This window comes from Culex quinquefasciatus, chromosome 2 (genome assembly GCF_015732765.1).
Source record: "Culex quinquefasciatus strain JHB chromosome 2, VPISU_Cqui_1.0_pri_paternal, whole genome shotgun sequence".
In the NCBI taxonomy this organism is placed as follows: Eukaryota; Metazoa; Arthropoda; class Insecta; order Diptera; family Culicidae; genus Culex; species Culex quinquefasciatus.
The window spans coordinates 30,337,943-30,459,900 of record NC_051862.1 but is presented as its reverse complement, the minus strand read 5'-3'; the positions used below and the strand labels follow the sequence as shown (position 1 = coordinate 30,459,900).

Genomic DNA, 121,958 nt, shown 5'->3' with positions numbered 1-121,958 from the left:
TTAAAGGATATCAAGATCAAAATGAACCAAAAAGAAAACAAAATCTTTATGAGCTTCATTGTTTCCATTCTTTTGAGAAAAAAAAACAACAACATCAACGAACATTTACCTAGGATTATTCTGAGGAATGGGCCATCCCGTCGAATTCATAGGGAATGGCATTCTGAAACGAGTAAAAAGCAGTTTTGAAGCCGTAAATCTCATGTTTATACCAATTTTGGGCGGGTATTTATAATCGTTTAGATATTTTTCAAAAATCACATTTTTTTCGAAAATGTCATGGCAAATTAGGTATTTTGGGAATTTATAATCTACAACTTTGACGAAGGCACCAAATCGATCAGAAAACCCCATCTCAAGATACAGATTTATGTACCTATTTTGTATGACCCGCCTCCAAACTTGTATGGAGACTTGTATGGAAAAACTAACGATGCAAAATTGCTACTTTTGATATAGAGAAGGTATGGAAAAGTACAAAATTTAAAATCGCGAAATAGTTTGCGAAACTCTTGAGAACTTCTCCATATCCACACAATCTGATACACTTTCAGATTAGAGATTAATATCATACACTACTTTTTATTACCTGTCACAACTTCCGACTCGCTCAGTACACATTGTATAAAAAGGGGAATCACATGGCAGAGTCAACAAGCATAACAATCGCCAAATCCAGTTTTTCCTTCTCAACGAAATCATGCTGGTCGAACGAAGGGGTCGTTCACCCAACATCGAATCCAGCGCAAAACTGAACCAAATCTCGAATGCGACCCAGAAGAGCCCCCAAAAAGCTTCCCTTTTTGTCACACCCCCGCGCGCCAAACATCATCGAGCCTTCAAGAATAATCAGCTTAAAGAATAAGTGTAACAAGAACCACCAAACCAACACTGATTAGAGACACGCCGGCCTCTCAGCTGGAATCAGTCGAAGCCCGTCTCCTAACTGTATAACGACAATCTCGCGCGTTCATGATGCGAATCTCTCCCGCAAGTTTTTGGACAACTTTGCGCACGCTGTGCGCCTTAAAATCTTGCGTTATCGTTCTTACGAGAGTTTTGAGGAAAAGTGGTAGATTTATGTTGCTTGAAATGTTTGCAAAACCCGTTTCTGCAATGAGGTAATAAAATCGGGAATCCCAACGCAACAATCTAGAATCTCTGCAAGCCATCAATCAACACGTCCCGCAGCTAACGATCATCAGCCTCTGGAGACCGCTGGGTGTTCCAGAAGAGCGATTGATCTCTCGCGTGGTGCGCCCAACTCCGCGAGTTCCAGGAATCAATCTCCCCCCGGACAGCTCTAACACCCATCCATCCATCTAGCGAAACGGTGTTTGATGATCAGCTGTTTACCTGCCAGAACAAGGTGGACGGCGTTTAGTATAAATATGACACGCGAGGTTACGCAAATCATCCATTCCTGGTTGGCTGGTTGATCGTGACGGTGGTCAATTTCGGAACAATGTTGAAGTTTGTGATTTGTCTGGCATTCCTGGGCTTGGTGGCCGCCTACGACTTCAAGGATTCGTTCTACAGTGAGTGCTGGCTAGGTGATCGAGTGATCTTCGTAACCTTAAAACCCCTTCTCCCCTTCAATTTCAGACGAACTCCTGCTGGAAGATCTGCTCGACTCGGAGGATGTCCTGACCTCGGCCGATCGGTTCCGGCGTTCCCCGGCCATGGCGGACCCGGCGGACGACAAGTGCAAGAAGCAGCACCACAAGCACAAGTGCTGCAACGATGCCAACACCGACAACCTGGACAAGATCCGCGACCTCAAGAAGCAGTGCTTCAGCGAGCAGAAGACCAAGGAGCGTTCGGCGCGCGGCATGATCGACCCCGTGGACATGTTCAACTGCGAGAAGATGAACAAGACCAAGCAGGACCTGATCTGCGCCATCGAGTGCGTCGGACGCAAAAAGTCCATCCTGGACAAGGACGGAAACCTGCTCGAAGCCACCAAGCTGGTCCCGTTCGTGAAGGAAAACTTTGCCGCTGACCCGTGGCAAGAGCCTCTCGTGGAGGGCTTCGTCGATACCTGCCTGAAGGAGGTCGCGGAAAAGATGGCCGCCAAGACGGAGGAGTTCCGGTGCAATCCGGCCTCGTCCCACTTTGGCTACTGCATGTGGCGCCAGACGACGATGGCCTGCCCCAAGGAAAAGCAGGAGCAGTCGAAAAAGTGCGAAAAGATCCGCGAGAAGCTGGCCAACAACGAACCGATTACGATGTTCGGCAAGCATGACTTTGATGACAACTGAGCGTGATGATCTATAGTTGAGTGATGGAAATAAAGATGTGATGATTGCATGTGGAAAAATGTGCCCATTGTTTCGATGACAATGCCTAATTGACGAGTTATGATCGTTTTTGTATAAAGTTTATCTATAAAAAGCAAAATAAACACAAAACTAGGCCACTGAGGGGGTTCCCATAATTTACATTCCAGTTGGACATATTAGTAATGGTAAATTAATGCTTTCTTTTTTGCTGCCAATTCTGATTCGTTTTTATTTGCTCAGCCATTAGCACCTTTTAACTTTGATGTTTGATGCTCGAAGCTCGTTTAACAATCTCATTCAACCATTTTGCCTTCCTCACTGAGGTAAGGCTATAATCCTGCTCTAAAAATGAACTTTTCACAGAAAGCTCGTAGACCCACCTTCATGTATACCTATCGACTCAGAATCGAAAACTGATCAAATGTCTGTGTGTGTGTATGTGACCAAAATTCTCACTGAGTTTTCTCAGCACTGGCTGAACCGATTTTGATCAAACCAGTTGCATTCGATTTGGCTTAAGGTCCCATACGTACCTATTGATTTTTATAAAGTTTCGATATGTAGTTCAAAAGTTATGTATAAAAATGTGTTTTTGTATTTATCCGGATGTTGGATAAGTGACCAGAAATCGATTCAAATATCGTCATGTTATACATCGTTGGTTAGGTAATCGCAACGAGTCCAAAACATCAAAGATCTGGCAACCCTGTCTCGAGTTATAACCACTTAAGTGATATTTATGTACTTTTTTGAGGCCGTAACCTAAATGTATTAAAACTATGTCCGAATCTATCATCCAACTCACCGTTGGTTAAGTAATTGAAAGAACTTTCCAACGAGTCCAAAACATCAAAGATCTGATGTACTTTTTGAGGCCAGATCTCACTTAAATGTATTAAAACTATATATCCGGATCCATAATCCAACCCATCGCACAGTGGGCGAAATGGAACCCAAAATCGGACTTAATTGAACGCGGCTGGTTCCCTGGTATGAATAATACTGTTTCTAATGGAAAAAAATTCGGTGAATCGATTGGTGATGGTTTCATCCACCGCACGAAACGGCAAAGGGTCCATTTTGCCCCAATTCCCCATTTTTTAACATTTTTTCTTGAAAATCGGTCTGTATTTAGAGCGGAGGCTTTATGCGGCCTTCCAAAATGCACTTAACTTATGTGAAAATGTCCCAGGAATCCAGTAAAAATAACCACTTGCTCCGCAAAAATCATCTAGGGTCCATTTAACCCCAATTCCGCTATAAAAGCATTTTTGGCCGTTTTCAAATGTTAGGTCAGATTTTAAAAATCTGAAAATATTTTTATCGTAAAGATCAAACAATTTTACATTAGAATGACGATTTACACTTGAAAGTTTGACACATTTATGTTGATATAGAAATTAAACTAAATAAAAAGATTGAAGAATCACTTTTGGGCCAATTTTCCCAAACGCAGAATAAACTGCCTTTCACATACATTTTATTTTTATCAACATAAATCTGTCAAAATATCAAGTGCAAATCGTCATTTTTATGTAAAATTGTCTGATCTTTACGATAAAAATATTTTCAGATTTTTAAAATCTGACCTAACATTTGAAAACGGCCAAAAATGCTTTTATAGCGGAATTGGGGTTAAATTGACCCTAGATGATTTTTGCGGTGCAAGTGGTTATTTTTACTGGATTCCTGGGACATTTTCACATAAGTTAAGTGCATTTTGAAGGCCGCATAAAGCCTCCGCTCTAAATACAGACCGATTTTCAAGAAAATGTTAAAAATGGGGAATTGGGGCAAAATGGACCCTTTGCCGTTTCGTGCGGTGGATGAAACCATCACCAATCGATTCCCCGGATTTTTTTACATAAGAAACACTATTATTCATACCAGGGAACCAGCCGCGTTCAATTAAGTCCGATTTTGGGTTCCATTTCGCCCACTGTGCATCGTTGGATGGCTAATCATAAAACCTTTCCTGTGTCGATTTATGACCACTTAAGTGATTTTAATGTACTTTTTTTTGGCGGATTTTAAGAAAAACTAGATGAAATTTGTGTCCAAACCCTTCGAATCACCAATAGTTGGTAAAGAGTGAGGAAGGCACCAACCACTTAGGTAGATTAAGTTAGTTTTTTTTATGTTAAGCTAGCTTTAAATTTTCCTCAATTTTATTTTGAATTTTACTACAAAAATTAAATAAGAAATTGACCTAAAACGAAAAAAGGATTGACCAGACTACCACAATTTGAAATTCTGCTTGTCATGCTAGACTTGCAGAAATCTGAATCTGGAAAACACATAATTTTATGGCACTTTACGAGCGATTAATTGCCGATAGGTTCGTTTTATGGTCCAATGCGGTTGAGGATCCCAAAGACTTATTTCACCTTTTTCTGCTCTGTTTTCGGTTTATTTGGATACTTCATGCCTTAAAGCTTAAGAAAAAAATCAGTGACTATTGAACATTTAAAAGAAATTTTGAAGAAACGAAAGAATAGAACATTTCATATCCGATAAAAAATCCATTTGCGTCGATAAATTTTGATTTTGCAAAAAAAAATGATTCAAAATTATTGCAGGGTGGCCAACCAAATCACATTTTCGAATTCCCGACGTTTGGGTGATCAAATAATAGGCATTTTAAATCAAATAAAGACTAAAAATTAAAAACTGTTTGAAAAACAGTAATATTAAAGATCGAATAAAATTTCTGAGCTCAAAAAAATAAACAATAGAATGTTTTAATAAAGACTTGACAAAAAATAAAACGTTGGAATTTTTAATTCAGATAATCAAACGCTTTACAAAAAAAAATCTAAATTTATTTAAAAAGTTTTTTTTTGCTCGATTTGAAGTGGATGGGAGGGGATGGGAATAAGCAAAAAAAGTGAAAAACGTCAACAAACGAAAAAAAGACAGAACGAAGTTTGTCGGGTAAGGCTTGTATTTTATAATTCTGCATGCAAATATTATTTTTGCCGAGTTTATTTTAAATTTAGTGGATGTTAAAATTCAGTTTGAACATTCGCTGTTGGTTTATGGAGTGTCAGTGGTAAAGTTTTTTTATCTGTCAGTGTTTTATAGTTTTTTTTATTAAGATGCTTTACAACTATTTTTTTTGCCAAATTTGTAAAAAAAAATAGTAAAAATTGATTTTTTTAATGGTAAAAGAATTTGCTTGGCTTTTTACGACTTTTGGTCGAACAATCAAAAATTTCGAATTCTCGGTTTGAGGTGACTAACCTGTACGTTAAAAGTGTAAATAACAATAAAAAACACATTTATTTTCAAGTTTAGTTGATCTGTCAGATGACCAAAAAAGGCAACTTTTGAGCATACGAAAAGTATGGACAAACCTTTTTTACCAAAAGATTAATATTGAAAAAAATATACAGTCCAGACTCGATTATCCGAAGACCTCGAAAAAATTTCATTTCGGATAATCGAAACTTCGGATATTCGATTCCGTAAGTTGCAATTGTAATTACATGAAAATTTTCACAAAAATACGTATTTTTTCCTACAGTTTGAAAATGCAATGTTTCTAAAAAAATATTGTTTCAGTTATACGAGTATCAAATGATCGGAAGTTTTTCATATAATTTGAAAGTTATGACACACATTTTTGAAAAAACTTTTTCAAAAAAATTACGCATTTTCAAAAAAATGCTAAAGAAGTTAGTTTTTTTTATAATCAATTAATCAGAATTTTTAAAACATTTCGAAAATGATAACACATATTTGTAAAAATACTCAAAATTTTCTCAATGCTCATAATTTCATTCTATACATTTTAATACATTTTTTTATTTAAAAAATACTGAAAACTTTAGTTTTTTAAAATATAAGTATGAAATGATCGGGATTTTTAAACATTCATACAAGTTAAAACACATTTTTTTTGAAAATGATAAAAATTTTCACAGCTTTACGTATTTTTGAAAAAATACAAAAAAAATCAAAAAGACGCATTTTTGTGAAAATTTTGAGTAATTCACAAAAAATATTAATACTATCGAAATGTATGAAAAAAACCCAATCATTTGATATCCATATTATAAGAAAAAGAATTGAAATTTTTGGTATTTTTCGGAAATACATAGTTTTGTGAAATTTTGCGTATTTCAGAAAAATATATTATTTCCACCGAAATGTATGAAAAAATCCTATCATTTGATACCCATATTGTAAAAAACTTAAATTTTAAGTTTTTTTTTTCCAAAAATACGTAGTTTTGTGAAAATTTTTAGTATTTTCAAAAATGTGTGTTATAACTTTCGAAATGATTGAAAAATCCCGATCATTTGATTCCCATAAAGCAAAATCAATAATTTTGAGGATGTTTTCTAGGAAAAAATGCATTTTCAAAATACAAGAAAATTCATATTTTTGTGAAAAATTTTCATGTTATTATAAATGCATTAAAAACTGACACCATCCATATTCTAAAACATTATATTTTTTAATGTTTGGATGATTTTTCTCAGAATTATATCCAATGTCTCCCGTATAGCCAAAATCCCATAAGCTTTTTGCCTCAGTTATGTTGCTTCCCCCATATAATATGCGGCGCTAAACCGAGGCATGCCAATAAACGTAACTTCGGATAATCGAGGTATTCGACGCCAAGTCTGTACTGTATTGACGAAATAAAAAAAAAAGTTTTAAGCAGTAAGCATTGAAAAATAAATTTTAAATATAACAATTAAAGAAAAAAAATCAATTTAAGCAAAAAAAACCAAAACTATAAGGCCGATGCAAATATTTAAAAAAGTTTTTGTCCCTCGGCCCTGGCCGAGGTCAAGGGGGGGCAAAAAAAATATAAAAATTTAAATAACAAGCCATAATCTTCACATTTAAATGAAAAAAGTGTTTTAAAATGCATTTTACACTAGTTCAGTTGTTTTGCAATAATTAGTTTCCAAAAAATCTAAGATCTGACAAAAACAAAAATTGTATCGAAAAAAAAGATTTTGCATCGAAAATTTTTAAAAAATCTTAAGATTTTTTAATAAACCCAAACATGCTAAAAATGATTTTAAACGCAGGAGAATGTATTTTATTTTGATTTCAGCTGGTTGCACTTGAATTTTCATTGAAATTTTGAAGTTTATTGTAAAAATATTTTTTTTGCCCTCTGATTTTTTGGGCCAATTTTGACGAGGGGGGGGGGGGGGGGTGACAAAAACTTTAAAAATATTTGTATCAGCCTAAAAGCAAACAACAAAAGTAAGCGAAATGTTCAACCTGCTGAGAGAATTATTCAAAACAAGATTCTAAATTATAACCCGCAAAGCGAAACCAGTTCTTCCAGAAATTTCATTCCAAATGCGCTTGGTGCATTTAGAACCAAAATCGAAATCGATATAAAATTGGGTCCATTTCTGTTCTGCCTCTCACAACGTTTACAACGATTCTACCGCAAAGTGAAAATGTTGCGACTGGTGCTCACAGTGTGTTTCTTGTTAAGTCCTGGCTGGGCGTATGACTTCAAGGATTCGTACTACAGTAAGTTTTTTTTGTAGATGTTTTGAACAATTGTCTAATTATCGTCTAAAATTTGCAGATGATTTCATCCTGGAGAACTTCTACACCTACCAAACCAAAAACCCAAACCTGTTGAAAATTGGCGAACCCCAAGATGGCACCTGCAAGCGACCCCTCAAGTACCACTGCTGTGACAATCTGAACGAGGAGCAGAACCTGCAGCTGGAGGTGTCCAAAATCGAATGCTTCGTCGAGCACGTCCTGACCAGTGCCGAGGGCGTCATCGATGCCAAAAAGATCGCCGGCCCGTTGGACATATTTTCGTGCGAAAAGCTCAAGAAAATGCAGGAGGAATTTGTGTGCGTGTCGCAGTGCGTTGCCCGGAAGTGGAACATGACCGACGAGGCCGGAGATTTGTTCAGCGCCGAAGCGGTCGGCCCGATCGTTAAGAAGTTCTACGCCGAACAGGTGTACGAAGATGCGCAGGTTGACAGGTTTGTTAAAGAGTGCGTGGAATACACGGACAAGTACGCGGCTGCCACCACCGAACCGCAGTGTAATCCGGCGGCCAGCAGTTTTGCGTACTGTATGTGGCGCAAATCGAACCTGGAATGTCCGGACGCCAAGCGGGACACGTCGGCGGCCTGCGAGCAGCTGCGGGATAAGCTGACGGAGGCAGGGGAGGAATGAGCAATTGGTGAACCTTGAATCGCAAATCCTTTTTTAATAAATCACAATAAAAAGGCAATAAACTGGTTATCTGAACTTTCACTTTCAACTACATATCACGGACATCCAAATCAGTTTTCAATTTTTTAATAAGTGAATTCTTTACAATGGAAAATCGTATTTGATAAGACTTCATGGTTTACCACTGAAAAAAATATCTCATTTTCAAGAATTCCATCTGTCAAGATGGCCCATCCCTTACAATGAAACATTACCAGGAATGAATCATTTCCCAGAAATGTGTGTTGTTGCTGTCTGGATTTTTTTTTTTCAAAAATTGATTTATTTTTATGAGATTTGATAATAAAACTCGTATAAGTTCTGTTTCTCTTTGGTAGATTCTAACCTTCAAATCCTTTAATTCTCAAAATTTTTGAAACTTAAAATCTATACATATAAAAAATTTCGACGGTTTTGTTCGAACGCGAATCAGTTCAATACGGAGCGTCGGATCTAGGTGATCTTTGTTGCATTGTATTAGTTTAAGTCCAAGGAAGATCCTTACGCCAAAAAGTGACAACTTTGGCCACTCTAGAACCGAGTCCAGAAAATCTGCAGATTCGTAAAAAAAAACCAAAATTTAATTTTCTAATCTTTACAAAAAGAGAGAATAGCTTTTTTAATGATTTTTCTTCACAGAACGGTTAAGCTAAAAACAATATAACAAAAACAAAAACAAAACAAAATCAAAATCAAAAAGCAAAAATCAAAATCAAAAAGCAAAACGCAAAACGCAAAAAGCAAAAAGCAAAAAGCAAAAAGCAAAAAGCAAAAAGCAAAAAGCAAAAAGCAAAAAGCAAAAAGCAAAAAGCAAAAAGCAAAAAGCAAAAAGCAAAAAGCAAAAAGCAAAAGCAAAAGCAAAAGCAAAAAGCAAAAGCAAAAGCAAAAGCAAAAGCAAAAGCAAAAGCAAAAAGCAAAAAGCAAAAAGCAAAAAGCAAAAAGCAAAAAGCAAAAAGCAAAAAGCAAAAAGCAAAAAGCAAAAAGCAAAAAGCAAAAAGCAAAAAGCAAAAAGCAAAAAGCAAAAAGCAAAAAGCAAAAAGCAAAAAGCAAAAAGCAAAAAGCAAAAAGCAAAAGCAAAAAGCAAAAGCAAAAGCAAAGCAAAAGCAAAAGCAAAAGCAAAAGCAAAAAGCAAAAAGCAAAAGCAAAAAGCAAAAGCAAAAAGCAAAAAGCAAAAAGCAAAAAGCAAAAAGCAAAAAGCAAAAAGCAAAAAGCAAAAAGCAAAAAGCAAAAAGCAAAAAGCAAAAAGCAATAAGCAAAAAGCAAAAAGCAAAAAACTCTAGTAATGATTTAACGAATAATAAAATATGTTCAGTTAAACTTATCCTTAAACCCAAAAAGGAATGTCTAAGATAACGAACATCATGACCGATTATTATCTTTCATTGAATTAATCCTATTGAATCGGGTACAAAACAGAAGAAAACACGTCATCACAACGATTTGTTTACGTTAACGTTGTTTTATCGAGTACGCCGATTTTTTTTTATCGAACTCTGCTTATCACTCACCTATAGGATGAGCAAAACACACCTGAGAGTTATATTTTAATTAGCTTCCAGGTGTGAGTTTGTATGGGTAGATATCGCGCGCTGCCACAGTCAAAATCGTACCCATAGCTTAATCCTTTTTTGTGTGATAAAAGTGATAAGCTGGACAGGACACGTGTACGAGGGGAAAATGTGAGTTTATCGTGGGGAAATATATTTAAGGTCGACGCATCACTTGCGCCCAACTAGTTGATTTTGGTTCGTCTTCGCGGAATATTGAAGCAAAAAATATCGAATGACAAACTATGGACACTTGAAGTGCATGTGACAAGTGAAATTAAACGGGATATTTTAGCAAAATTTGTACAAAAAGGTACCAGTTTTAAATCAATATTTAAAAAATAAGAACACTAGTTAATTGTGTTACTTAGTGTTTTGTGTGCGGTATTTAAATTGTAAAAACAACGGAAAAACGTTACTTAATCCACCCTTAGGTGGTTGGTGCCTTCCTCTCATTCAAAGGGTAATGCTATCCAAAATAGACACGCTCGTGGGAAGGTCTTTAAATTACCTATCCAAAGATAGGTCGCATGATATATTTGGAATACGTTTTCATCTAAATATCTGAGAACTAGCCTCCAAAAAGTGTATAAATAACTCTTAAGTGCTTATAACTTTTGATAGGGTTGTCAGATCTTCAATGTTTTGGACGCGTTGGAAAGGTCTTTTGATTACCTGTTCAACGACGGGTTGCATGATAGATCCGGACAACGTTTTCATCGTGATATCTGAGATCCGGCTTCCAAAAAGTGCATAAATTACACTTAATTGCTAATAACTTTTGATAGGGTTGTCAGATCTTCAATATATTGGTCGCGTTGAAAAGGTCTTTTAAATACCTTTCTAAAAATGTATAACATGCTGGGGTTTCTTACAAAAACCACCCTTTTTACAATCTTCCGGACTTTAGTCAAAATCGTTTTTTTAGCATAACTTTTGAAGTACTTTACTAAACTTCATAATTTTCAATAGGGACTTATGGGACCCCAAGACGAATCGAATGAGACCAAAACGGTCCAAATCGGTTAAGCCAGTGCTGAGATAATCGAGTGCATATTTTTTGGTGCACAGACCCACATCCCTACACACACACACACAGACATTTGCTCAGAATTCGATTCTGAGTCGATAGGTATACATGAAGGTGGGTCTAGGAGGTCTTATTGAGAATTTCAGTTTTCGAGTGATTTTATAGCCTTTCCTCAGTAAGGTGAGGAAGGCAAAACTCGAACAAACTGGAAATAGTTGGCACAGTGTCAAGTGTTTTAAAAAGTACAATCGATATCGACAATTATTCTACAGGGAAATCTTGCATACAGTTAAACCTCTTTTTACGCGGTGCGTTACGTTTCATAACTTCTCTATTTCTCTGGAACGATGCAACATTTTTATATTCTTTTAAAAGCAATTTGTAGGATTGGTTCAGATCTACAAAACGCTTTTTGAAGCTTGCAAAAATTTTGTATGGTTTTGGAGAAATCGACGAAATAAAAAACGTAACGCCACCGCGTAAAAAGAGGTTTCTCTATGCAAAGATAAAAAATAAAAAATGCAAAGATGAAAATGTATCACGAGTTAATCATAAATTGGTTATTATTTTATCAATATTTGGTTGAAATTCATCAACATGGTCACATTTAAAAAAATCTTTAAGGAAACTTAATTTAAAAAAAAATAAAAGGAACGGTACAAAATCCTACTTTTCCAAAAATATCTATAGAGCCTGTAGGTGATTTTTAGTCAAATAACTAAGATGTCTTTATTCGATCATCAAACTAATCGTTTACGGCATCAATTTGATTACACCCGTTAAGACTTCCCCTAAAACCAACCCCTTTTTCTTAGCTCAAGGCATCGGGACTTTTTTCCCCGACGTTTCTCCCGACTCAAATGAGCTCATCGAAAGAACCCGCGAGGAGTTCAGCTTCGGCTTATATTTGTACTCATTTAGGAATCTACCGTAACTGCATCCAGTGCAACGTAACGAGCTTCGCTCAGTACCGTTTAGGACGTTCGAGCAACCAGTCGGAACAGTGTGTTTAGTGTGCATCGCGGCGAATTTCGATTCGAGTGCAGTTACGATACAAAAATAGGAAAACCCGAAAGGAAAAGGAGGATTTTACTCGAAAACTGGGAAAGGTTGCGCGTGACGCATGGTGGTGAGCTGTGGTTGGAAGAAGCTTTAGAAAAGTGAGTTTGGAACCGATATACTATAATTCTTAAAATTTTATTTTTCAAACTTGAAATCGATCTCAAGTGAAACTTCAGAATAAAAATTAAGGGACTGACAATTATCTAAAAGTATAGTATGATTTCATCAATCGTTTTGTTATTAATTAAAAATATTCAACTTTTTTCCCTAACATTTTTACTGAATGAAATTTAAAAAAAAATAGCACATGCGTTACGCTCAGTATTTCGTCCATTTCTCAAAATCATAACATTTTTGTAGTCTTTACAAAAAAAAATATGACTTTTACTCATAACGAACAAGTTGCTGTTTATAAAAGTAACGTTGTAATGCAGGGGTGCCCAAACATTTTGCCCTACGGGCCAGATCTGATTTTTCTGAAGCAGTGGCGGGCCGGAACTAATATTTGATAAAAGTTGAAAATGTAAACACATTTTTTTTTTCAATTTTCTTATGATTGGGTTCTTCTAAAGTAAATACATAAAAGAACTAGTGTTGCAAATATGATTCATATATCTTGATTATAAGAATGAAAAACAAAGATAACATTCAAAAATGTGTTTTTTTACTTATTTTATTTTTTTTTTTGTTTAAAATTGTATAGATATTGTTTTTGACGATTTTAAATACCTTGATATATATTTTTTATTAAAAAAAACATTCAAATTTCAATGATTGCTGCATTTTTTATGTTTTTGATACATTTTTTATTATTTTTAAAATATTTGCAGGAATCTATTTTCAGTATGATTAATTCGATTTTTTAAACTTAAAAAAACTGTATCACTAAAATGTTGTTCATGAAAAATACATTAGTTTCGCTTACTTATTTATAAAAAAAGGAAATAGGACAAAACTGCAATTTGAAGTAAACACAGTTAAAGCTGAATAAAATAACATTTTGTCTCTTTTTGTAAATTTTAAGACAACAATCCAAGTTTTTTTTTTTAAATTCCACAATTTTACAAAATGGACAATTTTGTTTTCCTGGACAATTTTTCAATTAAAAAATGTCAATATAAAAATTATAAGAATTAAATTCAACCATGAAAAATGTTCTTATAATATGTTAAAACTTGATCTCAAGCTTTTTTTTTTTATTCAGACAATTTTTTTATTTATTTAATACTTCATGAACAGCTTTAAGGGCCGGCCATAGAACTATTTTAAAAAGCCGTCGCGGGCCGGATGAAAGGGCTTCAGGGCCGGATCCGGCCCGCGGGCCGGACTTTGGGCAGGCCTGTTGTAATGCGTTACGCTTTGCAGTTAGTCGATTTCTCATTATTACCACCTTTTGAAATATTTTTATTTTAGTTTATTCCCCTTGCGTCAATCAAAAAATCTAATGCGTCAATCTAAGATTTGTTTTAAAAGATTGTTTAAGGCTACGGGCCAAATTTACAAAATAAATTATTTAAAAAAATGCATTTTCGGAATCGCAGAGCCACAAGGAAAAACATGTTAGAAAATTTTTCAAGCTGTTTAGTTTTTTTTTTTTTTTTTCAAAAAATGTAAGATTCGCCGAAAACAACATTTTAGAAAAAAAAAACTCTTACAGCCTAACAGTTCATCGGAAATTCACTAAAATTCCAAATAATGCTCAAAATGATTCTAAACGCAGAGGAACGCATTTTTAATAAATTTCAGCGATTGTTCTTTAAATGTCAAAGATATTTTGAAGGTTTTTTTTTTTTTTTTAATAAAGTTATGTTTACCCCCAATTACTCAAGCCAATATTTAATAATGAGGGGGGAGGGACGAGTTGGTCGACAAAACTTTGTAAAATATTTGCAACAGCCTTATTCCTCCGATTTCAACATTTTGTCTGCCTTCATCAGATGGTAGTAAATCAGATTCGTTAGCCAACTGTCTTTAGAGAATAATCAGGATAATCAGTTCGATTCTCGAGGGAAGGATTCTAAGTGCAAAGTAAGTTTTAGGGTCAGTTCATAAAAAGGGTCATCATAATTTTCAAATTGGAATATGAAATACTTATATTTTTGAAATTATTACAGATTTCTACCTAAGTTAATGAAAGTTTTGACGATATTTACTAGTTTCACTAACAAAGAAACGGATTAAATTGTTTTAATTACTAAGATTTTTTTCAAAATATGTGTGTAGTAAAATGGGGATCAAAATATTAATAAATCATAAGTTTTTTACTAAGGCCGATGCAAATATTTTTCAAAGTTTTTGTCCCTCGGCTCGGGCCGGGTTCGAGGGGGCAAAAACTAAAAAAATAAAAATGTTGAAATAACAAGCCATAGTTTCAACATTTGCACGGAAAAGGTGTTTTAAAATGTATTTTACACTAGTTCAGTTGTTTTGCAATCATTAGTTTTCGAAAAATGTTAAATTTGACGAAAACCAAAATTTTAGCGAAAAAACTTTTTGCGATAATAAACATCGAAAATTTTTAAAAATTCAAATGATTTTTAAATCAACCGAAACATGCTAAAAATGATTCTAAGCGCAGGGGAATGCATTCAAAATTAATTTCAATTGATTGCACTTAAATTTTCATTGAAATATTAGAGTTTTTTGAAAAAATATTTTTTTTGCCCCCTGATTTTTCGAGCCAACTTTGAAGGGGAGGGGGGGGGACAAAAACTTAAAATAAAATTTGTACCAGCCTAATAAAAAATAAAAAAAGACGAGCATAAAAAAGTTTGAAATAAACCTGAATTTCGAAAATGTATAAAATCACTTCACCCCAGGTTTAACATATTACAGTCAAACCTCGCATAGTGCGCAGGCGTTACGCTTTGTATTTTGTCGATTTCTCAAATACGGCATAATATTTTTGCAATCTTTCTGAAGCAATTTTGTTTTACGCGGTGGCGTTACGCTTTTTTATTTCGTCGATTTCTCTAAAACCATACAATATTTTTGCAAGCTTCAAAAAGCGTTTTGTAGATCTGAACAAAACCTACAAATTGCTTTTAATAGACTGCAAAAATAATACGTCGTTCCAGAGAAATCGACAAATTAGAAAAACGTAACGCACCGCGTAAAAAGAGGTTTCACTGTATCCCTTGAACAACGCAAAATTTTTGCAATCTTTTAAAAGCATTTGTAGGCATGTCCAGATCTCCAAAACGCTTTTTGAAGCTTGCAAAAATATCGTATGGTTTTAGAGTAGTCGGAGAAACAAAAAGCATAACGCCATAACGCCAACTCAGCTATGGTTTAAAAATGTCTTAGAATTTTGCATTAAAACCCGTACATTCTTTTGTAAGGTGGTGAGCTAAAATTGGTTCAGCCGTATATTTATAAAATGTAGGATTTTTGAAAATCTTTAAAACAAATTGCCATTTTTTTGACCACCCTACTTCGGGTAGGACCACCCTAATCGCCAAACATGAAAATATGGGTCTAATTATTTTGACCAAAAACTTCCATGCCAAATTTAGGCCAAACCAAGGCCCCTTTGATTTGGATATTACTTTATTGACGTAGAATCGCAAAGAATTTGTTTTTAAATTATTATATATTATTACAAGCTAAACCCGACAAACTTTGTCTTGTCTTTTTTCGTTTCTTGACGTTTTTAGCTTGTTTGCTTATTCAGCCTCCTGTGATCAAAATTTGATTTTACATAACTTTTCCCAAACAATCGGCAAATTTTGCGGAATCGGTTCCTCAGTGGCTAAAGTTGTCACTTTTGGCGTAAGAACTTTCCTTAAAGAAGATTAATTCGTAAAATTGTATACAAATGAATTCACACAACAATATCCAGTCACCCACAAGTGCTGCAATTTCTTCACAAGTTCAGTGTCACTTCTAAATCCCACACTGAGATAAGATTGCACACATATTTCTTCCCTTCCCAACGCCGTTTGTCGACCTAAAGCCTAATCATTTTTATCAAACATAATCTCCCCCTTTTTCAGGAAGCCCCTTTCAAACTCCTCCATAATCCGCCATGTCCCCGCTGTCCAAAATGCTGACCCAGCGATTGGGCGCCCTCGCCCAGCAAAATACCCGACGACCTGCTGCCACCAGCCTGTTCCACCCCTCGTTCCGGCTGTTCTCCGCGGAACCCAACCCAGACTCCACCCATCCATCCAGCGAATCCTCACATCTCCCACTGGTCGACCTCCCCGGCCAGGGCAAACTCCGCGGATCGCTGACCAAGGGCGCCTGGAGTGGCGTCCCCATCCAGCAGTTCCTAAACGTTCGCTACGCAGAACCTGCCACCGGATCGCGCCGCTTCAAGGCCCCGCTTCCAGCGGAGCCCTGGGAGGGGGTGCGAGACGTTTCGAAGCGGGGTCGTGCGGCTCCGTACTACGGCGATATGAAGAAGCTGCCGAAGGAGGAGCTGCAGGCGACGCTGGGGGAGCTGGAGGACTGCATCAGCTTGTGCGTGTACACGAAGGATGTAGGTATAGGTTTGGTTGGCAGGTTTTTTGGGTCTAATCTTTTTGTGTTGTAGCTTACAGCTAAGAAGCCGGTGATCGTGTACATACACGGAGGTGGATTCTACAGCGGAAGCGCTTCCCAGCATCCGCCGGAGTATCTGCTGGAGAAGGACGTGGTCTTGGTGGTACCTCAGTACAGACTGGCTGCCCTCGGGTTTCTTTCAACTAAAACGGAGAACATACCCGGCAACGCCGCGATCCAGGACGTTCTGTTGGCATTCCAGTGGGTTAAGAAGTACATCGCACACTTTGGAGGTGATCCCGACCAGGTGACCGCTTTTGGACAGTCCGCCGGAGCCGGGATCATCTCGGCGTTGACGTTCAGTCCGGCAGCGGACGAGTCCCTGTTCGGTAAGGTGATCCTGAACTCGGGTGCAGGGTTGGCGAGCAGCTGGTCGGTGGACTACAACCCGGAGCGTAACGCTAGGGATATCGCACGACGCGCTGGATGTGACCCGAAGGCGCCCCTTGCGGAGGTTGAGAAATTCCTGCTCGAGCTGGACACGTACACGCTGTTGAAGTCGTTCTCGCAGCATATGGTAAGATGAGCGTGATCATCTACTTGATCGAGACTAATGAGCTTTCTTCCAACAGTGGCAAGGAACTCCCAACGGGATCAACACCATTGGAGGACATCGCTTCACGATCGGAGGTCCGTCGGGGGTCTTCCCGAAGACCCCGTACGAGGTCATGAAGCGCGGTGGTGGACGCAAGAATCTCCCCATGCTGACCGGAGTCGTGAAGCACGAGGGAACGTTCCCGCTGGTGGACATCTGCGTGATCCTCGCCCACATGAAGCTACTGGGGAACAAGGACTTTATGCGGCACGATCTGCTGGAGGAGCTGTCCCGCATTCTGGCCGTCAACGAGAACAGCAACTCGTTGGGACCGTTGACCGCCAAGGCGATGTTCAACGCCGAAGATCTCAGTTCGGGAGATTTCCGCAAGCTGATCCCCAGCTTGATCGATGTAAGTACAGAGAGGATCTTCGGTACCGTAAGATCACCTAATCCTCCTATTTCTCTTCAAGTACTGCGGCACGACGATCATCAAGGCGACCACGCTGCGATCAGCCCAGTACAACAGCCGCCACTGTCCGGACCGGACGTTCGTGTACAGCTTCGACTACCAGGGCGAGCATACGCGCTTCGGATACGACCAGGACATCAGCAAGATTCCGTTCGACGGCGGCGTCCACCACACCAACGACCTGCTGTACCTGTTCCCGTACCCCAAATCGGCAGCGCAGCTGAACGCCGCCGACACCGAGATCGCGAAGCGCATGGTCGAGCTGTGGAGCTCGTTCGCGATCGACGGAGTCCCACGGACGCCGGATCTTCCCGAATGGCCAGCGTTTAAGAGTAAGTTGATCGAGCGATCGTGCTTTGAAACTGGTGTACTAACCGCCTCTCGTTACCCAGATATCTACGGCCCGTACCTGCACATCGACAAGCAGTTCTCCATCGGACAGAACTTCCTGGACGAGATGACGGTCGCGACTGATGAGGCCCGCAGGGCCAAGTGAATCAGCTGTTCTGGTCACACGCTTAGTAACCAAAACACACCACAAAGAATTACCCTAAGAGCTTAGCATGTTAAGTAACTTTAAGATAGTCGACTAGCCAAAATAAATCTCTAGATAAACGAATATCTTCCGCGTCATTTCGCTTTATCAAACGATATCGGTTGAAGAATCCCGTCGGTAACACAGCGCGTCATCGTCAACTGGGTTCCAGTGAACAGATAAGCTCATCCGGATTAACCTCACGGTCTTCTTATCGTTGTCGATAAAATGCAGCTGAAACCGGGTGCAACTGCTCAATGTCACGAAGATGTCCAAGATCAGCGGACTGGTGCTTCGTGGAGTGGTTCACCATCGGAACAGTGCAGTGATCGCGGCGAGGATGTTCAGCAGTGAAAGCCCGATCGTTGACCTACCGGGGTTAGGATCGCTGAAGGGTTCTACCACAACGGGAGCATGGTCCGGTACCAAGATCCTCCAGTTCTTGAACGTTCGGTACGGTGAACCAGCGAACGGAACAGCTCGTTTCAAGCCGACAATCCCAGCGAAACCGTGGACGGGTGTTCTCGACGTGTCCAGCCCCAAGTTGGGATCTCCAGTGTACCACGACATGAAGCACTACAGCCCGGAGCAGCTCTCCGGAAACCTCGAGGATTGCATCAACCTGTGCGTCTACACGAAGGATACCACAGCCAAGAAGCCAGTGATCGTGTACATCCACGGTGGAATGTTCTACGACGGTGCCGCGTCCCACTACCCGCCGAACTACCTCATGGAGAAGGACGTAGTCCTTGTCGTACCCCAGTATCGACTGGGACCGCTAGGATTCCTCTCAACCAAAACCAAGACCATCCCAGGTAACGCCGGCATCCACGACGTGATCATGGCCTTCGAGTGGGTTCAAAAGTACATTGAGCACTTTGGCGGAGATCCCAACCAGGTGACCGCCATGACCCAGTCCTCCGGAGCTTCCATGGTCAGCTCGATGCTGTACAGTCCGGCGATAGATACGGAAAAGTTGTTCCACAAGCTGATTCTTCAGTCGGGATGCTGCTTTAGCTCCTGGACCTACGATCCGCATCCGGATGAGAACGCACGGGATATGGCGGAACTTGCCGGTTGCAGTCCGAAGGCTTCGATGGAGGAAGTGGAACGGTTTCTGCTGGAATTGGACGTTCGGGAGTTGATGAGGGCGTTCTCGAAGCATTACGTAAGTGTTAGAATTCAGTAATAATTTTTCTAAATGGCCTGAATTTTGTGATTTAAATTTGTTTAAAAATATTTTGCTAAATTTCAAAATGTTTTTATTTTCAAAATTTAACCAATTTATAAAATTTTGAACATTTTAAAAAATTTCTAGATAAAAAAATAAAAAATTCCGCAAACAATACTTTAGAAATTTTCAAATCAAGACTAATATTTCAAAAGTGCCAAACATTCAATATTACGCCTTTTTGAAATGTTAGTCTTGATTTAAAAAAATTGAAAATATTTTTTTCGGCAAGATCGGAAAATTTTACGAATGTTTCATATTTTAACATTGAAAATCGGACAATTCTTTGCAGAGATATCGTCGTTAGAAAATGGTGGGTTGTTTGGGTGAGACTTAGAAAACTTAAATTTTCCTGTTTTTTAACCTTTGCATGGCAATATCTCAGCAACTAAGGGTCGTAACAAAGTCCGAAAAAGCAAAATATAGAGAATTTTCTCAACTTTTCAAAAATATTTTTTTTCAAGAGTGGGCAAACATGGGCACTACTTTTGAAAAATCAATAACTGCGACTATTTTGAAAAAAGTTACATAAAAATGGCTATAACTTGAAAACGATGAACTTCACAAAATTTCACTAGAGTACTTTTTGGTTGAAAATTCAATTTTACATCGAAAAATGAAGTTGAAAAATTTTTACGACCAATATTTCGATTTTTTGAAAAAAATCAGTATTGATTCAAAAATTCATAACTCGGTCAAAGATTTTTTGCACAACCTGGAAATTTCTGAAAAGTTGGCATTTTATGTCTCCTAAAACATATAAAAAAAATAAAAATAGCTTTTTTACAAATCAAGTTTTAGTGACAAAAAGTTAAATTAAAAATCACCATTTTTTACCATATATTTTTTTTCAGTGTAGTCCTTATCCATACCTACAACTTTGCCGAAGACACCAAATCGATCAAAAAAATCCTTCAAAAGAATACAAAAAAAAATCGAATGACCGAAATCTCAGAGAATTGCGTAAATTTTCGAGAACAAAAATAAATTTTATAATTTTTTAGATTTTAATTATTCATGATTCTCTAAATATTTAAAGTTATCTAGATTGGTAAAACTCTTATAATTAATCTCCTAAATTATCTATTTTTTATATTTTTAAATTTGTATTATAATCTATATAAATTTCTTAAATTTTATAACATTTTTTTATTTTTCTGATCTTTATTTTTAAATTTAATAAAATTTTCTTAATTTTGTATTTATTTTTTAAATTAAAAAAACTAAATTGGATTTGATTTAATTTTCTTTTCATTTATTTATCATTTTGAAAAAAATCTGGATTTTCTAAAATTATTAATTCTTAACATTAAAAAAAATATCAATTTCCCTCGATTTTTGCAAAAAATCGGATTTTTTATTCAATTTTAAGAATAACACAAATTCAAATGATCCATATTTATTTTAGTTTTTTATTTCCAAATTTGTTTAATTTTCTATATAAATTTAAAAAATATATATTTTTAAATTTATTACTTTTTAATTTTGAATTGTATTGAATTTTATTAATTTTGCATTTTTTTTAACTTTTAGATTTAATTTTTAATTTTTTTTGTCTATAATTTTTTAAATTTTCTTATTTTATTTATCATTTTTAAAACCATCATTTGTTTTAATTCTTAATATTAAAAAAAATAAATTTTCCTCGATTTTCTCAGTTTTTTATTCATTTTCTTATTTCTTTGCAAAAAAATCGGATTTTTTTTATTTAGTTTTAATAATTCGTGGGTCTCGTGGCGCAGGGGTAGCGGCTTCGGCTGCCGATCCCGATGATGCTATGAGACGCGGGTTCGATTCCCGCCTTATCCACTGAGCTTCTATCGGATGGTGAAGTAAAACGTCGGTCCCGGTTTCTCCTGTCTCGTCAGAGGCGCTGGAGCAGAAATCCCACGTTAGAGGAAGGCCATGCCCCGGGGGGCGTAGTGCCAATAGTTTCGTTTTAATTACACAACTTTAATATAAATTTTCCAAATTTATTACATATTTATAATTTCTTACAAAGGTTTATTTTTTTTAATTCAATTATTTTTTTGTTCAATTTTCTAAGACCGTTGCAGAAATTAAAAAAAGTTTATGTCACTCCCAAAATTGTGTATGCTGTTTGGCTTTTACCTGAGTTTTTTTTTTTTTTTTTGTAAAATACTCAAATAAAAAAAAACAATTTCTTTGAAAATACAAAATATTGTATTTTTCGAATGTACTAAAATTTTTATTATTTGCAATATGGTTATCAAACTAAGCGAAATTTGGTATGAATTTTCACTTTATTATAGTTCTTTTTTTTTGTAGAACAAAAAACTTCACAAAATACCGTAGTTTTTCGAAAATACTAAAATTGGCATTTTCACTTTATTAGAGTTTTTTTTTTGTAGACCACTAAAATTTTCTTAAAACGCCTTATTTTTCGAAAGTAATCACATTTTTATGATTCGCTATACAGTTCAGACTCGATTATCCAAAGCCTCGATTATCCGAAGGTTTGCTTGAGATTTCGGATAATCGAATCATGAACATTTTTTTTTTTTGTTTTTCGGCTTATTTTTATCATCATATTTGAGTTCTGCGAGCCAATTTTAGTCAAATTTGAGTTGTTGGTTGCCTATTAAATTAAATATACATTTTTTCTATATTGGAACTCCGTCATTTTGACCGCCATCGTGGATTTCACAATTCTTAATAATTTCAGAGTAGTTTAAGGGTCATACTTAGAGTTGACAATGAAAAATAAGACATCGAAAAAAAAAAATTTTTTTTTTTGTGGTTCGATTATCCCAAATTAAATTTTTTGATGCCTTCGGATAATCAAGTCTGGACTGTATAAGTATCAAACGAAGCGAAATTTTGAATGCATTTTCTATGTATTGAAGTGTTTTGTAAAATACTAAAATTTTCACAAACGCTGTTTGATAAAAACACTCAAATTTATCAAAAATCAAGCAAAGCTAATATTTGTAAAATACAAGAAAAATACTTTATTTTTAGAAAACATTAAAATTTGAACATATTAAAAAAATTAGGCCTATTTTTTAAACGAATAAATATTATAGTGACCGAACATCAAAATTTTATCATTAACAACCTTGATATTTAGCATGTTTGGGCTCGGTAAAAAATATTTGATTTTTTTGTGGAATTCCAATGTGCAGAACGGCAGAATGTTTTTTTTTTCGCGGTGAAAATTAATTTTCGACAATATTTACTTAGATAACTTTAAATAACATAATTTTTTGTTGTTTTTTTTTTAATTTTTTAAAACTTTATTTTTCTGAATTTGTCTAATTTTTTGATATTTTTTATTTTAAATATCCTAAATTTTATTTTTTTATTTTTCTATATTTGTCAATTATGTTAATCTTCTGAATTTCCTTTTTTTTTCAATTTTCTATAAATTTATAAAAAAAAATCTAAATAATATGTTTTTATTCTTAATTTTTTCATAATTTTTTCAATTTTTATAATTTTCTAATTGTTTTAAATTGTCTAAATTTCCCGAATTTTCTGAATTATTTTCTCGTTTTTTTACCAGCGCATTATGATCGCCAAAACCGGAGTCAACGAGGTCGGAGGTTGCCGGTTGACGGTCGGTTGCCCACATGGCCTCTACCCAACAAATCCGTACTTCGCCATGAGGAGGGGCAAGGCTCGCAAAAACCTTCCCATGCTGATCGGAACGGTCAAGCACGACGGGACGTTCGCTCTGCTCGATAGTTTCCTCTTTCTGAAGGCCAAGAAGCTGCTCGGAAGCAAGGACGTCAACTCGTACTCGATGATCGACGAGCTGAACCAGATCATGGGCATGGACGACCCTACCTGCGTTGGGCGATCGCTTCAGACGGCGTTGTTCTACAAGCAGGAAGATTTGGCCTCGGGAGATCTACTCCGGCTGATTCCAAGCATGTCGGATGTAAGTCACTAAATGGCGCCTCAATATCCAAATGATCTTCAGAGTTTCATCTCTTCTTTCCAGCACGCCGCAACCTGCCTCTTAAAAGGTCCAGTCTTGAAGCAAGCCCAACTCAACGCTCTGCACCAACCCAACCAGACCTTCCTGTACTCGTTCGACTACACCGGAGAGCACACCCGCTTCGGGTTCGGCGTCGACACCGATCAATTCCCCTTTTCCGGCGGAGTTCACCACAGCGATGATCTGCAGTACCTGTTTCCGTACCCGAAGGCAGCGGCCCAGCTGAACGAGCGCGATACGGTCATCGCCAAGCGGATGGTCGACCTGTGGACTTCTTTTGCGATCAGCGGAGTGCCGCAGGCGGAACAGGTTCCAGAGTGGCCAGCTATGAGCGCGGTGTGTGGGCCGTACCTGCGGATCAACGAGGAGTGTACCGTTGGGCAGAACTACGTGGAGCAGTTTACGGCCACGATGGATGATCCGACGGCGATTGCGAAGAAGCCGAAAAAGGCGGCTAAAATGTGAGATGGAGTTAAGTTTGTTTTAAAAGTTATGCTTTAATAAAAAAAACAATAACTCCACAGTTTATTTTTTAAGTGTACTATTTTTTTTAATTTCCAGAATTTTCTAAAGAAAATAAATTTTCAAAATTATTTTTTTTATTTTAAAAATTTCATGTTTTTTTTTTCTATTTTTTTTAATATATTGAATATATTGAAAAATTTCTAAGCACTCTTAATTTTCGATATTTTCTATTTAGAAAAAAAAAATATAAAGATATACAGTCCAATTTTATTTTATTTTTAAGCTTCTGAGTTTTCTAGTTTTGTTACATTTTATGAATTTTCAAAAAAAAATTAGATTTCCAGTACATCTTAAACATCAAACAAAAATTTTCTTTTCCTTCTGTTTGAAATCCTGTTATTCATCTAAAAAAAATCAAAATATTCAAATCTTTCAAAATTTTCAAAATGATCGAAAAAATTTTTAAATTGAAGCTGAACTTTTGAAAAATTTCTTAATTTCAAATTTTGTCAAATTACAAATTTCCATAACAAAAAATATTGAAAAAAAATTACATTTCCTACATTTTCAAAATTTTGTATATTTTCTAAAATTTATTGAAAATATAGAATTACACTTTCTATTCTTTCTTATTACTTTTGAACTTTCTAACTTAGGCCGTTGCAAATATTTTTTGAAGTTTACGTCCCTCGACTCTCACCAATTACGAGCCATGGTGTCAACATTTTAAATGAAAAAAAGTTTTTCAAAATTTATTATACACTTGTCCAGTTGTTTTGCCGTCATTAGTTTCCAAAATATCTACATATTAACGAAAATTTTATTTTTTGCGAAAAATAAAATTTTTGCGTTGCTGGAATTTTATAAAAATTCTAAACATTTTTAAACAAGCCTAAACATGCTAATTATGATTATCAATGCAGCAAAATGCATTTTAGATTGTTTTCAGTTATTTGACTTCTATTTCCATGGAAATTTTGAAGTTTTCCGGAAATTTTTTTCTTTTGCCCCCTGATTTTTCAGACCAATTATGAAAGGGGGGGCGACATAAACTTTGAAAAATATTTGCAACGGCCTTATCTAAAATTATAAATTTTGAATTTTCCAAATTTTCCAAATTTCATACCTATTTAAATTTTTTAAATTTTCTTTATTCTCCAAAACAATTTAGCAAATTTTTAACATTTCTTGAACTTTCAAAACTTTTGAAATTTTCAATATTTTGTATTAATAAAAAAATTATATTTTATTTTCATTTTTTATAATTTTTATTTTATTCTCTACATTTTCTACGTTTTTTTTCTAAATAAAAAAAATACCTGAATTATCAAAATTTTATAATTCTCCGAAATTTTATTTTTACATTATTTTTAAATATATTTGTAAATCTATCAAATCATTTTTTTATTTCAACAGTTTTACAATTTTATTTTTTTGTAGGATTTTGAATTTCATAAATTTAAAATGAATTTTTGAAATTTTCTTTATTCTCCAAACAATTTTGCAAATTTCCAACATTTCCTGAATTTTCAAAACTTTTGAAATTTTCAATATTTTATATTAATAAAAAAAATAATTTATATTTTTTTCTTCATGTTTTATAAATTTATATTTTTTTCTTAAGGTTTTATAATTTTTTTCAATTCTCTACATTTTCTACGTTTTTTTCTAAATAAAAAAAATACCTGAATTTGTTAATTTGTTAAATTTGTTTATCTTTATTTTGGCTCCTACAGTTCCTTCCTTGACTTGACGAAAAGTACACACTAAAAGTTATCGTATCCAATAAAGCAACAAATTACAAATAACAATGCTCCGAAACTTTATTTTTTTAATTATTTTTTTATATTTTGTAAATCATCCACATTATCTGAAATCTATAAAATATTTTTTTATATATATTTTAGAAGTCTTAAAATTTTTTTTGTAGAATTTTGAATTTCATAAATTTAAAATTATCCCAAATGATCTGAAATTTCCCTAAAAAAAACTTTTTTTAAACTTAGTTAAAAAAATCTGAATTTTTAAACTTTATTTTTTTTTAATTGCTTTTTGAGATATATTTGCCAGTTTTGTTTTTAAAGCGATAAATATTCTTAATTTTCTAATTTCTTAAATTACTGTAAATTATTGTGAATTAGTGTGAATTCGTGTAAATTATTGTAAATTATTGTAAATTATTGAATTTTTTTGTGAATTATTGTAGATTGTTGCGAATTTTTGTAAATTTATGTAAAAGGTTGTAAATTGATGTAAATTTTCTTAAATGCCCAATTATTGAATAATTGTTTGTTTTTTAATCTAAATTTATTTAAAAAAATTAAACTTTTGAAATCTATTTGAAATTTGAATTTTATCAAATAATATAAATTTTGTAAATCTTAAAAAAATATATTTCTCTTAAATAGAGTTTTTAGTTTTTAGTTTTTAGTTTTTAGTTTTTAGTTTTTAGTTTTTAGTTTTTAGTTTTTAGTTTTTAGTTTTTAGTTTTTAGTTTTTAGTTTTTAGTTTTTAGTTTTTAGTTTTTAGTTTTTAGTTTTTAGTTTTTAGTTTTTAGTTTTTAGTTTTAGTTTTAGTTTTTAGTTTTTAGTTTTTAGTTTTTAGTTTTTAGTTTTTAGTTTTTAGTTTTTAGTTTTTAGTTTTTAGTTTTTAGTTTTTAGTTTTTAGTTTTTAGTTTTTAGTTTTTAGTTTTTAGTTTTTAGTTTTTAGTTTTTAGTTTTTAGTTTTTAGTTTTTAGTTTTTAGTTTTTAGTTTTTAGTTTTTTTTTTGCAAAAAGGATTTTTTTTCGTTGTTTTTAGTTTTAGTTTTTTTTTTTTTTTTGCAAAAAAGGACTTTCTTTCGTTGCACTACATTTCAAATACAGATGCAGACATTTTACTACTGCTACATTTATTAAGATGATCGATTAAAAAATATTTAGTTTTTAGTTTTTAGTTTTTAGTTTTTAGTTTTTTTTTTGCAAAAAGGATTTTTTTTCGTTGTTTTTAGTTTTAGTTTTTTTTTTTTTGCAAAAAAGGACTTTCTTTCGTTGCACTACATTTCAAATACAGATGCAGACATTTTACTACTGCTACATTTATTAAGATGATCGATTAAAAAATATTTGGTTAACGAAATATCCCCCCGCGGATAAGGTCCCGAGAGGCAACGCCCTGCCATTTGCGTAATTTTCCATCAACTGTCCAACGGTTGATGCTTAGTACTTAATAAACCCACTCAAAATAAAATCCCCAAACACAGCTCGATTCCATGACTAAACGCGACTTACCACCATCTTCATCACCTTCCTAGCGCCTTCGCAGCACCGGCGCCGGATTGTCCTCAACGACGATTGTTTTGGTCATGACGTCGTACATGGTTCGGTTGTGCCTGAAGAAGAACATCAGGAAGCACATCGGGAAGAAGAGCGCAATCAGGGCGTTCTTGGCGACCGATCGGCAGAGCGCCCGCCGGAAGCCCGGATTGGCCGCCGGGTAGAGCAGCGCCCGGATCGGCGTTTGCTGGTTTGCCACCAAGCCACCGGCCGGGGGTGGATCCAGCAGAACGACAGCGTCCACGTGCACGATTCGTATGCCCATCAGCATTTTGCCGGGTGTGGCGCCGCCGATTTGACCCTGACCGTGGATTGTCCACAGGGTTTCGTAAACGCAGACGGCGCATTTTGTGATTATTTCCAGTATTATTAGCTCAGAGGTGTACGAGAGTAGTTCGGTGTAGTCCTCCTCGATCGAGTTGCGGATGGCGTCGAAGTCGATGTCGAGTCTGTAGAATGACAAGAAGAAATTTTTTACCAAGGCCGTGCCGTAGAATGAACAATACTTACAAGTCAATCTCAAAGAAGTCGATGAACGCCATAGTGGTCATAACTTTCAGCAAAAAGATGATGATAATGTCGATCGCCTCGGCCACGAAGCGCTTCCAAAGGGGTGCAATTATGTACTCGTAGCCGCCGTTCCGGTTGATAACTGCGAAACAGAAAACAAAACCTTTAATTCAAAAAATACTCATTCCCGCGAAATAAACTCTTACTCTCTTCCTGCCTGGCAGGATCCAACATTTGCGCGGCCCTCCTCTGGTTGGCCTGAGCTTGGTTCCCCCCATGGGGGACCACACTGTTCCCACCGGTCGTTCCGGATGCCGTGCCCGCTCCCGGCCCAGCTGTCCCGGCCTGGAACAGCTGCGGATAGTTGTTCATCAGGTAGTACGGAAAGTAGGCCTGCAGTTGCTGCTGCATCTGGGCATGGTGCAGCCAAACCCGGAGCAGCTCGAAGTAAATCTGTTTCGGAGTTTTGGACGGATCGATCGCAATCGCCGAAGCAGGACGATCGACCGTGGGAACCGACGGTTCGTCCATAATTTGCAGGAAAAGTGCACAAAAGATACAAGCAAGAAAACTATGCGGAAATTTTGCTGGAAAACTGCGTCAGAAAACAAAGATTTTGCAAGGGGTACGTGTTTTTATTTACTTATCGCGATTGACAGGTGAAAGCAAACGTCACAGGGGGAAGGGCTCGGAGCCGATTTTGCGATTTGTGTGTGATGTTCAGGGGTACGAATGTTATGGTAGAGTTTGCAGCTCTTTACCCGCATAATCAAATACCAAAGGTGAAACTGTCGAAATCATAAGAAAATTATGTCTGGTATACACACCAAATTCTGATGTTCGTTTTCAGTAAATAAGTTTACTGGAAATTTTCAGTAATCCTATTTTTACTGAAATTCAGCATTAGTCTTTTGGAATTACTGAAAATCAGTAAACCGTATCAAATTTACTGAAAATCAGTAACATTGCTGCCAGTCTATTTATGTTTCTGACATTTGCTCTGCCAGTCTTTTTGGTCGCCATTTTAGTTTGTTCTCGAAGCGTGCCGTTGTAAGTTGAGATTTTATCCGCGTCCCCGGGGTAGGAAACCTGCCCGTTCAATCCGGAAAATCCCCGGTGGTTCAAAATCCACGGTCAGCACTGGCTGAGGGTAGGACAAAGATCGTTTTTTTATTTTTCCCTAGAGTTCTGTAACAAAATTATGCGGGACCCAAAAATGGCAATTTTTGACCCAGAGACCCACTGGAATATCTCCGACCACCGGAACATTTCCGGGTTCTGCGGGTCATTTTCGGATAAAAGGACATTCTAACGAGTTCAACTAATAAAGAAGTATGACCGTTTATGGCCGTTTTAGTGATTCCAGTTTCACCCAGGCCAATACGGATTAACTGAAGACACAGTTCAGTTTGACAGTAAAGAATTACTGAAAATTCAGTATTGTTTGACAATTCGTGCTTACTGAAAATTCAGTTCACTTTGACAGCTTATAATTACTGAAAATTCAGTTTTATTTGACAGTTCTTCGATTGCTGAAAATTCAGCTTTTCTTACGACATTTTGACATTTTCAAACTTACTGAAAATCCAGTTTACCATCTGTCATCCTGATTGGTTTCAGGAAACTGAAGTTTCAGCAATTTACTATTTACTGAAAATCTTGCTGAAGATTCAGTAGTGCAGATTTCAGTAAATTTTTACTGAAATTCAGTGAAAGAAAGTTGCTCTATAGAGCTTTATGACGTTTCGCGTACGCACACTAGCGCACCATTTGATTTTGCTGGCCGGACAAAATTTAACCTCACTTTTTTTCGTGTACGTACACGCAATACATGCATGCGCACGTAAATAACTCTTTGGTTACAATTGGGTACTAAAGCCCTATGCCAATTTTTATGTACAACGGTAAAAACACGATTAAAAACCAATTCTGATCACTTTTTTTCATTTTAATGCCACATTTTTTTTGACAAGACAACATTTTTTCGATGGATCAACTATGGTCCCCTTGGAACGACCTGTCAAGTAGGAGCTTTTCGCAGAAAAATAAGGCATATTTGAATCAACAAAACGTTTTGTTGATTTGAAAATTATGATTTTTGTTGAATCAACGCTAAACGTCAAAGCAGCTTTTTCAAAACAACAAAAAACTTTTGTGGAATTGAGAAAATCAACGCAAAATTTTGTTGATTCAAACCTCGTACAGGCTGATTCTACAAAACATTTTTCTGCGTGAACATTATAGTACACATGTGTAGCTGGTATGATAAAAGTTATGATACTCGGTATAATTGAGTCAAAGAAACCTAAGCGGAAAATTTCTTAAGTCCTTATAGTTCAAACAATCGCACAAAAATTAATGGTACGATGTATTTATTCCTCATATATTTGGTATTACTTCAAACAGTTTTTGTGTGATTGAGCCAAAAATGAATTTTGGTATATAAACATTAAAATATTTAAAAGTAGAAAAAAAATTATTATTGTTTTATAATTGTATTTTTATATTTTTATATTTTTGTATTTTTGTATTTTTGTATTTTTGTATTTTTGTATTTTTGTATTTTTGTATTTTTGTATTTTTGTATTTTTGTATTTTTGTATTTTTGTATTTTTGTATTTTTGTATTTTTGTATTTTTGTATTTTTGTATTTTTGTATTTTTGTATTTTTGTATTTTTGTATTTTTGTATTTTGTATTTTTGTATTTTGTATTTTTGTATTTTTGTATTTTTGTATTTTTGTATTTTTGTATTTTTATTTTTGTATTTTTGTATTTTTGTATTTTTGTATTTTGTATTTTTGTATTTTGTATTTTGTATTTTTGTATTTTTGTATTTTTGTATTTTTGTATTTTTGTATTTTGTATTTTGTATTTTGTATTTTTGTATTTTTGTATTTTGTATTTTTGTATTTTTGTATTTTGTATTTTTGTATTTTTGTATTTTTGTATTTTTGTATTTTTGTATTTTTGTATTTTTGTATTTTTGTATTTTTATTTTTGTATTTTGTATTTTTGTATTTTTGTATTTTTGTATTTTTGTATTTTGTATTTTTGTATTTTTGTATTTTTGTATTTTTATTTTTGTATTTTTGTATTTTTGTATTTTTGTATTTTTGTATTTTGTATTTTTGTATTTTTGTATTTTTGTATTTTGTATTTTTGTATTTTGTATTTTTGTATTTTTGTATTTTTGTATTTTTGTATTTTTGTATTTTTGTATTTTTGTATTTTGTATTTTTGTATTTTTGTATTTTGTATTTTTGTATTTTTGTATTTTTGTATTTTTGTATTTTTGTATTTTTGTATTTTTGTATTTTTGTATTTTTGTATTTTTGTATTTTTGTATTTTTGTATTTTTGTATTTTTGTATTTTTGTATTTTGTATTTTTGTATTTTTGTATTTTTGTATTTTTGTATTTTTGTATTTTTGTATTTTTGTATTTTTGTATTTTTGTATTTTTGTATTTTTGTATTTTTGTATTTTTGTATTTTTGTATTTTTGTATTTTTGTATTTTTGTATTTTTGTATTTTTGTATTTTTGTATTTTTGTATTTTTGTATTTTTGTATATTTGTACAATTTTTTTAAGTGCATAGTTAACCGACGTAAGAAAAAACAATTTTCAAACAGCTTATAAAATTCCCTAAACTTTGTTAATAATATCTTTGGTTGCAGAGATATTGCCAAAATTAGTCTATGATATAGCCATGCGTGGGTCTCGTGGCGCAGGGGTAGCGGCTTCGGCTGCCGATCCCGATGATGCTATGAAACGCGGGTTCGATTCCCGCCTTATCCACTGAGCTTCTATCGGATGGTGAAGTAAAACGTCGGTCCCGGTTTCTCCTGTCTCGTCAGAGGCGCTGGAGCAGAAATCCCACGTTAGAGGAAGGCCATGCCCCGGGGGGCGTTGTGCCAATAGTTTCATAGCCATGCAAAAAACAAAAAAAATATGATATCCCTGGAACTAATGTTCCGATTTTCTTCTTAATTCAATTCAATTCAATAGTGTTTTTATTAGAATTTAACTGTTCTGCTCCAGGATGTTACATTTGCAATTCAGAGATTTGGAGAACCTTTCAACTGAGATCAATTCATAAGCCTTTGCAGGGAGGATACATATTTCTACGTTTAGATTTTGCTAACTGGGTGTTCTTTTAGGGAAAATAATTTTTGAGAAAAAACCCTAGATCTATGTTTGGCTTAAAAACTAATATCACAGTTGTTGGCGTAGGAGTGCTTCGATGAGCGGATTCGTTGACATCCCACACGAAGTCCTGAAGGTTCTCGTTGCCCTTTCGATGCTTGCGTCAACGGTGTCGACGCCGGCCAGCTTGTGTAGATCGTCGGTCGGGTACCACGGGTCCAGGTTGTGCACCATCTTGAGCAGCTTATTCTGCTTCACCTGGAGTCGCTTACTTTTCTTCTTAAAAATTAAAACATTCGTGATAATTTACATGTTTACACTAAACTTTTTTGACATAGAACTATGTCTTTACTTACTATATTGGGGGGCCAGTTCAGAAATTCGATCCAAAGCGTCACTTTTAAGCGTTAAAAAAGGGGACATTTTGAACGCTTATATCTTTTTTCCCTGTGAATCAATCCAGATGGTTGGACCACCAATCGAAAGAGGAAGACTTCAGCTATTGTTTAACTACATAGATAGTCTGACTAAACATAGTTAAAGCACTTAAAACATGCAATCAAAATGAGTAATTTTTCAGTACAAATCGGACAGATGACCAATCAGAGCGAGCGTATGCATTCGAGACCGCGCCCCTTTTGTGCCGTTCTCCGGCTGTGCCGCTATTTAAACAGAAAATTTCGCAAAAGCAAGTCACTTTGGAACGAGCACTCGAACTGTGCACGTCGGGCCGGCGCGGAGTAGCAGCAGCCAATAGAAGAAGAGGACCAACAACCAGAAGGAAGAACCAGCAGCAGCAGAAGGAGGAAATTCGAGCGAAGCGGACGGCGTGGAAGTCGCTATGATGCGGCGGTTCTCATGAAAAATGGCCAATTCGACAGTGGTGGCCAAAACCTGGAGTGGCCGGTGCCCTCAAAGAAGGTTCCCCCGGGGCCTGGGGGGACATTTACAGAAACATACGAGTTGTGGCAATATGGGTATCAAAATTCATGGTTTTTTATACTGAACATAATAATGGCCATTTCGACAGTAGTGGCCACAACCTGGAGTGGCCGGTGCCCTCAAAGAAGGTTCCTCCGGGGCCTGGGGGACATTTACAGAAACATACGAGTTGTGGCAATATGGGTATCAAAATTCATGGTTTTTATACTGAACATAATAATGGCCATTTCGACAGTAGTGGCCACAACCTGGAGTGGCCGGTGCCCTCAAAGAAGGTTCCCCGGGGCCTGGGGGACATTTACAGAAACATACGAGTTGTGGCAATATGGGTATCAAAATTCATGGTTTTTATACTGAACATAATAATGGCTATTTCGACAGTAGTGGCCACAACCTGGAGTGGCCGGTGCCCTCAAAGAAGGTTCCCCCGGGGCCTGGGGGGACATTTACAGAAACATACGAGTTGTGGCAATATGGGTATCAAAATTCATGGTTTTTTATACTGAACATAATAATGGCCATTTTGACAGTAGTGGCCACAACCTGGAGTGGCCGGTGGCCTCAAAGAAGGTTCCCCCGGGGCCTGGGGGGACATTTACAGAAACATACGAGTTGTGGCAATATGGGTATCAAAACTCATGGTTTTTTATACTGAACATAATAATGGCCATTTCGACAGTAGTGGCCACAACCTGGAGTGGCCGGTGCCCTCAAAGAAGGTTCCCCGGGCCTGGGGGACATTTACAGAAACATACGAGTTGTGGCAATATGGGTATCAAAATTCATGGTTTTTGATACTGAACATAATAATGGCCATTTTGACAGTAGTGGCCACAACCTGGAGTGGCCGGTGCCCTCAAAGAAGGTTCCTCCGGGGCCTGGGGGGACATTTACAGAAACATACGAGTTGTGGCAATATGGGTATCAAAATTCATGGTTTTTTATACTGAACATAATAATGGCCATTTCGATAGTAGTGGCCACAACCTGAAGTGGCCGGTGCCCTCAAAGAAGGTTCCCCCGGGGCCTGGGGGGACATTTACAGAAACATACGAGTTGTGGCAATATGGGTATCAAAATTCATGGTTTTTTATACTGAACATAATAATGGCCATTTCGACAGTAGTGGCCACAACCTGGAGTGGCCGGTGCCCTCAAAGAAGGTTCCCCCGGGGCCTGGGGGGACATTTACAGAAACATACGAGTTGTGGCAATATGGGTATCAAAATTCATAGTTTTTTATACTGAACATAATAATGGCTATTTCGACAGTAGTGGCCACAACCTGGAGTGGCCGGTGCCCTCAAAGAAGGTTCCCCCGGGGCCTGGGGGGACATTTACAGAAACATACGAGTTGTGGCAATATGGGTATCAAAATTCATGGTTTTTTATACTGAACATAATAATGGCCATTTCGACAGTAGTGGCCACAACCTGGAGTGGCCGGTGCCCTCAAAGAAGGTTCCCCGGGGCCTGGGGGACATTTACAGAAACATACGAGTTGTGGCAATATGGGTATCAAAATTCATGGTTTTTATACTGAACATAATAATGGCCATTTCGACAGTAGTGGCCACAACCTGGAGTGGCCGGTGCCCTCAAAGAAGGTTCCTCCGGGGCCTGGGGGGACATTTACAGAAACATACGAGTTGTGGCAATATGGGTATCAAAATTCATGGTTTTTGATACTGAACATAATAGTGGCCATTTTGACAGTAGTGGCCACAACCTGGAGTGGCCGGTGCCCTTAAAGCAGGTTCCCCCGGAGCCCGGAGGACTTTACAGAACCATACGAGTTGAGGCATATTGGTATCAAAATTCATGGTTTTTGATACTGTACATGAAAATTGACATTCCGACAGTAGTGGCTGTCGTGACTGAAGCCCGATATTACATTTAATTTCACAATATTACGGATCAGGAATAACAACACGTCGTTTCAAGTCCAAGCAAAACACACGACTGCTTTATTTCTCGTTTCCTCACGCACACATCTTCAACGCCTCTCTCGCTTGACCTGATATCTCTTGCTCTCTAATTTCGATTCACGAACTCTCTCTCTCTCTCTCTCTTCTCTGCCACACTCATTCACTACATCCTCGTTCTTCCCTACTCTAAATTTTTTTTTTACTATTGCCTTCATGTTCACTGATAGAAAAAGCCTGAGCAATTTATCAAAAATACATATTCAACTGCAATCTAATTCCCAGCTTGATGATCTGTGGTATTCTGGAAACACTGCTCATCCCAAGATTCAGCTCCAGCACATGCTTCTCCGGTATCCTTTTTCGTGACACGTAGAAGCCAATCCAAACTCCAATATGATTACCTGAAATTAAAGAAATAAAAAACGACAACCTCGAAAGTTCTCGTGTTATTAATTGTTTAATAAAAACATATGACTTATAAATTATAACTCACAATCATCCCAGAAAATGTATCATATCTCAAAAATATATCAAAGAGATTAAAATATAAAAATTCTCTTATAAACTTGTCCAACAATCCATAACAAACATCTTTTACTACATCTTCCTTAAAATCCAATCATAAGGTCAAATTTGAGTCGAATAGGTTATGAGTCTATCGATCCTCAATCATCACTTCCAAAAGATTTAAAATTTGAAAGATCTGTTACCAACTTGTCCAAAAATTATTAATGTATTTTTTTATCCCTGTAATCCAATAAAAAATGTTTTTTTTTCTGTAATCCAATCATGATCACATATTTGAGTCGTGTATGTTATGAGCCTATCCTTTCTTAACCCTCTATCGCCCATGGTTGATCCAGAGCACCACTATTTTTTTTTTACTTCAAATTAAAATTTCTCGAAAACTAATGAATGAAATGATCTCATTCTTCCTGCACAGTGTTATTTAAGATGTTCAATTCCTCCAATTCAAATTCCATCCAATTTGGTAAATTCTGTAGAAAATTAAGGAAACCGTAAAAAATCTCGATTTTGCTCTGGGCAGGAAGGGGTTAAATCATTACTTCAAGAGATTGAAAATCTCAAAACCCTGTTACCAACTTATCCAAAATCGTTTAATATATTAATATATATTAATCGCTTTTCTATATCTTCCCTGAAATCCAATCATGAGCTAAAATTTAAGCCGTGTTGGTTATGAGCCTATCAATTCTAAAATCCTCACTTCAAAGAGATTGAAAATCTGAAAATTGTTTTACCAACCTGCAAATGTATATATTTTTTAGTGTCCCTATCGATTCTTAAATCATCACCTCCAATAAATTGAAAATCTGAAAATTCTTTTACTAATCTGTCCAAAAAATTATTAATGTTTTTTTCCCGTCCCTGTAAAAATTTAAGTCCTGTAGGTTATGAGCCTATTGATTCTTAAATGATGACTTCCGAAAGATTGAAAATCTGAAAATTCTTTGACCAACTTGTCAAAAAAATAATGAATGTTAATCTTTTTCTATATCATTCGTAAAGTCTAATCATTAGCTCAAATTTAAGCCGTGTAGGTACGAGCCTACCGTCTCTTCTTTATTAATTTCACTTTATTAGAGATTGAAAATCTGCCATTTCCTTTATTTACCATCTTTACGGACTAGTTTAAGTTCAAATCCGTTCAAATCGTTCAGGATTTCGCTTTTTTATATCGCTTCTGAACAGAATGAAATTCTGAAATTCCTTTGCCATCTTTTCCAACCAAATTCTTACATCACTTTGTTTGCAGACGTTTTAATTTATCATTGAAGAAACAGGCTGCATTTCAAACTGTATAATATCCATCTTTTCTTCCCCAAGAAATTTTAGGTAAAAATTCTAACATTCACGATTTATCCTCAGAACTTAAAGTTATTTCAAGACTCTCCACCCTCACAGGGGACTCAGGCTAAAAGACTCATGATTCACGCTCTATCCTCACAGGGGGCTCAAGCTCAAAGGTTTATTGTCCACGCTCTACCCTCAAAGGGATCTAAAGCTCAAAATTCATCATCCACGCTCTACCCTCACAGGGGACCCAAGCTCAAAATTCATCATCCACGCTCTACCCTCGCAAGGGACTCAAGCCTCAAGATTCAACATCTGTGTTCCACACTCACAGGGGACTCAAGCTAAAAAAAAAATCAGCAGCGCTCTACCCTCAAAGGAAACTCAAGCTCAAAAATTCATCATCAACGCTATACACTCACAGGGGGGTCTCAACCTAAAAACTCAACATCTATTCACAGGAGACTCAAGGTCACAGTTACATCATCCACGCTCTACCCCAACAGGGGACTCAAGCTCAAAAATGTAATCACCAACGCTCTAACCTCACAGGGGACTCAAGCTCAATGATTCATCATTCACGCTCTACCCTCGTAGGAGACTCAAGCTCAATGCTCATCATTCACGCTCTACCCTCACAAGAGACTCAAGCTCAAAAATTCATAATCCACGCTCTACCCTCGCGGGGGACTCAAGCTCAAAGGTTTATTGTCCATGCTCTACCCTCACAAGGGACTCAAGCTCTATGATTCATCATTCACGCTCTACCTTCACAAGGCACTCAAGCTCAATGCTCATAATTCACGCTCTACCCTTACAGGGGACTCAAGCTCAATGATTCATAATTCACGCTCTACCCTCACCAGGGACTCAAGCTCAATGATTCATCATTCACGCTCTACCCTCACAAGGCTCAAGCTCAATGCTGATAATTCACGCTCCACCCTCACAAAAATTTATAATCCACGCTCAACCCTCGCAGGGGACTCAAGCTCAATGTTCATCGTTCACGCTCTACCCTCACAGGGGACTCAAGCTCATCATTCACGCACTACCCTCGCAGGGGACTCAAGCTCAATGCTCATCATTCACGCTCTACCCTCGCAGGGGACTCAAGCTCAATGTTCATCGTTCACGCTCTACCCTCACAGGGGACTCAAGCTCATCATTCACGCACTACCCTCGCAGGGGACTCAAGCTCAATGCTCATCATTCACGCTCTACCCTCGCAGGGGACTCAAGCTCATCATTCACGCTCTACCCTCGCAGGGGACTCAAGCTCAATGCTCATAATTCACGCTCTACCCTCGCAGGGGACTTAAGCTCATCATTCACGCTCTACCCTCACAGGGGACTCAAGCTCAATGTTCATCGTTCACGCTCTACCCTCACAGGGGACTCAAGCTCAATGCTTATAATTCACGCTCTACCCTCACAGGGGACTCAAGTTCAATGCTCATAATTCACGCTCTACCCTCGCAGGGGACTCAAGCTCAATGCTCATAATTCACGCTCTACCCTCACAGGGGACTTAAGCTCATCATTCACGCTCTACCCTCACAGGCTCAAATGATTCATCATTCACGCTCTACCCTCACAAGGCTCAAGCCACAGAGTAATCCAGAGAGAACAGTCCAAACAAAAGCAGTCAAATTTTGTGGCTCCGTTATTTGTATACCCTTTGGAAAGGTAGCGGCTTTCAGCGTTATGTTTTGAGCGTTACGAAGTTGATGAAGAAAAATGTACATCATAGTAAACTCAGGATTTTTCAGATTTTTTTTGTTTTGACAAGTTTTGATGACTGAATTGTGATTTTGTTCCTTTCAAGTTTTATGTTTGTTTAAGGAGCTTGGGAAGCAGTTAAAAGTTAAAATCCAGTTTATGCCTGAAGTGTCCCTCAGGCGTGCCCTCAGGACTGATTTGGCGGTGGGACGAAAACTATGCTTCCTTTCGGGTAATTTTTTCGCTATCTGAAATTGCCGCCCGTGGATCAGGCACATTCTTATTGCCTACCCAAGGCAGGTTGCCCAACTTCCAGGGGATCCATGAGCGCAATCTGACGAAGTTTATCCTACTCGAAGTCCTATTGAGGTTTTATGAGTACTCGATACAAATATATGTGTTTGTGAAGGAAAATGAATGTGTTAGCAAGGAAAAAGGGGGGAGGACAGGGGGGGGGGGGTCTCTGAACCTTACAGCAATTTTTTTGGGATTCTTCACTCACAAACGCATGCCATACACTCTTCGCAGTTTTTTATTAAACAGAGGAAAAAAGAGTAAAACCTGACGTAGGTTAGTCACAGTCCCAAGATTAAGACTACAAATGAAAATTAAACATAGAAATAAGAAGATTCCATCTACTTATCAAATTTTTCTAGTAGTATGTTACGACGTTTCCCAAAAACTGTCCTGAGAAATTGTTATGACCAAGCCACAAATGTTACAGCTACGAAAACTGTCCCAAACAATTTCGCACAATTTTGCACTATAAAGAAAGCTTAGTTTCCAGACAATTCTACTGGAATTCCGTTGGAATTGGAATTTATTACTCGAAACCACATCTCCAGTGAGAACTTGGTCAGTTCGATCCACAGCGTTGTCAGCATGAAACTTCCAACACAAGTAATTTTTTGGCGGAACTTGGCCCACAAGTGAGAGGAGGTGGTTCCTAGACAGCTCCAAGTTGGTCCTTTTCCAAAACTTCCACCAAACATTGGATATACCAGATGTGGTCCGCGATAGTCGTCAGAAAAACCACATTGTTGATTGAGAGATTGTGAAAATTTTTGACAGCTAAATTTAGAACCTGGTTGCTGCGAAAACAATGTAACGCTTTAAACGTCATCTTTCTCGGAGACAATCAACAGTGTTGCTGAAGGGGGGATGTACCACGATGTACCGCGTAACGCAACCATAAACTAAATGCCAGTGCTCCCTCTGGGTTACTCTGTGCTCAAGCTCAATGCTGATAATTCACGCTCCACCCTCACAAAAATTTATAATCCACGCTCAACCCTCGCAGGGGACTCAAGCTCAATGTTCATCGTTCACGCTCTACCCTCACAGGGGACTCAAGCTCATCATTCACGCTCTACCCTAGCAGGGGACTCAAGCTCAATGCTCATCGTTCACGCTCTACCCTCACAGGGGACTCAAGCTCAATGCTCATCATTCACGCTCTACCCTCGCAGGGGACTCAAGCTCATCATTCACGCTCTACCCTCGCAGGGGACTCAAGCTCAATGCTCATAATTCACGCTCTACCCTCACAGGGGACTTAAGCTCATCATTCACGCTCTACCCTCGCAGGGGACTCAAGCTCAATGTTCATCGTTCACGCTCTACCCTCACAGGGGACTCAAGCTCATCATTCACGCACTACCCTCGCAGGGGACTCAAGCTCAATGCTCATCATTCACGCTCTACCCTCGCAGGGGACTCAAGCTCATCATTCACGCTCTACCCTCGCAGGGGACTCAAGCTCAATGCTCATCGTTCACGCTCTACCCTCACAGGGGACTCAAGCTCAATGCTCATCATTCACGCTCTACCCTCGCAGGGGACTCAAGCTCAATGCTTATAATTCACTCTCTACCCTCGCAGGGGACTCAAGCTCATCATTCACGCTCTACCCTCGCAGGGGACTCAAGCTCAATGCTCATCGTTCACGCTCTACCCTCACAGGGGACTCAAGCTCAATGCTCATCATTCACGCTCTACCCTCGCAGGGGACTCAAGCTCATCATTCACGCTCTACCCTCGCAGGGGACTCAAGCTCAATGCTCATAATTCACGCTCTACCCTCACAGGGGACTTAAGCTCATCATTCACGCTCTACCCTCGCAGGGGACTCAAGCTCAATGTTCATCGTTCACGCTCTACCCTCACAGGGGACTCAAGCTCAATGCTCATCGTTCACGCTCTACCCTCACAGAGGACTCAAGCTCAATGCTCATCATTCACGCTCTACCCTCGCAGGGGACTCAAGCTCATCATTCACGCTCTACCCTCGCAGGGGACTCAAGCTCAATGCTCATAATTCACGCTCTTCCCTCACAGGGGACTCTAGCTCATCATTCACGCTCTACCCTCACAGGGGACTCAAGCTCAATGCTCATAATTTAGCTCTACCCTCGCAGGGGACTCAAGCTCATCATTCACGCTCTACCCTCACAGGGGACTCAAGCTCAATGCTCATCATTCATGCTCTACCCTCGCAGGGGACTCAAGCTCAGCATTCACGCTCTACCCTCGCAGGGGACTCAAGCTCAATGCTCATAATTCACGCTCTACCCTCACAGGGGACTCAAGCTCATCATTCACGCTCTACCCTCGCAGGGGACTCAAGCTCATCATTCACGCTCTACCCTCGCAGGGGACTCAAGCTCATCATTCACGCTCTACCCTCACAGGGGACTCAAGCTCAATGCTCATAATTCACGCTCTACCCTCACAGGGGACTCAAGCTCATCATTCACGCTCTATTCTCACAGAAGACTCAAGCTCAAAAATTTATAATCCACGCTCTACCCTCGCAGGGGACTCAAGCTCAATGTTCATCGTTCACGCTCTACCCTCACAGGGGACTCAAGCTCATCATTCACACTCTACCCTCGCAGGGGACTCAAGCTCAATGCTCATCATTCACGCTCTACCCTCGCAGAGGACTCAAGCTCAATGCTCATCATTCACGCTCTACCCTCATAGGGAACTCAAGCTCATCATTCACGCTCTACCCTCGCAGGGGACTCAAGCTCAAAGGTTTATTTCCATGCTCTAACCTCACAGGGGACTCAAGCTCAATGATTCATCATTCACGGTCTACCTTTACAGGGTCTCAAGTCTAAAGATTCAACATTTACTCACAGGAGACTCAAGCTTAAAGTTACATCATCTACGCTCTACCCCAACAGGGGACTCAAGCTCCAAAATGTAATCACCAACGCTCTAACCTCACAGGGGACTTAAGCTCAAACGTATATTGTCCATGCTCTACCCTCGCACAGGACTCAAGCTCAAAGATTTATTGACCATGCTCTACCCTCAAAGGGAACTCAAACTGAAGAATTCATCATCCATGCTCTTCCCTACAAGGGAACTTAAGCTCCAAAATTCATCATCCAGCCTAAAGCTTCAACATCTATCCTCTACTTTCAAGCTCAAAGGTTCATTTTCACGCTCTACCCTCAAAGGGAACTCAAGCTCAAGAATTCATCATCCACGCTTTACCCTCGCAGGTGACTCAAGCCTAAAGATTCAACTTTTATGCTCTACCCTCACAGGGGACTCACGCTCAAAAATTTAATCATCAACGCTCTAGCGTCAAAGAAAATTCAAGCTCAAAATTTATCATCCCCGCTCTACCCTCGCTGGGGACTCAAGCCTAAAAATCCAACATCTATGCTCTACTTCCACAGAGTAAAAAAAAAAACCCTGATTTTTTTTATCTATTAGCTTCATATTTTTAAAGTATGTTTAGTCCAACGACTATTGACAAGTTGTCTTAACCATTGAAGCATTTTAATTGTGATAATTTTTTTTTTGCCTTTGTTTCTTACATTTTCATATTAAAGAATTGATTCTCTTAGAACTCAATGCGATATTTCAGTCAACTTACTCAACACTTGCTCATTTTTTTTTTGTAGCTGGTGACACTGTCATTGACAGCCATTGACACATAATCAATACGTTCACACTTTACGACACAAACATCATATAGAAAACACGCACTACACGCAAATTCAGCCTTCAGCCATGGCTAACCAGCATCGCATTCTTTAATGCCCCATTATCAAAACAACTACATTATGTGTCAACAAAATAAGTCACCAGCAAGCAGAACGTTGGTTCCCCAAACATTCCTGACAGTGAAGTAAAAGCCACAATAAACCGGTAGTACATAACAGAACCAAAACAAATAATCACTTTTAGATCACTCATACAGAGCACTGATTGCGCCTGAACTCCATCAAGATTAAGTCTAATCGTCACTCCACATCAACATTCACATTGATTAACTGTCCAACATCAGCCTGACATCGGTCCGATAATAGAGCGTATATCAGAAGAAGATGTGCACAGGGGTCGGTCCTACATCGACCAGGAGTTTGAACGTCTTACCTTTGCGGGAAAATTCTGTCAAAACATTTGATGTCTGTGTTACCACAAATTTCGGTCGAAATGCTCCTGCTCGAAGAGCTCCTTCAAAGTTACCTGCACATAATATCGCATCACCCTTAAACCGACGACCTTAAACCAGCACCATTTTTCTGCTGCAGACTTTCACAATTTTACTCCTTAGCCACTGCAAGAAAACGCCGACGCCATCTTGGCGCACTTCGGCAGCAAGCAGCATCTTCGGAATTTGTCACAAGTCACCACCGTAATCTAGATGGAACACTTAATTTTCACAAAACAAAAGAAAAAAATGTACGTAGTCCGCGGCGGGAGCTTTTACTGCGCCAATGTCGTGACTGAAGCCCGATATTACATTTAATTTCACAATATTACGGATCAGGAATAACAACACGTCGTTTCAAGTCCAAGCAAAACACACGACTGCTTTATTTCTCGTTTCCTCACGCACACATCTTCAACGCCTCTCTCGCTTGACCTGATATCTCTTGCTCTCTAATTTCGATTCACGAACTCTCTCTCTCTCTCTCTCTTCTCTGCCACACTCATTCACTACAGTGGCCACAACCTTGAGTGACCGGTGATCTCAAAGCAGGTTTCCCCGGGGCCCGGAGGGTCTTTAACACAACCATACGAGTTGTGGCAATATGGATATCAAAATTCATGGTTTTTGATACTGAACATGAAAATTTACATTTCGACCGTAGTGGCCACAACCTGGAGTTGCCGGTGCCCTCATAGAAGGTTCACCTTGGGAGAACATTTATGACAATTTTGCCGACAAATCTGAAATATGAAACAAAATAAAATAATCTTATTTCAGATTTCACTAGCAATCCAAAAACACATTCAAATTGTTTGGTCCTATGTCTTTCGGTTATGTCTCTGACATACCATCTTGAACTTTTTAATGTGTTTTCAAGGCATTAAAATATACATTTTCAACTACAATCAAATTACAATGGTTTGACACCAACTGTTTAAAAAACGGGGTCACTTTTTAGTTTGACATCCCTTTTACATGGAGTTCACACACACTTACAAACGTTTGTTTTGATAGTGTGCTTGAGAGCCGTGTAAAAAGTGACAGTTCGTCACTTTTTAGTTTGACTTTTAACTACCAGCGAGGTACAAACTAAAAAAGTGTCAAACGAAAAAGTGACCAACCACCGGGAGTTGGGTGTAATAAGAATTTCTTAAGGGCCAAAAATAAAACTTTATTACAGATATTTTAAATTTTTGTCATTTGAAACTGTGACATTACAGATTTTTCCTGCCTCAATCAATCATTTCAACATTCCTACCCCTGCCAACGTCACATCAAAACACCGCCGCGCGTCCCATGCAGCAAAACAAAGCGGCCAGCAAAGCAAAAGGCGATGAGAGAGGAGGAGTGCCGTCTGCAGCTGTCAGTTCGCGTTGAAAAAGTGTAATGTCACTAGTTTTTCAGTGGAGCGCACGGATTACGGAACGGTCGTCGTCGTCGTCGTCGTAGTCTCCGGGGAAAGCTGAAAAGGTCGGTTCCTCCCGAAGCGAAAGAGTGCCGCGGTGTCCACGTCGTCGTCGGAACCAGTGTGACCGCGATTCCGGGATTGCGGTGATATTCTTTCTGAAACGGGGAAATAAAAAAGAGTTTCGGGTTCAAAATTTCTCTCCTCTTCCTTTCGAGAGGGTGGTGAAAAGAGAAAAGTGGCCAACTCCAGCACGGTGTGGCTGCGTGTGTGTGAGTGTGGTGTACGTGTGCGTCTGGCTGGCTGGTGTGGCCCCCCTTTGCCCTCCTCCCACCGGCCCTCCCCCTAGCGGAGTTTGTCCAAGAAGCAGCAGAAATAGCTGAAAAAAGTTTTTCCTCTGCGGAGTGTCGTCGCCGAGATCCCGTTGGATTGTGGGGTGGCCTCGGGTCTGCCGCTGCTGCCATTTTGTGCCCACTCCCCGCCGTGCAAGCGGTTTCTACCGGAACGAACCCGGACAGGGGTCCAGAAAGAGAAGGGAGCTTAAGAGTTGGGAGATCCGGAACAGCACCGGTCACTGTTGGATTAGAACCAGAGAGCAAGAAGGCTGCTAGCGAACCATGTCGTCGTCGGGCGATTTCGGCAATCCGCTGCGGAAGTTCAAGCTGGTCTTTCTGGGCGAACAGAGCGGTAAGTGTCGTCCGCTGGGGAATCTGCGCCAGGTTTCCAGTAGGAAGAGGGTGACGTGTAAGCCGTTGTTGTTGTTGGTGGCCTTTAAAAAAAGAATGCAAATTGTTTCTTCAGTTGTACCGTTTCTTCGCTGCCGATTGGTCGGGTCCGGGTTGGACGGGGTGGGCGATGACTAATTCGATGACGAAGAAACACTGACTTTGCGTGGGACGGAATGGCCTTCACTTCACTGTTTTGATCGATTGAGTAATCGACGGTGTGTGGACGGTTGAGGTGGTCAGATTGTAGGCTCTGGCTTTGGGAGGAAATAGTAAAGAAACCAGATCGAAAATCAAAAATTGTACCCATAACGTTTTTCTTCTTTATGTTTTTAAATCTATTTTTACTTCTTGGTTTAAAAGCTATAATAATACTTTTAAAAAACATGAACAAGATTTAGAGCTATCTCGGTTACCTTTTTTATTTATCGAACTTATTTTCAACACTTGTAAGCGTCTACAGCGTCAACATTTCAAAAAAAAAAAAACACTGTCTCTACCATGCAAGCAATGAAATTAACATTATTTTTTTTTTCTATTTTTCACGTATATTTGGCAAAATTTTGTATTTGGTATTCGTTGTAAATATCCTCAAAATGTTTTTCCCAGACCTATTGCTGGAATTGATTTGAAGGGATCATTAATGAGATATTCTTTAGATCTGTTAACATATTTGTAACTGCATTTTTTTCCAAAAATATATGTCAAAATTACACAATTAAGGGCAAGATTCACCATTTAAAGTGTAAATCTAGAGTTTTTTTTTTTTAATTTAAAACATTACTTAATCCACCTTAAGGTGGTTGGTGCGTTCCTCACATTTATATAATATATTACGTAGTATGTACAAAATTGTTTTCACCAGGACAGCCATTTTCAATTTCTTTTTTAAACATCTCCCCAAAATTTAGGGACAATTGGTTTTCCTTTGGAAAAATATTTTTTTTTTATCTAAGAAAATCACTTTAAACCCTCCCTGGGCCTTGTAAAGTCAAGGGGCATGATTTGATCCTAGTGCATTAGTTAAAATTTGGGTATACATTATTTTTTATAAGCACTATGGACACCACTTCATGCTACGAGAACTCGCTTTGTCGCAGCCCCAGGGCTTAAGCGTTGACCGATAAGCTGTCTTTGTGAACTAGGTAGTTCTCCGATAGTGAAAATATCACAATTGCACAAGACACCGCTGCTTCTGTGACTTTTTCACTATCACAATGTGGGATTTAGGTGGGACTTTAGGATAGTACAATTCTGTTGTTGCTTAGCATTAGCATTTAAAATAAATCTGTATGCTTTCCAAATCTGTTTGATGATGAATTTAGTTGCAATTGTTAAGTTAGAGTAATGCTGTCAATAAACTTTGATTGATGTAGAATACTAGGCATTCTTTTATGTCAAATTGTCCATAGAGTCTCGATCAATCAATAATGTAATGATATCGGACAAAATTCGTTGATCTGTTGAACTAACGGTTGTCGGATTATGGTTGTATCGACCATTGTTGCGAATCGAGGAACTACGGATCTTTTGACGTAAATGGTCATTTCTTTTTAAAATCGTGATTCTATCCTTTTTGTATGTCAGTTCATAAATTTGTATTGTTTTTGATAAAAGTTGTACTACAACAGTTAAAGATTTTCAATCCAAAGTAGTTAGCAAATGAATATTTGGACTTAAATGAATAATTGAATAAATTGGACTTATGAATAACACTCAACTGTGCATTTATTCTAGAGTCAGATCCATACAGCGTCAGTGTTTATTTGGTCGAAGTGTACTAATTCATTGGCAGATCTGATTCTAGTTGTAATGTACGACAAGACTGCTGACAGACGTGACAGGACGAGGGCCCAGTTTAGAGGTTTCAACATCAACGATGTGCGGCTGGACCACCCTCCCAAAAAATAAAAAAATCATTTTAAACCCTACAATAATAATCCAACGATGGGTTGCATGATAGGCTCATTTGAAAAACCTTTCAATTATCCAACTAATGACAAGCTGCATAATGGATCTGGATATCATTTTCAACGAAATATCTGAGATCAGGCCTCCAAAAGCTACAAAAATATTTATTTAGGACTCACAATATTTAATAAAGTTGTCAAATGTTTAGGCTCATTGGAAAGGGTTTTCTATTAGCTTTTTCAAAATGTGTAACAAGACGGGGTTCCTTACAAAAATCACCCTTTTTACAATCTTCCGGTCTTTGACAAAAATATTTTTAGCATAACTTTTGAAGTACTTTTATAAACTTTACAACAATACCTAGGGTCTTAACCACAAGACGGATCGAATGAGCCCAAAACTGTTAAAATCGGTTCAGTCAGTCCGGAGATAATTGAGTGCATATTCCTCGGTTAACAGACATTTCCTCAGAATTTGATTCCGAGTCGATATGTATACGTGTAGATGGGTCTATGAAGTCGAATTAAAGAGTTCATTTTTTGAGTAATTTTATAACCTTTCCTCAGTAAGGACAGGAAGGTAAAAAAGCCTAATAAGCTATGGGATTCCCTATGTTTGTAGTATGTACCTTTTCAAATAAAATGCTAGAAATGTTTTTTTGTTTTCTGTTTAAAAACAAATTTTAAAGAAGAAATATTAAAACTAACACGGACATATTTAACAAAACAAAAATGCATCTTATACAAAGCCGCTCTCTCGGCTACAGGTAGGAACCTCTTTCATGTGAAATTATGCAAACTAGAGCCCATTGTTTTCGCGTTTGCGAACCCAACTTTCTTCCCCTCTAGCTCACCTCTTTAAAACTACTTGCAAATCCAGAAATTGCAGTAGTAAGAGATCAGCAGACATTGTTCTGCCCCCCCACAAACAAAACAGTAGCAACTTTCTAAATTAAGTCGCATGTCTGCTGGTTGAATATTTTAATTTCACTGTATTGTTCTCAGCAAAAGCGCCAGAGGTCTTTGTCCGTGACCTTTTCAAGCAGCATCTCATTAAATGCAGACCAGCCAAATAAATCCCCAAAAATAGAGCCCCCAACGCTAATCTCCCGCGCACGGAATTGGAGAAATATAAGCACGATATCATTAACCCTTGGTGCACCTTTTTGTGTTTTTGTTTGCGTTTTGTTGGTATTAGTGATAAGTATGCTTTGTAACACCTTTTATCATTTTGTTTCATCTATTGTTAAATCATTACAAATTTCCGAACACAAACATTAATGAATTTTTCGTTCGATTTTCATAATCTAAAAAAATAAAATGCTGCGAGTTTTCTTAGTTATCTGTTTTTTTTTTCAAGAATTCTATAAATCCAAAGTACATTCTACCTGGAATTATCCCCTTAATTAGTTTAATATTTTCTCTGTATTTTTAGTACCTTGGGCATGAGTAAGGACCTCGACGCCGTTAGCAATGTTGGCTTTAAAATAAAATTTCGTGATAATATCACTTCCCCCCAGCCAACATTTTTGCCATGCGAAGCGGGCCTCGACGCTGTGTCTAGGTTTAATTCCTAGCTAGGAGCCATCAGTGTCTTAAGAGGTGGTCCCAAGGCCGAGTAGGAGTTCATGAAGCAAATTAGTCGTCTCCCACCCCTTTTAAATTGAAAAATGAACTCTGAAACCAGCGCTTACTCACAACAGAAACAGAGGCCTCTTCTAGGCATTGTAGGATAGAATAGATTTTGAAATTTATTTTAAAAAAAATATTACGTAGCATTTTGATATGTCAAAATTTCCATAGAGTCTCGGTCAATCAATAGTGCGATGATATCGGACAAAATTCGTTAATCTGTTGAACTAACGGTTTTCGGATTATGGTTGTATCGACCATTGTTGCGAATCGAGGGTCTACTGGAGCCTTGACGATCAAATGGAGCCTAACATTTCAAAAGGGCGCATGGGTTTTGTGAACAGGAGTGTGTCTCCTTCACTCAAATGACAGTTTACATAAGGTATAATAGAGATGCACTCTTGTTTGCAAAGCTCTATGCCCTAATGAAATTAATGGCATGAAATAGTCGTCTTAATTACTAGTGTTCAACTTATGAACTGTTCATTTATGTTTATTGGTTTTTGGAAGCGGCAAGACTGGTTTAAAAACAAGATCCTTTACCTTATTTGGCGTTATAATAAAACATTCGGGGATTTGAGATTAAATTTACTTTCAGACAGTTTAGTTTAGGTTGTTGATTAAAGTTAGATAGTTTTCCGTAGATGAATAATTGGACTTAAATGATTAGTTGATTTGAACGAAGTGTAACATTTCATTGGCAGATCTGTTTCTAGTTGTAATGTACGACAAGACTATTGACGTACGTGACAGGTCGGCAGTTAGTTTTCATCTTTTTTTCTCTAGTATTTTTTATTTCCTTTAAATTTAGAATACATCATAGGTTTCTTTTGTATAGATCTCCGATTAGTTACATTTTCTTATTTAATTAACTAATAATTTAATTTATTCCGGGCCTTCTTACTTTGAATCACAATTTCAGATTTTCTTTATTCAGTGTTAAACTTAGATTACCGTAACTGCTCAAATCATCCAAGTTCTTACTACTCATATCAACACTAATTTTCTTTCACCTCCCCCCTCCCGATCCCCTATATCTTCCGGTGGTGTTCATTTGGTATGCAATACTAGTTCGGCTACTACCCTTTTTTCCACAAGAAACCGGACTTGGACTGACTTGAGGCCGCGTCCCCCACCTTGCTCCGTAAAACGAAAACGAAACGAATATTTTCTCTGTATTTTTAGTAAGTTTTTCAAATTATTTAAAAAAATAGAGACAATATTAGATATTTATGAAAAAATATATAATTTTTTTATAAAACAATAATCCGTGAATAATTTTCTGAGGCGTAAAAGTAGCCTTTTTTGGTCCATTTTACGGTTTTTTGAAATATTTTGTTTTGTGATTTTTTTTAATGAAAATGGTGATTTGTTTTTTACAGTGTGACTTTTTTTACCTACCCTACAGCTTTGCCGAAGACACCAAATCGATTGAAAGATTGAGGTATAGGCAGGGTAACCACTCAAATTCCATTTTCAAATTCCCGACTTTTCCCGACTTTTTTCCAGGCTTTTCCAGAATGCTCAAATAATAGGCATTTCTTATCTAAAGAATGATATCAAACAAAAACTTTCTATAAGAAAAGTCAATATTAACCACAGAATAAAAATCTCAATGAATTAAAAAAAAAATTAAGCATAGGCATTTTTTGTAAACAGAGAAACTAATTAACAAATAAAAAAAAACTTCAAAAATGGAATTTCATTATCATGATTCAGAGTAGAAACACAAACAATTAGTTTTTGAAAAAATAATCTGAAGTTCAACCAATACTTATAACTTCCATGTTATTTTTTAAATTGGCAAACGTATAGTTTTTGATAACTCGTTTCAACTGGAAATAACAAAAAGTTAAAGATAACTGAACTTAAAATATCGTTCCTATTTTTTTAAAAACTTCATCATAGTTTTAAATCAAAGAATGATTAAAACATAATTGCTGTTATCATTCATTCAAAGGATTTGGAAAAAATGCCAAGGAATTCATAAAAAAATGTTTTTGCCAAGTTTCCTTATTAATTTTGTAATTTTTGATAGTGAATTTCAATGTTAATTTGTCTAGTGGTCAGTATTTAACTGTTTTTTTTCAATGAAAATTTAGTTTGATATGATTTTATGTTTTTCCACTTATTTTAAGCAAAATGTTTGAAGAGACAATTTTGCAATAACTCACAATTTCTTGGATTATTTTTTTGCAATTTCAATATTTTCTTTATGTTTTCAAAACGTAAAAAAGTTTTTCAATTTTGGATTTTATTCGATATTTGAGTTTTCCGATGATTCAAGCTTTATCTATGGTAAGTAATTTACCCATACTCACAAAAAAAAAGTTCAAGGGCAGCATTTAAAAAAAAAAACATATTTTAAATTACTTATTGAATTTAGTTGAACAATTAAAAATATTTACAAAAAAAAAAAACCATTGCCAAACTCAAGTTGGAATCTGTTTAATTTTCAATTATGTGACAAAATAAAATAATTTTTAAGCTGGCCATTAGGCTCTATTTTTATATGAGTTTTTCATTAACTTTACCTCTTGTTTTTAATAGCGATCATTTGATTCATAAAAAATGTTATGAAAATCTGTGTCAAAGACTCCGAAATTCATTAGGATTTTGAATGTCTTAAACAGCTTTTCATACTCAAATATATTGAAATAGTGAAAAGAACCTTAAATTTAAAGTAAGTTACTAAAGCAGCAATGAGTGAACTCAATTTGAAAATTGTACAATATATTACAAAAATATTCCAGAGTTAAAACATAATTTTCAAACAAGTATGCTCAGAATTCCCGACTTTTCCCGACTTTTTGACAAAAAATCATAAATTCCCGACTTTTTCCCGATTTTTGGTAGATTTTGGCGAAACTTTTTCCCGACTTTCCCGATTTCCCGACTTGAGTGGCCACCCTGGGTATAGGTTTTCGAATATGTACGTACCATGAGGAATACCATAGAGGAAAAAAAAATCGGGAAAAATATCTTTTTGCGGTACTGTATATCGGAATTTCATAAAAAATTAAATATTTTCAATCAATCCGATAAACGTTGGAAATTTTTTGCAACGGCCTAAAAAAATAAAAATTAAATTTCGTCAAATTGGCCGATTTTGTAGATGATTTTTCTATTGAGAAATTAAATACAGACGACTTTTCACTTGTCAGTATCGAAAAGATTAACAAGAGAAAGTGAAATCAAGTTGAAGAACCATCCCATCTGTATCTATCGACGTAAAGGGGAATATCAAACCAAAGATCAACCAGGACAGGAGAGTTGACTCACTCTTCAAAATATATTTTACTTTTTACACATTTTGTCTCATTTTTTTCGAAGTATCGAAAAGGACTTTACATAAAAATAAGTTAACCCTCTACTGCCCATTTCTTTTTAAATTTTTTATTTTTCCCGTGTTCATGAGGTCATTTTGACCAACTTCTGTTCTACGGCAAACTTTACTTCTATTGTTTTATTTTTATCATGTTTCTTTTTAGTATTTTAATTTGCATTTATCTTGTTTAGTTTATGTTTGTTTTTTTTTTTGTAGTATTTGGCCTATATTACCACCTCCTATCATTACATTTTGTCTTTCTAATTTTTTCATGTTTTACAGTCACTTTTAAATTTCTTTGCTTGTTTTTCATTTTTTCTGCTATAAAATGGCACCACCATTATTTAATTTTTTGAAAAATGCGTATAGGCATAGTCTGGGGCACTGCAAAAACTACTGCACACTTATTTTCTCATAATAGAGAGGAAATGTTAGTTAAAAACACTGCCAAAGTTGACCCCTATAAAAAGTTTGCAAAGTGACATAAAACATGCAAATCTTCCAACCCTTAAACTTTCTAAAATTTCAGAGTTCTTCTTTCCAATGCCCTTAAAGATCGAAAATTGGTTGAAAAGTGGATTTTTGGCGATTTTTTAAATCGAGCCCTTCAAAAGGCGGGGTTGGGTTGTAGAGGGTTAATCTTTTTTTTCCAAAATTTAGTTCAAAAAAATTGCTTATGGCTGTAAATTGAAAAAAAAAAAACATTTGTAGAAATGGCAAAAAGCTAAAAAAAATGTAACCCACTATTTCCAGTTTTTGTTTCGCCGAACGAACAACTTGCTGAAAATAAATATCTCACCAATTATAGGCCACTTAGGGAGCGTTTTTTTTATTACGTAACGAAAAAAAATGGATTTTTGGAACCCTGCCCCCTCCCCTCGTAACAAAATTTCCATACAAATCTCAAAAAAAAAAAAATGCTTGGAGCGTAACACGGCCATCGACCCGACTCCCCCATCAGCGTTACGTAATAAAAGAACGCACCCTTATGGTTTGTTTGAAAATAAGGGTGGTTCACGATTAGGGTGGTTTTGAAAATCTAACTTTCCATAAATGTTTTTGTTTTTTTTTACTTTTCGCAAAACAGGTGAGCATGCCAATCCAAACAATTTTGTAGAAGACACTCAAAATTCATCTTGCAATATAAGCCTAATTAAAAAAAAAGCGTCAGAGCAAACCCCCAAAAACCATTTTTTGTTAACGTAGCAAATAAAATCTAATCAAATCAAATTATTCGCTCTACAGCACTGCCTTGGCGTTCTCGATTGCGAGATTCCTACTCGAAACTAGGTGTCCGAAGGCTTGACTGTTGAGGCAATTGCAAACCTCTTTTAACACCTAAGCTTCCATCCACACCGGGATTCGAACTGACGACCTTTGGATTGTTAGTCCAACTGCTTACCAGCGACTCCACCGAGGCTTATTTATTGTTATTTTTTAGAGAAAAGTGCTGCTCTGTGCATTTTTAGTGTTCGAAAAATTAATTTTGGACATTTTGTTCAAAAGTTACAGCCATTTTAAGTGGAGACCTGTCACGAAAAATTTAATGAAATTTTCCTTTAAATTAAAGATGCCTTCATTCTAAATAGTCTAATTTTCAAAGAAAATGTGAATGGAACCACCCTAAACCTACATTTGGTCAAATGTATTTTAGGGTTCTTATACCAAAAACATTTCTGGAAAGTTAAATTTTCTAAAATACCCTAACAGTGAACCACCCTAAGTTTAATCCAAGCTAAAAGTTGCTCCTTTACTTTTGCAACACTTCACTTCAGAAAACACTAAAGCTTTAAAACTCTAAATATATTTTTTTCTCATACCTTTTTTCTAGTGATCGTTTTTGAAAGTCTAAAAATAGATTTTGGAGTTCTTGTATCTTTGAAAAATGATTAACCAAGGGTTAACAAGGCCATTGTTAGTTCGGCACGTCATTGTTCTCACCTTTCACCAAATGCTTCACACGAACTTTTGCGGTTAGCAACCTTGGACCTGCTCCATTTTCCTCATGCTGTGAATCACCCAGTACTGTGACCGTGGAACTAATATTGAAAAACCCCTGCTCTAGCAGGGTAGGTGGTTTGTGTTTCTATTTCCAGCGCAATTTCTTCCGATAAAATAACCCATAAATCAACCAAGTACGGCTTATCTGAACCTTATTTTTTTCTTCTTCTTTTCTGCTTACAGTGGGTAAAACCTCGCTAATCACCCGGTTTATGTACGACAGCTTCGACAACACATACCAGGTAAGATTCTGATTAAATTGAGTAATTTATTAAAATTTTAAGTTCTTCGACCATCCAGAACCATAAATAATGTTTTTCTTCGGGAAAATGTCCCAAGTAATGCAACCACTCTATCGTGTTTCCTGTTATCGTGCACCGATGTACAAACATTTTTATTGCATTCTCCAAGTTCACTTGGCCATTCCTGGTTTGAGTTTCCATTCCCATCCTTCCTCACAATTTTCCTCACAAAGCCAGTTTTACGGTTTGTGTACACGTTTCCTGTTCCTGGGTGGAGCGCATTACAAGAGGACACCACCGTTGACAGTAGCCAGTAAAATATTGAATTTATTTTATGTCCCACGAAGTCCCAGTCCCAGCCCCCGAGTAAACCTATTTGCACTACCCTACGGGGTGCATTCCATCGAGGCAAAAACATCAGCTGCTTCTACTAACCTAGGAAATGTAATGGCATATCCTAGAACATGCGGACTTCCGGAAGGGTGGTTTTATGGTTTGGCAACAAGGCAGATGGAATTGCAAGTTTATAATCGAAAGAAACGAGGCTAGAATTTGGAATCGTCGTGAAAAACCATGAAGTTTGACACGTCGCATGGTGGGTTTTGGCGGGGATGTGGGACTTGTCCCCTTTTGGGGCCGGTTCCGGGGTTCCGGATTGGTCCACCAGATTCAAAATTTTTACGTTAACTTTCAAGTGAACTAATCCTCTCAAGCTTGAAAGTATTTTATACGAAGAATTGCAGTAAAAGGTTCGTCAATTAATTTGAAAGAAAGTATCGCCGGTAGATCCGGATGGCCGGAAGTCGATTCCACGTTAGGGACAATACACATCACCTCACCAAACCCTGTCATGCGACATGTCAAACTTTATCGTTTTTCACAAGCGATGTGAAAATCAAGTTATCACGTTTCTTCCTAGTCAACAGAAAAATAACAGAATCCAACTCTTTCATACCGAAACCCCCATCCAGAGGGGGGTTTCGGTTGCCATTGTATCCAAATGATTTATGGTGGCCTTTGCGAGCAGGATTACACTGTAATCTGCTTTGCTGAACCCCATGAATAACAACTGTGTTCTCCCCGCTCCACACTCCGTGTATGAATGAATGAATCTGGATATGATGCTTGGGCTGCCCAGAAGGATGATGTTGATAAATAAGGGATAACACTGCTGGCTCTAACTTGCTCATCCCAGTGTACAGAAGTGTCCTGTTTCTAGTTCGAGACTCTTGATTATTTACAACGCTGTGAATTTTAATCACGTTACAATGTGACATGCTCTCTCCCATAGCTTGTTTATCAGATTTTTTTCCTGCCCCAGTTATTAATATTCATAGGACATCATTTGCGACTGTCAGACATTCAAAATCGAGCAAAAAGTGAAAGTTTTGGCCCCCCAACCTTCAGGCGTTAAAGCCGTTCTCGCAATGATTGTGTGTTGCCTAACTTTAGGCGTTTTACGCTTGCATTAGTGAAAATCCCTAGCGGGCGCGGAGTTTGTTAAGAGAAAAGTTCTTGTCTCGGCGCTCAATTAAACAGTGAAATACTCAGAGTAATTAAAGCAATTAGAGACCCCCAGTTTTAATCCCGGCGGTGGTTTCGGAATCGGTTCGCGGAGAGGCAAACTTTGTTGTCTGAGATGTGACGCATTTTGCGAATGCTAATGGGAGAAGACATTACAGATGAACTTGTTTTATTACTTTTTTAGTTTGTGTTTTTTTTCTGTTTGAGTATTCAGTTTGTGTTATTCAAAAGTTTAGAGCCTATTTTGATGCAATCTAGATTTGTTTAAAAAAAAATAACATGGATTGAAATTTGCCATAAAAAATTACATAATCATTTTTCAGTTTTAATAATCTTTCTTGTAAAATCATTTATCACATCATTAAACAATAGTTCAAATAAAAATACGTTTTTATTCACAATTCAAATCCCATTCTAAAAGTCAAAGTAGTTATGTCACAGACATAACCGGAATGGCGTAGACTACGTAAAGTTTTGATATGTGGACATAGAGTTTTCCATAGCTTAATTTTGAAGAATTAGCTAGATTCCTGGAAATACATTAACGAAATAAGATCGTGAATCGTGAGATGGGCCCCCCGACACCGCAGCTGCCATGTAACCAAACTTCTCTCCTTCCCCTCCTTTTTCGCGACCGACACCGGTCGCGGTGCTTGGATGATTTTCCCCTCAAAATAAGTACTTGACATTCCCGTCCTTGAGTGGGAAGCGCTCATTTTGCTTGCAAAATCTCTACATTTTGAAAACATTTTAAAACATTGAGTTGTTGCAATAGTGAAACTATTTTTCCAACATTGAAAATTTTGGAATGGCACCCCAGTACCTTCGAGTAAGACGTAGTCTACGTCAAAAATTCTAACATGTATATCTAGGCCAAACTCGATTATCAGAAGCCTCGATCATTCGAAGGTTTGTATGGGATTTCGAATTATCAAATCATGAATAAAAAAACGTTTTTCGTATTTTTTATTTCTTTTTTTAAACATCAAATTCGAGTTTTGCGACTCCATTTTAGTCAAATTTGAATGGTTGATTGCCTGTAAAATTTAAAAAAATGTTTGGTTTGGTTTTTTTTGGCAGAAAATTAAATCTTTGAAGCTTATTTTAAAATATTTGGATTTTTTATTGTGTGGAACTTATATTTATGTTTACTTTATTTAGGTACATATTTTATTTCAAGTTTTCGTAAATCAGCTCTGATCGATGTCGAAGGGGGATTTGCAAAAAAAAAATCAGGATTGCTGGCCATATTTTCTAAACAAAAAGTATCACAAAATCATGGTGGGTAATTCTCTACCAACTCACACGAAATCGGGAAAAGTTGCCCCGACCCCTCTTCGATTTGCGTGAAACTTTGTCCTAAGGGGTTACTTTTGTCCCTGATCATGAAACCGAGGTCCGTTTTTTGATATCTCGTGACGGAGGGGCGGTACGACCCCTTCCATTTTTGAACATGCGAAAAAAGAGGTGTTTTTCAATAATTTGCAGCCTGAAACGGTGATGAGATAGAAATTTGATGTCAAAGGGATTTTTATGTAAAATTAGACGCCCGATTTGATGGCGTACTCAGAATTCCGAATAAACGTATTTTTCATCGAAAAAACACTAAAAAAGTTTTAAAAATTCTCACATTTTCCGTTACTCGACTGTAAAAAGTTGTGGAACATGTCATTTTATGGGAAATTTCAATGTACTTTTCGAATCTACATTGACCCAGAAGGGTCATTTTTTCATTCAGAACAAATTTTTTCATTTAAAAATTTGGTGTTTTTTTCTAACTTTGCAGGGTTATTTTTTAGAGTGTAACAATGTTCTACAAAGTTGTAGCGCAGACAACTACAAAAATTTTGATATATAGACTTAAGGGGTTTGCTCATAAACATCACGAGTTATTGCGATTTTACGAAAAAGAGTGGACCTCGTTGGATAAATGCACGACTCGTGCTGAAAAAATCCTTTTTTGCAACTCTTTGCATAAACTACTATATTTGATACAAAATGCATAATAACCGTTAAACACTTGATTATACAGTGTATTATGGGAAATCTACAATCACTTTTACAAGTTTTTCAATAATAATTTCAATGTCAGTATTTTTTATTGCCCCCTCATTTGTGTGGGGAAATTTGAAGGGGTCCCAAAACTTGAAATAATATTTACAATGGTAAGGCCAGGAAGATTCATAGAACTTAACTATAAGGTTATTAAAAATTCGGTCAGTATTTAAAATACTGATGATTTCAAAATGGTTAAAAAATAAGTGCAGATTCGCTTTTTGAGATTTAATAGACCAATGGTTTCAAATCTATAAGGCTCCTGCTGTTTTTTTTTTTAACTTTTTGAGATAATTTTGTATAATTTCCTCATATTAACAGTTTTATTGATTGCAAACATATTTTATTTGCAAATACCTTATTTAATATTTACGTTCATAAATTTCTGGTCAAAGTTGGAAATTTTTAAAATGGAATTTCAGTAGCCACCCTGCTATTAAGTCAATTATCAAAAGAATTACTTATGTTCACGCCATCACAATTACTTTTTTCATTTTTCTCCAAATTTATACAAAGAGCTGAGAGCTATAAAAATTAACAAAAAAAAAATACAATGCATAGAAATTATACAAATATAATTGCCAGCGAAAATTTTTCAAGTTTGAAACTATTTCTGACACATATTTAGTACCTTTTCAAATATTTAATCTTCATTTTCAAATAAGTTTATCAACTAAAAACAAAGTGGTGATTTTGAGACTCGAACCCGAGACCTTTGTCGTAACGAATCCGCGCCTTTGCCGTGTCGGCCACCACAGTTGGATGCCTACGAGATGAATACTATGAATACAAAGAAACGAGTTGTTCCTTTTAATTCCGCTATATAGTTTTAATATCTTGACGCACAACCAAACCAAAACTACGAGATGGTCATTTGCCAATAAAAGCAACTCAATGGGATGAACTGTTTCAATGAACAAATGACCACAATGTTGTGGCGGTTCACCTGCGAGAGGTTTATTTTTCCATTTAATTTTGGTAGAGCTATTCTCTCGGCTTTCTATTGTGGGTGTATGTTTCCATTATGAATATTTCTTCTGGTCTAAAATTGGTCAGGAGATTCCTTTACTAAAATAATTGGATTCTTATGTTTTATATGCCCAAATTAGGGCGACTCCAAAAATTAAAAGCTTAGAAAAAATGTTTTTTTTTTTTAATTTTAAAATCAAGCCTAACGTTTGAAATGGTCACATGAAACTCAAAATGCCGTTTTGACCGTATCTTAACCAAAAACTCTATGTCTCAAAATCCTTCTTAGCGAGTTCGCTTAACAATTTTATTTATTTTTTGATTTTTCGAAATTATTATTTTAGATCTTCCTTACTTGGCTAGGACCACCCTGACAGCCAAAAAATATCTGCCTAGTTATGAAGGCCTAGGACTTTGCTGACCAATTTTAACCATTTTAAAATTTTGTGTTTCGCTTTCAAAAACTCAAATTACAAATAACAGTCCTTTCCTAGTTAATATCCACTGTCTTTTTATTTATTTTTTCTCGCTTCACTTGATTTACTCGATCCATTTGTCTGCAAACTCTGTCACCAACTTGTCAATATTATGCGTAAGGGTGTCAATAAAAAAATCCTCATCAGGAATACCCTCTGACTCGATTCCTTAGGCAAAAAATAAGTAACTGTGCCAATTTTGAGCCAAATCGGTTAAGGGTTAAGGGTCGCTATTTGTCGTTGAATTTTGTATGGGAAAAATCGCAAAAATGAATGCAGAAACATCCTTTGAGTATTTTTCTGACAGGTGTCGCGGATCTCGCCCAAAATTGTCCAAATGTGAGATTCTTGTAGGAAATTCAACTTTGCCGAAGAGATGCGAGTGAATCCAGAATTGAGATATATGATGATTTCATTGGTTTATGATTCTTTAATGCTTAAACTTGGTATTTGTAGAATGTTGAGGATACCCAACTGTTACAATTGTAGCAACACCTCCTACATCCAATAAGCGTTGTATAATTTCATGTTTTCATAATACTGATTGATTTGTCCAATTGTTCAAATCCCATGGATGAATTCGTAACGCTTTCACCTTTAACAATAATTTTGTTATTCCATCGTCCAACTTTCCTAGCCCACACGATTCCAAAGTTCAGAACGAACGCCAATCAACCATAGTGGTTGGTGCTACCGTAGAATAACAGAATAGTCTCAGCCCCGAGTCCGTCTGATTCCCAGACAGCCCATTCCCAACCCCTCTATGTATGCACAGTTGCAAAAGTCCAAACCAAATACCGAACCCCGACATGAGTCAACACACTATTGCCATTTTGTCGGTCCTTCGTCGTGGCGCGGCAAAACTGTTCCATTATGGATTTCGTCGTCCTACTCCTCTGTGCCGGTACATACTGGATGAAAGGGCCCCGTCACTGACCTAGTTGGTCCTTCGCAATACTTTCTCCGTTACCACCACCACCCCACCCAACTGAGGTGTGCAGCAAAAACGGCCGGAATACCTGACTCCGATGAGTAATCACGAGGTAAATTTTTTATTTGCTGTGAGGATGTCCGTGGCGGGCACTTTATCTCAATACCAACCCGGAATCGGTGGGAGTTCCTAGTGGGACCACTTCTTTGCTGGAAGCCAATTACGGTGTGTTTGACGGACGGAGCGAAGACGAGTGGATGATCCGTTTCCGGCTCCGTGAGTTACGACGTTCGGCTGATGTGGCTCTTAATTGGATGTCAAATATTGATCCGGTGAACTGTGTGTGTGTGTGGGCTGGGAACAAGTTACTAGTCCGGAGCAGATTGGATGTCATGCAGATTTTGGGGAGCAAACATTGACATTGAAGGTGATTGATGGTGTGATAGTCCTTTCAGAGTCCTTCTTGTGGGAGATTTTCAAGTAAGAGATATTCCACGGGTATTAAAGCGGATCCGGTTCTTCAGATGCGTTGTTACAGACGGCCCGGATTGCGCGGATCTGGCGAGAATTTACTTGCTTAGGCGCGGATTTCGCGCGGATGGCAATTTTGTTCAGTAAAAAAAATGTAGAGAGTTAGAATTCCCTTCAAATTACAAAAGAAAATGTCAACATTTCAATGAAAAAAGTGTTTTAAAATGCATCATACACCTGTCCAGTTGTTTTGCAATCATTGATTTCCAAAATTTCTAAATACTGACGAAAATTTTATTTTTGCGAGAAAAACAAAATTTTTGCGGTGCTGTACATTGTAATTTCATAAAAGTTCAAAATATTTTTAAACGAGTCCAAACATGTTGAATATGATTATCAATGCAGAAAAAAACATTTAAGATTGTTCTCAGTTGATTAGACTTCTATTTCCATTAAAATTTTGATATGTTTTCGAAAAAAAAAATTTTGCCCCCTGATTTTTCGGACCAATTTTGAAGAGGAGGGGGGGAGGCGACATAAACTTTGAAAAATATTTGCAACGGCCCTAATACACAGAAAAAAATAATTTAAATTTGAAAGCTGTAATTTTGGAAGGTTGAATATTACCTCTTTTATGATGTAATTTTACCTCAATTTAGACTGAAAAAGTGACATTACACCAGAAAAGTGGTAAAATTACACATTTCCAGAGGTAAAATTACACCTTTTTTTCTGACATAAAAGATGTACCCCTTCCATGATTATTATTACCATGTTTTTTTTCTGAGTATGAAACGGAGAAACAGACATTTGCTTGTCTTCCTTGAATATTTAATTTGTATTGAGTTTCAAGTAATGTTTCTTTGTAATCTTATTTATGACATACTGGATACATTGTTTTATCTTCTGAATCATACCTTAAACCAGACCTGCCCAACGTCCGGCCCAAGCCATTTCATCCGGCCCGCGACGGCTTTTCAAAATAGTTCTGTGACCGGCCCTTAAGGTTGTTCACGAAATATTAAATAAATAAATTGATTGTCTGAAATAAACAAAATAAGCTTGAGATCAAATTTTAACATATTTATACAACATTCTTTATGTTTGAATTTAATTCTTATAATTTCTTTATTGATATTTTTAAACTGAAAACTTGTCCATTTCGTAAAATTGAGAAATTTATGAAAAAACTTGGATTGTTGTCTAAAAATGTACAAAAAGAAACTAAATTTAAATATTTTTCGGTTTTAACTGTGTTTTTTTTTTCAAATAGAAGTTAATTTCTATTTTCTATTTTTTAAATAAATATGTAAGCAAAAACTAATGTATTTTCCAGAACAACTTTTCAGTTTGAGAAAAGCTTTCAAATGCAAATTATTCATACTGAATATTAAAAAATGTCTCAAAATGAGTCAAGCAATCAGGGAGCAAAAAATATATTTTTAATAAGATTTGAATTTCGAAGAATAGCGAAAACAATATATTTAAAATGATTAAAAAAAACACAAATTTCAAAAAGTAAAAAAAATATAAAATCATTCATTTTTTTACTTTTTAAAATTGTGTTTTTTTAATCGTTTGATTTTTTTTTTATTTGAATAAATATTCGAATCCAAATTTCGTTTGAATACATTTTACTATGTCTCATTTTTTTATACTGTAGTGTTGAAGAAATTAAACTAACAAAAATTGCAACGACCATAAAAATTAGATTTTTTTTTGTAATATTTTATCAAGATATTTAATTGTACTATACAATTTTAAACAAACAAAAATTGAAATAAGTCAAATAAACACATTTTTGAAAGTTATCCTTGTTTTTTTCATTCTTTAAATCAAGATATATGAGTCCTATTTGCAACACTAGTTCTTCTATTTATTTACTTTAAAAGAACCCAATCATAAAAACAACTTATTTTTTAAACTTTTATCAAATATTAGTTCCGGCCCGCCACTGTTATAGAAAAATCAGATCTGGCCCGCAAGGCTAAAAGGTTGGGCACCCCTGCCTTAAACTTTTTCCCAAGATAAGGACTTTAAGATGTAACAAAAATGGTATTTGAGGATTGTTTTGGGGGCGTACTGAGCTTAAATCCCAAGCATGAGCTTGATTGAACTAAAGCTCCGCATTTGAATTCAAAATAGAATTTAACCCTTAGAAATACCAAAAATTGGCATTTTTTTTGAAATTATCAAACATGACGAAATTTACCAAGCAATCTGCTATAATCTCCGTCCCCAAACGAGGTGAAATTGAAAAATTCAGAAATTCTTCAAGTTTCAATTTCTTAATTGCTCAAACCTAAAGACTCAAAAACGTAAAAAATATGCATTTGAAAAAACAAAAAAATGCAAAGTTCTAACAAAAATCCTTAAATTTATAAAATGCATGAGATTCATAAAACTTATAAAATTCATACAATTCATGCAATTCATAAAATTCATAAAATACATAAAATTGTATGAATAAAACTCATACAAATTTATGAAAATTTATAAAATTCATAAAATTCAAAAAAATCATAAAATGCATAAAATTCATTAAACTTATAAAACTCATAAAATTCATACAATTCATACAATGCATACAATTCATAAAATTCATACAATTCATACAATGCATACAATTCATAAAATTCATAAAATTAATAATATTCATAAAATTCATCAAATTAATCCAATTCATCAAATTCATAAAATTTTATGAATAGAATTCATACAAATTTATGAAATTCAAAAAATTGTATGAATAGAATTCATACAAATTTAAGAAATTCATAAAATTTATGAAAATTTATGAAATTCATAAAATTTATAAAAAAAAATATGAAATTCGTAAAATGTATAAAATTCATAAAATTGATAAAATTTATCAAATTGATAAAACTCATAAAAATCATAAAATTCAAAAAAATTATAAAAATAATTAAATTCAAAAAATACATAAAATTCATCAAATTCAAAAAAATCATAAAATGCATAAAATTCATAAAACTCATAAAAATCATAAAATTCAAACAAATCATACAATGTATAAAATTCTCAAATTTATTAAATTCATAAAATTCATAAAATTTATAAAATTAATAAAATTCATAAAATAAATAATATTCATAAATCTCATCAAATTAATCAAATTCATTAAATTCATACAATTGTAAGAATAAAATTCATACAAATTTATGAAATTCATAAAATTCTATGAATAGAATTCATACTAATTTATGAAATTCATAAAATTATGAAATTCGTAAAATTTATAAAATTCATAAAATTGATAAAATTCATAAAATTGATAAAATTCATAAAATTGATAAAATTCATAAAATTGATAAAATTCATAAAATTGATACAATTCATAAAATTGATCAAATTCATAAAATTCAAAAAAAATATAAACATAATCGAATTCTAGATTCAATTTCAGAAGGTCCCATCTGCATAGGAAACCAATGAGGGATAGGTTGTTTTGAAAATTTAATCTAGAATTCAAAAAAATCATAAAATTAGAGTCCGTTTCGCGGTGCCTGTCCGTCGGGACGCATTTTTTTTTCGCGTTCCGGTTTCGTCGATCGTCGTCGGTGTGTATTTCGGGTGAGTGCGTGCGTGTGTGTGTGTGAAGGTGCGGCTAGCTCTGGTTGTCACGATGACAGCAGAGCTGAGCCAGTCCGTTTCGCGGTGCCTGTCCGTCGGGACGCATTTTTTTTTTTCGCGTTCCGGTTTCGTCGATCGTCGTCGGTGTGTATTTCGGGTGAGTGCGTGCGCGTGTGTGTGAAGGTGTGGCTAGCTCTGGTTGTCACGATGACAGCAGAGCTGAGCCAGTCCGTTTCGCGGTGCCTGTCCGTCGGGACGCATTTTTTTTCTCGTGTTCCGGTTTCGTCGATCGTCGTCGGTGTGTATTTCGGGTGAGTGCGTGCGTGTGTGTGTGAAGGTGCGGCTAGCTCTGGTTGTCACGATGACAGCAGAGCTGAGCCAGTCCGTTTCGCGGTGCCTGTCCGTCGGGACGCATTTTTTTCGCGTTTTGGTTTCGTCGATCGTCGTCGGTGTGTATTTCGGGTGAGTGCGTGCGTGTGTGTGTGTGAAGGTGCGGCTAGCTCTGGTTGTCACGATGACAGCAGAGCTGAGCCAGTCCGTTTCGCGGTGCCTGTCCGTCGGGACGCATTTTTTTTTTTTCGCGTTCCGGTTTCGTCGATCGTCGTCGGTGTGTATTTCGGGTGAGTGCGTGCGCGTGTGTGTGAAGGTGCGGCTAGCTCTGGTTGTCACGATGACAGCAGAGCTGAGCCAGTCCGTTTCGCGGTGCCTGTCCGTCGGGACGCTTTTTTTTTTCGCGTTCCGGTTTCGTCGATCGTCGTCGGTGTGTATTTCGGGTGAGTGCGTGCGCGTGAGTGTGTGAAGGTGCGGCTAGCTCTGGTTGTCACGATGACAGCAGAGCTGAGCCAGTCCGTTTCGCGGTGCCTGTCCGTCGGGACGCATTTTTTTTTCGCGTTCCGGTTTCGTCGATCGTCGTCGGTGTGTATTTCGGGTGAGTGCGTGCGCGTGTGTGTGAAGGTGCGGCTAGCTCTGGTTGTCACGATGACAGCAGAGCTGAGCCAGTCCGTTTCGCGGTGCCTGTCCGTCGGGACGCATTTTTTTTCGCGTTCCGGTTTCGTCGATCGTCGTCAGTGTGTTTTTCTCGTTAGTGATGTATTTGATGCACATCACAGCCGGGTTTCTTTGTTCTATGATTTGTGATTGTTTTACGGGAAGATTCGTTTTAAATTGCGTTAGCCAAATATAAATTATCATTCAATTCGACTATTCGTTTTTCGCGAATCGTGGCGACAAATCTTGTTTCAACGTGATTGTTCAAGTCCTTCAGATAACATCATAACTTATCAGTCATTTATTGGTCGCTCATATTATAATAATTTAAAAGTATAAATAGTCTCAGGTCAACTCTACGTAAATATGTAACGCTGAGTTTAATATTTCACCTTTTAAACACACATAATTTTGATTCTATCTTTCCACAGCCGGCTGTCTAAGATTGAATCATTTATGCTAAACTCAACACCAAATAACCGGGAATGGTCTCATCCGCATTGTTTGCCTTGAGAATACATAATACATCACCTTATTTAACGAAATTCATTGATTATTGGGCCACATCATCATCCTCTATGATGAATCCTGGTCATTACCCTTTCCCACTAACAAAATCCCAAGTAGAAGTAGTTTTCCGGCACACGCGGGGTGTGGATATCGTATAGAACCCACCCTTGGTAGCAGCCTGTGCTAACTAACATTCCCGTCCCATCCCCTCGAGATCTACAAACTGACATGGCGGGCGCCGTTGGTGGCCAACGACTGTTTCCTGTTCGCACCGACTCTAGTTTTGATGATCGTGATGTTTTATCTTTTCAGCGCATTCATGCATGCTGTTGATAAGGGAAACATCATTTGATCGTTGAAGCGTGTGACCGGTTGTGCTGATGGGATATTACGGTCCTGTTCAGCAACGGAGAAGGACAACCATGGGTGGTCTCTCATGCTCATGCTCATGCTCAATTCAAAAAAATCATAAAATTAATAAAAATCATCAAATTCACCAAATTGATAAAATTGTATGAATAAAATTCATACAAATTTATGAAATTCATTAAATTTACGAAAATTTAGGAAATCATAAAATTCATAAAATAAAAAAAAAATATAATCATAATAAAATACAAAAAAATCATAAAATTCATAAAATTCAAAAAAAAATATAAACATCACAAATTTTAAAAAATACATAAAATTTACAAAATTCATAAAGTTTACAAAATTCATAAAAGTTCAGAAAGATTTGAAAGCTCAAAAAAATCATGCAATTCATAAAATTAATAAAATTCATTAAATCCATAAGACTCATAAAATTCATGAATTTAATAAAACTCATAATATTCATGAAATTCATCAAATTCTTAAATACGTGTTTCCCCTAGTTAGAAGCATTTTCGAAGCCATATATTTGGTTAGAGAAAATTTGAGAACAAATTAAAAATACGATTTTCCGGAGTGAAACTTTGACAAGGATCATATAGTACAAACTGTATTTATATCCCTAAAATGTAACGGTATTATTTTTTATTTTTTTTTGTCTTAAAATTTTTGTTTATTTTGAAATTTTATTCATTAATTTTTTCTAAATTTTTAATCTTTTATTTTATATGTTTTGGATATCCTTTTGTCAATGTTTTGGTATGGCTTTTTCTCTGGTTTACTTCATTCCAGCAAAAAAAAAACCTCATCAGGCTGTTCTGGATTTGAAATTTTATTCATCGAACACAAACTTATTTTAATTTAGAGATTCAAATATTTGATTTTTTTAACGTCACTTCCCGTTTGTGTCCCTTTTCAACTGCTTACCACTTAAGAAATATCTTTTCATGGCTCTTGCCTCGACCGTTCTTTTCGATAGAGTTTGATTTTTTTTCGTCAATTACTTTCTGTGATATTATTTTTTCGTTAACAAATAGGGTTATTGTAAAACTTTTTGAGTATTGGCGCGAACTGTTTATTTATCTTTTTTGGAGCGGATTTCGCTCGGATTGGGTTTGGGGTCGGCGCGGATTTTTTTCAGACTTCTCCGTAACAACACTGTATTTATCCTAGACAAGAATGAAGAATGATTTATAACTTGAGAATGCCAGTAACTGAAGATATGGAATACTTTCGCATTCCTTTTTACTAGTAATAGTTCATAAACTTTAGAATTCTTACAGTATAAATGTTGTGCGAACACCTCGAAAGCAGTAGTTATACTTGGGATCTCTTCAAGATACCAACAACACGATGAATCTCGCAATACTTCTACTGTTGATCCCAACACTGCTAGCCAAAGGTCACCCAACGACGATCCCGTCCAACCGGATCGTCGGCGGTCAACTCGCGGACATCTCGGAAGCCCCCTTCCTGGTGTCCGTCCTGTACTACGGCTACTACGAGTGCGCCGGATCGTTGCTTTCCCCCCGTTGGCTCCTGACGGCGGCGGACTGCATCTACCTGGGAGTCCGCTACACGGTCCGCGTCAACTCCAGCGCCGTCGACCAGGGCGGCGTACTCGCCGAAGTGCAGTCCATCGTTGTGCATCCGAGGTATTCGCTGTACGACCGGGACTACAACTTTGCGCTGATGGAGCTGGACCGGGATGTGGAGGTGAAGTTTGCGGAGCTTCCCGGGTTTGACGGAGTTCCGGAAAATGGAGCTGCTTTGGACGCTTTCGGGTGGGGTGGATCTTGGGATTCGTGGAGTTACGAGCTTCGACGGGGTTCGCTTGCGGTTATGAATCGAGACGAATGCCAGGAGCTTGTTTGGGACGAGTTTGTCGTTACCGATAGGCTGATCTGCGCTGGAAGTGACGAAGGAGGGGATAACTTGAGTTATGGAGACGTGGGTGGTCCTCTGCTAGAGGGACATACGCTGCTTGGAGTGGCTTCGTATAGCTACGGTGACGGTTGGTACATCTATCCGGCCATCTTCGGACGAGTCTCCTCCGTGCTAGGTTGGATCAACTCTACCATAACCGACGGTGTAAACTAAATTGAGTTAGCAAATAAATACCATCTGCTGGAAGAGAAATGGAAAACGAGATTCAGTGCGCGACTTGTCCTCAAATTAATTACCTTAATTATCCATTACCGTCTAGTCTAATTGGAGAGTTCACCTTCAGAAGTATCTTCTGGTGGGGGCAAAGTTCGCTGAAAGCCACCACCAACCAACGCAAAGACGACGATTCTTGAATAATTTATGACTGATCCAGAGAAGCACATAAAAGCTGCTGCTGGGAAAGGTCTTAAATTCTGGAACTGTATTTTATTGATTTTTATGCGAGGTCGTGCTACGCGAAACCGTTTTTTTTTTCAAACTGCCAGTCTGAGACCGGGTAACCCGGGTGGTGACATCACGTACGAAATGCCAGGTATAGAGATGAGTAGTTGTGGTATCGGTTTGGGAAATGAAAACCGATGGGGCGAATTATAGGTGGCTATCACTTGGACTGTGGTATCGGAACTCACGGATCGATTCGTTCAAACTGTTTTTGTGGCCTTTTCGACGATTCTGGCTGGTTTTTATTCGCGATTTTATTGTTTAATCGTTAGGAGTTTGCTATTTGATTCTCCGGACTATTCCTCGTATAAGGTAGAATCCTCTGAAAAGATTCTTCAAAACCTTAGTATATTTCAATATAGATTCACCGCTGAATCCCTGGTACATCCCAAAGTAAAAAACACATTTCTCACAATGCTTTCTCATCAAATTTCATCGACCTCTTCAAAAGGGCAAGCCACGTACCTCGTTCCGGGGGTAATATTTCACCTAATTCATCACCATCGCCGCCGTCAAGAACCTAATCAGCCGGAAAAAATCGTGGTTAGGGACCGAGCCCGGACCGGCGTCGGCTTTCCCTGAACCTTTTACCGCGTGCGCCAAGGTGTCTGGCACGTGTTGCTATTTCCGGACCACTTGCGTGAAAGCTTCTAACCCTTGAATATCAATTCAGAAAAAAATACTCACAAAATTGCATTTATCTTACTTAACAAGACTTGCAGAGTTGGATACATATGACGAGTGCTGGAAAAATCGAACAAGTGCAAACAAGTGCAAACAAAAATTTGTGAAAATTCTTCAAAAAAAATGCTCTCGTTAAGATTATTGTGACGAAAAAATCTCAATCAATTCAATCCCTTGTTGACAGAGGAGGGTTAGTCGACCTTTAGCGAAGAAACAACAAATACAAATACCGCTCCCTTAACTAGACGGTACCCAACACCATCCACCACCTCATTCCATTAGCGAAATTGAAAAGCTGTCCCGAAATTCAAGCTCAACTTGGCAGCAGCCACTTTGGGTCGGCGCTTGTCAGAACTTGAAAGCTCTCTCGGCGTTTTTTTCTCTCTCTTGTTGTTGCTGTGTATGTGTGGTCTGTCAATCATTCCGTTGCTTCTTGTGTTTGTATTTGTGTGCGTGTGGGGTTTTGTTTGTTGTTTGTTCTTTTCATGCAAACACACATTTGGGAACACGACCTTTTTTTGGGCTTGCGTGTGACCCAGAAAAATTTCACATGCAAGTGTACAGCAAGGTTCTTTTTCTTCTTTTTTTTCTGTTGAAAATTTAGGATGGGTCAGAGCACTTTTGTCCAACATCCGACGGCGACGAGTGATGAATTTATCCTTACCACAGACTTTTACTCTCCAGTTCTGTATATATGTAGGGTTAGTTGAACTTTATTGGATCAGAGATGTTTTTGATGTTTTTTTAAGGAATTTTGAACAAATCAATTCTAGTGTGAGTTTTCAAAAAGCCACCGTAATCTCCGGCACTAACTTTCCTTTTTCTTCAAATTGAAACCACATTTCGTTTGTTTTAAGTTTAGGGCGATTGAAGGACGTGTAGATGAACAATCTCAAGCATTTTTGAAATTGGTTTTTCGTAAGTAGGTCGGATACCGATGCTAAAAGGGCTTTGTTTACCAATGGCTCTTACGTCTTTTTAAAAACTAATCCGAGAATTCATCCAACCAATACTCACCATAACTTAAATTCAGTACAAGAAAAAAAAAACTTTTAAAAAAGAAAAAAAAAATGATTTAATTTCTTTTTTTTAAACCCCTAACTGATAAGTTAAAATTTGGTTTGTTGACTTTTGCAGAAACAATAATTTTTTTAAAGCTTTGGAAATATTAGAAAATTCAAGGAAGAAGCTTCTGGTTTTTGGCAAAGTTGTGAAAAAAACTGAGAAAATAAGTACACTTCCAAAAAGCAGCAGGGTGGTCACTCAAGTCGAAAAATTGATTAAAAGGGAAATGTCGAGATGGCAAAACCCAAAAAAGGGAAAAAACAGAAATTTGTGACTTTTTGTCAAAAAATCTAAAAAATATGGTAATCCCAAGCTTTAATTTTTCAACTGTTGGAATCAACAAATATTTTTAAAATATTAAAATCAGTTGCGCTTAAATTGGTAAGAGATCTATTCTAAAAAAGTGAATGAGCATTTCACTATTCCAATCTAAATAAAAGGGTAACAATTAACTTAAAACAACAAAGAAAGCTATTGCCAACCCAAATTGACCCAGCTTAATTCTGCCGATTATATGCGTCAAGTTAGGATTATTATTTTTTCAATTCAATTTTATTAGTATTTTTATTTGAATTTTAAGTAAGAAGATTTGGATAACCATTTTTTGTTGTCAGTATTTAAATTTGTCAAACTTAATTTTTTATGAGAATTTAAAAAATAAAAAAAAACTCAACAATCAAATGAATACCCGAAAATGTTCGTTTTTCATGGTAAAAATTGTATATTTTTTCCTCATAAAAATTTAAACAAAAATTGAAATTTTGAAAATTACAAAATGAATTTAAGTTCAATTCAAATAAAGCATTCGCCTCTTCAAAAAAATAGCATTGCATTAAATGAGAGATAATCATATTATACTGGCTTTTGTACAGAAAAAAATAAAAAAATAAAACACTGACAACTTGAAATTTTATCATTGGGAGGTTTTCAAACTAACTATCAAAATCTACTTATTTATAAAGAATATTGTTAAAAACGAATTTCTACGTCGATTTCTTTGTTATTTTATTTTTTGTATGAAAGATTAACTTACTTCAAAAATGTTAAGCTTTTTTTGGAGATAAATTTATAAAATTTATTACAAAACATGAAATTTTGTTCTTTTTAACTTTTGTCGTCTTCTTTTGTCATACTAAAATGTTGGATGGAAATGTATTTTTAAGCTTGGATTTTTTTTTTCAAATTTTATGTCATTTTCTTTTCAAATCGAGATGAGAGTGAGTTTCAAAGTATTTTTTAACCGTTGATAAGCTTATTTAATACTTTAAAAGCCATTTAACTCAAAATTTATGTTAAAAATGAGAAAATAAAAAAATGCAGTTATTATTTATTATTCCCTGGGCCTTGTAAAGTCAAGGGGCATGATTTGATCCTAGTGTATTAGTTAAAATTTGGGTATACATTCTTTTTTATAAGCACTATGGACACCACTTCATGCTACGAGAACTCGCTTTGTCGCAGCCCCAGGGCTTAAGCGTTGACCGATAAGCTGTCTTCGTGAACTAGGTAGTTCTCCGATAGTGAAAATATCACAATTGCACAAGACACCGCTGCTTCTGTGACTTTTTCACTATCACAATGTGGGATTTAGGTTGGGACTTCAGGATAGTACAATTGATTTGTTGCTTAGCATTAGCATTTAAAAAAATTGTATCCTTTCCAAATCTATTTGATGTTAAAGTTAGTTGCAATTGTTAAGTAAGAGTAATGCTGTCAATAAACTTTGATTGATGTAGAATATTAGGCATTCTTTTATGTCAAATTGTCCATAGAGTCTCGATCAATCAATAATGTAATGATATCGGACAAAATTCGTTGATCTGTTGAACTAACGGTTTTCGGATTATGGTTGTATTGACCATTGTTGCGAATCGAGGAACTACGGATCTTTTGACGTAAATGGTCATTTCTTTTTCAAATCGCGGTTTCTATCCTATTTGTATATCAGTTCATAAATTTTCATTGTTTTTGATAGAAGTAGTACTACAACAGTTAAAGGAACTTTTACTTTTGAACATTAAGTTTAGAGGATTTTAGATTAAAATTTAGATTTTCAATCCAAAGTAGTTAGCAAATGAATATTTGGACTTAAATGAATAATTGAACATTTTGGACTTATGAATAACACTCAACTGTGCATTTATTCTAGAGTCAGATCCATACAGCGTCAGTGTTTATTTGGTCGAAGTGTACTAATTCATTGGCAGATCTGATTCTAGTTGTAATGTACGACAAGACTACTGACGGACGTGACAGGACGAGGGCCCAGTTTAGAGGTTTCAACATCAACGATGTGCGGCTGGACCACCCTCCCAAAAAAAAAAAAAAAAAAAAAAAAAAAATGAGAAAATAAAAAAATGCAGTTATTATTTATTATTATATACAATTCGCAGTTCCTTAGAAGACTTATTAAACGTTGTTATGGTTTCGTTTGAGCAACCTGCCAAAAATGTATGGAATTTCGTAATTTTTGTTCTCGTGGATCAAACTTACTTTTTGCCCAGGTATTCAAAAACGTAGGTTTTAAAGAAAACCTAGATGTTTGGGTATCAAAAGATCGGAAATTTTATGCCCTTTCCGATTCCACATAGGTTGACTTGTGAATCGTGGACCGGTTCGGATGCAGGCGGATTTTCCTACGACGTAATTCCGGGTTGGTACGAAATTCCAACGAAAAATCTATTCTATCGATACAAATACCCCCAAAACGGTGTTATACCCACTCCAAAATGTTATGGTAATATATTGACATTTAGTTGAATTAAAAGTTTGCAAAATTAAGTTTAGATAAGTTTTATATAGAATTTCCAGAGTTATATAAACTTTTATACTAAGTAGTTAGTAAACTTTATATTCAATCCAAATTCTTTTTTTAATCAGTCAAGGATGCCTATTTGGAGTTAGGAGACTGGATTTATGGTGATTTGTCAACAAATAACATTATTTATGTTAATTTTTTGAAAGGTGTACATACTTTTTTGCACCTTTTTTATTTTCGTAATAGTATTTGTTATATAACTTTTTATAGAAATCATCTTTTCATGAGCTTTTTGTAGCAAAATGTTTGGCATGAGTTTCTGAACAAAACGTAGTACTAGGTTCCTGTCAAACTTTAAATTTTTTACATGTTTCATCACAAAATGTGCATAGTGCCCAAGGGGTGTAAATACTTTTTTTACATACTGTATGTAGTCACTGTAGTTGTAGTTTATGTTATGCTATCATAAACTCGACCATCAAAAATTAGACAAAGAAAAAAAAACTTTTTTTTTGTAGCTTGATTATTCGAAGATTCGATTATTTGAAGTGAAATTTTTCCGATGCCTTCGAATAATCAAGTCTGGACTGCATTTGTTTTTTTTTCAAGAAAATTTTAAAATTTCAAGATTGTTGTATAATTTTTTTTCGATTGCGAATTTGATTTTTCAAACATTACTTTTAACATTTGTTTTGTTGTTTTTTTACAGTATGATCCCGCACGTCGGGAAATCGAGGAAGTCGTGAAAAAAGGCAAGAAGCCTTTAAAATAAATTAAATCAATAAAAAATATTAAGTAATGGTTTTTTTTTACTCTTCTCCACCTTCTTTTATTTTTCTTTATAACTCTTGATACTTGCTATTTTATAAAGCCTATATTTAGTTTTATATGCTTATTGCTTATTAACCTCACTGAATCATAGAGGCTTTCATTTCTGCAAAATTTTACAAATGTTTTCGTTAGGTTTCAGTTTCTACCATATATTTGAAAAAAAAAAATGTTCCGAAAATGTTGAATCGATTGCAATAATAGCCATTATTTTTAAACAGTTTTTGACGATTTGCCTAAAACTATCAGAAAATGTCGGGAATTTGAAAATGTAATTTCAGTGGCCACCCTGCAATCTTCATCGCAGGTTTTCAGCCGCAGGTTTAGTACCATATATTCTACATTTCTCAACTACATCTTAGTTATTTTTGAAAATCCCGTTTTTTTTTTAAACATTAACAACATTGCTAAAAAACTTTCTTTCGATTTTTGTTTCTATAAAGTTCAAATATGAAAATTGTTTTTTTTTTCTTATTTTCTTTTTCTAAGAGTATGTTTTTGAATTGTTTCGAATCTATTGAAAAATGTTAAACAAACGGTTTCTTAAAAGCTTGAAATTTATTTAGTTGATGTATTTATAATAGTTCAAATATAAGACAATTCACCCTTACGAGAACTAACGATGGCAAGATTATTTCTTATCATATTACATCACCTCGTTTGCGCTTGTGGTGAGTTGATAAGGTAGAAAAGGATCATACCTTATTTTTTACATTCTTTGTCTTCGCATTCTTGTTTGCTTTAAAAAAGCTTGCTTTATTTCGCGGTTTCGGTTTTCAAAAAAAAAAAGTGGTTAACCACGTTACTCTTCACTCTCTTCAGAATCATTCTCACCCTCACTCACAAACGCGATCCAATCCCGAACGGCCGACACCTTCGCGTAAACTCCCGGCAACCCCGCCTTTCCGCAGCCCGTGCCAAACGAAACCACTCCAACCAGCTTCCGTCCATCGACCAGCGGTCCTCCCGAATCTCCCTGGCAGGCGTCGACGCCACCGTCGGCATATCCGGCGCAGATCATCCGCTCCGTAATCGCATGCGCCTTGCGGTAGTTCTTGCGACACTGGTTCCAGCTGATCACCGGAACGTACGTTACGAGCAAGTCTTCCGAGCCGGACCCGTTCTCAGTGCTTCCCCAACCGGATGTCTGTAGGCACGCTCCGTCCTCGACGGGTTCGTCCTGTTCGGGCAATTCCGCCGCGTAGAACTCGTCGGTCAGCTCGATCTCATCCTTCAGCTCGAGCAGGGCAAAATCGTAGTCCGTAGTCAGCGCGTTGTAGTTTGGGTGGACTACGGGCCTGTTAACGTTGACGACCGTTCCGTGGGCTAGCCCCAAGGTGGAGTTGATCCTGACTTGAAGCTGGCTCGGAGATTGTACACAATGGGCCGCCGTTAGGACCCACCGGTTGGAGATGAGGGATCCACCGCATAAAGGACCACGACCACGGATGAGGGACACCTGGAAGGGAATCTCCGCAATGTCCGCGTGGAAACCGCCGACGATGCGAGCGTTGCAATGATTAAGAGGGCCTTCCGTAGTTTCGGAAGAAACGATTGTTGCCAGGAGAAGAACCAGAATTGTTGTAAGTGTCTTCATTTTGAGAACTTGTCGGAACTGATTCCGAGAACGCGGAAAATCATCTATTTAAACTGAAAATCTCAACAGTTATTGCAAGAAGTTAACATTCAAGTCATGTTCCTGTCGTAATGACACAAATGGGTCATATTCATTACCACAAGCAAACCGCAGATTACGTACTAAGTATTCCCTTCAGCTTTCTTTCCCCCACAAATGTGTTTACACACAACCACTGAAAGTACTACAATCGAAATCACCGGTCTTACGAGGGGAACGAACAAGTGAGGGTGGCCACCCCCAACTGTAAAACGCGCACACACATGGCCTGGATGGCATTAGCGTGGGGCGTCAGGATGTCTCCAACTCCCCTACTCTTCTTCTCGGTTGGGCAAATTACTGCTTTTTGCGGCGCGTCTCCCTTCTCGTACACGTATTATTACTTTTATTTTTAACCAAGCATATATTAGTCTTACAATGCGACACGTTGACATCCTGCTACAAACTCAGGGGAGAAAGGGTCAAACTTACAAGCTAGTTTTGGAGCAAATTTGATTCGCGGAGTGTATAATTAAACTCCTAATAATGTTTGAACAGAATCTAAATAATTAAAAAGAAAAGTATACAGAGCCCAAAAATAAATTGTAATGTCAAAAATTTCGTAAACCATATTAGAGGGCCTCGTGGAGCGGTGGCTAGCGGCTTCGGCTGCCGATCCCTAAGATGCTATGGGGCGCAGGTTCGATTCCCGCCTTATCCTCCTGGCCTTCTATCGAATGGGGAAGTAAAACGTCGGTCTATTTGCATAAAAGAGGTTTTGGGTGACTCACCACACACATAACCTTTGGATGCCTATAAATGAGCAGAAACTTGCAACAGAGCCCACAAAAGACCCGAAGGTCGTTAAAGTGGATTGCTTTGCTTTTTTATTGTGATCTATATATTCTGAAACAAGTTTAAATGTTTTATGGTTTTCTATAACAAAAAACACATCAAAAAATCTCGAAAGCCAAAAATACGTATTTTGAGAACTCAACTTTTTGTAATAAAAAGTGAAATAAACATTTTTGTGAACAGTCCTACGGCCGATGTCACTTTTATTTGAATTTTTTTGTCCCGCCCTCCTCTTATTTCAGAATTTCTCCAAAAAATCAGGAGGCAAAAATGTTCAATATTGAAATTTTCATTGAAAAAAAAAACTTGTTCAATCATTTCTTCATTAGGTATTAAGAAAACATTGTATAACGTTGGGGTCTCGTGGGTCTCGTGGCGCAGGGGTAGCGGCTTCGGCTTCCGATCCCGATGATGCTATGAGACGCGGGTTCGATTCCCGCCTTATCCACTGAGCTTCTATCGGATGGTGAAGTAAAACGTCGGTCCCGGTTTCTCCTGTCTCGTCAGAGGCGCTGGAGCAGAAATCCCACGTTAGAGGAAGGCCATGCCCCGGGGGGCGTAGTGCCAATAGTTTCGTTTTGTATAACGTTTATTTTAGAATTTTTGATCAAATGAGGCACACTGCAAACAAAAGTTTAATTTTACAAGGTATAACAAATAAATGGTTGATTATTACCTCTTTTCCTATGAGATTTTACTTCAATTGATGTGTAATAAGTAAACCTACAAATAAAAAGATGTAATTTTTTTTTACACATTTCTTCGGACACTGTTCAGGGCTGGCCGATTGTGGGTAGTGGACTGTATTTCGGGTTAGGGGGCGGATTTGCAGCGGGACCGCAGGAGGGACGAAAACACCGGGAAACTTGGATTTTCTTGGTTTATTTTCTCCTCACTTCTTCTTCCTCCTCCGTCTCACTACACTAAACTTCTTCACTCCTGCTGATGTTGCGTGTTGCCTCGTTGGCGGTTGGACGTGTTCTGACGGAATCTATGACATTTCCCCGAAACCCACATTCCCGAAAAGACATTTCCCCGAATGCCACATCCCCGTAAAGACATTTTCCCGAATTGTCATTTACCCGAAAATCATTTCCCCGAACAATCCATTTCCCCGAATGGCGACTTCTGCGTGGTTTATGAATGGCCTTGTACAGTTATTTGTTGTTGTTTTTTTTTATATTTGAAAACACACGTAGGAGAATTTAATATTAAGGTCATACTTTTGTAAAAGTATTCCTAAAAAACCAATTTAGTTTATATCTAGCTTGATATTTTCGGAAAATTGAATTTGCCGGTAACCATAAGGGTATATGTAAATTCGGGAAAACGACAGTTCGGTAAAATGGCCGTTCAGGTAAATGGCATTCGGGGACATGGAATTTTCGGGAAAATGATTTTCGGGGATGTGGAATTTTCGGGAAAATGATTTTCGGGGACGTGGAATTTTCTGGAAAATGATTTTCGGGGAAGTGGCACTTTCGGGGAAATGATTTTCGGGGATGTGGAAATTTCGGGGAAATGATTTTCGGGGATATGGGATTCGGGAAAGTGGGATTCGGGGATAAGGGATAAAACCGTTCTGACGCGAGCACTCTGCGCGCTCGGTTCGTGGATGACGTTTCGTTTTGGCAGCAGCTGTCACTTGACACGGTGGGCGCACGGGCGTGCGCGCGGTGGGGTTTCTATTTAGGTGATACCGAACAGACACAGTATCAGTCAACATTCCCAAAATTAATATTACATAATATCTTATCTTTTCTTTGCTTTTTTAAGCTTAAAAAAATAATTTTGGAAACACAGATCGGAAAAGGCGTAAAACTCGAGTTTTTTTCCCCCATAGATTCATCTATATTTTAAAAATGTTTGACAGTAGTACGACTGTGTATTTTGTGATACTTTTCGCTTGAAAACTATGAACACTATTTAACACAAAAAAAAAACAAACTGACCAGACTCGATTGTCCGAAATCACTTCGTAAAAAAACGTTGTCTTGCTTTTGATTGTCGAAGCTAAAGCTAAAACTACTCTAATCACTTTAAATCTCAATCCAACTTTTTAAATACAATTATCCAAAGTTCTGATTATCATAACTTCGATTTTCCAAAGATCTGTAAGGGACTAAGGAAAACCAAATAATGAACAAAAAATGTTACCTTGGATAAAAAAAATCAAGTTTTAGAAATAGAAAAAATGTTTTTTTTTTTAATTTAAATTTGGTTTTATTTTTCCAATGAAGAAATAATAATTTGCAATCCTAAATGGTATTTTTTAAATTGTTGCTAAAATGCACCTTTTGAAAATTCAAATAATTTCAGGCATTACTTTTAAATTTTCTCCTTTTTTGGTATTGCATATTTTTTATTATATTATTTAATTAAAATTTTGAAGGAAGAATATATTCTCAAACGAATTTCATGTACATTTTTCACGAAATCGAAAGTTATTCTTTTGTTTATTTGTCACGAATGCAATCGCGTTTTTACTTGAAATAAAATTAGATTTCGGAACGACAAAAATTTCTAAGTCGTTTAACAGCCATAAAGACATAACATATCTTACCATCGTATGATCTAGTTTTCAATGCAAAAAAGGAAACAACTGTAGGTATGAAAAAAAATATTCTCTTCGCAAAAAAATATTTTGAAAATTTTGAATAAAATAAAATGTTTTTCTTTCTTGTTAATTTTTGCAAACATCGGAAAATTTCACAAATCATTAATTATCATTAAGAATGTGTAAATTAACCATTTTCTTTTTAATTTTTTTTTTCCAATTTTTCAGTATAAATTGAGGTACAGTTCAGACTCGATTATCCGAAAGCCTAAAATGGGGTCGAGGAACTCGAATTTAATGTTTGAAGTAAGAAAATAAAAAAATAGGAAAAAAAAAATTGTTAGTGATTCGATTATCCGAAGTCTCATACAAACCTTCGGATAATCGAAACTTTGGATAATCGAAACTTCGGATAATCGAGTCTGGACTGTAATATCATGTCAGAAAAAAGCTAATATCAAAAATCAATTTTTTTCCGACGTTGTCAAACTACTTACTTTTCCTGTCATTTTCGAATGACGAGCCTACTTTTCTCTACCAAAAATAACAGAGTCGAATAGAAACCCTTTTTGCAATTCCGTCGTGAAACTAGGTACTTATTTTTCCTGTCATTCTTGAACTACGAAATAGCCTACTTTTCTGTACCAAAAATAACAGAATCGATTTGCAACACTTTTCAAAATAAATGCTGAAAAGTAACACTTTTCAACATTTTTTTGATTTAAACGATTTTCTGACAAAAACATGAAAATTTGACTTAAAATTTCACTCAATGGTTGTTTTTCGGAATTGCAAAAAATGTTGTATGGAACTCTGAACGCGCCTAAATCAGGTCAAAACAGATTTTGTGAGCCAGTGCAGATTATGCTCTAGTACAACAGCACAAGAACAGTCAACATAACAAATACAAACAGAAAACAGAACATCCAGTGAGTACCTGGAGTTCTACTGTTCAAATTAAGTAGCTTTGGCCAGCAGAAACCGACGAGCGGTTGGCAATTGCTCTGCAGACCGTACCACTGACCAGTTCAAACCATATCAGACGCAGATAAGCTAAGATTAAGTGTTTACAGTCCACTTTTAGTCCGTCCAATAACTGACCGCGAATAAATCTGACGACATTGAGAATAAATGTTTTTTGTACAACCCGCAGTTCTGACTAATTTACGAAAGATCCGATTTTGCATGGCACCGGGATTCTGACGCTAGTATGTGCGCAAACAAACTCGTTGCAAAACTTGATTTTTTCAGCACTCTTCGTATTTATCCAACTCGGTGAACCTCGTTGGATAAATGTAAGACTCGTGCTGAAAAAATCCTCTTTTTGCAACTTGTTGCATAAACTACTATTTCAAAACAAATACTGAAAAAATCTTCTATCCAGCACTGAAACCGATGTTGAAAAGTAGAACATCTCAGTACTTGTTTTGGTACATCTTTTGTGTCAGAAAAATGTGGAGCGGCCGTGGCTGACTGGTTACGGTGTTCGCTTTGTAAGCGAATGGTCCTGGGTTCGATTCCCATCTGCTCCCAACGAGAAAGTATAGGAAATATAAATCTTGAAACTCTGAACGTGTACGAAAAATCAAAGTCGCTCGAGTCGGGGTTCGATCCCCCGTCCTTTGGATTGGTAAGCAAAAAATGCTAACCACTAGGCCATCGCGACTTGGTGAGCTATTACTGGAATTAGGAATACTTATACTATCTACTATATACGCGCTGGGTCCTTGTCCATTTGACAAGGGTTCGGAAGTTCTAAATAACGTTTGAATCTGATTGGTCCAAACGTTCTTCAGGGCGGGGCTTGTCGACAAAGCTGAAGTACCTCGCGCTCGGCTAGCCAGCGTAGAAATGGGTCACCGAAGCTCGGCAGAGCTAACACCTTCCAAATGCCTATGCGAGTTATTTGCATGTATAGAATGAGAGCTAAAAATACATGGAAACAACTCAATTTGTAAGAAGCGACCGCGTGGTCCCGTTTGGTTGGTTGCACACACACACACACACACACACATCTTTTGTGTCAGAAAAATGTGTAAGTTTACCTCTGAAAATGTGTAATTTTGCTACTTTTCTTGTGTAATGTAACTTTTTCAGTCTAAATTGAGGTAAACTACATATTAAAAAAGGTAATATCTGGAGCAACATTTGAAAGGGACGGTACGGCATTGCTCTTACGGCCTTTCATTACACGCGTTTAAATGGGACGAAAGGCCGTAAGAGCACCGCCCCTTTCAAATGTTGCTCCAGATATTTAACCTTCCAAAATAACACCTTCAAAACTTACATAATGTTTTACTGTGTAATTTATGTAAATTTTACTTATTATTACATTCTTAAGGTGTTTTTGGAATTGCAAAAAAAAATGTATGAAACTCGATGCAAAAGTTGATTTTTGTGCTGAAAAAAAACTTTTTGCAACTTCAGGCATAAACTACCATTTTGTTATGGATATAACTAATGAAGGATTCGAAAAATTTGTAAAGCAAATTTAAAAAATCTGGTGCATAATCTTCTCATACTTTTTAACTGTGTTTTGCCAATTGTTATGGTCAAACCATGACTTTGAATATTAACAAACATTCATAAAATCTCTACTGACATTGGTATAAGTAAAGGAGGCTTTCTTGAAGCAAATTAGTCTTCGCTCCAACTTGTCAAACAAAACCGTCCCAGAATGAAATCTTTCTTTTCCATTTTCCTTCTAATGTTTCTAACAAAATTCACTTCAAGTACTTTGGAAGAACCCTCGAATGCGTGCAACGGCCGGATTATCGGAGGCTACCAAGCGGACATCTCGCAGATCCCGTTCCAGGTGGCACTGAACTTAAATCGTGGTCCCAGCTGTGGAGGATCGTTGATATCCAGTCGCTGGGTTCTTACGGCAGCCCATTGCGTACAAAGACTAGGTACCACGAATGAGCTTCAAGTGAGGATCAACTCCACGTACGGGTTGGCACATGGCCGCGTAGTTGACATTGAATCATTTGTAATGCATCCAAAGTACAACCCATTATCGATTGACTATGATTTTGCACTTTTGGAGCTTGAAGAGGAGATCGAACTGGGTGAGGAGTTTTACGCTGCGGAATTGCCCAAGCAGGATGAACCGGTCGAGGACGGAACATGTCTGCAGGTTTCCGGCTGGGGTAAAACGGAGAACGAAGATTATGGTTCTGAAGATTAACGGCTAATCAATATTCCGGTTGTGAATTGGGAGAAGTGTCGCAAAACGTTCAGAAAAATTCATTATCTGTCCAAACAGATGATCTGTGCTGGTGGCAAACAAATTTCGGCTTGCCATGGAGATTCCGGAGGTCCACTGGTAGATGGCAGAAAGTTGGTCGGAGTGGTTTCATGGGGCAACCCAGGAGTCTGTGTTGGATATCCAGGAGTTTTCGCCAAGGTCTCATCCGTTCGAAGCTGGATTAAATTCGTCAGTGAAGTTTAATACCCAAGTAACAATTGGCCCAATAAAGAAAACTCCAATTTCTAATGCAATACATTCGCTCCAACCCTTCAATCCGAACTCCATTCGCGAGCAATTATGCTAAACCGAATCGAATTACAGAGCGTTCCAATCCGCAAACATGAGCCCGGTCGAAATCCTCCACCTTTCTTCCGGTTCGGCTTACGTTCTTCAAGCCAATCATCCTTTCCAATAAATACATTAACCTGATGGGATTCAGCACCGCCAGACTCCACCCCGTAGGGGATCTTTCTTCCTTTTCCACTTCTTTTTTTTCGGAATACATATCCCAGCCAGACAGAGGACGCATACGCACGCACAACCCGCCACCGGAAGACGAGGTGCCGAAAGCAATTCCCGGAACAGTTTAGTGTACGACCGTATGATTCACTTTTATCTATATTTGATTGCATTAGAGGGGGTTGACCCGGACGTGGTTTGTTTGCGAATTTTTTAGCCTTTTTTTTCGCAGTTCAAGTCAACTTTTGTTTTCGTTGTGGTTCTCTTGGTGGTGGCAACTTGACTTGGAAAATAAAAAAAAATAAGGGGTCTTTCTGACCTGGGTGCAGAATAGTTGTCCGCAAAGCGGCCTCAATTTAGAACTGTCAAAGCGGAACCAATTTACTGTTTGAAAAATGATGCCAAGAAGTGGCAAGTATTGTATTTAATCGATCTTTAATTTATTTTGTCAGGAATAAAAAAAATCGAGGGCGTCGAGTTTTTGAGTCAGTCTTAAGACAAGAGATGAAATCGAGATTGCCATAAGTCGTCGCTAACATTTCTATAAGCGCTATGTCTCACTCAAAACCTATGTTTACGAATTGTTTACGACGAATTATCAGTAACTGTGAAAGTGAATGGCACCTGCCAAATAACATTGAATAATTTTACTCCTGTATATCACTGCGCTTCAAAGATACATAATCTCGTAACTTCCATCCGGTTGCTTTTCTGATTCACAAAATTCCCCCACTTCTGACGTAATATTTCATTACGTTGAAATCAAAGAAGGACTCTTTTAACCGCCCATCGTCTAGTCTACGAACAAAAAAGCACGAAGAACTTAATTTTTCAGCGAAATCCAAAATGTTTCAAAACGAGTCACTTCAGCAGCAAAAAAAATATGTCACGCTTGAGCTTGAACAAAGCCTTCTACTTTGTTTATGTTTACAGCTGTAGTGCAGTTGTATTAGTGAGGAGCAGTGGGGATCATTCGGAAATCACGTTACGCATTCTGTCTTCTCAGCACCCAGTTTCTGACACTTAAAAAAATTGAACTGAATATTTTTGCAATCTACAATTTTACATAATAGAAAACATTTTTAAACGATTTTCTTAAATTTTGAAACGATTTTTTATCGTGTTTTTTTTAAGAATCATTTTTATTTTTTTTAGTAAACTAAACTTTCGTGACAACGTTAATTACTGTAGTGCCTTCGAGTAATCCCAAAAATTTATAGCAAAAAATTAAAGCGACTAAGCCTACGGCGTTGCATTAACCGCAAGCAGAGACAAATTCTGTGAACGGATTACGATTTACAGAATCAAAAGTTGAGGAAGGATGCGTGGACATACCGTACCAAACTTTTGACTTTATAGCTGTCGGCCACCATTGCTAGTACCAACCACTAGTGTCTTCCTTTTATCTACAAGGACTTCGCCGCCCTGGGCTCCTAAGTGTATGAAAGTATGGCACGGAGCGACGGCGCCGAATACCCATATTTACAAAAAGAATTTTAGAGCGCCCGCCGCGGGATTCGAACCGGCGACCTCTGGATTGTGAGTTCAGTGCGCGGTCCGATTGATCCACACGGGTGGGGCAAAGATAATAACATAAGTTTATATTATTTTTAAAAATACTAAAGCTAAGCAATAAATGCATAATAAAAGTTGAAAAGGGATAGCATAATACAAAACCTAGATTTTATAAAATTATTATGTCTTTGTTGAAATTAGGCTGGTACAACATTAATTTAAGGTTTTTGTCCCTCAACTCCATTTTTCTAAATTTTTAAGCAGAATCTATAAAAAAAGGCAAAAAATCAATGAAGTTATGATTTTTTCCCCTAACTTGCTATGGTTTTTTTTAATATTAATCTGTGGTCCCAAAATTCGAAATTTGCTAATAGTCCAAAAGTGTTTTATTTGATTAAATACCATGTATTTTAGATAGTTTACAATCAACTGTACATGTTTTTCAGTGATAATAACTTTTTTTTTGTTGCTTCTTGATTTTTCGGGAATATTCGATGAGAACATAAACTTGAAATAAAATTTGCAATGGCCGTGAAAGGAAGCATTTTTTTCACGGTTGACTGCACTTCTATTTCCGTTGAAGTTTTGTTTTTTTTGTTCTTCGATTTTGGTGGCATGATTTAAGTAGGTTTTTTTGATAAATATTTAAAATGTCAAATGTCAATTTCACTTTTTCAAAATCTTTCTTATTTGAATATAGAAAACAGATATTTCAAATGTTTACGTTTTCAGTAATAACTTAAATTTCGTTTTGTAATTATAATTTACACATAATTTTTAATGTTATGTTCCTCTATTAGATATTCGTAAAAGTCTGCATTTTTCAATGCCTATTTAGGCTGGTACAAATATTTTTAAAAGTTTTTGTGACCCGCCCTTCAAAATTTGGCCGAAAAATCAGGGGGCAAAAAAAATATTTTTACAATAAACTTCAATATTTCAATGAAAATGCAAGTGCAACCAGCTGAAATCAAATCAAAATAGGGTATATGACCCTATTTTGGACCTAGTACCTATTTTGGACCTATTTTTATTAATCGAGGTAGTTCAGGCTTTAAAAGTACGAATTCACTGAATCCAACCAACAGAAAGTGTAAGCAGGATCGTTTTGTAGCTTACCTCTTCCAAAAATGTTAACATTTTAGATTATTTCCGCTTTTTCAGCCACTTTTTCCAATGCCATTCGTATTTCCTACCATTTTCCTAGCACATAGATTAGGTCCAAAAATTCCAGCCTCGTTGCTTATCAGATTTGGCTCGCGACACCTTGATGATTTTTTCTGTTTTGCACTGACACCAAGCAATTTCGTCCGGTTTCCGAGCAATGTAACTGTTGTTTATTTAATTCTTTTATGTTTTTCATCACTAAATCATTGAAATAACTATTCTATTATCGAAAAAAACACAATTCAAAATATTTTTTCAAATCAGCCGCGTTGGATCAGTTTTTGGACCTACTTTGTCGTCGGTTCAAGGCTATCACCAACACATGTATAACAAGGTGTTGCCAGTTTAGTTTATCAATTTATTTCGATTTTTTATTGAAATTAATTGATAATTTTTAATTAAATATTTTGAATTGAATTTCTTTACTGTAATTATTTGAAACAAATCTAAGTTTTAAATAGCAAATGATTAACAGCAACAACGAAAATATGTTTTTTAAACGATAAAAATGCAAATTGATGATAGAGATTAAGATGATTGTTAGGACCGATTGCAAAGTATCCCAAAATTTAAACTGATGTTGATTTATTTTTGTCTTAACATCATTATCACCAATTTAGCTGCATATATTTTTAATTTTTCCTTCAAAAAAATGCAAACTGGCTACCCTGTTTGAATTGAAGGGGAAACGATTGAAAAACCTAAAGGGTCTAGTTCATTTAATCGTCAGCTGTCACCGTGACAGGAGCTGTCAACATGGCTTACGAGTGGTTTTTGAAAAAGTCGTATGAATTAAATTTAAAAAATCTTGAGTTAGTTTTAAAAAGATCCTAAGCGCTAGTTATAAACAAATCAATAATTCGATCAGCTCTCGATCAATTTACGAATTATAAATAAAAAATGCACAACTTCAAAATGCTCTTTATTGAAAAACAAACAAAATTTGGTTTGATTCAGAGAAAAAAAAATCAAATAAGTGTCGGAGATCGTGATGGCTGTTACGACGTATTGCAAACTTATCAGAGAAATATTCATATGGAAAAAAAATTACCGCGTCAATCATGTTAGGAACATAAAGATCATCGAAAAAAAATTGCAAAAGAGGTGCGATGCTAACTTTATGAAGTTTATGATTTGAGACATATCTGATTACCGTAAATTTGGGTGACTTTGATAGGTTTGAGATTTTTCCGCAAAATGAAGAGTACAAATTAAATACGTACGGAATGGTATGGAATCATACTGACCGTGGTAGAGAAGTGCTCAAAGTACCTCATGAAGAACTTTTCATGAAATTTTTTAAAGTTTAAAAAGTTAGTTAACAATAATTAAGAAAATGTTGATATATAGCAATATTTTAATCTTCTCAAAGTGTCATGATTTTCTCAATGAACATAACTTTGAATCATAAAACGTAATGCATTTTCGGATTCTTCAGACAATCTTCTACTAGTTAAAGGTAAAATAAGTTTGTGAATAATAAGTCTTAATAAATATTATTTGTTTTTGAAAGATAATTTAAAAAAATCTCCTAATTTAAAGGCATTTTCAGTCAAACAAATTTCATATAAAATGTGAAGACTTTTGATTCGTTCTTTGAATTCAGTTAAACATGTAATATAAATCTATAATTTAATAAACAAAACTAGTTTCAACGATTTTCAGGCAAAGTTCGGAATTTTTAACAATTTTACCTAAAACTTATATGTATTAGGTTAAAAAGCTTATAAACTTAGTTAACTAAATATTGACATAAACGATTTTCTTAAAAATTATATCAGCAACCTGTGATGGTAAGTTCGAAGTAAAAATAATGTTTGAACACTTCAAATCTGCTTTTAACAAAACAAATTATGACTATCAAAGGAACCCTGGTATTCAAACAAAGATGTTTTCAAATATTACTGCGGGCGTCAATAATTAGAGTTCACGCGCGGTGATACGACCGCAAGATAATGGTCGCATGACAACCGCAGAACAAATTTTTGGCTGTTGTCAAAGGTTGCCTTGAGTTTTCAGCTGACTTTTTGGAAAATATTCAAAACAAACAAAGTTGACAGCCAAATCAACGTAGAATTTCAGTTCAACTTGCTGATTTTTACACTGCGGTAGTTAGGCGGCAATAATCTCCTGTCACTCACAGCGGAGGAGAAACGTGATTTTATCTCGCAATAAGCAATATTACATTGTTTTTAAAAGTGCAACATGTAGTTAAACTTTTTGTCAAGCAACTGTAAAGTTTGACATGACAGATGAGAAAATTTCACACCAAGTTACAAGCTATTATCTCCCTTTAAAATTTCTTGATTGTTTTATAATATTTGAACTGCGTAAAATTTAGAACCTTTTTTCATTGTAACTTGTTATGTATTGTGTATGTATCTCTGTCATTCATTTCATTTTATGTTAAGGTGTTTTATTGCAACTAATAACGGGTTGTCTTTTATGTTCTAATGCTTGAACAATTAGGTCGTAAGAATACGCAAATTGTAAATAGGACAGAGACCTGCTAAAGAAGCGTGAGTTTCCATTCAATATAATAAAAACACGTTTTCAAATTCAAATCCATTGTTTTAGCATAATTATTTAATTTCTGGAATAAATATTTTCCAAATTATAATCGTGGATAGGCCCTTTGGTTTATCAAACCGAGTTTCTGTAAGTGTGCGTGTTGCCGCCACACGCCGCAATTCGAGTTGTCCAAATTTCAACCAATCAGAGTGTAGGTCCAAAATAGGTTCAGCGGTGTCTCCAAAATACATTCAATAAGTCCAAAAAGCATCCAAAAAATGTTTTACTCGAAATGCTTATTACAATGAAATGGTTAAATGATTTTCAAATTTCAATAGTACACTTTGTTAAGCATAAATTAAGGCACAAAACAATCCTGAAACGAGCCAAATGAGTTAGACCGTTGATGAAAACAATGCGAAATATGTTGACGCTTTGCATAGTAGGTCCAAAATAGGGCCATATACCCTACATTCTTCTGCGTTTAAAATCATTTTTAGCATGTTTGGGTTTATTAAAAAATCTTAAGATTTTTTGAAAACTAATGATTGCAAAACAACTAGTGTAAAATGCATTTTAAAACACTTTTTTTCATTTAAATGTAAAGACTATGGCTTGTTATTTAAATTTTAATATTTTTTTATTTTTTTGCCCCCCCCCCCCCCCTTGACCTTGGCCAGGGCCGAGAGACAAAAACTTTTTTAAATATATGCATCGGCCTTAATCTCTTGTTATTTTTTCTGACGCTATTAAAAGTTAGGGCCAAATTCACCATTTTTACTGTAAACTTAAATACAAATTTAAATTTTTATAAATTCGGAATGATGATATAAAAAAAACAAGACAAAAACTAAACATTGGCATAATCACGTAGAACAAGTCAAGCCAACAACCAGTAACATTTCTAAAATTTGAGAATTCTACTATCTATCGCTTTTAAAACAAAAAAAATGGATGAAATTCCATCATATTTGTTGTCCTATTTAAGTGAGTGTGAGCTCCAAGGTTCAACGATATTTTAAAATCATAAAACTTTATGCACTCATATTATTTTTTTCAAACCGTGTTTTACACTTAAGAAATGGCTTAATTTTCAAAACATATTTTTTAAAGATTTTTGTTTTTCTTTTTAAATTTTTGGCTTTTTTAAACATTATTTGCCGCATAATTATTTGGAATTGTTAGCTTTATTATTTAGAAGCAAAAAGAATCTCAAAAAACAAAAGTAAAATTCAAATTTTGATACAGTTAAAAAATGTATCGAAAAATTTACAAAAATCTTTAGTTTTTTTTTTTCATAGGTTGGTACAAATATTTTTATTTATTTTTTATTAAATTTTTTTATTCAGGGTCCTGAAAAATTAGGGGGCAAAAAAATCTTCAAAATTTTATGCTAAATACAAGTGTAGAACCTAAATTGTAGAAAAGAACTTTTTAAGATGTTTTCTTTAAGAATTAATATTGCTTTTGCATGTTTTTGGATAGAAATTCATATGTTTGATAATAGTTCACTACAAAAAATCTTTCAATAGAATTGATTTTAGCAAAAACTAATACAATACTTCAATTTAAAGATTTGAAAACATGTCTAGAGTGCTATTAATCTGTGCTATTAAATAAGTCCTAAGTCCAATATCATCGTTGATCAGAAGGCACGCTGACGTTTTATATCGTCGATTTAATCACAGTGCAAAATTACATTCAAAAGATACTTCAACAGCTGTGCGCGAGTGTTTTGTGTTTTATCCAGTAAGTCCTTCCCATAGCATCGTAGCTCGGAAGGCTCGGTGACAAGCATTATTAAAAGAAAGGTTCTACTCATAGCATAGCAAACGCTTTTGCAATCGTAACTAGAACAAAGATTAAAAGAAAATAAATTGTTTTTTTTTTTTATTTTCAAAGATAAATAAAAACTTTATCTTAATAAAAAGCTTCATCATTTAAAATGTACTGTTCCAAAAATCTCAGAAAACGTAATATTATTCGCCACCCTGCAACCGGTAGAATCGTCAACCTGGCCAGTGAGCAGGTGTTCATAAGGGACAACCGAGGACGAAAATATCCTGAAACACACACATTTGAACGCAACCCTGTAGAAACCGGTCAAAACCTCCTTGTTTCAAGGGTTTGCGGTACCGTCACGCACACCAGGCTTGACGCACGCTCGGATGTTTGCACATAAATTTGCAAGATTTATGGTTATAGAAAGTGAAGCGCCACCACAGCGACGACTTCGTACCGAAGTGGAGTCGTGACGCTTTTTGTGTCGTTGTCAGAGTCCTTTCTAGGAAGCACATTGAATGGTATCCTTTCAAGTGTCGCCTACGTCAGTTGGTTAAATTTGGCCTAAGTTACTCGAAGTACTTTGTTATGCATTGAAATGGTTGTTTAATACTTCCCGCGAGAAGTGACAGCCCGGAACGACGAGGCGTTCTTCTCGTAGAAACTCAGAATTGATGGGGATTCGTTACCTGGATTGTCGTAACGAAACAATCACCGGGAAAGAAAAAAGAAAGTTTGTTGAAGCACGAATTTAATTTGGTATTTCTTTTTTTCTTCTCTCCACCAAAAAGGCAACCATCGGAATAGACTTCCTGTCGAAAACGATGTACCTCGAGGACCGAACAGTGAGATTACAGCTGTGGGACACCGCCGGCCAGGAACGGTTCCGATCGCTGATACCCTCGTACATCCGGGACTCGACCGTGGCGGTAGTCGTGTACGATATTACAAGTAAGTATTTCAAGATTTAGTTTAGTTTTTCCAAGTAGAATTATTAATTATTATGTACAAAAAATAGATCACCGAAAACAGGTAATATTCTACCATAAAAATTTCAGTCTTCCAAAATTAAACTTTTTACCCTGTAAGAAAAAGTGATAAGAACAACTTTCTTTCAACAACTCCTCGTCTCACTCACCTTTGAGTCATGTTTTGTAACGATAACCCCAATTCGGTACCTATCTTATCTATTTTCCTATATTGAATTCAGTGCTCCAAATTAATTCCTGTAATAAAGATGCTTGACTTGAAGGTAGCCGCTCCAATATTCAACTTGTTCTGTTTAAAGTTATCAAAAACGTTTTTTATTCTAGTCTTTGCCTAAAGTCTAAATTTTGAGTCCGAAATTCTCTTCAAACCTAACCATTTCCAGCCACGTATTTTCGGGCAAAATTAATTGAAACAAAACAACAACAACAAAATCGCCAAATCCGACAACAGGTGAACCGTTGTTGTCGTCGTCAGGTGGATTCCTTATCAGAAGAAGCCGCGTGCGATGGTTGTTGTTGTGTTTTTCACCAATCAGTTGCAGTGCAGCTTACCTAATGTTTATGAGTGCTGTGGTGAGGTTTGCCGCGCACAGCAAATCGTTGAACTCGAACTCGACACGTTTTAAGTTTTTTGTTGTTGTTTTGTGTTCCATTTTTTTCTCTAATGTTGAACAAACGAGCGGCATTGTTGGAGTTTTTGTTGGAATGTAAAAGGGTTTTTTGGGAGAGGTTTTTTATAGACAGAAGTGTAATTGTTCGTCACCTCGCTGATAATGGAAGTATGAGTACACAATATTGGTTGATCTAGTTTTCGACAGTAACACCTGCTCATCAATTGCTGATCAGTTCTATACGTTTTCACAAATCTTCATTTTTATTATCTTATTTGATTTAGATAAAAGTTTTTCTATTGATTCGTTTTGTCCATCAAATAAACTATTTTGAACGATTAGTTTTTTATACAATTCTCCATGCAAAATTGGGAGCAGTCCTTGCAAAAGTGCTATCCTGCCCATGTTCGCATAAATGTCCCATATGCAAAAACAGCAAGCTGAGAAAAACGCATTTAAAGTTTGTCCCACACATAAGGCTATGTGCACGGGTATGAATCTTCAAGCAATTTCAATATGGCGACTTGTAGCAGAAGGAAGTGAAGCATTTTCGCTATTTCTCACTGTTCTGTGTTCTGCGTGCACACATCGACCACACACATACTAACACAAAGCGCCACCAAGAGGCAAAAGGTGATTACGAATATTTTTGGCACTTTCGTTAAAAATATGCGGTTTTGCAAAAACAAATAACAAAACCAACATTTAAGTGTAGTTCAACTGTCAAACTTGTAATTCGTTGCTGATTTGTTCGAAAATTTGTTAAAAATAATAAGTTTTTTTGCAGCACCCCTTTTGGACGGACATTTCTGTTGTCACCTTCTGGTTCCTTGGATTGGCCATGGATAATTTCACAGTGTAATTAACAGGGCAGCTACCACCACGTGGCGCCACTGTTTCGAATGAGAAAATGATAAAGGTTTTTCAGACGAGTTTCAATCCCGTGCTATGTGTTAAGTTTTCGTGAAAAAACTGGAGTTCCTCCTGATTTCTAGAACAAAGTACTGGATGTTATAGGCTTTTCGGAAAGAGCACACGATTTTGAACCAAACTGCATCATTAACTCAAAAACGATGAAAATGCATATGGGACATTTATGCGATCATGGGCAGTATCAATATATTCGAAAATCTGTACCTTGACAAAAAGTTTTTTTTTTTTGTATCTTCGGCAAGATTTTTTTTTATTCTGAACTTATTTTTATTAGGTCCTTTTAGGTGCTAAGACCAGGTTATGACCGAGGATCGATCAATCAATACACATCAAATACAACGCCTTACATTCCATACTTGGAGATCATGTAATGAGGGTATCTTCGGCAAGATTGTAGGTCATGATAAGGACATTTTTATAAGAACTGGTTACAAAGGTTTTTTTCAATTTTTTAATCTCACAGTTATATTACAAAAACTTGATTATGATTTTTTCGGCAAATCTATGGTATTTTTAACGCGATTTTTGGAAAGTTAAAAAAAAACACTAAGAAGATCAAAAGTATTTTTTATTAAATTTAATTTGCAATCGAAATGTATTTTTCTGAAATAATGATATCGTGTACAGTTTTTGAATTCAAACTATTAATTAATAGGTTAGATATATAAAACCTTGTTTGCTCTCGATAAAATATGAAATGAAACCAGCGACAATCCTCTGAGATTTCGGTCAACCTGTTTTATTATACCTTTTTGCATTCCATTCTTATGCTCAACGAAGGCGTCTTGCATCATTAATTAGTCCATTTCATTTTCCATGAAAATTTGGCAGCATTCCATTCAAAAATGTTGTGTAAAAATTCAAAAATAATTATCTTTTGAATCTTTTTTTTTTTTTATTGATTTGGTGTCTTAGGCATAGTTGTAGATATAGATGAAGACTACAACAAAAAAATGACACACGTGATTTTTTGCTGATTATCAAAATCACGTTTTGTTACTAAAAAATGATTTCGAAAAACATACTTTTTATGGTATTTTTTTTTGAAAAAATCGCTGTTTTATTTTTTGGAACAAGTTCCGAACCTCTCATTTTCGGAAAAAGTATGGTCAAGAATAACCTTTTGAAAGGGCTAAAACACTTACTTTTGACATACCTAAAAGTGTTTCTGTCGTTTGTTTTAAGCCTTTTTAAAATGTTAGTCATGATTTTGAAATTTGGAAATATTTTTTTTTTGGAAAAGATAAGAAAATTTTCTGTGTAGCAATTCTTTACGAAATAACCCTTTTCCAAATTTTATTTTTTGTACTTTAAACTGGCTGAAACTTTTTGGGATGTCAAATATAATTGTTTTTAGCCCTTTCAAAAAGTTATTCTTGATTATCACATCATTTGCGGTTTGTAATACTTAAATAAATAACTCAACTTAGGAATTATATTAAAAAACAGAATTTGTTCAACGTGATTAGCAAATATGACAACTGTAGTGTAAAACATTTAACAAAAAATGTAGTATAAAATACGTGCCAATCCCTGGCATCCCAGAAGGGATTAGGAGTCTGAACAGAGATGGAGGATGCTTGCGAAATTTGTCTGCTAGGATTTTTTCATTCTGAAATTCGTCATTAGAAACACCACTCAAAAAAAATAAAAAATAAATCGAAGTTTTAGAATTTTTATAGAAAAAAAATCCGCAAATTGATTATTTTTTATATAATCTTTTAAGGCTTCTAAACCATCCCTTTGTTTGAAAATGAAATCTAGATAAAATCAGTTAATTTTCCAAAATCGGAGAGAAAAAATCTTCTAATTGCCGGTCCGTTGCCCCAAAACGATTGAGAGCCCAATCAAAGAAGCGATTACATGATCAAAGCGCTTGATTCCATTTTGGCCACACCTTTCCAATTCGCTCACTCACCAGGTTGTGGTCCAATAAACGTCACAAAAATATAACAATTATCGATTTCGGCAGCTTCTGCGTTCTTTTTTTTTTTTTTTGTTGTTTGGTTTATTCGTTTCCATCATCAAAAGGCCACTGCCGGCCATCCGTTCAATGGCTGCACAGTTGAAAAATATTGTAAATTTGGAAGACTTTAAAATACTTTTGTTAAAAAGAGTGGAATTCTGACATTTTTTTTTTTCTGTGCTGCTAGATGTGGGAGGTGGAATTTTCGGCCAATTTCCACAACTTTTGATTCTTCTTTTCCCACAGTTGGTCGGTGTGTCATTTTCATTGCGTCTCATCGGGTTACGGTTCGATGGGTTCGCATTCGATTTATAAAGTGCAGTTTGCACCATATTCCAGCCCGGTAAACGGCCAAACGTTGTTGGCACGCCGAAAAGTGCCGAAATTTTTGGAGAGGGATCTCGCACGTTGCAATCACGATGCGCCACGATGACCAACGACAACGTGGTGTGCAATGAATTGGATTTAAATTGTCTGCAATTTTTTGCTCTTTTGGCGGTGAAAACGTTCAGGGAAGTTGACGGATCGATGAATTATAGTAAATCGCAGGTTAGGGATTGTCAAGCATTTGTTTGAGTTTGTGTTTTTACTTTAATGTTTTGCCTTCCTCACCTTACCGAGGAAATGCTATAAAATCACTCGAAAAATGAACTTCTCAATTAGACCTCCTAGACCCACCTTCATGTATACCTATCGACTCAGAATCAAATTCTGAGCAAATGTCTTAGGTTATGTTAAACCATAAAATACCTTCCAAAATTCTACTTATTTCACTGTGTGTAGATTCTAAGGTTCAAAAACAAGATTCTCACATTTTCCATGGCCAATATCTCAGCATCTAAAGGTTCAGTTTTCAATGTAGAAAAATGAAACATTTCTGAAACTTTATGATCTTTTCAAAACAATTATTTTGAAAATATTAGAATCAAGAAATACTGTGATGAAAATAATTGCGCAAGACTCTAGTAAAGTGCAAATTGCACAATACTTTTCGATTGCAAATTTAATTTTACATTAAAAACTGAAGTAAAACATTTTTTGGACTACAGTTTCTATTTTTTTGAATAAAAATAACCTGGCGGATAACAATTGTTCATACTCTCAAAGGCTTAAGAGTTGCGATTTTTTGTCCCCTAAAACATATCAAAAAAATTCGAAAATTAAAAAAATAGCGGATTTTCAGAACCAGATTTAAAAAAAAGTTTCTGTGTACCTATTTTAATACCTACAACATTGCCGAAGACACCAAATCGATCAGAAAATTCCTTCAAAAGTTACAGATTTTCGTTTATTTCCGTACCATTTTTGTATGGACAGCTGCCAAAATTATATGGAGCCTTGTATGGATGAACCAATGACACAAAATGGCTTTTTTGGTCATAATCAAAGACCCCGCAAAGCTTAAATTAAATAAAAAAAATATGAATAAAATCCATATTCGGTTTTGGTGAAGAATTGCTCGATTGATAAATAATGATAGAATAGGTACTTTTTAAAAAAACATTTTTTATTAATGATTTATCAAAGATAAACTTTTTTTCAAGATAAATAAAAAAATAAATGTGGTTTATCAGTTTTATTGTTAAAAAAAAGAACTTTTTTCAAAATCATTTTCTGTAGGCATTTTCGCCTTATTTGATCTAGGGCAGTTTTATGAAAACAAAGGAAAATATGTTTGTAAAATGATGTTGTTGAAAAGCCAACCTCTTTATTTTTTTAAAATAAAACTAAAACAAGATAATTCAATAGTTTTTGATAAGAGCAATTCCATGCCAAATAGGGAAATCTCATAAAAGTGGCGTGTTTTTTTTCTTTTAGTGTTTTTTTTTCAGAAAGCCCGTAAAATTTGCTACAAGTTTGTCTTTGAAAACAGAAATATTTAAAATACGAATAAACAAAAATATTTAAAGCACTTACGTCCTTCGTAAATGTCATTATCGAGTGAAACATGTGTACAAAGTATCATTGAAATCGGAGAGGGTCGAGAAAAAAGTTACTAAAAAAATCCTGTTTTGAGAATTCCAGGTTCATAAGGTAAAATTTGTAGTTTTAAATGGGCAGTTTTAGTTGAAATGTTCTTGAGAACAACCCGAAATAATTTTTAACTTTACATAAAAGGTCCAAAATAGGGACATCTACCCAGTAAGTCATATTTCGACTGTTCCGTTACACTACTCTAATTGAGCTTTTCATGCTTTTAAATGTTTTTCTTAATTCTAAAATATGCACATCACTACAAAATCATTCGACAATGCTTTGTCTGAGCCACTTCACCCATGACGACGGAGTACACGTGGGTGGGTCGAGGTGCACATTTGGGGACAGCAAATTGAGAAAAACCGCATAACAAATTGAAAGTCATTTCCTTTGCCTGATCCCCTGATGATGATTGTTCGCACCAGATTTTTCAGACTCTTTTTTTTTGTTCCGTGTAGGGGGTTTGTCTGTCTGCAAACCAGGAAGTGATTGTCGTGGTCTAGTAGTGGTTAAGTTGTGGCCAGAATAGTTGTATCATTTAGAAAATCCGGTTGATTAAGCTAACATTTATTTTCGTGAATTGCATGAAATTTTGCGTTATTTAAAATTCTCTGAAATAAATCGCTGCCAGCAAAACACGACAATCTCAGCATCACTTTTCAATTCCGAGAATCACTTTCTTCAATTCCCAACGAGCCATGCAAAAGAAGACGAAAAGCACACGAAGTGATTCGCAATCAATTGAATATTTATGTACAATCTTTTTCGACACTCGGCTGCGGCAGCATTTCGAATTGGCGCGTGGTGTCATTGTCCCTTCTTTTAAAGGCCTTAAAGATGCTGAAGCCAGTCTTTTTAGCTCTAGATATCTTCTGTTTGTTTTTTAATATTTTTTTTAGAAGATTTTTTAGCAAACAATTTGTGTCTAATTCACTAAATTTGGCGTTCCATTCTCCCTTCCTCCTTCCAGACGCCAACTCGTTTCACCAGACGTCCAAGTGGATCGATGACGTCCGGACGGAGCGCGGCAGCGACGTGATCATCATGCTCGTCGGCAACAAGACGGACCTCTCGGACAAGCGCCAGGTGTCGACGGAGGAGGGCGAGCGGAAAGCGAAGGAGCTCAACGTGATGTTCATCGAGACGAGTGCGAAGGCGGGCTACAATGTGAAACAGGTTGGTTCTTGAATGGCCAGAGTAAAATAGAATGAAAAATTGCGACTCCAGACGGTCGGGGGAGTTGGTCATTGTAAACAGGGTTCTTGAAAGCAACACGATTCGTTTCAGACTCGGACAAAAACCGAGCCGAAAGCTCGACATGCAAACGACACTCGGAGAGTGCTAATTGATTCATGCTACGATTTGTGTTCCCTTTCTGGTTGCCAATTTGTACCTTTTGCTTTTGTTTTTCCTTTCCAGCTTTTCCGACGAGTGGCCGCCGCCCTGCCCGGCATGGACTCGACCGAGAACAAACCCCCAGAAGACAGTATCCTTTTGTTGGCATGGCCAAAAATAAACCCCCTGCTCGAAACGATGAGCGGCAATGTTTGCCATGTGTTCAAGGGTTTTGTTTGCAGGTTTACAGCTTCGGGTTGGTTCAGCGGGGGTGGGACTCATGAATATGTGGGAAGATATTTTCTCGTCATGACTTTAATACAATTTTAAATGATCATATTTTGCCAAATGTTATGGTCAAACCATGCCTTTGAATATTAACAAACAATCATGAAATCTCTACTGACACTGCTATAAGTAAAGCAAGCTTTCTTGAAGCAAGTTAGTATGTTCTCCAACTTGTCACACAAAACCGTCCCAGAATGAAATCTTTCTATTCCCTTTTCCTTGTAATGTTTCTAACAAAATTCACTTCAAGTACTTTGGAAGAACCCCTGAATGCGTGCAACGGCCGGATTATCGGAGGCTACCAAGCGGACATCTCGCAGATCCCGTTCCAGGTGGCACTGAACTTAAATCGTGGTCCCAGCTGTGGAGGATCGTTGATATCCAGTCGCTGGGTTCTTACGGCAGCTCATTGCGTACAAAGACTAGGTACCACGGATGGGCTTCAAGTGAGGATCAACTCCACATACGGGTTGGCCCATGGCCGCGTAGTTAACATTGAATCATTGGTAATGCATCCAAAGTACAACCCATTATCGATTGACTATGATTTTGCACTTTTGGAGCTTGAGGAGGAGATCAAACTGGGTGAGGAATTTTACGCCGTGGAATTGCCCAAGCAGGATGAACCGGTCGAGGACGGAACATGTCTGCAGGTTTCCGGCTGGGGTAAAACGGAGGACGAAGATTTCGGTTCAGAAGATTTACGGTTGTGAATTGGGAGAAGTGTCGCAAAAAGTTCAGGAAAATTAACTATCTGACCAAACAGATGATCTGTGCTGGAAGCGAACATATTTCGGCTTGCCACGGAGATTCGGGAGGTCCACTGGTGGATGGCAGGAAGTTGGTCGGAGTAGCTTCATGGGTTTACCCATACGTATGTGTTGGATACCCTGTTGTTTTCGCCAAGGTCTCATCCGTTCGAAGCTGGATTAAGTTCGTTAGTGATGTTTAATACCCAAGTTACAATTGGTCCAATAAAGCAAACTCCAATTTGCAGCCCCATACACTCGATCCAACCCCTCAATCCGAACTCGAATTACAGAGCAAACATGAGCCCGGTCGAAATCCTTCACCTTTCTTCCTGTTCAAGATGGGATTCAGCATCGCCGCCACAAAAAAAACTCCTTATAAATTACCGACTTTTGATGCTTGAAAGTAATGAAAATTTGGTTTAGTTAGACCTATTTTTTCAATCGCCAATCCAGGTTTTTAAGCGAAGATGGCGTTTGAATGGTGAACGCCCGAAATGTCAAAATCGCGCAGTAGCACCAACATTAGAAAAAAAAATGTGGCTGTCATGCCATGGCACACTTGTTCCGTAATGTTGGTACCACTGCGTGATTTTGACATTTCGGGCGTTCACCATTCAAACGCCATCTTCGCTTAAAAACCTCGATAGCTTCAAAACTATGGATCCGATTTTCAGTGTTTTTTCAGTCCCTATTTTCATTGAACTTTTGTATGGACAAAACTTAAATTTGTATGGAGACTTGTAAGGAGAAAGTTGTGGATAGCCAAAAATACTAAATTAAAAACATCTAAAGCAAATTGCAAAATGTTAGAGAAATGCTCACATAAGCTATGGCGAAATAGCACGATCCGTTCGGATACATTTTTTATGAAGAGTGTCAACATTTTATTTATTTGCATTTTTTTTAATACTCACATTTTATCACGAAACTACGTATTTTTAAAAAAATACTCCAAATTTCATTTTTTCATAAAATGGGTATCAAATGATCGGTTTTTTTTATATATATATTTGGAATGCAATAACATCATTTTTTGAAAAAAAAATCACAAAACTACGAAAAAAAACACTCAAAATTTCATACATTTCGAAAGTTGTAACAATTTGTTTTGAAAATACTCATTTTTTTACAAAAACCAGGTATATTTGAAAAAATGCTCAAAATTTCAGTTTTTCAATTATTAAATTATTAATTTATTAAATTATTAAATTATTAATTTATTAAATTATTAAATTATTAATTTATTAAATTATTAAATTATTAATTTATTAAATTATTAAATTATTAAATTATTAAATTATTAAATTATTAAATTATTAAATTATTAAATTATTAAATTATTAAATTATTAAATTATTAAATTATTAAATTATTAAATTATTAAATTATTAAATTATTAAATTATTAAATTATTAAAATATTAAATTATTAAATTATTAAATTATTAAATTATTAAATTATTAAATTATTAAATTATTAAATTATTAAATTATTAAATTATTAAATTATTAAATTATTAAATTATTAAATTATTAAATTATTAAATTATTAAATTATTAAATTATTAAATTATTAAATTATTAAATTATTAAATTATTAAATTATTAAATTATTAAATTATTAAATTATTAAATTATTAAATTATTAAATTATTAAATTATTAAATTATTAAATTATTAAATTATTAAATTATTAAATTATTAAATTATTAAATTATTAAATTATTAAATTATTAAATTATTTAATTATTAAATTATTAAATTATTAAATTATTAAATTATTAAATTATTAAATTATTAAATTATTAAATTATTAAATTATTAAATTATTAAATTATTAAATTATTAAATTATTAAATTATTAAATTATTAAATTATTAAATTATTAAATTATTAGATTATTAAATTATTAAATTATTAAACTATTAAATTATTAAATTATTAAATTATTAAATTATTAAATTATTAAATTTTTAAATTATTTAATTATTAGAATAATAAATTATTTAATTTTTTAGTTTTTTTTAATTCTGTAAAAAAAATGCAGCGGAAATAATGTTCAAATTTAATTTTAAAATCAAATTTAAAACTTTTTTGCTTATACAAAATGTCATTGTGCCTAAAAAATCATTGAAAATTATTGTCGATAAAATCGTGGATTAAAATCGATGACAGCGAAACCATTATCGCAAATTGTATGGAAACCTGTATGAAGAACCTAACAAATTCTTTTGCCATAGAAAAATTCGTTTTGAAAATCGTGAAAATTTAGTGTAATTCTAACGAATTACTCTTCGTTATTACTGTGTAAATATTTTATTTTATTTCTTTATTTCTGCTTGTCAAATCAATTCCATTCATAACCTTTGCGAAACATCCTGCACCTGCACAAAACCACCCTCCTCCAATTCGTCATCAAATTATCATTTTCCTGCTTTTCCTTTTCAGTTTACCACACACAATTGTACAAAAATAACAAAAAAAAACTCACACACATCCTCACCACAAAACTTTTCCGTTCCGTTTTCCGACGTTTCATTTTGTGTTTGCTTTTATTTTCCTTAACTTTTTCATTTATAATTTCCTGCTCAACCAGTGCAAGAAGTTGTGCTCAAGGACTCGCCAAACGAAACGAAAGACCCGGAAGGTGGTTGCGCGTGCTAGAACCACCACGACGACGACGAGCAGGAGTTGCAGGAGGATCCATTCCATCAAGATCAATATACGCGCCACCGCCCACGAAGCAAGCAGATCCAGAAAAGTTTGGAGTTTCGAAGAAAAGAAAAGAACGGTCCATCGCTACTAAATTTGTGTTTATTTTTTATCCATACTATTATTTATTTATAGTTGAGAAGGCAAGATTAAAACTGTTTTTTTTTTGTGTAAAGTGAGTTTGCGCTTTCCTTATTTTCTTAATTTTCTTTGATTTTTTTGCAGAGGAAAGTGTTGCATGTAAAACGATAAAATATTTTTCAAGGGCGTAAATCATTGTTCTTTGTTGTATTTATAGTTTTTTTTGTTTCAATTAAAGGACCAACAGCAGCAACATTGTTTAATAGTAACACTTATATTTTTCCGCAAATTACTTATTTTTCTGCTACCTTAAAATTACACAACTCTATATTTAACTTAGCTGGTAAGCCGTGCAAGAGAGTAATACAGCTATTACGACATACTTTCCTTTAATTTTACGTTAGCATTTAGATTAAATTTTCGATAAACGTGTAAAAGGAAGACGAACCGACTAAATTAAATTGCTATTTTTGCTAAAACAACCTTCTGATATATTTACTATAAAGTGCTCTAACAGTTAAGGTTTTCGTCCTAACTGGACGTTTAATTTACGCGAGAGAAACTAATTAATAAACTAAACAACACACACAGTATCGAAGCGTTATTTTCCTTAACCCCCGATTGCCCCTCGCTCCCTCCAACAGCCGTCGATTTGCAGACTCAACCCTCGGCTTCTGGCGACCAGCAGGACTCGGAAGGTGGCTGCATGTGTTAAAACTGGGACTGAGCGGTCAGCGGAATGCAGATACATTGATATGGAAGAATATCCTACGAAGAAAACAAAAATGACGAAGCAGAGCAGCGCAGCAACAAGCAGCAGTGTGTATTATTAGCTTTGCCCAGGTTTTGGTCGAGACTTTTTTTGTACTATTAATTTATAAATGTGGAGAGCAGCAGCTCCTCAGATACAATAAAATATAAAATACTAAAATTAAAATAGGGGAAAATATGGAAGAAGAAAAATCAAAAACTGAACAGAGTTTCTCCTTTGCAAACGCAAGCTAGTGGCAAATAAAAAAACGAAAGAGTTCAATTAAAGAAGGAAAACCTAGGATTTACCAATTTAGCTATGCAGTAACCAAAGCGAACATTCATATTTAAAACTAACAGAAAACAAAAGAAAGCACAAACAAAAAGAATCAACTTTTTATGACAATGGCAAAAGCGAACAAGTGCAGGATCTTAACGAAAAAATGCAAAGTATTAGTGTCACACCACTCATTTAGTTTGCTCACCTTGGAAAAGCTGTTGTAAACAGTGCCGCACCTGCTTCCGGTGAGCCCACAAACATTCATTCCTCACATTCTAGCAGAACAAAAATAGGTTGAATTTTATCACGCAAAAGAAGCTACTAAAAAAAAAGATTCCATTTTGAAATCGTTAAACACAACATTAGCGCTCTTAGAACAAACAATGAAACGACAGTTTAAAATCGTCATTCCCACCATCCTAAAATCGATCATAAAGTCCCAGTTTAACGAACATTAAAAAGAAGCGTAAATAAATCAAGATCGAGCAGAGAAAAAAAGGTAAACTTTAAGTGCATGCTTAAACTCATCGTCATAATATCATCGTGTTGTGCATTGTGATTTTAAAGCAATTTGTAACGTCTTTTCCTCCCCATTTGCCACCTTAAAAATAAGACTTCTGGAAGTTAAAATTTGTAACGGCTATGTTTTGCTCCGTTTTCTATCTTTATCGCCTAACAAACTGGTTTGCTCACTGTAAAAAAAGACGAACAATATACAGACCTTCAAAAGCTGCAGTGAGTGGTGTACTTCTGAAGACAAAAACTACATAAGTTAAACAAAACTAGCGTGCACAGGGTGGGGCAACACGGGGCAACTGCCCCACCATCCTCAGAAATTTGTTCTATATTTGGTCAGGGGGTGTCCACAAATGACGTATTTTTCAAAACGTCCATATTATTGCCCCACCTTCCTCAAAGAGCTGGGCACGCTTCGCTTCGCTAGGAGACGGTGATTTTAGCGGATTGCAGACTGGATTTCGCCATGTTAAGTGATGATTGTCTAAGCCCAAGTTGCCTAGGAATTGATAACTGGGAAAAGAACCAACTCCACCTGTCGTGATCGGGGACTTTCTTTCATGATAAAAACACAGATATTTCGCAATTAACAAACAACACGTCTTATTCCACAGAAATTAACCACAAAACTGATTTGACAATCTTCATTCTCTCTTTCGCCGGCCGCGCGCATCTCGTTGTTTTCTCGCTCGTTGTTCTCTCTCACAGCTCGCTAGCGCGCTCTCGCACTCAATCCACGATTAGCTAACAAGGCAATATTCATGAAGGTGCGCACTTTTTGTTGCGCTCTTAACTCTTATTTATGAATTATATCAATCTTATAATAAATACTCATTTAATAATTTATTACATATTCAATCCTGCAACCCATAATCCCTACATTCTCCCTCTTTTCTACTCTCAAGATGACGAATATCAATCATAATTCCTAACAGAAAAATTGCATGAATGCTAAATCAATTAATGTTTTTTTTTTTTAATTTCCTAAAAGATTTTCGTCGGGTTCCTCGACTATGTTTTCATGCTGATCTAAATACGAAAGCGCAGTCTTCGAAATGTTTCATCAATGTTGTCCAAGAGGCTGACATCCGATCGCAGAAGTTGTAGAAAATGGAATGCGCTAATGAGGTTGAAAATTTAAAACACCTGAAAATATAAGAAAAAGAAAAAACGAGGAGAAAAACAAAAACCACAAATATTTCTCAAATAAAGGCAGGTTTATAAATTTTTTATGCAATACGAGATTAGTGATTGTTTACCTGATTTTCTTGAAATTTTATGTAATTTAAAATTAAAAAGCAAATTTTACAAACATTGCTGAAACAACACAAAACGATTTAAAAAAATAATAATTCAAATTCAAAAGCAATTTTTATTTTTTTAAACATTTCGAATTCAATGGAATCACATTATTTTTATTTATTATCATTTTGTGAATATGAAATATAAAGAAATGTGTTTTAAATTCAAAAATCTAACATGTTGCTGACTTAAATAACAAATGAAGCATAATCCTGGCGTTTTTAAAGTTTTAAATTTATGTGTACCATAAAAAAAACAAAGAATAAGCATTTCTAAAAATATATACAATGTGGTAATTTATTTAACTTATTTAAAAAAAAATCTAAAACAAAAACTATGACAGGCACAGATATTGTTTTTACTCAAATTTACACTTTGAATTTATGTGCGCCCGCCACGGAGTTCAAACCGATCTATGGATTATGAGCCCAAGCCCAGTGCCACGTCCGATTGATCCACCAGACGGGACTTGAAGGTAAACATAAACTGATTTTAATATTAAATGCAAACGTGACGAAAAGTTTATGTTTGTGATTAATACCCAAAAAAACCCAAGATGGATCTACAAGCCTTCCTAATTTTCAATATTTTTATCTGTACTTTTCTGTAACTTATTCCCAACCAAGCTGTACAGCTAAAACAAACAACATTTTTTTTTAAAATAAAGACTAGTATGGAGATCGGAAGGAAAGGGGTCAAGAAACAGCTTCACGAACAGCAGAACAAAGGAGAGGGAGCGTTTTCTTAGGGCTTTTCTTCACCCTATCTGGCTTGCTTTCGCTTCTACTGCTGCACATTTGATTTTTTTCTTGACCGGTTCCTTCCGATGTGCATACACCGCTTAACATTGTATCAAAAATTACCGCATTTTAACTAATTTTGAAAATGTTAATAAATCATGGCAAAAATTACTAAAATACAAAATCAGTAATATTTTCGAAGAATTTGTTTTCATCAGTACCGGTACACTTTTATAAAATAAAAAATAGTCCATATTTAAGTTTAAGATGGTTTCTTGAAAAGCAATCTCAATAAATGAAGCAAATTGCAAAAATAATATTAATTATGCTCAAAATGTGCTTTGCTGCACAAAATACATTTTTTTTATAAAAAAATAAAATCAAATGTTGTTTATTCTTGCTACAAAAGCTTTCTTAAAAAAAATTACATATTTAACGATTTTGTTCTGTAAATGCATGGTAGTATCAACATTTTTCAACTTTATATCAAAAATTTTGAACTTTCTATTAATATTCACTTACGCGATCTTTTAACCAGACAAAGGATAGTTTTTACCGAATAGTTTTTTTTTTCGCTGTTGTGTCTACTTAATAATATTTTTGTTTATCTTGAAACAAAACATAGTTCAGAAAATATTATTCTAATGAATAAAACAAAATCATGTGGTAATTTGTTGCAATAAAAATAAAATATATAAACTGAAATAAATGCCGTTCCGCTATATTCGATTTCTATTATATGTCAAATTAATTTTCTCTTCAAATTGTATTTATTGTAGCTAAAGGTATGGATTCAAGCACTTTTGATATTAACGTAGATTAGATTATTCAATGTTACATTTAATTTAATTTAATTTTATTTATATATACCTTCAAAATGTACTGTGCTTATCAGATAACAACAAAAAACATATTTTATTCAATTATTCTTGAAATGCATAGATGTATAGATTGCAATCTGACTACTATCTCAAAGGGTTCCAGCTCAGGCGAAACATTTTTCAAACTACCACCGCAGAGGTCTGTCAGGCTCCAACACGGAGGAGACAATATCCTAACCATAAATTCCTTCAAAACGTATCTTGCTTATCTAACAGCTGAAAGATTTTTTAATGTTTTATTTTTAAATATTTTGTTTTATTTTTCTCGTAATGTAAAATGAGTTCCAAGCAACTTTGATATATTACTTGAGTAGATTTTTCACAGAAACTTAATTTTTTTAAATCACGATCTTTACGATCCCTGTCAATAATTTCTTTTCTTATTTAAAATTTTAACTTTTTCTTTGCTGATAAACTCCTGTTATGTAATTTGAAAAAGTTTGGTTTCATAATTAAGTACAATCGATTAAAGAACCCCAAAGTTTCTTTAATTTATTTCAAAATAATGTTTCTCTTAATTGATTTTTGATGTATTTACTATACTAAAATTCTGAAAGTTTTTTTTAACTCAATAAAATGATACAGTGTTAAAATATAATTTCTATCGAAATTAATGAATGATTTTGAACTATTTTGATACAAATAACAGATATTACATTGAAAAATAAATATAAATATTTCCTTGTTTTTTTTTTAAATAATGTTTTTTTTGTTGCTCAAATTGTCACTCATACTTCTCAATTCAAAATTAATATTTAAATATTTGTATTATTTTCTCTTGTGACGCAACGCTCTCACACTTTAAATTATATTTTAAGCATTTCTGATGATTAATCATTCCTTTATTTATTATTTAAAAATGCATCAAATTAATTATTAAGTGTATTATTTTACATTTTTTTAACTAATAATGTAATGTTCATGTTAACGATTACTTAAATTTTTACTTCCCTGTGAAATAATGTTGGGTTTCAAGCAACTTTTGTATCACAGCTGAGTAAATCGATTAAAGTAACAATTAACCATAACAACTATCAATATGGAATACTTAACCATTAGCATCTTTCAATTTAGAGCAGCGATTCTCAACCTTCTTCTAGGCTGGTACCCCCTACCGTGTAAATCAAGTAGGCCCGGTACCCCCGTTGAGAATCGCTGATTTAGAGGTTTATCTTTCAAGAGAGGAAAACTCCAGTTTTAGTAATAGTGACAACCGTTTTAGTCCTATTCGATGAATTTAAAATCATTTTTTTTAGGTAGTTCACAGACATAACGCCAAAATACATATTGCTTTATCTGTGGATACCAAAAAGTGCTCACTTTCACATTTAAATTTATTTATTAATTTTCTTAGGTCAATTTCTTTTGTGATGTTAAAGACGGTCCTTAATTGAATGAAAAAAATTGCTGAACAATATATCCATAAGGCTCCTTCTGCGAAGTTATTTAAAAAAACGTCTTAATCCACCTTTAGGTGGTTGGTGCCTTCCTCTCATTTATAGAGTGATTCAACCCGCCTGAAGTACCACATGGTTTATTGATCCCCCCTAACGTGATCGCAGCACCAGAGGTCCTAATAAAATAAAAGACTACCTACAGACTTTTTGTCAAGATTATACAGACACGGTCTTTGAGGAAAAAGGCATCCCTCTACACGGCTTTTCGTGGCGATCAGACCCGACCAGTTGAGGTTATGTGAATTCAGACCATTTTTTAAACTGCTTCTAATTTAAGATAGGTAAGTCAGATCTTGAAAATTCTTACTTTACCTAAAAGGTCTTCTCATATCCTTTCTAAAAATATATAACATGTGAGAGTTTCATGAAAAAACCACCCTTTTACCATAATTTTAATTTAATATGAAACGGTTTTTTTTAACATAACTTTTTAAATACATGATAAAACTGCATGAATTTAAATAGCAACTTAGGGGACGTTAAGACGGATCCATTAAAACCGTTCCGGCCAAAATCGGTTGAACCTGTGACGAGATATTCCAGTGACATTGATTTGGTACACATGTCTACATACAGCCAAACACACAGACATTTGCTCAGTTGGTGATTCTGAGCCGATATGTACAAATGAAGGTAGGTCTAGGACGTCTAATTAAAAAAGTTCCTTTTCCGAGTGATTTTATAGCCTTTCCTCAGTAAGGTGAGGAAGGCAAAAATCATCACAAAAGTCTGTCGGGTTCCTTTATCGAGGAGATTGTTATCTGACTGCTTTCGCAAAGAACTCCAGCACAGATTATTCATTTTTTTTTATCTGACTACCATCGCAGAGGTCTGTCAGGCTCCAACACAGAGGAGACTTTTTTTCTGACTACCATCGCAGAGGTCTGTCAGGCTCCAACACAGAGGAGACTTTTTTTCTGACTACCATCGCAGAGGTCTGTCAGGCTCCAACACAGAGGAGACTTTTTTCTGACTACCATCGCAGAGGTCTGTCAGGCTCCAACACAGAGGAGACTTTTTTCTGACTACCATCGCAGAGGTCTGTCAGGCTCCAACACAGAGGAGACTTTTTTCTGACTACCATCGCAGAGGTCTGTCAGGCTCCAACACAGAGGAGACTTTTTTTCCGACTACCATCGCAGAGGTCTGTCAGGCTCCAACACAGAGGAGACTTTTTTCTGACTACCATCGCAGAGGTCTGTCAGGCTCCAACACAGAGGAGACTTTTTTTTCTGACTACCATCGCAGAGGTCTGTCAGGCTCCAACACAGAGGAGACTTTTTTTTCTGACTACCATCGCAGAGGTCTGTCAGGCTCCAACACAGAAGAGACTTCAAAATTAACTATGACTAATTAATTATAACGGCAAAAAAACGTTGCTCAAATCAAATTTCAAAGCAAAACATTGTTTGTCAATTTCTGCATAAATCTATAAAATTTTCATTAGAATTCTAAAACGATAGTTTTCCATTTCCACAGCATCAAGCAACAATCTAATATTGCATCAAATTGACAGTAAAAATTTATCGTCAATAATAACAACAATCAAATCTTCATTCAAATGAGAACTAAACAATTTTCATTAACCATAAAATTAATAATCAAATTTTGCATCAACTTCAAAACAAATCATTGGTCATTAATTACCATATAAACAATCGAATATTGCGTCAAATTTAAGACTCAAAATTGCCCACCATAAAATAACAATCAAATATTGCATGAAATTTAAAACCGAGTAAAAATACCGTTCTATAATAACAATACTCAAATTCAGAAAACAAATCTTGGCCTTCGATTGCCACAACAAAAAGCAAATCTATCATCATATTCAAAATAATACCTGGTTTTCGATTGCCACAATATCAATCAAACCTCGTATCTTACTCGAAACAAAATATTGGTTTTCATTTATCGCAAAAATAAGCAAATTTGTCATCTTATCATAACAAAACATTGGTCTTTAATTCCCTCATCAACAATCAAATCTTTCAATCAAAATTAAACCTGTAAACTTTGTTATTTGTGATTTTATTGGACTTTGCATCAAGTCATTGCCACAACAAGCATATCTTTCATTAAATTTAAAACAAAACTAACAAGAAGCAAATATTTATCTTATTCAATAATAAACATTGGTCTTCAATTACCAAAGTAACCAGCATCCAATCCAAAATAAAAAATAAAAATAATGATCATGATCATCAATAATAACAACAATCCATAACAATCAAATTTTGCATCAAATTCAAAACATTGGTCGTCAATTATAATAACAACAATAAAATTCAAACAACAAATTTGATTTCAATTACCAAAACAATAACTAAATTAAAAACAAATTATCTACCTTCAATCGCAAACTAATCCTCCATCAAATTCAAAAAGAATTATTGATTTTCAATTTCCACAATCTTGTCAAATCTTTTGTCAAGTTATAAACAAAATATTGATTTTCATCAATCACAAAAATAAGAAAAAAAATGAAGTCTAATTCGTAACAAAACATTGGAGTTCAATTTCCACAACAACGATTAAACATTGCATCAAATTAAAAACAAAACATTGGTCGTCAATCAAAACAACAACAATCAAATCTAAAGCAAAAATGTGATTGTACAAAAACAATCAAATCTTGAGCAAATTATTTGCCTTCAAATTCCTGCATAAACTTAGAATAAAACATTGGTTTTCAATTATCACAACGAAAAGTCAAACTTACTACTTCAAAACAAAACATTCGTTCCCAATATCACAACAACAAGCAAATCATTCATTAAATTCAAGACCGTCAATTATCGCAGATAGTTTTATGCCTTTTATCAATTTCAAATAACAAGTTCAAGCAAAAATCTACCTGTTTCAAAACACAGGCACAACAACAATGCGAAAATTTGGACCTGCTTCCTGGCAGGTAAACAAAACTGTTGGATTTCACAACACAACAATTCAAGCAAAACAAATGATCTTTCATGAATCAAAAGGTTCGACTTACCGGACTGTGCCATTGTCGTGATCGGGGACTTTCTTTCATGATAAAAACACAGATATTTCGCAATTAACAAACAACACGTCTTATTCCACAGAAATTAACCACAAAACTGATTTGACAATCTTCATTCTCTCTTTCGCCGGCCGCGCGCATCTCGTTGTTTTCTCGCTCGTTGTTCTCTCTCACAGCTCGCTAGCGCGCTCTCGCACTCAATCCACGATTAGCTAACAAGGCAATATTCATGAAGGTGCGCACTTTTTGTTGCGCTCTTAACTCTTATTTATGAATTATATCAATCTTATAATAAATACTCATTTAATAATTTATTACATATTCAATCCTGCAACCCATAATCCCTACACCACCTGAACCAGATTCTCAACACCATGACAGCCGTCCATTGCCGGCCGCTCCCATCTCCACCGCGCACCAGGGACAAGGAAAGGGATTTGGAAGACGGGAAGTGTTGATGCTCCACTTTTTTCAGAGTATTAAGGGAAAATCTCCACGGTATCCTCAAGTAAGTTTCGCTTGGAGTTGGACGGTTTTTGGGAAGGTAAAAGGTCTAGGATACGCTCTAAGCAAGCGTTGCGACCATTGGCATGGTGTGTTTAAGGGCTATAGTTTTATTCTCAAGGCAAGCAATCGGATGCTGCTGTAGAGACAATTCCCGTTTAATTACATTGGATTTTGATTATTATTCTCAAGGCAAACATCTGATGTTGCTGTCGAGACAATTCCCGTTTAGTTTTAAATTTTAATCAAAAAGTTCAAGCCTAGACAGCCGGCTGTGGAAAGCTTGATCTGACCAAAAGAGCATAAGAGCAAAGAGCTGGGCACGCTAGTGTTAAACAAATTAACTCCTCGAAATCGAACTGACATCAAGGTTTTCGAAGTGGATTCTCATTTCAATTACCCTTGAAGTCCGAAGTACAGAATTTGAATGCCACTTTCAAGGATTTCAATTAACTACAGATTCTACTTTGATCAAGGATTTCTATACTCAAACTTCCCCTTAGAAATCCTGTTATCTTCAAAAAAAATCAACGAGGTTCTTGTTCACGATTCTCAGTATTTCCTGTACTCCTTGCCATTCTCGATACGTCCTTTTAGCTTTTATCGACTGTGATTGTTAATCGTCCTTTTTTATCGGCTTGGCAGTCGTGTGGCAAAGATCAAAAAACGGTTGAATTGTTATTTGTCCGACGTTTCGATTTATATAAAATCTTTATCAAGGATGAACGATTCCTTCGGCGGAATTTGTTCATCCAAAACGCTCAGCCCACCGTTTCCGGCAAGATCTCCAGAAATCCCGGCTGTATTGCTTGAAAGAACCAGTTCTCCCTGCGCCTTGACCTCTGTTGATTCCAAAACTGTTTCCGGGATCCCGCTACACTAACCTCTTGGAAGGAAAGACGTCTGTTAAGACCGAAATACAGAATTGGAATGGCACTTTGATGAATCCCACCAACTGCAACTTGACCTTCCGATTCAGTTTCGGAAAGTTTTCCAGTCAGTTCAGCTGGAAATTTTTTCGTGAAAAAATGAGGTACTAGAATGCTACAGTTTGTGTTTTGACAGCTGAGCTGAACTCAAATCATAATACACGCTCATTTGATATAACTCATTTTTGAGTTTTTTTCACTCAAAAAGGGCGTAAAAAAATATTCTGATATTTTTAATTAAATTTTCCAAGGTACACCATCTCCTGCAAGGCTTCACTTGCGTTAACCACACGTGGCAAATGTGTATTGTTGTGCATCTCTCCTAATACTTGTGAAACCCGTAAGACAAAAATAAAATCTGCTAAATAATAGAAACGCGAGCTTTCGAGGTTGATCCAAACATAAACAGAAACAAAAAAAAACATTCACAAAATGTGACTTTAACAGACAATTGGAAGTTTTCTAAGAAGGGTTCGGGTGAGGAAAGGTGTGATTACTGTGGGATGGGGCCGATGCACCTGGCGAAATGGTTCAGCTTCTTAGAAAATTTCTTCATTAAATGTAATTTTAAATGCATAATTAAATGTTATTGCAGGTAACGGAACTGAATTAAAAGAGATCAATCATTCATGTAATGAGCAGTAGAGTTTCAAACAAATCACCATTAGAGGAAAAAACAGAACATTCATAATCACATCTTTCACTGCCTAGCCGTTGAAATCCTAGCGTAAACGGTTATCTCAAGATTTGCTACAGTTTAGGACGCTGCAAGCTAATGTTAGCCAATCGAATAGCTGCCGACACAAACCACGAATAACACAGAAAATCTCAATCCTAAAAAACCGAAAGCACACTGGTGGAGCTAATACAGAACCATAACAGACTCAATCACTCAAGCAAACATTAGCTAAAACCGTTTCAAAAATGGGTAAACAATATGAAAGATAACTAATATCGACTTGGAAAACAAAATATGAGGAAAAAAGGAAGCATTATAGGCAAAATATGAAAATTTTAAAAATAAACATAAATTAAACCCTAATCGCTAAACGAACGAAAAAAAGTATCATAAATACACAATATACCAAAAAAAAAAAAGAAAGCAAACTAAAAAAATCTCTTTCATTCCCATTCACAAAACACTCAAACCTACACATCAGAACCGAAACCAAACAAACCAACAGGCATTCTACAAGTACATTATTATATATTATAAGAAATTAGACAAGATGAAAATGTGCAAGGGAAATGATGGCAAAAACGACGCGAGCGTTCTGTGGCTGTTTGAAGGAAGAGGGAGAAAAAAATCTCTACTGATGAGGAAAATCCTTGCAAGATGATGAAGTTGAAACGGGGGGGAAACAGATGAAAAAGAAACCTTCACATTAGTCGCTTTTCATAGTTAAAATAAAATGATGATTCATTGAAGATAAATGCAAATGTGTTTATGTTATTACCCGAAATCTTAAAAATATTCCACAAATTGAATCAGTTTGAGAAGACCAATTTTGTTTGATTTTGTTTTCTCCAATTAAAAAATTATCACTTCAAAACGGCTAAAAATTCTTCCTTTTCGTCTTCGAGTTTATTTTCATTTGTTTTAGAAAGTGTTAACATTACATGTTCTTATCGTTTGTATGGATTCCAATAAAAAACATCAAATTATTCGCTCTACAACATTGCCTTGGCGTTCTCGATTGCGAGATTCCTACTCGAATCTAAGTGTCCGAAGGCTTGATTGTTGAGGCCATTGCAAACCTCTTTCTACACCTTAGCTTCCATCTACCCCGGGATTCGAACTGACTACCTTTGGATTGTGAGTCTAACTGGCTACCAGTGACTCCACCAAGGCAGGACCCAGGGAGACGACTCCTACACCTGGGCTGAGCTAACGACCTAACCCTTTAGGTTTGACCGGGGCCAACATTTACTTCCCCATCCGAATGAAGGCGTGGTCAGACAAATCTCGCCTCGTAAAATGCCACCGGGACCGTCTGGGATCGAACCCAAGCCGACTGGGTGAGAGGCAACGACGGTCCCGGACGAAATTCCAATAAAAATGTAACAGAAAAATCAGGCGTGGGGTCATGACTATTTAATCATTGAAAATTTCAAAATATTTTTTTTTTATTTTGGGACTTCACATTTTAGTGATTTAAGTAAGTAAAGAAATGTTTTTTTTGTGTAGCTATTTAAATTTACTGAAAGTTCTTATGTATTACTACAGCCTCGTTAATGCGGACCTGAGGCTCCGATATTGAAGTTAAAATTATATTTAATTCGTGAAATATATGCTTGTTGGTTTTAAGCGAGGTTTTTAGTATTTCTGGGTACTCCAACGATTTTTGATTTTTTCCAAAATCTCAAGTTCTCTACGTTTTCGAAAAACCTACATTGTTTTTTATTTATTTCTTTGGTTTAATGATTCTTTGTCGATGCATTCCCTATGACAAGAGAAACCATTTGGTATCATTAGTTTTTCTATTGAAGGCTCCATAAAATTGTGAAGACTGGTCAGACAAAATGGGCATGTGAATATGCTAAAATAGCCTTGAAAATAAACTGAGCTAGACTTCAAAATTTCAAAACTATTAATATTAAAAAGAGCTGAAAATATCTCAAAAGCTGTATTTTTTACATTGATAACACCGACCAACATAAATTATGCGCAGCTTCGGAGGTCCCCGGAAACACGTGTACTTTAAATTTTTCAAAAATATTTAGACAGGGTCGAATCAACACTTTGGTGTTCGATTACAACTTCAAAAAAGTGTTTTCATCCCATATCAAGTAGCAAATAGGTCATTGTGAAGTAAGCAAGCAAATTTCTATCAAAACATTTGCCAAACAAATGAGAATTTCTCCTACCAAAAAATAACACTTTTCGAAAAAAAAAAAACAACTTGAATGTCTTTTACTTGAAAGCAGTAAACCTAAACAAAATTTTTTAATGCAAATTTTATTTTGCATATTGTAATGATTTTTAGATTTTTGTTTTACATTTTTTTTTTTGCTACTTCTAAAATCATTTTTTGAAATGTATATGTCTAGTACCAGATTTTGTACCATCCACAGCGAAAATTGCATTTAAAAAAATGTTTTTGATTTTTAAATCGGATTTTTAACTGACCTTACAGGTGGATTGATTAAAAAAATGATTACAAAAGATTTGTAGAGACATCTCATACCTTTAAACCCGAGTATAAACCCCTTCCAAATCTTTGTAAATTCGTATTGATTGCAGAAAGATTTTCCACTTTAAAGATATCCATTTTTTTTTGTGCGAACTTCGTTTGATCTGAACCTGGGACCATCCGAACCATGTAGCTCACTTATAAATCAGCCGTAATGGAATATCTTTTGACAATGAAAATGGATTTATTAACCCACTAAAATTTGTTTTCACTGTGCACTACCCTGCACTTGAATTTTATGTTAAAAGTAAGACATTTTTTTTGTTCATGATTAGATTATTTAAAGACTGAACTTTTTGTTAATCGAAATTTCTAAAAATGAAAGCTTTGGATAACGAACGAAAAATAATTTTTCAGAATAATGTGTCCAAAAAACGAGGATTTAGTGTACAGATTGTTACCTGAAGTTGGGTTGTTTCGTTGATGCGTGTATGCTTTGAAACGAACTCGTAGCGTCATTTGTGAACGACCTGTCTAAGGTTCAATCTAGTACTTCCTTCTTATTCAAAAGTCAAATCAAATCGTCGACTGAGCGGAAAACCTGGAATTTTTCAAACTAAAAGTGATTTGTTTGAGCTAATTAATAAGTTTCTGCTTATTTAGTGCGTTAATTTTGTGTTTGACCGTCAAAAGCGTTGTTATCAACAGCAAAACTTTCCAAAATGTTGGGTAAGAGTTCCTCGTCAACGTCCCCCTCTTATCCCTCACATAACCTCACTCCGCGTTTTAGATTCGCTCCTGCTCACTTCCGCCCACCTCAACACGGCCATCCAAACGGTGGACGTGGCGGGCTGGGAACTCACCGAGCGCACCAACGCCTGGATCAACCTGCTCTGCCTGGAGGACGATTCCACCGCGAAGCTGCTCCGCTCCGAACGCAGGCACTTCCAATCGTTCGACCGCGAACACTCGCACTACTTCCGGTCGCGGTTCCGCAGCCTGCCGGATGTTTGCGTGACCGATCTGCGGTCCGCGTGCGACCAGCTGAAGGCGCACGAGTGGCCCGTCGTTCACTACTGTGGCCACTCGGTGGATCAGCGGCCGGCGCGCCGACCGGAAGTGGCGGCGAGCTTTTGGTGCAACGATGACCGGTACCAGAAGCTGGTGGAGGTTTCGGTGGCTGAGGTGGGTGAGTGGCTCCGCATGCCGGCGGTTTTCATTGTGGAGTGCAACTCGGCCCAGACCGTGCTGGACGGGTTGCCGGAGGATGGGGATGGGAGTTTGTACTTGGGGGTTTGTGGGCGGGGGGAGCGACTTCCGTTTCGAGGGGGTGTGAGGAAGGATCTTTTCGGCTGCTTGCTGACGTGCCCGGTGAAAACGGCGGTTGAGTTGCATCGCTGCAAGCTTGGGAAGAAGGGGCAGCCGCTGGAGCGGCTTCCGGGACATTTGCCCAACCGGAAGATGCTGCTGGGTCAGCTGGATTGGGTGCTGACGCTGATGTTGGATGCCATTGGGGAGCGGACACTTCCGGTGGAGCTGTTTGAGCAATTGTTTCGCGGGGATTTGATGGTGGCCACAATGTTTAGGCGGTTTTTGCTGGCTCAGCGGACGCTTCCGACGTACGGATGCAACCCGGTTTCGAAGCCGGAGCTGCCGAATTGTGCGCAAGATGGGCTTTGGGCTGTGTGGGACAAGCTGCTGGATCGGGCGGTGGATTTGCTGGAGGCGCAGGATGAGCGCGAGTGTCGGCTGGTGGAGATGTTCTTCCGGTTGGTGTTAGAAGAGGACAAGGGAACGGTAGGTTTTTAGGGACTTTGAAAATCCACGGGTCATTTTAACTATCTTTTTGTCAGTATCTCCCATTCATCCCGCACGCCTTGACGGTTCCTCAGCAGAGTGTTTCTGCGCTGGACAAACTATCAAACTGTTGGCCGGAAGTCCAAGCCGACCCCAAGCTGCAACAGTTTGTGTTCGCTGGGTTGATGGAGTTGCTAAAATCCAACGAAGACCCTCAGATCTTTGCCAAAGCTATCAACAGCGCCATGAAGCTTCTCACGATCAACTTGGAAAACATTCCGAGCTTGAAGCAGTTAGAAATGGTCAATCTTATTGGCAAACTTCCGGCCGAATTCAGCGATGATCTCGTGGTGAAGACGATTGTTCTGCAGCTGCTTGCGGAACAAAGTTCGGAAGAGAAGGATTCTCAGGGTTGTCAGTTGCTTCAAAACTCGTGCGAGAAGTTGCTCGAGCATTCCAATGCGGACATCCGCCTGTGGTCGATTCTGCTCATGACCAAGATTGGTTCTAATCATCCGTCGTTGGAGTCGCTTCTCACCGATCCCGTCCCGAAGGTCCGTACGGCAGCGATGACCGGCTGGATTGCGGCCAACCTGGACAAGAAGGACGTCCTACTCGACAAGATAGTCTCACTGATACCGACCAACAGTTCCTGCGTGGTCCGCCGGGAGCTTGCTCACGCCTTAAACGCTGCCGCCAACCAACGACTTCCGGAACTGGTCACATCCTGCAAGCAGGAGTCGATCAAACAGCCGGAACCGGCCAAGAGTGCCGCCAAGGCCAAGGCAAAATCGAAGCAGAAGAAACCGCCAACGGCGGTGAGCACTACCTCATCGGAAGCCGTCATGACCCGCGCGTGGTCATGTCTTAAAACGCTGCAGAACGACCCGGATCCGGAAGTGGCCGGGGCGGTACGCTCGCTGGTGAACCTGGTCCGTCAAAAAGTCAACGCTAATGGGAACGATGCCGGCAAGAAGGCCAAGAAGAAGCTGGCCGCGCAGGAAGCGAACGCGATGCTACTTCCGGCGAGGGAGTCCTACCGGGAGCGGTGCCTTCGGGAGTTCCTGGAGAAGGTGGCTGCGCCACCGCAAGTGGTCGAAGAAGACAAGGAGAACCACTCCAGACTGGCGAATGGTGTGGAGAATTCGAGGAATCCAACGATGGCGCTGCTGAACCACCAGCTGCGACATCTGCAAACGAAGCGGGCACCGGAAATGGTTCGGTTCGGGCCGCAACGGCAGCTGGCGATTCCGTTCAAGTGAGTATCGCGGGAAGTTTGATTGTTTTTGTTGTTGAAATAAATATCTTTCAAAATTATGAGACCAAGTTCAACATAACTGATTGAAAACCGGAAGTGCCCTTGGAGAAGTTCAAGATGTGGCCAATTTCCGGTAAGGTTACTTATTTCTTCATGTATCAATTCTAACTTGAGCATCTCTCCCAACAGAGAATGTGTCTCCTGGCAGGACTACGACGGAGAAGCGGTCCACAACCTGAAACCGACGCCGAGTGCCACCGGAAATGGCGATACGGCCCACCCAGTAACCTCGCTTCTTTTCCAAAGCGCTTCCAACCTCCTGGTTGGCCACCGTGACGGCGTCGTCCGTATGTGGCGTTCAACAGACCAGGAGTCCCCAACCCTAATCAACGCTTGGCAAGCCCTGTACGATCACGAAACCCCAACTCCACCAAAGCCGGTCAACCCCGTCATGACCACCATCGACAACCGGAAGTTGCTGATCGGCGGCGACTCCAAACACATCCGCTGCTGGGACTTGAACCAGGAAGTCCTCTCCGAAGACCTCCCCTCAGACCACGGAACAATCACGGCAATGACCAACCACGGTCACAACCTAGCCGTCGGCACGGCCGACGGCGCCGTCCGACTCTACGACCTTCGCGCACCCAACAAAGTGGCCACCGCTGCACCGAAGCACGCCAAACCGCCGAAAATAATCAGCTTCCGCCCCAACGATGAACACACGCTGGTCAGCGTTTGCGCGGCCGGTTCGGTCCACGTGTTGGACACCAGGAAGATGACACCCGTAAAAACCTGGTCGATTCCGGAGCTAGCGCTCCCCGAGGTGGCCATCCACGAACGGTTGAACCTGGTGGCGACGTGCAGCGCCGAAGTGGTTGAGGTTTACACCGTTGAAGGGAAGGAAGTGGCGCGAGTTGATCGGAACGATGTGGGCGAGGGAGTGCCAGTTGTTGTCGGAGGAGCGGTTGGGAAGAAACGACCGCCGACATGTGTGGCGTTCCATGGGACGGAGCTGCTGATGTGCGCCGGATACAAGGACAACATGGCGGTGCTGTTTGGCGAGAAGGTTGGTGGAGAGTAGATGGTTAATTTTTTTTCTAACACGTGACGCAATTTCTTAAAGTAACTTACTTGACTCGCGGTTTAATAAACTTACCTTACTTTAAATGTACAAATAACAATTATTGAATTTCCGCTTCCGGAGAGCTGTTTACAGAGCAACGATATCATCCGACTACGAGTAGGCGCATGTCGTACTACAAGAGGAGAAAGTGTCGGCGTCTGTCGAATACCGAAATTGTGGTGAGCCTCAAGCCAGAGCTTCGGAGATTCCGGACGGACGGCAGAAAAGTAGAAGTGCATCAAAGGCTCATAGGGAGGAGTGGATTTCAGATGGTTTTTGGGAAAAGATGTAGGAAATAGGCAAAAACTGTGAGAAAAATTAAGCTGCCAACAATGGTAACTTGCATCCACTGTGAGTACTAGGGCGGAGTCTGAGGTGCACGTTATCGAATTTTTATTTTTTTTGTCTATTTTCTAAATTAGCATTAGCATTAGCATTTGAGGACGCCCTATCCACGGATGGCTCCACAACGCTTATCCCACTGTTTGGTCTGGTTGTGTTAGACCCTCATCCGGAACAATAATCCAACACGGGAGATACCATGTCTTCATCTTTTGATGAGTGTGTAATACAGCCCAGGTCATAAGGGGGTCCTTGCCGGGTCTAAGCTATCCTTTGGGGAGCGGAAGGAATGTTAGTAAACACCTATCTAAAGTGCGCAAGAATCCCTGCTTCACCTTAGGGGTATAGATGTTTGTAGGGTGCTTTTGGACTCAATGTTAGTAGAAAGGTAGGACCCTAGGATATACCTCGAAAGGTATTGCGGGTTGATAAAAAGTGGTTTATGTTTTATGATATTAAACTCATACAGTCGGCTGTAATGAGTAATGTGGATGATTTAAAGATTTATGATTTATAAGTTTATAATAATAGATTATTATACTCAGTCAGCCTGCTGTACTGAGGAAAATAATGATTTATATATTTTCAATTTTACGTTTAGTTAGGTTTTAAACTCATACAGCCGGCTGTATCGAGTAAATAGTAAGAGAAATTTTGGTGTTAAATTAAAATCGATTCATTCTTAGACAGCCGGCTGTGGAAAGACTGAATCGCCGGGAAAATATACTGTGCATTTATTATTTTCTACATTGGTGTCTCTAGCCGAACAATTAACCGAAGAAAAGCAAAAAACAAACAAACACGAGGTAAAACGAACGACGACAACGGAAACCTTCCGCGACGAACGCGACGTGAAATGTTAAAAGCATAAAAAATAAAAATACAAAAGACGCGGCGTAGTTCTACTTCAAAATACGAAAATTGAATTTGACACCGATTCGATCTGTGAGTTTGTGACCTCTACTGTGAGTCAACTGTGGTATTCGGGAAGAGAAGCACACACACATACATCCAATCACTCGTAGAGTTATCTACGTGCGCATGTATAGAGCTATCTAAGCCCGATCTCACACACACTAGCACACCATTTGTTTTGCTGGCTGGTACAAAATTTAACCTCACTTTTTTTCGTGTACGTACACGCAATACATGCGCACGTAGATAACTCTATTGCGTGTTTGTACACGAAGGGTTTTAGGTTAAAATTTGTACCCGCCAGCAAAAACAAATGGTAAGCTAGTGTTCGTGAGATCGGGCTTAGATAACTCTATTCTCTCACATCGTAATCACGATCATTCGCTTGCTCACACTAACACCATTCATGACGAGAAACAAAACAAAACATAAACATAAATAGAACGCTCTCACCGGGTCCGGAGCAGTAGCGCCATGTGGGTTTCAAGCTGCAGCTTCCTCCGCAATCACGCCGCCAAGTCAAGCTGCTGTTGTTGGTCGCCTTCGTTACACCAACACCAACACTGTCATACACGCCAGCATGTTCTCTCGGCACTCAAGTGCCTTCTTTTCCGGAAAGAGCGAGGAGCCAGGAGAGCGCACAGGCACCGCACTACTGATGCCATTATTTAATTCTAATAGCCAATCACCCCATGCACTCGAACAGCGACACAAAAGAGACGGAAAATAACACGAAAAAAAAACAGGACTGCGCGTCCACAAAGGCACCGCACTACTGATCTTTTCTATTTTCTAAATACTTAAAAAAAAAATTTAAAAATTCATTGGTCCAGAGATTTCTTGAATCTAAAATTCATTTTTTTTATAAAATTCTTCAAAAAAATATATTATAATAGATTATAATTATTAATTCATAACTTCCAAAAATATTGAATTTGATGGTCTAAGTGTAAATTCTAATACTTTAAAATAAACAAATTTCTTTAAAAATCATTAAAAATCTTCAATTGTAGATTTCAATGTATAAATGTCTAGTATTGGAAAAAAATCTCAAGCACTAATTGAGCATGAGCATGAGCATGAGAGATCACCCATGGTTGCCCCTCCGTTGCTGAACAGAACCGTAATATCCTTTCAGCACTACTGATTATAGGCTTCGACGATCTAGTGGTGTTTCCCTTATCAACAGCATGTATGAATGCGCTGAAAAGATAAAACACCATGATTGCTAAAGCTAGATCAGTTGCGAATAGGTAACAGTCATTGGCCACCAACGGCGCCCGCCATGTCAGTTTGTAGACCTCGATTTTAAGGGACGGGAATGTTAGTTAGCGCAGGTTGCTACTAGGGCAGCTGATTTACTCTGTGCTTACACCCCACGAGCGCCAGGAACCTGAAAACTTGTTAGTAGGATAGGGTGTTTGGTCAGGATTCATCATAGAAGATGATGATGCGACCCAAAATCATAGTGTTTGTTAAAAGATGTTATATATTATTCTCAAGGCAAACAATCGGATGCTGCGGATGAGACATTTCCGTTTATCGGTTGTTAAATTTTAAATGAAATGGTCTAGTCTTAGACAGCCGGCTGTGGAAAGATAGAACAAAAATCATTTGTAATTAAAGAATGAAGGATTAAACAATGTAACTTTTAACTTGAGATGATTTTACGAGTTTTAAATGATTGATGTTCAGTGAGGTACTGATTAACGGTGCGAACGACGAGTTTCGATGTGTATCGAGCTGAAATGGTATGATAGGGTGTTGATAGGGTCAAATCAAACTGGCTAGCTGTCATCGGGACAGCCAAAGCCAGCCGCACCTTTACACGCACGCGAGAAAAACGAAAAAAAAAAAAACGAAAAAACACACCGACGGCGGACGCGAAAATTCTTACGACCCTACGGAAAGGAATCGCAAATCTGACTGGCTCAACTGTCATCGAGACAGCCAAAGCCAGCCGCACCTTCACACGCACACACGCACGCCAAAAAAAACGAAAAACAAAAAAACACACCGACGGCGGACGCGAAAATTCTACGACCCTACGGAAAGGAATCGCAAATCTGACTGGCTCAACTGTCATCGGGACAGC

At 36.6% G+C, this 121,958-nt stretch overlaps 9 protein-coding genes across 10 annotated transcripts; 7 read left to right on the top strand and 2 right to left on the bottom strand.

Annotated features, from left to right (window-relative positions):
* Positions 1–1,421: 1,421 nt before the first annotated feature.
* On the top strand, positions 1,422–18,308 carry LOC6036078 (acetylcholinesterase). The gene is made up of 8 exons (XM_001846119.2): positions 1,422–1,538; positions 1,606–2,259; positions 7,849–8,444; positions 16,159–16,620; positions 16,675–17,199; positions 17,255–17,629; positions 17,691–18,021; positions 18,082–18,308. The coding sequence occupies exons 1-8, from the start codon at positions 1,466–1,468 to the stop codon at positions 18,183–18,185; spliced, it is 3,120 nt and encodes a 1,039-aa protein (XP_001846171.2). The 5' UTR covers positions 1,422–1,465; the 3' UTR covers positions 18,186–18,308.
* LOC6036077 lies at positions 7,681–8,521 on the top strand. The gene is made up of 2 exons (XM_001846118.2): positions 7,681–7,790; positions 7,849–8,521. Exons 1-2 carry the CDS (start codon positions 7,715–7,717, stop codon positions 8,457–8,459), a joined length of 687 nt encoding a protein of 228 aa, XP_001846170.1. The 5' UTR covers positions 7,681–7,714; the 3' UTR covers positions 8,460–8,521.
* Positions 18,309–18,478: 170 nt separating the features above from the next.
* LOC6036079 (glutactin) lies at positions 18,479–23,912 on the top strand. Its single transcript, XM_001846120.2, has 3 exons — positions 18,479–19,392; positions 22,982–23,359; positions 23,423–23,912. The coding sequence occupies exons 1-3, from the start codon at positions 18,493–18,495 to the stop codon at positions 23,882–23,884; spliced, it is 1,740 nt and encodes a 579-aa protein (XP_001846172.1). The 5' UTR covers positions 18,479–18,492; the 3' UTR covers positions 23,885–23,912.
* Positions 23,913–26,939: 3,027 nt separating this feature from the next.
* LOC6036080 (protein FAM8A1) lies at positions 26,940–28,356 on the bottom strand. The gene is made up of 3 exons (XM_001846121.2): positions 27,914–28,356; positions 27,708–27,849; positions 26,940–27,646 (listed from the first exon to the last, which is right to left on the bottom strand). Exons 1-3 carry the CDS (start codon positions 28,236–28,238, stop codon positions 27,172–27,174), a joined length of 942 nt encoding a protein of 313 aa, XP_001846173.1. The 5' UTR covers positions 28,239–28,356; the 3' UTR covers positions 26,940–27,171.
* Positions 28,357–44,076: 15,720 nt separating this feature from the next.
* On the top strand, positions 44,077–102,031 carry LOC6036084 (ras-related protein Rab6). Of its 2 annotated transcripts, none has more exons than XM_038252031.1 (6): positions 44,077–44,811; positions 53,904–53,962; positions 90,077–90,236; positions 96,732–96,937; positions 97,181–97,247; positions 101,573–102,031. In XM_038252031.1, the coding sequence occupies exons 1-6, from the start codon at positions 44,742–44,744 to the stop codon at positions 101,641–101,643; spliced, it is 633 nt and encodes a 210-aa protein (XP_038107959.1). In that variant the 5' UTR covers positions 44,077–44,741; the 3' UTR covers positions 101,644–102,031. The 2 variants fall into 2 exon arrangements, with proteins under 2 accessions (XP_038107959.1, XP_038107960.1); XM_038252032.1 differs by lacking the exon at positions 101,573–102,031 and adding an exon at positions 100,732–100,959 and having other exon boundaries at positions 44,078–44,811.
* LOC6036082 (trypsin 5G1) lies at positions 74,114–75,186 on the bottom strand. The gene has a single exon (XM_001846123.2). The coding sequence runs from the start codon at positions 75,169–75,171 to the stop codon at positions 74,377–74,379; it is 795 nt and encodes a 264-aa protein (XP_001846175.1). The 5' UTR covers positions 75,172–75,186; the 3' UTR covers positions 74,114–74,376.
* LOC6036083 (trypsin 5G1) lies at positions 81,255–82,092 on the top strand. The gene has a single exon (XM_038252034.1). It carries the CDS (start codon positions 81,279–81,281, stop codon positions 81,786–81,788), a length of 510 nt encoding a protein of 169 aa, XP_038107962.1. The 5' UTR covers positions 81,255–81,278; the 3' UTR covers positions 81,789–82,092.
* Positions 97,258–98,224, top strand: LOC119766703 (trypsin 5G1-like). The gene has a single exon (XM_038252033.1). It carries the CDS (start codon positions 97,579–97,581, stop codon positions 98,095–98,097), a length of 519 nt encoding a protein of 172 aa, XP_038107961.1. The 5' UTR covers positions 97,258–97,578; the 3' UTR covers positions 98,098–98,224.
* Positions 102,032–115,006: 12,975 nt separating the features above from the next.
* Positions 115,007–118,632, top strand: LOC6036085 (regulatory-associated protein of mTOR). Its single transcript, XM_038250227.1, has 4 exons — positions 115,007–115,154; positions 115,216–116,222; positions 116,279–117,480; positions 117,670–118,632. Exons 1-4 carry the CDS (start codon positions 115,148–115,150, stop codon positions 118,562–118,564), a joined length of 3,111 nt encoding a protein of 1,036 aa, XP_038106155.1. The 5' UTR covers positions 115,007–115,147; the 3' UTR covers positions 118,565–118,632.
* Positions 118,633–121,958: the final 3,326 nt, after the last annotated feature.

Excerpts from the sequence above, each read along its gene's own strand:
- LOC6036085 (XM_038250227.1), top strand. Across the intron at positions 116,223-116,278 it reads TAGAAGAGGACAAGGGAACG|TATCTCCCATTCATCCCGCA; the intron begins GTAGGTTTTTAG and ends TCTTTTTGTCAG. Across the intron at positions 117,481-117,669 it reads CAGCTGGCGATTCCGTTCAA|AGAATGTGTCTCCTGGCAGG; the intron begins GTGAGTATCGCG and ends CTCTCCCAACAG.
- LOC6036078 (XM_001846119.2), top strand. The coding sequence starts at position 1,466 with ATGTTGAAGTTTGTGATTTGTCTGGCATTCCTGGGCTTGGTGGCCGCC. Across the intron at positions 1,539-1,605 it reads CTTCAAGGATTCGTTCTACA|ACGAACTCCTGCTGGAAGAT; the intron begins GTGAGTGCTGGC and ends CTTCAATTTCAG. Across the intron at positions 17,200-17,254 it reads AGTCGTTCTCGCAGCATATG|TGGCAAGGAACTCCCAACGG; the intron begins GTAAGATGAGCG and ends TTCTTCCAACAG.
- LOC119766703 (XM_038252033.1), top strand. The coding sequence starts at position 97,579 with ATGAAATCTTTCTATTCCCTTTTCCTTGTAATGTTTCTAACAAAATTC.
- LOC6036084 (XM_038252031.1), top strand. The coding sequence starts at position 44,742 with ATGTCGTCGTCGGGCGATTTCGGCAATCCGCTGCGGAAGTTCAAGCTG. Across the intron at positions 96,938-97,180 it reads CGGGCTACAATGTGAAACAG|CTTTTCCGACGAGTGGCCGC; the intron begins GTTGGTTCTTGA and ends TTTCCTTTCCAG. Across the intron at positions 97,248-101,572 it reads GAACAAACCCCCAGAAGACA|CCGTCGATTTGCAGACTCAA; the intron begins GTATCCTTTTGT and ends TCCCTCCAACAG.
- LOC6036080 (XM_001846121.2), bottom strand. The coding sequence starts at position 28,238 with ATGGACGAACCGTCGGTTCCCACGGTCGATCGTCCTGCTTCGGCGATT. Across the intron at positions 27,850-27,913 it reads TCCTGCCAGGCAGGAAGAGA|TTATCAACCGGAACGGCGGC; the intron begins GTAAGAGTTTAT and ends TCTGTTTCGCAG. Across the intron at positions 27,647-27,707 it reads GACTTCTTTGAGATTGACTT|ACTCGACATCGACTTCGACG; the intron begins GTAAGTATTGTT and ends GTCATTCTACAG.
- LOC6036079 (XM_001846120.2), top strand. The coding sequence starts at position 18,493 with ATGTCCAAGATCAGCGGACTGGTGCTTCGTGGAGTGGTTCACCATCGG. Across the intron at positions 19,393-22,981 it reads GGGCGTTCTCGAAGCATTAC|CGCATTATGATCGCCAAAAC; the intron begins GTAAGTGTTAGA and ends TTTTTTTACCAG. Across the intron at positions 23,360-23,422 it reads TGATTCCAAGCATGTCGGAT|CACGCCGCAACCTGCCTCTT; the intron begins GTAAGTCACTAA and ends TCTTCTTTCCAG.
- LOC6036083 (XM_038252034.1), top strand. The coding sequence starts at position 81,279 with ATGAAATCTTTCTTTTCCATTTTCCTTCTAATGTTTCTAACAAAATTC.
- LOC6036077 (XM_001846118.2), top strand. The coding sequence starts at position 7,715 with ATGTTGCGACTGGTGCTCACAGTGTGTTTCTTGTTAAGTCCTGGCTGG. Across the intron at positions 7,791-7,848 it reads CTTCAAGGATTCGTACTACA|ATGATTTCATCCTGGAGAAC; the intron begins GTAAGTTTTTTT and ends TAAAATTTGCAG.
- LOC6036082 (XM_001846123.2), bottom strand. The coding sequence starts at position 75,171 with ATGAAGACACTTACAACAATTCTGGTTCTTCTCCTGGCAACAATCGTT.